At 35.6% G+C, this 144,179-nt stretch overlaps 1 protein-coding gene across 5 annotated transcripts; it reads left to right on the plus strand.

Moving 5' to 3' along the window:
• Positions 1-22,820: 22,820 nt before the first annotated feature.
• On the plus strand, positions 22,821-114,264 carry PLOD2 (procollagen-lysine,2-oxoglutarate 5-dioxygenase 2). Of its 5 annotated transcripts, none has more exons than XM_009201569.2 (21): positions 23,447-23,555; positions 61,469-61,560; positions 62,361-62,421; positions 64,451-64,587; positions 76,518-76,681; positions 80,280-80,392; positions 82,587-82,650; positions 84,061-84,158; positions 92,952-93,053; positions 96,182-96,307; positions 97,967-98,088; positions 99,587-99,691; positions 102,805-102,930; positions 105,439-105,580; positions 106,734-106,796; positions 107,767-107,880; positions 111,314-111,379; positions 112,005-112,109; positions 113,241-113,387; positions 113,497-113,622; positions 113,792-114,264. In XM_009201569.2, exons 4-21 carry the CDS (start codon positions 64,526-64,528, stop codon positions 113,945-113,947), a joined length of 2,001 nt encoding a protein of 666 aa, XP_009199833.1. In that variant the 5' UTR covers positions 23,447-23,555; positions 61,469-61,560; positions 62,361-62,421; positions 64,451-64,525; the 3' UTR covers positions 113,948-114,264. The 5 variants fall into 5 exon arrangements, with proteins under 5 accessions (XP_009199829.1, XP_009199830.1, XP_009199832.1 ...); XM_009201567.4 differs by lacking the exon at positions 23,447-23,555 and adding an exon at positions 63,671-63,733 and having other exon boundaries at positions 61,484-61,560; XM_009201565.2 differs by lacking the exon at positions 62,361-62,421 and having other exon boundaries at positions 22,821-23,555.
• Positions 114,265-144,179: the final 29,915 nt, after the last annotated feature.

The following is a 144,179-nucleotide window of genomic DNA, read 5'->3' on the forward strand; positions in this document are numbered from 1 at the left end:
CCTATACCTGGAAAGGCCAGGGGATGCCATTTTTAGGCTATAATTTAGGGCTCTCTAATGAAGAAACATTAAAATTTCCTGAAAACTTTTTAGTAATACCAATATAGGGGTCTTGCCTGTAGACATTGATTTAATTGTTCTTGGTGGGATCTGGACATGGGTATACTTAAAAGTTCCCTAGATGTTTGTTACGTGTAGGGCAAATTAAGAAGCACTGGACATCAGTCACCAGCTCCTCACTGTTGTACATGAGTCACCTGGAATTCTTTGAAAAATCCCACACCCTGGCAGAATTCCAGAGCCACTGCACTGGCATCTGGAGTTTTTCAGGTGATTCTAATGTGGAGACAAGTTTGGCAACAGCTGTTACTGCCTGAAAGCCTCCAGGAAACTTTCCCTCAATTTGCATGTAAGCCAAAAAAATAAACTGTCTTGCTTTTATCTGTGTTTTTAGCCAAGTTGCTAGATGAAATACAGGTCCTATTAAATGTGAATTACAGACCTCAATTTTTAATAAAAGAATGTCACATGCAATATTTAAGACACACAGAAAAATTATTCATTGCTTATCTGAATGTCCTTGAATGCAATCAAATTTAATTGGGGTGGGTACTTCCTGTATTTCTCAATATTTTTATTTGTCAAATCTGACAACCCTACAAACAAAACACAACAGTACTCTAAAAATCACTAAAAAGCAATGTAAATTTTTTCTGTATATAAAGGAGTGTTAAGGAGACCGAACATTGAGGAGAAAGCAAAGAGAAATCACCTTGCTAATGCCCAGTAATATCTCCTAAAAGTCTTCATCTCCCTTCCTGAATAATGCTAAGCTTTATAACAACTGGCTTAGTTTCTTTGCTGTATGCCCTCACTCAACTCAGTAAGTAGGCAACTCCCAAACTCTACTCCTATTACTTCCATCCCTACCCTCACACCTTCTTCCTTTTGATCAATTCAACCTATTACAGTTTTTGCTAATAATTTTTTTCCTGAACCACACAAAAAAGTTGCAAATCAAGAAAATGCACATATAGGCTAGCTGGTGTGTTTGCAGAACTATTGGGACCCCTTTTCCATGTATCATACCACTTTTATTGATGTGGAAATGTAAGCTTAAGAGGACAGTGAAATTCAAGTAAATTTATCTCCTGACTGATGTTTTCAGTGCCATTTTCAAATATAAACCAGAGAGTCTCTTTCCATAATAGTCTAGAGAGAGAAGGAAGGACTATTATCTCTGCCAACTATTACATTTCATTTTCTGGAATTCTCCATCAACCACACAAACTTTGATGATAGATAACAAATATACAATAAGAGCACAACAAACACTTAAATTATAAGTGTCTAATACTCATTTTGGGGGTAGGAAAGAATATATATGTTAAGTTTTGGATGTGTTCTACAGAAACATTGTGATGTATTAGAGTGTATTAAATTTTGTGGGGCCCAAATGTTGGCTTGAGTCCAGCAGCCAGCCTTACTAAGTAACCTTAGGTGGGACATGAAGCTCTGTGCTCTTCCACTTTTGCATCTGTAAATTAAAGCCATAATGCCTGAATTGTTTTGATAATAGTGTGATTGTGAGAACTAAAATGAGATAATATATGTGGATAAGGCTGGCCCTTGGAAACATTAGCATTTTTACTAAGTAAAAGCAAAGAAGTGTAGGAACTGCTCTAGTTTTGTTCTATACAAGGTAACTTAGGCTCTTGGATAGTCTTTTATGAGCTATCAAGGCAAATGGACCCAGAAATATTCTCAAGGAATAAAAGAAATGTTTGGATAGCAGGCCACATGTAAGCAATGATTTTTTTTTTTTAAGTAAAAAGAAAAGATGAAAAATGCCAAGCCACAAGATTAGCCCTCTTAGAGGCTCCTGGCATCCTAACCGGGGATCATGGATATGTTAAATAATCATGTTCCCTTCCCTTGATTAGATGGAAGCATTAAGTCATCTCAAACTAAAACTGAGTCACAGACAAACTTACGGGAAGATACTCAAAGTCTGAGTGGTAAAGTAAACAAAATGGTAAAACAAAAAAAGTATATGGATTCCATATTTCCGTATGTCCATGTTAGCGAGAGTTCCCCTGGTGAACCATGACCCATTTCTGTTTTTAGAGTTCAGGTGACTGCCTTTACCTTGGGCCCCTCTATGTTTGAATGTGATCATTTAGACAGACTCTACACTCTATATGTCATTAAAGTTTTCATGAAGAATTTTTTTTAAAATCAAACATCATATTTAACCCTCCAAGAAAGAAAAGAAAAGCAATGTGAGTAGCCAAGTTACCTAGCTACAGATAACTCATTTGTTTGGTTTTTAAACACACTAAATTATTTGCAAACCTAACCGCCCTCGTGTGTGTGTGTGTGTGTGTGTGTGTTTAACAAAATACTTATTCTTTGTCAGGACTTAGTTGCGGTGAGAGCCCAGTGAGCATAATTTCCTAAGGTTTCTTTTGTTAATACAGTTTTGGAAATCATCTTTTAGAAATGACTCCCTATCCTGCAAACTACAAAACTGAATTCGTGTCATAAACTCTATGCTTCAGTTGAAACACTCACCATATTCACTCACTTATGTTAAACCTATCTTTACCAAATTAAATTACTCCCCTCCGAAAGCCACCAGTGGCTTTCCATTTACTCACAAAGCTTTGTTTCCCAGAAGGGTCCTAGATCATTCTTATGTCTTAAGGTAGCTTACTCCTTTTCTTCATGTCACCACCTCAGAAAAGCATGCCCAGATCCATCTCCAGTCCCTCACGTCATTCTCTCTTTCTTCTTAGCACATAACACCATCAGAAATATAATTTGTTATACTTTTAGTTCTTTAAGGAATCGCCAAACTGTTTTCCACAGTGGCTGTACCAGTTTACATTCCCACCAGGAGTGATGTGTTCCCTGTTGGCCGTCTCCACGCCAATATCTCCTGTTTTTTTATTTTTTGATTATGGCCATTCTTGCAAGAGTAAGGTGGTATCACATTGTGGTTTTGATTTGCATTTCCCTGATCATTAGTGATGTTGAGCAATTTTTCATATGTTTGTTGGCCATTTGTATATCTTCTTTTGAGAATTGTCTATTCATGTCCTTAACCCACTTTTCGATGGGATTGTTTGTTTCTTTCTTACTGATTTGTTTGATCCAGCAATCCCACTACTGGGAATCTACCCAGAGGAAAATAAGTCATTATTCAAAAAAGATACTTGCACATGCATGTTTATAGCAGCACAATTCACAATTGCAAACTTGTGACACCAACCCAAATACCCATCAGTCAATGAGTGGATAAAGAAACCATGGCACGTATATACTATGGAATACTACACAGTCATAAAAAGGAATGAATTAACAGCATTCATGGTGACCTGGATAAGATTGGAGATACTATTCTAAGTGATGTAACTCAGGAATGGAAAGCCAAATATCATATATTCTCACTGATATGTGGGAGCTAAGCTATAAGGACACAAAGGCATAAGAATGATACAATGGACTTTAGGGACTTGGTGGGGGAAGAGTGGGAGGGGGACAAGGGATAAAAGACCACAAATATGGTACGCTGTACACTGCTCTGGTGATGGGTGCACCAAAATCTCACAAATCACCAATAAAGACCTTACTCATGTAACCAAATACTACCTGTACCCCAATAACTTATGGATAAAAAGAAATATAATTTGTTTGCTTGTTTATGCATTCTGAAAAGGCAGAGATATTGTGTGTTATGTTTACCTATATCCTCACTGTCTATAACAGTAACTAACAAGAAGTAGGGACTAAATAAATGTTGAATAAATGCCATTGAGTATAAGCAAAATAATATGATGGTCTCTATAAAGATAACTTCAAATGACACATTTAAAAGGGTGTGGATAAGAATAGCATCATTAGAATTGTTGTGTTCCCAGTCATGATAGTTACTTTAAAACAGACATTAGTTATTTGGAAATATTCATTGGCCAAAAGAAAAAAAAGCCATTTTTGTTTAAAAATGCAACACGTTCTATATTCAGCTTGACTACTCTTCTTATGCTCTTCTAAGCCTTTTAGCAGGAGACGTTTAACACCTGGCTAAAGTTTTGTCCTCTGATAAAAATCTAGGAATAATTTTTCTCCTAACCAAATTGTCCTGCAGTTCATGCTTTCGGAAGGGTTTAGGAGGTTAGGAATGGAGCAAGTGTTAGGAAACGAGCAAGTATTAGGAATGAAGCAAATGGTTAGAAGGTTAGGAATGAAGCAAGTGTGTCTCAGAAGTCAGCACAGGAAGCTTAGGAGCTGTTAATTGGTCACTTTTCTGTCTCATAACAACTGGTTGCTGGTAAATGAGGGTACCAGTTGAGGAGATGGGAGTCAATTATGTTGTTTTAGGCATTTGTTACAAGGAGAAAACCAGCTAAGACCTTAGGTGGCCAAATATGTAATCTGGGGCCTTCTCAATATTTCTGGAAACAATAAGCAATGGTTGTAGTAGCAGTTTGTTTTTTGTTTATTTGTTTGTAATCATTGCTGTTGCTGTTGCTTCTGCACCAGGAATGGTGCATTGGTGCAAGATGGTAGAGTCTGCTTTATAGGGCCGAAACTTTGTTTAATGTATTAGAGGCTTTGGCCCTTAGGTTTATGGATGGGAGTAATTAATGACTCTGTTCCTTTCTTGGTTGGAAAGTCTTTTTCAAATTGGTAAATACTTAAAACAACAATAACAACAAAAACCCAATGGCAAGTTGTTGGCAATGGACAGAGAAACTTAGGCACACAGGAAGTCTATCAAGACTAACTTAGCTGATTTAGCAGAAGTGAACAGAACTGAAATGTAAATCTGTTCAGGGTGGTATGCCAATGAGAAGTAAGCCAATTCTTGAGTTGAAAGATGGGACATCAAATTGATTATATGGTATGATTGCAATGTTGCTTCACATGCATATTCTTTCTTGCTTACGTACACATACACACAACATAAATCACAAATATACATATATGCAGACACAACACTAAAACACATCAGAATGTAAAGACTGGTTACTTCTGGGGAGTTGGATTATGAGTTATTTTGTTTTCTTTATTCTCTGTTCTCCAATTTTTCTTGCCAAGCTTCTGCATTCAGTCTCTTCATATCCAGCTCTACTACCAAAGAAACTCTGATGCTTTTCCAGCCCAAGCCAGCCAAGTCCTGAAGTATCCAAGTTAACCTCTGACTCCCTGGGCTCAGAAATGTTTTGTTGCTTCTGTTTGTTTCCCGTCCCCGGGTCCACGCTCACAGGATTAAATTGTTCTTTACATTAAACTGTAATTAATAGTTTCCTTGTCTGGCACTCAGGTAGTTTTAAAACATGGCCAAAAATTATTTGACACAACTCCTAGCGAGAGATGGGGTCTTTGTCCCCTCCCCTTTAATATGGGTAGTCTTGTGATTGTGAATGTTTGAACCAGGTGAGTGTGGTGGGAATGACACTGTGTGGCTTATGAAGCTGGGACATGAAGGGCAGCGCAGTTTCAAGCTTGTTTCTGGAACACTCACTCTTGGAACTCTAAGCCACCATATAAAGTCTGACTACGTTGAAGCTGTCTGCTGTGAATTAGCTCAGGCTCCCTGGAGAGATTATGCGTAGGCACTGAGCCCGACTGTGAGTGAGTGAGCCTTCAGATGATTCCAGCTTTTTCAGTTTTCTCTCAGCCTTTGAATCTTCCTGGCTGACACCACAGACAAGGAGAAGCAGGGTGAAGCTGTTTTTCCTGTGCATTTTCTGCATTTCTGAGGCCAGAATCTGTGAGCTTAATAAAATGGTGGTTGTAAGTGGCACTGCCAGATTTTGGGGTGATTTGTTACACAGCAGTCGTAACCGGAACAAGAAATTTGAATCCAACTTGAGCCAGACTTCCTACAAAGGACTGAAGTCAGCTATTTTCTTTCTATGGCCCAGGAGCTAAATCAACTATTCTCCCAGGCTAACATCATGCCCTTCACAAATGTTCCATTAACTCAAGCAGCCTGAAGGAGAAACTCTGCTTCCTATCACAGATACGCTCAAGGAGCCTCTATACATAGTTAGAGATTTATCTTAATAAGTCGTATCCTTCCCTTAATAAGTCATATCCTTCACCTGTGAAACTTCTGGATCCTGAGATTAAAGGACTCAATTTGCTTTGCTTCCCATGTTCTAGAAATTGTCTCACTTCTTAACAAGCATGAATGAATTTGTCTCCTGGTCCAATTTGGATTTAGCTGAAGATTATAACCTGAATGTTTTCTTCAGTTAGGATCTAAGGACACATATACCCTGAATGTCAGATCCCAGAAGAAAGGACAAAGTAAAGGTAGAGAGAACATGAATATAAATTGAAAGCACAGGAGAAAATCAGAACTAAAAGGAAATGTTAAAAAGCAAAACAAAACAAAACTGTCATTCTTGGTCATTTACTGTGTGCCCTTATGTTACATGTGTTATGTCATTTCAACATAACAACAGTTCTAATGATGTAGGTATTTTATTATACCCATGATAAATAGAGGCATTTATCTTTCTTAAAGTGGGCAGAGCTTATAGTTGTACATATTAGTCTGAGACCAGATACTGCTCTCTTAATCACTAGGCCCTATAGTCTAGAAATAATCAAAATTATTTTTATACTAATATTTAAGTGTTATTTGCCTTTTTTCACTTTCATTATCTCATGAGTATGTGAGGGAATTTTCCAATGTATATTTGGAAGCTCTGTATAACTAAGTGAGCCAATATATTGGAAACATTTGATGCACAAAGTTACAAAATCATACATGGGTAAAAGAGCCATTCAAAGTGCAAGATGCACGAATTGATTTTAATTTAATATAACAGAATACCAAACACAGATTTCACATCACAACCAACCTTTCAGAAACTGCCACTTTTCAAATTTTGGTATGTCTTCAAAGAAGACTATCCACGCTTATCTGAAAAGGCTGTTAAGATAAGCTTATCTTCTTCTTTTTTTTTTTGCCACATATTTGTGTAAGGCTAGATTTCTTCATTTACTTCAAAAACCCCATGAGGAATTAAATGCAGAAGATATGAGTGTAGCTGTGTCCTCTTAACCCAAATACTAAAGAAATTTGCCATTCTTTTAACTAAACGTTTTGTTATAAAATATAGTTATCTTTGATATGTTATTGATGTTACCTAGTTAACATTGTTATTTTAAAATGTATAAATATTATTTAAATATCTGTTTTAACTTTGAATACAGTACTTTGAATACAATAACTTTGAATACAGTAAAAATCAATGAATATAACCCTTACAAATAAAAGGTCTTTGGGGCCTTTAATAATTTTTAGGGAGGGAAAGTATTTCTGAGACCAAATGTTTGAGAATCTCTGGCCTAGAAATTTGGTAAATGAATATGTAGCGCCAAAAATATGAGCCTTTTGCTTTTATAATAGAGTTTTTATAATAGACTCTTTTATAATAGAGTCTGTATTGTATTTAAGTGCTTTTAAGTATAAAGAGAGAGAGGTGAGTGTATAGGAGAGAGGGCCATTGATAAGGTGCCGTGTGTGAGGAAATTCCAAGTGAGTGGATCCGGAGCAAAATTGGAGAGACTTTCCTGGGAGAGGCAGTGATGACAATAAATGCAAGTCCATCTATGGTTGGAGCAACAGAAGTAGGAGGGGAATTTAGTGCAAAACCTTTATACTGATGGCTTCTGCTTTTTCTATAAAGTAAACGATAACAATTACTTTAAGATTGACGCTGTGGGTTGGATGTTGAGGAAAGAGGTAGGTAGCTGTACAAGCCGTTCAATTAACAGAGAAACCTTCCGAGGATCAGATAGCCCTACGCTGGCAAATGATCAAAAATGAATTCTTGCATTCCTGAACGTCTCATGGAAAAACATAACCGTTTTTTGTTGTTATTTAATATTGTTTACTCAGATTGTACTTAGCTCTTGCAAAGAGCAAAAAAAATGAGAAAAAGCTTATCTTATAAAAAAGGTAACAACTTGGAGTTAGGCATCTTAGGTAAATCTCATTAAATTGAACAGCAAATTAAACAGTTTTTAAAATTTTATTTTAGGAACGGTTGTTATATTCTTCTTTATGTCCACTACAGAGTAAAAACAATGTGACTATTTCTAATGTAGTATATGGTTTACAAGTACAGAACAAGAGTTATTACATTTATGAGGTTGGAAACTAACACTTGATCAAAAATCATTCATCAAACTAACTTCCAAAGTTCCCTAAAACAGAATCTCACCGATGTAACTTTAAAAATAAATATTGGGGTTTAACCTGTTTCTGATTCAACCAAGGAAGACATAACCCTCTCAAGCAATTCAATGAAAATATTAAACAATGCTATATCAACTTAACTCATAATGCAGGTTAAGACGTGCTTTCCTGGGAGTTCACACTATGAGGTAGGTAGAAAGCCTTGGTGTAGCTCTGGACCTGCTATCTGTCAGGGGCCCAGGAGGTAAGAGAAGGTACTTTCTGATGAGAACTCATTGGAGAAGCAGAAGATCTCCATGCATAATGACCTTACACAACATCTTCCTTTTTACAATTACTACATTCCTTTAAGAGAAGCTAAATGTTTTATCTCTGAAATGCACACAGCGATTATTGGCACTATGAATGATGCCAAATTGTATTAGCAGATCCTTGTGACAACTCAGGGAAATGTAAAACCTATGCCTCACGTTCCATAGCTACCTCTTCACACTGTCATGAGACCAAGACCGAACTTTCTTCAAATGATGCACTAAAAAAGTCACATAATTGTAGGTGGGCATATGAAAGCCACAGCAATATTTGATACGAAGGGAACAATATTGATTTAGATTGTCTTGATGCTGACCTTAGTATCTATGAGTACTTGATTCTCAGTTATGTTAGTCTAGTACTGCAGATCATCCACAGATTTATTTTACAATTTGAATACAATTGGTTTCTTAGTTACGTTGAAAACTGAACTTTGTTCAATTTCTAAATGTATTTTCTCAAATTGCTGCAGAGAACAAATTAATGCAAAATAAAGTAGCAGATGTTTTGTGGACCTTCTCTCTTGCATTAGTGCTTAAAATCATTATAGGAAAAACACTGGATTGAGTTTAGAAAAATGAAAAACTAATTTCTCTTGGTTGTAAAGATTATATGTTTTGAGAGCTTTTATTAAAACTGATATTGAATTTGAACTACTTTGATAGTTTTACCTTTCGTTTAAATTTTTTTGACTTAATGCTAAACTGAATTTCATTTAAAATAATTTAAATATACTACAAAGGTTTCAGAGTATACAAATGCAGTTGCAAATTATATGCTGTCTAGAAAGCATGCTAGGCATATTGTTTTACATGTTTACATATTGTTCATGCTTTACATGAACAATTGGAGGTTCCAGTTTATTTATGGACGTTTTCAAAAAGATTTAAATTATTTCATAATCAAGCTTTTAAATTTTACTTTATGCAAAATCTTATTAAAAGCAATCTTAACAGGGCTATAGTTCGATTTAAAATCTTTCTAGTTTTTATGTGTATGATATTTAATTTTTTGTTTTGTTTGTTTTGGTTTTTTGAGACAGAGTATGGCTCTGTCGACCAGGCTGGAGTGAAGTGGCACGATCTTGGCTCACTGCAACCTCCACCTTCTGGATTCAAGTGATTCTCCTGTCTCAGCCTCCCGAGTAGCTGGGATTACAGGTGCCTGCAACCACACCCTGCTAATTTTTGTATTTTTAGTAGAGACAGGGTTTTGCCATGTTGGCCAGGCTGGTCTCGAACTCCTGACCTCAGGTGATCCACCGACCTTGGCCTCCAAAGGTGCTAGAATTACAAGCATGAGCCACCGCACCCAACTCAAGACTTAATTATTTTTAATGCATGCACAAAATCTTCTACTTTTATGTCTGGGAGGATTTTTCATAATGTACACTCTGTGTTGCTTTATTGCTTATAAATCTTCCTGATACTATCTGTGTAAATTATTTTAAATATGAATAAAAATATTTTCATGCTATAAAATACTTTTTAGTAAAGAAGTTTTTGCAAAATTAAGTAAATATGGGATGCATTCCCATTTAAATAAAAATTAAGGAATCAGTGCCTCAATATTAAATGTAAAATTTTCATTGAAAACAAATGCCACTTGGTAATGTTTTATTTTCTAAGTTAGATGCTTCATTGCATTATTCTTAATAGATTTTTAAATATTATACATATAATTTATTTATAATATTTATATCCATTTTAATTCTGGCCAATTGTGATAATAGAATTCTCAGGAAAGTTATATTATTAGACTTACATAATTAAGTAGCTGTTTCTGAACATATTTAGACAACATGCATTGGACTGGTGCCCAGCTTAGGGTGTCTAAAGTCGGTTCTGTTTCATTTCCTGTCCTACCTACCAGTTAAACCTTCCTCCTATGAAGGTTTTTAGCAACTATTGGGAGAAAAAAGATCATTTCTTAAAAATATTGTTTACTATAAGGAAAACAAATAAAATCTTATTTTAATTCTATTCGCTTTACAGGGGAAAAATAAAAAGGATGAAATTGAGCTGTCTTTGACCATATCCAGGAGGTAGAGTTGCCTCCAATCCATTGTTTACATGGCAGTTGGTAGAGTATTTTTGAACAGCAAATCTGATTATGTTTCTCTTGCATTTTGAACTCTTCAACGACTTCCAATTGACTTTTTCATAAAAGCCAACTCTCCTCCACCAAACGTCCTTCCAACTCCACCCTGCCTCTTTAGTTCCACCTCCTCTCACACACTTTGCTCACTACTGGTGAGCAATTTGAGTCTGTCCTCATGCTTTATGATTTTCAAATCCCTGGAATACTCTCTCCCTAACTCCTCCTTCGTCTAATGAGTCTTACAATTTCGGTCTTCATTTAAACATTTTCTTATCAAACCCTTCCCTGACTATGTTAACCCTCCATACCAGCCCACATCCACACACTTCGTACTTCCTTTCATCACATTTACAATGCTTTTATTATTTTTTCATCATCATCCCCTATGACAGATTGCAAGTTCTCAAAGGACTAGAAATGCTTCTGTTCCCAACACACTCTATTCCCAGTACACACGATATATACAGTGCCCAAAGCTCTACAGATGAATCAATACATTTTTTTATTTAATAAAGCATCAAAATAGTTTCATAAAAGACATTTTCATCCAGTCCCTGAGAGCTGCATCTATTGATTTAAAGCACCCTTAGCACATTTTATTTCTTCAAACAGAAGCATGAATAAAGCAGAGTAGTTTAGTTGGAATCACAAGTATGTCCTTATCAGCAGATAAAACAAACACAGACTTTCTACAAAGAACCCTTAAAACATTTTCCTCCAGATCACCTCATTCCCACAGGTCAAGTTCAAATTTTATTGAGGTGTAATTATACAGATACAGTAAAATAAATATATGTTATGGAATGTTGACACCATCAAGCTCACTCTTTAGTGACTAAGTTCATTTTGATGATACAGTTTTTAAAGAATATATGTTTAATATGTTGACCATTCAGACTTTACATACAAGTTTCAAGAAGCTGAAATGTGTATGCCTGCAGACGAAAATTTCAGTAAGAAACAAAGCATTTCTTGCTAGAAAAAGACTCGTAATTTGGAGCTACTATGTATGTTGGAATGTGAAATTATGTGATAGGGCCACAAGCCAAATATAAAGTCTTTATAGAAAGTCTCTGCACCTCAGATCTTCTGTCTCTCCTGGCATAGACAGAAAACTATTCCTCCCTTGACTCCAACTCTTCAGCGAAATGGGGAATTATTTTCTGCATTGTAGAATAGAGGGAATTGACTAAGGAACTCACCTAAGATGAATATAACATAAAGTAATGCACTAAAAATATGGCAGCTAAATGAATCTCTACATTCTGAGTAGTAAGATCCACATGATTATTTTAGCCCACCCTATTCAAGAACTAAAATATAACAGCCAAACTTAAAGGCCATACCTCCCCTACATTCAGGAAATTGAAGGTTTCTTCTATAGAGAAGTTGCATCAAGGCCAGGCACAGTGGCTGATGCCTGTAATCCCAGCATTTTGGGAGGCCAAGGCAGGCGGATCACCTGAGGTCAGGAGTTCAAGACCAGCCTGGCCAACATGACGTGACCCCCCTCTACTATAAATACAACAATTAGCTGGGTGTGGTGGCGCATGCTTGTAGTCCCAGCTACTAAGGAGGCTGAGACAGGAGGATCGCTTGTTGAACCCAGGAAGCAGAGGTTGCAGTGAGCTGAGATCACGCCACTGGCCTGAGTGACAGAGAGAGACTGACTCAAAAAAGAAAAAAAAAAGAAGTAGCATCAAAAGAAAAGACAGATACTGACATCGGGAGCCTTCCCCAAACAAAATGTTTAGATGTTCTCTTCTCTCATCACCTTACAGAATGTATGCCAGTTGACAAACCCCACCTTTGCACATAGAGCTATCTGTCATCTTTTAAACACCTCGTCTGACTAGAAAGTCAAGGATAAGCAGACCATATGAGACAAGCTTTCACATAAATATAGTGGCCAAAACAAATGAACTGAAGAAAACAGAGTGCAGGCATGAAATTGAAGAAAACTATAAAAAAACCACTCTATTATATTTGAAGAATTAAAAGACAGTGTATTCATAAAACAATAATGGACTGACATTTAAAGATGAACATTCAGAAAATAAGAAACAACTTCTAAAGTTTAAATTATGAAATAAAAATTTGAAAGTGGCAGATAAATTTAAATAATATTCTAAATAGAATAAAAAGGCAAAAAAGTGAAAAATCAGAGAAGGTAAGGAAATTACAGGATCAATATAGGAGAGAGAATAAAGAAAATGGAGTGGAAATTTTTTCAAAAAGTGGTTCACTGAATACACAGAACAATGAATGACAGAAGATTTACCCCAAAATGCATCATTATCTCACTGTGAATTTTAGAACACTGTGAATACAAAATATTTTAGAGGGAGGGAGGGAGACAGAGAGAGAACAGATACAGGTTGTAAACACAACCTTGATCAGAAGTCATTGTAACAATGAAACAATCTGAAATTCTGAAGGAAAGTGAAAACCAATCTAAAGTCTTATATTCACTAAAACTAGCATTTAACTTATAAGAGTGGAATGAGGAGATTTTTAGGCATGAAAAGTTTCAAAACATTTACATTTCATGAACGTTTTCTCAGAAAGTTACTGGAGGATGTGTTCCACCAAAACAATGGAATGCATCACAGGAATGAGGATCTACTAAAGGAGAGAGGCTAAGGTATTCCAATGATTCCAATGATGAGAAATCCCATGGGAATTTCAGCTCCATCAATCCAGGTAGGAGAAGGATGAAGGTTTCCTCTAGGAGAGTCATCTCTAAGAAAAAAGAAAAAGAAATTGCTTGATATGATTGACCACATTGGTTGAAGTTTTACAGCTTATCCCAAAGAATTAAAATGTAGTGATGGCACATAGAAAACTAAGTAACTGAATAAATAATTTAATGATAATTTATTACACAGTGAATAAATTTAAAAGGCAATTATTAATTCCAGGAAAAACAGAAAACATATAAGAAAGGAAATTAAATTATGGTAAATTACTTAGCTTACCAATAAATATTATTTATACAACCACAATCATGCAAACACTACATATTAATCTAACTAAAATTGTGACACACGTGCAGAAGATTGGCAATGGTACGTGTGTGAGTGTGAATGTATGTATGTTTGTGTGTGTGTGTATGTGAGGGGGAGAGGAAGACACAGAGAGAGAGAGAGAGATAAACAGAAAGAGACAGAGAGAGAAGACAGACTTCTACCAATCTACCATCTTCCTTGGCAGGCAGTCAACTAATAGGTAATGGACTATATTGGTTACCCAACCATTCATAATTCTTCCTTATGGAGCCGAAATTTTATTTAAGTTTCCAAATCAAACTGTCTCTTGTGTGATTCAGAGAAAGCTGACATCATCTATAGCTCTAGGGTTAGATAGGAAGCTAAACATGAATGGCAATCATTTTCTTCTGGCATGGTTGGTTTAAAAATGGCCACATGACCTAATTCTGGCCAGTAACACAAGGAGATGTCTTCTGGGCAGTTTCTGGGTAAAGACAAAAATAAAAGCACTTCTTTTTCTTTTTCTGGGTAACTTCCTGTCAACATAATGCCCAGGACTTCTGCAAACATGTTGCTACCAGTACAAGAACCATAGGAGGGCAGGGTCAATAACATCGGAGAGAAATAGAGGCAGAGACCTAATAGACTGTGCCTGGGGACTTCCCTATCTCTGGACAACTTCATATGTGCACTAATAAGTTTCATTTAATTTCAGCCAAATCAAGAGGCTAAGAAACAGCCCAGGGTTTCATAGATGATAAGTGGCAAAATCAGGATTGGAACCCAGAGTGGCCTGAGTCAAAGACCTGAGGTCAACATAATGTCATACTGTCGTTGTTGAGCAATCTTTAAAGTATCCTCTTAAAAACAGAAATCAAATTTGTGATAGAGAAAGAAATTAGTGCATGTGAAAGTGGGGGGATGTGCCCTATTGTCAACAATGAAGACTACAAATAAACTCTAATAACTTACCTTCTACTGATTTATTCTCACAATAAAAAGTGGCATTTTTGGTTTTAGGTGGTTGCAGTATCAAAACTAATTATTTTCTTGACTATGAAATAATTATAAAACTTTAATTACTTAATTATAGACCAATGTCAAATACACTTTAGCAATATCAACAACAAATAACAACAAACTATTACCATAAAAAGATAATTCAAATTATTATTTTATCTGGGACACTGCAATATATTCAAAATAATCCAGTTTCCCAAATTGAGAAAATTTATTTTTTCTTTAATACGTTTTAATGTAGATATATTACAGACTAAATCAAGTTATAACAATTTAATTTATTATTTAGCACAGTGATTTGCTTTTGTATGTACATATTCAAAGAGAAAGCAGGAGCTAATGCATTTTGAAAGCCGAAAGACAAAGAACAATGTCTGGAATGTGGTCCTTGCACTAAAACTATTTGTTGAATGAAAAACTGTGCATCTACTTTAAGAAAACCAAGAGTGGAATAAAGATAAAAAGAGATTTTTGACTTTTGGGATTGATTTTGGCCAGTCTTGCTGTGTGGATACTAGTTGTATCATTTATTTATTTTGATTTAGAAAATAAGTTATAATTATTGAAAAACTGAAGCATTCAAAGAAGGCATTAAAGTAGTTGATTTGATAATATTTCTCATTTCTTTAAATTTAAAACGTTTAGGGAAAAAATTTTTATTTAATAACCTGTTGTTCATATAAGTATTTATCTTTTATTATAGCTAAAACCTTTTTCGGTAAATACTGATAATCCTTTGCACTTAAATAATGTTTTTAGGATAAAATTGGTGTCAATAGTCTCTGAATTCCAATTTTTAAGAATCATGTTAACAGCTGGAAAAAAAAAAAAAAAAAGAGTGCCCATAGACATTAACAAAGTAACACTGCAACAGTAATTAAGAAAAATACTGTGGTTGAAGTAAAAGATAAATTAGAGGGCAGTAACCAAATGGTTACCTTTCAATACCAGAGTGGCATAATGTAATGTTAGAGAACTTTGCAAAATAAGATGTCTGCAGGGAGTTCACCCACCATTTCACATGCATTCAGCAAATGGGCTGCATGATCATTATAGTGATCTTCAAAAAGGATGAAGTGGCTCTGTGCATTGTGATCTGTGCCTATAATACAGAAAATTATACCTGATAGAAACCATCCCTTTTAGAAACCTGTTATGAAAAAATACGTTAAGGAAGACAACACTTATAATTCTAAGGTGCTGCAGTCAGACTGGGCATGGTGTGGCACGCTGGCCAATGCCATGCTTTTCTCTACTGGTATATACTTTAAAGTAAATTCTCCTTCCTTTCAGTTCTATTGCAAAAATGTTTCCTTTTTTGGGAAAAAAAAAAAAAAAAAAGCCACAGAATGCATTACCCAGATTTTAAGAGTGTAGATTAAGAATACCATTTGTACCTTTATGCCATATTTCTGAAGAATATCCACTTCCCTAAGGCCAAAGTTTTATAATTTTCTATGATTTTATCCTCTCTGTTCTTTATATAACATCTAATATTAGAGTTATTTACATCTTTAACAAAATAACATCTAATATTAGAGTTTTACAACTGTTTCATTACATAATAGATCTCAGTATTTTCTTAGGTAGACTATACTTCATTTCAAGAGAGCATCCTTAGAGATCTCACCAAGTAGAATTATAATACAATTGTTTAACTGAAAGTTTCTGTTTGAATCAAACACTTGTGATCAATGTATGTTAATCTCATGTCTATCATAAAAAGCTCTGCCAGAATAGGGAGGACCAGAACCAGCAGACTAAGAGGCATGGGCAGGACAGGTAAAGAAATACTTAATAGCAGATGGTAAGACAATGCAGGCAGGAGGCCTTGAGGAGGTTCAGGGGTTCAATTAAGTGACAGAACTCCATTTTCTGGAAAACTTAGAAGAAGATCAGGAAAGATCTCAGTCTGAGATGAATTAGGCAATCAGACAGGGATCGAAGATAGTGACTAAAATACTTGAACCAAGGTATATAAGGACATGCTTAATCATAGAGGAATAAAGTAACAATATCATTATCGGAAATTGAGCATAGCATACAATCAAAACTGACTCAGAAAGATTCAATTCCATGCTGAGCCCAAGAATTATTGCTCATAGACTCCTTGTATTCTCAATACTTACGGAAAGGATTGGTTTTAGATTCTAGGGGTAGGAAAAGAAGCCAGTCAAAATTTATGGGGGTCTAAAGCATTAGAGATCCTTTTAAAAAATTATATGAGTTACAAATATAAAATAAAACAAAGAAGTAAGTCCTCATTTAGAATAAGAAAAGAAAACCTAATAATTTAGAGAATCCTTGGAGCTCAGGCACCTTTTTTTCTAAGATTTCCCCAGGCAGTTTCTGAGAAGTGTTTTCTTAGTGATTGTTCCTGATTACAGCCTGGCTTCCCTTCCAGCCTAGCATATTGTACAACTCCCAGACACTCCTAACTCTCACAGGGACCTTTGCAAGTGAGGGGCATTGACATTTAAGCTTCAATAGTTCCAGGGTAAATCTACCTCTGGGCAGAGCAGATGTCAGAGAAAGGAGCTAAATGGTCCCAAGAAGCAGGAGAATGAGAGATTATACAGGCAGAGAGTCTTTCAAAAAAAATCATTAGAAACTACTGTTGAACAAGAAAATGTTGACGATACATGGTGATTAATCATAATTAATGCTAATCTGGTGTTAGCTATGCCAACAAGTATGTCATCTTGTGGAACTTTGGTCAAACATATTTGGAAGACTGAATGTGAATGCCACAATGATTGCTGACCCTGTTGGATGACTCATGGCCTAGACAGTTCTGCCCAATCGTTTTGACTAGTCACAAACATCTGCTAAAATCATCTTCAAAATACTTGTGTTTGCTGGCATTCTTTCCTATCCTGGCATGCTCTTCTTACTTTGAACTTGACTGAGTTTCGTTTTACATCTGACATCATTTTGCTAGGTACAAGGGTTTCACAACTCATATCCACCTAAAGAAGATTCCAGATAAGTACACTAAGATGACTAAAACATAGAATTAGTGTTATTTTAAAAATATACTGAAAAGTGTCCTTATCCTCTCTTGAAGACAAATAAGAAACGAAAGAAATAAAACACCTCAGAAAATAAACCATGCTCATTTTCTCTGGGATAAATCACTGTTTATGTTGCACCAGGAAACCTGTTTGACTTATGGTTAAACAGGTCATTTTAATGTTTAAGTCTAGCTCCTAGGAAGTTCTTCCCCTTACTATTTGTGTTTGGTTCTTTTTATTTCTAATTTCTTAATGTAGTTGGTCTCATACAGGCTTCGTTTGAAAGGATGTTCAGCCTTGAAAAAGTCACCTGGTAAATCATTCCTGTCAAATTACAGCTTAAAGAATTTAAAGGGAGGCCGGGCGCGGTGGCTCAAGCCTGTAATCCCAGCACTTTGGGAGGCCGAGACGGGCGGATCACGAGGTCAGGAGATCGAGACCATCCTGGCTAACACGGTGAAACCCCGTCTCTACTAAAAAATACAAAAAACTAGCCGGGCGAGGTGGCGGGCGCCTGTAGTCCCAGCTACTGGGGAGGCTGAGCCAGGAGAATGGCGGGAACCCGGGAGGCGGAGCTTGCAGTGAGCTGAGATCCGGCCACCACTCCAGCCTGGGCGACAGAGCAAGACTCCGTCTCCCGTCAAAAAAAAAAAAAAAAAAAAAAAAAAGAATTTAAAGGGAAAACTGCTGGGGCCCACAGACTATACTGCAAACCTCTCATATGTAAAGGGCAGCTTCAGATTTGTGGCAACTCAATCATCCTAAAATTAGAGAGGTCATCCCCTGACATCTGCAGCAGAGGCCTGTTTAGAATGAAGAGTCACAGCAAAAAAGCTCTGCTTCATGGTGTTCTCTAAACCCTCATCTCCAGTTTGTATCTTATATTTGCTGTTGTTTCTGCTTCCATCTAAGTTCTGATCTTAAACTATGTTTCCCGACGCTACAATCAATGACTTCTCTGAGGCTTCCTCCTATTGCCCAGTCTCTCTTCTGTAAGACTTCTCCTATTTATCTGAGTTTAACAGTCTCTTTTGCCGATTTCTTTTTTCCTGTTTCCTCAAAAGGGTCCGCCTTCTCTGAGTTTCAGCTCTTGGATGTCTGGTGGTTTTTCTTTGTCCTCTAATTCATTTAACATCCCCCTTCATCTGTACCTCCAGGGTTATTACACAAATTCCCGAAGCTTTACTTCTTATTCACTCCACAAATATTCATTGAATAAATATTCGTTGACTCCTTTTTCTCTCTTACGCCCGCATTCAAACATCAAATTTTGTTGGCTCTACATTCAAATCTATCTGGAAATTGACCTTCATTTACTGCTATTGACTTGCTTAAAGCCTCCGTCATCTCTCTCCTGGACCACTACATTATCCTTCAAGTTGGTCTACAGGTCTACAGGCTTTCTGCTTCATTTCTCCACTCACCCTCCCTTATCTTCCTCTAATGTGGCAGCTGTGGACTCTGTCATCCTTTTTAAATCCTACTTCAGATCATGTCACTGCTCTGCTTACAACCATCCAAAAGGCATTTCAATTCATCCAGGGTAAAGGACAAAGTTGTTACCAGGCTTTACCCTTATCACACTGTTTATCTGCTTGTCTCCGCCCTGCTTATTACCTCTCAGGCTTCATCTCCTACTATTCTTACCCATAGTCACTGAACACTCAATTGCCCTCTTGCCTCCTCATAACACTCCAGATATTTCTGGTCTCACGGTCCTTGCATTTCCTGTTTCTTCTGCCTGGAACGCAGGTTCCCTGTACAGCATGGCCCCCTCTTTTTCTCACCACTTTCAGATCTTTGCTTAAGAATCATCTTCTCAATGGGGCTTTCCCAGGATCCCTTACTAAGGTTTCAGTATACCTCCCCTCCTTATTGATCCTTCCTAGTTACATTTCCTGACTTACTTTCTTTCTACCACTTACTACCATGACATGTTTATCTCTGTTTCACCTGAAACTAAAGCACAATAGATTTTTGGTTTTTTCTGTCACTAATAAATTTGTTTTTACCAACATCTATCTAGAACAATGCCTGAGATATAGCAGTCACGGAATATTTTTTGAATGAATCAATGAATAAACAAATGTGCTACTATGGTACTTACTCTTCAATGATGAAAAATAATTCAATCCTGACCTTAATAGATAGACTGTCTAATAATAATGCTAAGAAAAGACCCTGTCACAAATGAGAGAGGTCTGCTTCAGAAGTTAAAAATCATGGAACAGGGACATCTCTACCCAGCCTGAGGTAGGGCAAGGTACCCCAGCTGGGCTTCCTGTAGGAGGTGGCACTTCAGCTTGACAGATTTTAGCCCGATGAAGGAAGGAGGACAGGTTTTGTCATCCTTTTTTTTTTTTTTTTTAGATATAGGGATAACATGAACAAAGGTATGGTTGCTGAGCAAATGCTGCTTCTCTCATTTCTCCTCAAATTTCCTTACCATTTCTGAGCATGTCACCCTGAATTCTTATGATCAAGAGTTATATCATTGGAGTGGCTGCTACCACAGCAGGTTGGGAATGCCTGGGAATTAATGAGTGTCCCTCAGCCCTTAAGTCAATGACTGATAGGTGTTGGGACTATATATCCCAGTTCTCTGACCCATTGACCAGGATATTTTTGAGTGATATATAGTATATCAATTTTGCGGGATTAAGCTCCAATTACCCACTGTGGTTGATTTAATTGGATATTTTCCCCTTCCTGTGTCATTTTAGTCTCACCTATCCTGTTTTCTCGAAACTCTCCACAAACTGCTAGTCACTGAATTTGGGCTCATGCTCGGAGGAACCCAAATGATTCCTACCTAAACTTTAGAGAATGCAAGTGACAAAGTATTTGGTCTGCTTTAGGAGATAATAAAGCAAACTACATTGGTTGGGTCTAGTTTGGCATGAAGGGATCTGAATACTATGTTAGGGAATTTGTATTGTTTCCAAATCTCTTATGAAATCTGTTTGGGGATGAAGCAAGCAAAAGGACATGAGTATGATTCATCTAGTTGTGGTATATAGTGGTATTATACTGGTGGTAGGGAAAGTCTACAGGAAATGGCCTAGGATACACTCAAGAGTGCATTAGTTAGTGAGGTAGTAGTGAGAATGGAAAGGAATAGATGAAGACAGAACATAAAGGGGAAAAAAATGACAAAATTTGAGTCCAGCTCTGTGAGCTGGCGGGTGTAGGGGATAGGAAGAGAGAAGTAAAAATGTCTGAGGACACATGAGTTAGAGAGCAGTAGTATCAACAGAGATGAGGGAGCTGACTAGGATCTGGATTTGATGAGTTAAAAGACATATCGGGCCAGGCGTGGTGGCTCACGCCTGTAATCCCAACACTTTGGGAGGCCGAGGCAGGTGGATCACGAGGTCAGGAGATCAAGACCATCCTAGCCAACACGGTGAAACCCCATCTCTACTAAAAATACAAAAAAAATTAGCCGGGCCTGGTGGCAGGCGCCTGTAGTCCCAGTTACTCCAGAGGTTGAGGCAGGAGAATGGTGTGAACCCGGGAGGCAGAGCAAGCTTGCAGTGAGCAGAGATTGCACCACTACACTCCAGCCGGGGTGACAGAGCGTGACTCTGTTTAAAAAAAAAAAAAAAGACATATTGAGTTTGTGCCAATGGAACATCCAAGTAGAAATGTTCAGCAGATGGCTGGAAATATAAGAAAGCAGGAAGGATTTGGTTTCAGAATTGGGGCTCTTTCAGACTGTGTTAGAAGTGTCTAGGTATTTTGAAAATCCCAAAGAAATACTTGCTTTATATGAGTCTCACAGTACAGACATTGTGATTCTTAACAGAGAAGGAAGAATGTCAAAGTAACCTGAAATTATTAGTGGACTTTTGGAGTTTAAACACACACACACATACACACACACTCACATACACACACCCCTGTAATGCAGAGAAGCAGTTAAGCATTCATGAGGGGAAGGGGGGTGCCAGGTTGTAGCTCTGCAAGCTCTTAAAGATACTGGAGAACCAAGGAAGCAAGAAGTCAAGTTCAAGGAGTTTGGCAATTGCAGGTTTGGCTTTCTGGAGACAGATTTGGCCAAAACACCGGCCACTCATAGCAGAGTCCTTGGACTCAGAGGACTGATGCTGTTTGCTTTGTGCCTAGTTTTATGAAGCTGTACTTGCCACACATGAAAGGCTGTCATTAAGGAATCCATCTTTTAGCTTTTTTCCCCCCTTCAGACTAAATAAACCTTATTTTATTCTTCTCACAGGTCATAGTTTCCATTTCTTTAATTATTTGTTACTCTTCTCAGAACTTTCTCCAGTTTTCCTCTTCTTTTAAAAAAGTGAGACCAAACCTTCAAAACAGAGTAATAACTGGCTTAGTTGTGGGCACAGGAAGTGATTCTTTTTTAAAATGTCACATCCCAGGCAACATTTCTTTGCAAGTTTTCCACCTGTTTCTAATGCTACCAAGATAAGATGAAAGCATTAAGTTCATGTTATCTTGATATGTTAATTTTAGACAAAATGTGATCATAATGGAATACATTTTTCCATAATTTTCGGTTTTAATTTCAAAGGCTCAGAGTTATAACGGGTGTTGTCTCAATTCTGTTTTTTTTCTCATTTCACGAAAATTGAGGCAGGAGATTCCAGAATGGAAGCAGTTTGGTTCTCTTTCTCCTATAAGATAGCGTACGTCATTAAATGTATGAGGCAAAACTGTCAAGCTTTTTCTTAATTGTTCATTTGCTCCCACTCATTCCAACAAATTAAACCCTTGGCTAGTTAAAATGTGAGAACATAAAAAAGAGAATTTTCCTAGACATCAGTCAAAAATGGAAGGAGTGGCGGCCAAGGCTCAGAGACCTCGACCTCTCCGACCACGTCTTTAGGAGTAATTTTCCATGCGGACTGGAGGAAGATCTTGTAAGCACAGCCCTGGCATTACACACGTTGGGCTCTGATTCCGCAGGATTTACAAGCCTCATTACTGGAAAGAGTCTAAGGCTCTCTTGGCACAAGCGGCGGAACAAGAAATGTTCACTGGACAATAAAACTTTCGGTTTACGGAGTAAAATAAAAGCACGGCCTTCGTTTTACAGGGTGATGAACCTGCCCCTGAATTAATGAGGGGCGATCCATTTCCATGGCTTAGAGTCTGGCAAGGTTCCATTCAGACAAGATTGCGGCAGATCTGCAGTCACTTCAGACTGGGTGGGGTATCCAAGGCCATAGAAGAGCAAATTCTCACCCTTAGCGGCTGCTGTGGAAGCTACTGGGGCTGGGACAGCAGAGAACCCAGACGGGAGCACCGCCCTCCCGCCAGATTCCCGGCGGCTCCTCCTCTCTCTCCCAAACCCACTCCCAAAGCTAAGGGCAGTCTTCCCCGTTCCAGGCAGAAGCGCTGCGTGAGTCTCCACACGTAGCCGCAGGCAGCTCCTTAAATAGCGTCCGAGCTGAGCAAACAGTCCAGACGTGGGGCCCAGGAGGGCGAGTGGAGGCGACCGCACCGGGCGCGCGGCGGCGGCGGGTCAGCGGGCGGCCAATAGCCAGGGCTCGGCCCGCCCCGTCGCCTCCCCTCGGGGAGCCTATAAGGCCACTGCAGCGCCCCGGGCGCCTGCTGCTCCGCGCCTCCGCCGACGACCTGACTCTGCTGCGTTACGCGCAGCTCACGCTGCCGGCCCCGCGCCTTGCCCACCCGCTCCCGCCCGCAATCGCTAGCCCAGGGCGGACCCGGGTGTCTGCGTTCTCGCGAGAAGTGCGGCGCTGCGGGGCCGTGGGCGCCTGATCCCGCGCGGCCCTCGAGGGCCGAACATGGGGGTGCGCACGGTGAAGCCTCAGCTGCTGCTCCTGGCGCTCGTCCTCCACCCCTGGAATCCCTATCTGGGTGCAGACTCGGAGAAGCCCTCGAGCATCCCCACAGGTGAGCACCCTGCGGTGTGCCGCTGTCCCGCGAGGTTCGGCCGGCGGGGGGGCAGTTCATTCATCCACCAACCCTTCCGCGGGGCTGGCCAGGTGAGTAGTGGGGGCCTGTCCCTCCTCTCCAGGACCGCCGGGGTCTTCCCCAGAATTGCGGTCGGGCGGCGCTGGTCCCAGGGGAAGTGTAGGGGCACCCGCGCTCGTTGACTCCTTGGAGTTCTCGGTGAACTCAGCTTGTCCGAATTTCCCTGCAGAACAAGTTGGAGTTTCCTTTTGGACTTGCAGGTCATGGGCACAACACCTTTCCTGCAGCTGTCCTTTCTCTTTCCTCCTTTCTGAGAGTTGGCATGGATTTATCCGTGGTGGACGAGGCAGTACTCCTTCTGTGACCTAAACACGGGGCTTAGTGTACTTTCTAATTGATGGTGACACATTCCTTCCAGCACCCCAGGAAGCAGCCGGTAACACCTCCCTCTTGCCAAAAACAACGCTTGCTCAGAAACTTTAGTTGTTTTCAATAAGGCTGCCTGGCTACCCAGTACCTCCAGGCGGCAGCTTTCCTCCTTTGGGATCTGAAGGGGAAGCTGTGGATACACGGCTGCTCCCCTTACCTACCCTTTTCTAGAGCCGGGTCCTGTTTCTTGTTTTCAGAAGCTGGAGCTGCACGAGAGTCTAGTCAAGTTCTTGTAAAACAAAACTTTTTACATTTAGCCAGATTAAAGAGAGTTTCACAACGTTTGTCTAAACGTGCTTTGCTGCCTTTTGTGGCACATGAAAAATCCTTGGAGTTTTCCACATTTGTGCTCTTTGTGCTCAACTCTCTGAAATTAGATCTTGCATTTGAATGACCTTCTAATGTCCTTTTGTTGTTGTTGTTGTTAAGTCATTTTGGCACCTTTTTTTCTCCCAAGTTAATAGAGTGCTTTTCTACTTGAACTTTTCTTAAGCCTAAGGACAGAAATTTCTATTTCAGAGTTACATTCAGAAAGTGACATTTGGTCTGCTGTCCAGCTCATCCATGTAGCAATAGTTTTGTTTTCATCTTTAAGTGTTTCAGATAACGTCAGCAGGCTGAACTGCCCATCTTTCTACAAAACAGTGCTTGCTTTGTTAGCTTGAGAAACTTCAGCATTCAGATGGATTTCTATCAGTTACAGGATGCTTTTCTTTCTGTTAGGTATATGTGACCATTTAAAATGGATTTCTGAACCCCTGTGAGTCCTCTAAATTTGAACTAAACTTTTGCATAATTTAAAAATATTTCTTCTAGCATAATATCTAGAAAGTAGAAAGTAAGTGCCTTCAGCAAATTTGAAAGTAGAGACAGAGACATTTAAAAAGGAAAAACAAAACAAAACAAAAAGACTTCTCCAGAAAAATGTCTTTCTTTGTTGAAACACCCAAGGAAACTTTAATTGTGAAATAAAACAATCTCTAAGGACTTTGTTATATTTAGAGAGGCCTCTTTGGCCTTTGTATATTTTATTCCACTTGATTGCCAACACCCCTTACTTTTTAATAGAGGACCTCCCTTTGTAGCTGCCTTTGTGTTTATAGTCAAAATCGACTTCCCTTCTCACTCTGGATTTTAAATTTCATGGAACTGGACAGTAAACTTTTAATGGATTGTGATATCAGAGAAAGAGAATTTTAGATATGAAAATTTCCTCAGGAAAAGACCACATGAAACCCACTGTTTAAATCTGAGGACTGGTCACTTTTGGTAAGCAGGCGGGAATTCGGTTAGGATCGAAATGTGGGGAAATACTAATTTGTGATAGGTGAAGCCAGCACTAGTCAGTTTGGTTACAAATTTCGGTGTAGGTAGATGTTCTTGTAGGTTATGTGATAAACTAATAAACGTAGAGGTGAACTGCTTGATAAGGTGGGCAGAATCACGGACTGTGGTCTATATTATTCTTTACATATTTCAACTGAAAATTACTGAATAGAAACTTATTTGTTGACATAAATATCAAGATCTTCTATAGGACCCTAAATTGTCTAGCTTAATAGTTCTTTAAGAAGAGTGCTTATCATCTCTAACCCTGTATATTTGTCAACATGTCCCAACTAACCAAGAAGAAATGGTTTAGATCACAATTTCTTGGCCCTATTGACATTTTGAGCCGGACACTTCTTTGCTTTGGGGAACTATGCTGTGCGTCGACGTTTAGCAGTACCCTTAACCTCTGTGCACTAGGTGCCAGTAGTATTCCCCTTCTAATCTGAGCACCAGAAAACAAAACAAAACAAAACAAACAAACAAACAAAAAAAGGCCAAATGTCCCCAGAGGGACAAAATTTTGCCCAGGGTTAAGAATCATGGGATTAGACAAATCTATTTGTATTTGAGGCAGTGTGGCATTATAGCGTTACTGAAATGATAACAGCAAATCATTTTTGAAAACAAATATTTATAATGATTTTCAGTTTACCCACTGTAGCTGGGAATGTGACACACATTCATCAATTTTTGGAGTGTAATTTTTCCTAGCTCTGGTGCTTTGTTGACCAGAGTTGAGATCTTAGCTTTTTGTTACATTTTTGAGAGTTCTGTGTGCTGTGTTGGTTCCTTTTGGTTGCCACTTTATTCTTAGCATGGAAAGACTAAATAAGATTTTGGTTAAAATGATCATTTTCTCTGAAAATAATGTATAGGAATTGTTACCTGAAAATCATATCCTTATGGGAACTTTCAGAGGCAGAACCTTCCTAATCAGTGCCAGTAAATCAGGTTCATACCCTGATTTATCTTTCCTGCCTTTTCTGCCTTCTAGGTGGAATAAGGAGAAGGTGGACATATTCCTGCCAAGTCTTTGCCGTCAGGTCTCTAGACGTGAATCAAATTTGTGTGTGTTTTCTGAGGCACCTTACTATTCTATGATCCAAATTGGGCAGAAACCAAGTTTTGGGCAAAAATAAAGGAAATGGTCTCAAATGTTTCTGTCAAGACCAGTATTTTTCTACCACATTCATTCATTTATAAACTCTCTAATTTACTGTGGTACATTCAAGGAAAAAAGGAAAGATTTGTCCCTATCTACTGATGCAAACCAGCAATTTACGGGGTGGAGAGGAAAAGAGCAAGGGCCTGGAGAAACCTCTGGAAGAGAGAGGGTCTTGTCCTCTGTACTTTCTGTATTCTGTGCTTCAGCCACACAGAATGACATATCATCCATAAACAGACTGTGCCTTTTATTTCACATGAAAGCAGACATATAAAACAACTCTAGAGAATGTGAAGACAAGAAATGAAAATTAAATTGAGCTACACTTTTCTATCCATCACATGGGACAAAGCATCTTAAAATAAACTCTGATTGTACCAAATGTCAGGATGGGAATTGACCATTGGTGGAAGCACAGTGTTTTTGGAGAACAATTTAATAATGTCTACTGGAATTGAGAATCCACATGTTCTGTAATCCTAGATATGTACATGAATAGCTGTCTCAAATTTCTGTTCCTTTTTAGTTTTTTGAAATCCTGTTTATTGTTGAAGTCTAGCTCCTAGGAAATTCTTCCCCTTGCTGTTTTTGTTTGGTTCTTTTTATTTGTAACTTAATGTGGTTGGTTTATACATATCGTATTTACTTTGTACTGTAGGTCCTTATGTTAAATACATTATAAACTCTTTAAAATGAAGGGCTGAGTTTTATTCATTTTTATGCTCTTCAGGGTCTACACTGTACTTTTGCCACAGACATCCTCAGGTTTTGTTTACTGAGTTTCTGGCCTGTTCTGAGAATTATGAAAAGTAGCATGCAATCGATGAGGTTGCTGGTTTCTCCTTCCCCCAGAACTTTATCCGAATTCACTGAGCTTCCTTTCTCTGCTTGGGAACCCATACGCTACATGATTTAACAGCTTACAAGTGCAGTATCTGCTGCCTTGTTTCTGAACTATGTTTGGCAACCCTTCTCCATGGGTTATATTTCTCCCTCTACCTGCTTTACTCAATACAAAGTGGCAGCTGCACTATTACTTTCAGGTAGTTGGGTGCCGTAATTTTTTTTATTGGTGGTGAAATGGAGATTTGGAATGGTTGCGTAACTTGCACAAGCTCACATAGCTGGAAAACAGTAGAAGAGGAGGCTGTGCCCCTTCTTCAGGCTGTGCTTGTCTTTCCTGACCTCTTAATTGTTCTTTTGGACTTCTGGGACCTACGGGAAAGAAACAGAAACTGGCCATCAGTGACTTAGAGAAAGAAAAGGAAAGCTTTGCTAAAAGGGAAGAGACATAATTTGCAGGTTACATAAAAGGAGGAGAAAGAGTAGGCACAGGCTGAAGGAAAACTGGGCCTTAGGCAAGAGTGGCAAATTATGGCCCATAGGCCAAATCTAGCAGACCCCTGTGTTTGTGTGGTCTGTGAACTAACAGTGATGTTTACATTTTTAAATGGTTGAAAAATATCAAAAGGAGAATAATATACTCTGAAACATGAAAATTATATGAAATTAAAGTTTTATTGGCTCTCAGCCAAATTCTTTTGTTTACATATTGTCTGGCTGCTTTGGTGCTACAAGGCAGAGCTGAATAGTAGTTACAGAGACTGTGAGGCCTGCAAAGTCTGAAATATTTACTAGCTGGTCCTATACAGAAAACTTTGCCGAACCTTGCCTTAGGAGATGACATTCCCACTTAAGCTGTGGCTCATGCCGATCTGCTGCTCTGTGGGAAGGAGCTGGCTTCTGGACAGTAGCAGCTGGCTCTGGGCATTTCAGAGACCTGTTTTTCATTTTAGAATTTGCCAGTGATTCCTATGGTGTTTTGCATTCAAACATAGAGCTTCTCTGTTACATCTTTTTAAACACAGCACTTGAAGCTAACAAGACATGTTCGTTGGTGTAAATAGTGTTCTCATGATAAAAAATGATTAAAATACTGATGGCTAGTTGGAAAGGAGATGCAAATTTCTTCTTCAGAGCTTGAGTATATTCTAGAAATTTGTTCTTGAAACTTCGTTATGAATTTGTGGCTGAGCTCCTGGGAGGAAATAGTTAGCATGTTGATCAAAGAGTATTTTTATTTTTCTTTAATCATTGCTATAAATTAGGCTTAGCTGAGAATTTGGTGGCTTTTAAAGTGACATATTCTTTTTAATTTACGTTTTACTCATTTGCTTTTGCTGTAGAATGGTTGCCTCACCAAACTAAACTGAAGAGAACTAATTTTCTTTCTTTCTTTCTTTTCTTTTCTTTCTTTTTTTTTTTTTTGAGACTGAGTCTCACTCTGTCGTCCAGGCCGGAGTGCAGTGGTATGATCTCGGCCACTGCAACCTCTGCCTCCCAGGTTCAAGCAATTGTCTGCCTCAGCCTCCTGAGAAGCTGGGATTACAGGCGTACGCTACCATGCCAGGCTAATTTTTGTATTTTTTTTAAGTAGAGATGGGGTTTCACCATCTTGGTTAGGCTGGTCTTGAACTCCTGACCTTGTGATCCAACCCCTCGGCTTCCCAAAGTGCTGGGATTACAGGTGTGAGCCACCACGCCTGGCCAACAAAACTAATTTTCAAAGCTATTGAGACTGCAGTTAAAAATGGTTATCTAGAATAGTATAATTATAGAGACTGTGTTATTTTATTTATTTATTTATAGACAGGGTCTCATGCTGTGGGTCAGGCTAGAATGCAGTGATGCTGTCATAGCTCACTACAGCCCTGGGCTCCGTGATCCTGTTTATCACCTCAGCCTCCCAAGTAGCTGGGACTGCAACTCTGTTGTTATTTGTTATCTTTATTCTGCTTACCACCTTAAAGCCTACGTGTTGCCACCCATATTTGGTAATTACACTACTAAAGATGGTGTAGCAGTACAGAATTGATTACTGCCCGACTGTGTCACAAAAATACCTCTTCGAAAACTACTGTTTGTAATTTAAAAATATAGTAACTTCAAATAAGTTTTTGTTTTCAGAGTAACTTTACAAGCTATTCAAAGAGCAAAGATATATTGTTTTTATACACAGAAGGAAGATTTTCATTACAGATTTTCTTTTGTGTATTAAAAGAGGGAAATGTACTTTTGTTAATTTTAATTTGGTTTTCTTCAAAGCAATACAATCAGGTTTATGCATTTACATACTTAGTTACTGATTGACTCATGCATTTTTTTCAGGCTTTGATTGTTTTAGTAGCATATTGTGGCAGATTTAGGGAAATAATAATATTTTGAAATTTCTAATAAAATATGGATATACTTCCCCTTTCTTGCATTTATTTCTTAAATGAGATGTGATTAAGTGAGAAAATGCTTAATTTGTTAGTGTTGAAATATGCTTCATGTTTACAATTTCTTTTCTGTTATAAGAAATTAGGTTTAAATGAGAACACTTGGACACAGGAAGGGGCACATCATACATCAAGGCCTGTCCTGGGGTGGGGGGAGGGGGGAGGGATGGCATTAGGAGATATACCTAATGTAAATGACAAGTTAATGGGTGCAGCACACCAACATGGCACATGTATACATATGTAACAGACCTGCCAATTGTGCACATGTACCCTAGAACTTAAAGTATAATAAAAAATAAGTAAATAAATAAATAAATAAGAAATTAGGTTTAAAGTTTAGTTTGTATAGGTTTGTAATTAAATTTTAACCAGGGAAAAATCTATAAATAGCAACTGGATAACCTTTGCTCTTCATTTCAAGAGCCATTAACACTAATTATTATTATTATTTTTTGCTGTTCTTTTTTATTATTAGTCTTCTCGCAAGAGAGTATCAGTTTCTGTGCAAGTTTGTGAGTGATGGGGATACTCCCCAGGCATTATCAATACAGAAGTGACAAGGTATACTACATTGGAGTGTCCTTTCCTTTTTTGGCTAAAGAACTGTATTTATAATAAAAGTCAACACCAGAAGTTTAAAGTAAAAACCTTATTTCAAGTTTGTATACGCTAAAGAACATGATTATTACTGTAAATATATTCAACAGACTTTTAATACAAATAAAAGTCTTGGTGAACATACGGCTAAAATGAGGGGCTACTTGAGGCAGGGGAGTGGTCAGAAAATGTGTTTCATATAAACATTGGTGAATTTGCAAAAACAGGCCAGAGTTGAAATTAAATATCATTTGTTATACTGATAGTTTATTGGTTTTAATATTGCTTTTATTATCTTGTGTGCATAAGACATCCTGGTGCATTAACTAATCATCTGCTTATTTAATTTGGGGTTATATTCTCCAATTTTTGCAAAGAACTTTCTCATTTGCTTTCTAGTTACTGCTAACCTGTTTTAGGGTTCCTTCCTTAGGGTAGTGAGAGACAGGAATTTCCTCTGATTTAAATGCTGTTTTTCTACTCTTTAAAAAAATTTTTTTTTTAAATTTTTATTTTTTGCTGTGGACAGGTAAAAATTCTATATGGGACAAAGGAATTTTTAAGTACACATAATTTGTATTGTTCTTGACAGTACTCCTGGTCAGTCATGAACACTCAAGTGCAGTAAGGAGATATTGAATATGCATCATGCTCCACAACTTGACCCTCCCACAGGCACAGCAACAAGCAGAATAGATAATGTGGATTTTGGCAATCTTGGCTTTCTGATGCTAGGGCATCGATCTGGCTTGGGAGAAGAAAAGATCCAGAAGCTATACTTTATTCCAGAACCCCAGCACACAGTGTCTCATAGGCAAGGCTACTCTGTCATTGACTATTCTGTTTTAAATGATTTGGAGCCACAGCTTTTGTGGGCTTTCAGGTGCAAAATACTTACAGATGCTGCACACAGGGCTAAGAAGGGAGCCATAACATTTAGGTCTTTTTAAATGCCTTCTCTAACAGGTTCTTTAAGCATTTAAATCTTTCCTTCCTGTTTCTAGCAATGTACTGAATACCAACAGCTATTTCATCTTTAAAAATTTGGCAAATGTAGAATTTAAATTATTTCTTTCTTAAAAAGGGAACCAGGTAACAGTTTACTGGTAGACTAAAATGATCTCCTTAATTTGATCACCTGGAGAAGTCTTAGAGCACTGTTGTTATGAAGAGGGTGGATGGGTTCTTTGATGGGATTTTCCAGTCTTGTCCAAGCCAGATCTGAGGCTGCTTGTCTTCAGAGGCCTCTTCTCCCGCTCTGGCTCTACTGGTTCTTTCCTGGCCTCCAGCTGGCACCACAGTGGTGACCAGAATGTCCTGCTGGTCCAGGGCCTCTGGAATTCCTGCCGGCCACGTCTAGAGAAGGACAATCCTCCTTTTCTTCTTAGTTTGGTTTAGACAAGGTTGGAATTTTTTAAACAGTGACTTTACTAAGTAACCAAGGGCAAAACAAAACAAAACCCCACACTGGAAAATCACCGAAGCAAAGAAATGAACAGACTTACCAAGTAGAGATTCAGAGTTCTTACTCTCCTCTGACTTTCGTATAGTTAGATACCTGCACACCTGGCACATTTTGAGGGTTCATGAGTTCTGTGCCTTTGCGCAGCGTTTCTTTCTCTTCTCTTCACTCTCATTCCTCACTTCTTCCTACCACTTTCTTTTACACCGACTTCATGGTTGGGGTCCATGAAATCCATGGGTTGACAAGTGCTAATAGGTGGTCTAGGTATATTTGTCATTTCTTAGGGACATATCACAATACATATTAGCATAACTCTAGCCATTGGGCACTTTATTTTCTTCAATAGGTAGAATCTTTTTTTTTTTTTTTTTTTTTTTTTTTTGGTGAGGGGGAACAGAGTCTTGCTCTGTCATCCAGACTGGAGTGGAGTGGTGCAATCTCGGCTCACTGCAGCCTCTGCCTCCCAGGTTCAAGTGGTTTTCCTGCCTCAGCCTCCTGAGTAGCTGGGTTACAGGCGTGTGCCACCATGACCAGCTAATTTTTGTATTTTTAGTAGAGACAGGGGTTTCACCATGTTGGTCAGGCTGGTCTCGAACTCCTGACCTCAGATGATCCGCCCGCCTTGACTTCCCAAAATGCTGGGATTACAGGTGTGAGGCACCGCGCCCGGACAATAGGGAGAAAATTTTTATGCTATTGTCCATAACAATTTTTGTATTGCATTAATTCTTGATTTTAGTAGCAATTTGTGTATGCTTTTATAATGCTACATAATTTAGTAAATCTACGTTAATTTAGCTAAGCTTTATAAATTCTCTCATAATACAATTTTTTTAGAGGTAACTAACAGCATTTTAACTTTTTAGATGCAAATGTATGCCAACAATAATTTCCATTGTGTAATACTGTGAAATTTTTGTAATTAATTTTGTTTTTTTTTTTTTGAGACAGAGTCTCACTCTGTCCCCCAGGCTGGAGTGCAGTGGCCAATCTCAGCTCACTGCAAGCTCCGCCTCCCGGGTTTACGCCATTCTCCTGCCTCAGTGTCCAGAGTTGCTGGGACTACAGGCGCCCACCACCTTGCCCTGCTAGTTTTTTGTATTTTTTTAGTAGAGTCGGGGTTTCACCGTGTTAGCCAGGATGGTCTCGATCTCCTGACCTCGTGATCCGCCTGTCTCGGCCCCCCAAAGTGTTGGGATTACAGGCTTGAGCCACAGAGCCCAGCCGGTAATTAATATTTTAAAATATAATTGGAGTATTTATTGACTGGCTAGTCTGTGTTCTGTTGCTTTGTGTGAAGGAAAAAGAGAGAAAAAACAAAGCCAGAATGAACAAACAAAAACCACACAAGGCTCAGTTCCTGTTCTGTATTGAAATTCTAAGATTCTCACAGGGAAAATAATGTATATGTAAAACTGAGCAAATCAAAGAAGCACTTACGGGTAAGCAGCCTGGGCTAGAGGGAAGAACATACACATCTGGCATTAGGAAACCTACATCTAAGTTCTCATCCTTCCTCCTTCCACTCACCAACCTTGAGCCGATTCTTGAGCCTCTTCAGACTTCACTTGTAATTTGTGATCCTTATAGTGTTGTGATTTGATGTCTCTTGACTTTTTTGTTTTTGAGCTGGAGTTTCATTCTTTTCGTCCAGGCTGGAGTGCAATGACGCGAGATCTCGGCTCACTGCAACCTCCGCCTCTGGGGTTCAAGTGATTCTCCTGCCTCAGCCTCCTGAGCAGCTGGGATTACAGGCATGCACTACCATGGCCAGCTAATTTTGTATTTTTAGAAGAGACAAAGTTTCTCCATGTTTGTCAGGCTGGTCTTGAACTCCCGACCTCAGGTGAACCGCCCACCTCAGCCTCTAAAAGTGCTGAGATTACAGGCGTGAGCCACTGAGGTTGGCCAATGGCTCTTGACTTTTAAGTGTCAGAATGGTGGTAGAGACAGAGTGCTGCAGGAATCAGAAAAGAGGTCTCAAGAAAACTTACTATTATTTGTTAGGCCAAAGAAGGCATAGATATAAGGTTGTTTTGTGTTTTAAATTCTACTTTTTCTACTGGTTATTGTATCAAGATCTGGAGTTGACCAGGACTTGGTGTTACTTTTTTCTCTAATTAGATTTGATTTAGATGCAGGACAGTAGGCCAAGAATAACTAGAATTAAATTTACATTTAAAAATATTCCAAGTGTTTTTATATGAGAAGAGAAAACAGTCTGGTGTTTTTATGAAGCTATTTTCTGTTTTCAGAGAGGAACCATATCCTCTTTAGTACATTTAAATTTTGTAAGCTGTTAAAAAAAATAAACTTATATTCATCTGTTTCAGTCCTGAACTTTAAGTCAAATAAATTAATAACAACTATGCTGGTAACTTTTTTTTAACTTTTATTTTGGGTTCAGGGGTACATGTGAAGTTTTGTTACACAAGTGAACTCATGTGATGGGAGTTTGTTGTACAGATTTTTTTTTTTTTTTTTTTTGAGATGAAGTCTCACTCTGTCATCCAGGCTAGAGTGCAGTGGCCGGATCTCAGCTCACTGCAAGCTCCGCCTCCCGGGTTTACGCCATTCTCCTGCCTCAGCCTCCCGAGTAGCTGGGACTACAGGCGCCCGCCACCACGACTGGCTAGCTTTTTGTATTTTTTAGTAGAGACGGGGTTTCACCGTGTTAGCCAGGATGGTCTCAATCTCCTGACCTCGTGATCCGCCCGTCTCGGCCTCCCCAAGTGCTGGGATTACAGGCTTGAGCCACCGCGCTCGGCCTATTGTACAGATTATTTCATCTCCCAGGTATTAAGCCCCAGTACCCAGTAGTTATCTTCTCTGCTTCTCTCTCTCCTCCCACCATCACCCTTAAGTTGAGCCCAGTGTCTGTTTTTCCTTTCTTTGTGTTCATGAGTTCTCATCATTTAGCGTCCACATATAAGTGAGAATATTCAGTATTTGGATTTTTGTTCCTGTGTTAGTTTGCTAAGGATAATAGCCTCCAGCTCCATCCATATTCTTGCAAAAAAACATGATCTCATTTTTTTTTTTAAATGGCTACATAGAAATTAAAGCGAAGTTTTACGATATGTGCTACTTAAAAATTGGGGACCCTTGTCTAACTTATTACATAAATAGTCATCAGAATACCTAGATTCAACTTTTAGATTCATTATCTTTAAAATATGATTGCATTTAGTGAACTGAAAACATGGTAAATAAAAACGAAATCAGTTTGTGGGAGAAAAGTATTTATGTGCATATGTATACGTGTATATGTGTATGTACACATTTGTGTTTCCTAGCCATGGAGATTATTGTTGAGCCTTAAGAAAGGAATAGAAAGTAGGAGTACCTTTTAATCTGGACTTTTCTTCTTCGATATATAGCTAGGTTATTGTCACAACAGCATTTGTTCTACATGTGTTTGCATCTTTGAATGGAGCATATCTAGTGAGTGGTACACTCTGCAACTTAATCCTTGGAGAAGATGGTGGTATGCAGTGGTTTTTCTTCTGGCTATTTTTCCTACTGTTTCCAGATGGATTTTATGTAAATTGAAGGAAGCAGTTCAAACAGAACAATTGGAAGGGAAAGAGGGTGACTTAATTTTAAAAACGTATATAGTTACTTATACAGTTGTTTTCTAAGTGTAAGATTAGCAAATATTACAGAAGTATTTAGCCTGGGTGTTGGTTTTTGGAAATTAACAATTATTTATTGAATAAGCAAATGAAAACCAGTAGCTGTTTCTTTTGTACAGTATATTAGGTTGAAGAAAAATTTGGTTTATTAAAATGATAACTAACTTTTATCTTATTTAGTATCACTTGATATTTTATGTTCCTCAGGCATAAACATGGTTTTTTTTTTTAAAAAATGAAGTATTACATTTTAAACAACTAGTGTAATATCCTAAAAAACCGAGCTCCTCCTCCCTGAGTGGCTGTATGACACCAGTACCATCAGCTCCATGAGTTGTGGCAGAGTGGATAAGTGAGATTTTTTTTTTATGTTTTGATAAAAGATAAACTAAGAAGTCTGCTTTATAGACACAAACTTAAAAAATAACTATGATTGATAATTATATCTCATTTTCTGTAACCAGATTTAAATTCTTTATTGATGCAAGGCATGAATTTTTCTTAATAATTCTCAGAATATCCCACACTTAAATTAGTTTCGAAGCATATTGGGTTTGTAGAAAATTCTTTCGAAAAAGAGTCCTATTCAGTTTGAAGAGGTGATGGGAGTGAGAGGGTAAGTGAAACAGAGGAAGGGAAGTTGCTTTTAAGTGTGGTACAGAATTACAAAATATGTGACTTGAGTGAGTTTACAATTAATTCAGAAAAATCTGAACTAGAAGCCACTGCTGAGTGCTGGCAAGGGAAATTTTGCTTATGTAAAATGTGGCACTGAATTCTTCCCTGAACAGAAATATGGTTTGGGTAGTTTCATCCTTGGGATTTATTTATCTGGATTATGCTTATTGTAGTTGTAGCATTTCATATTAACTGCAACAAATGGAATATCTCAGCCATTCTTTGCATGCTATGACTTTCAGCCTGTGGTCCAGTGTGCGTGGACCCCGATGCAGCATATACACTGAGACAGTGTATAGTGCTGAATTTGTTTTTTATTTGGTTTCAGGAAGTCAGCTGATTACTTCAGTAATCAGCAGAGATTCAGAAATATAGATGCTGTAATATTATGATGCAGCCATGGATGTGTTTCATATCACTTCGCATTTCTGATAAATTGAGGTACAAATCTGTTGTGCTTTGAATTATTGGAGATTTGTGTTATTTCCTCTTTTATTATGATTAAGTATATTACAAAGAATTTGGGATGATGTTTTTAAAATATTAGGGCAAATGCAGAAACAGTGCAGAGGAGTGCTTGCTTTCTTGATATAGCTAGAGGGTGCTCACTATACAAGGAGACTAGAGACCTCTAACTTTGAACTTCAAAACTTTGAAGTCATTTTTTCTCATTCCTCTGATTTATTCTTGGTATTCAGGTATATTGCTTTGCTCATTATTTTGTCTCCGTCTTTGTTTGTTTCATCTCTAGTGGAAAATGTGTGTGTGTGTGTGTGTGTGTGTGTGTGTGTGTGTATGTGACTCCCTGCCTGCCTGTATAAATAATTAGATATCTGAAACAGGTAAAGATTATTTTTAATATGATTTTAATATTGTTATTGCATTCAGCAGTGATTCCTTAATGTTATTTAATACCTATCCAAATTCACCTTTGCTCCTTTTCCTCAAAAATGTCTTTTTATAGTTGATTTGTTTGATCTGGATCCATAAATGTATCTTCCTAATTACCTTCCAAGCTGTCACTATCTTAGTCTACAGTGCAGGACTCTGGTGGCCTCAGGGTCAAATCTAGCCTGCATATTGTTTTCCAAAGTCTCAAATTAAGTTCTATGTTTCAGGAAATTTTACTTAAAAATCAGAATTTTTCTTGCCTTGGAGGAAAAAAAAGGAAAAAAAGGCCTGGAAACCCTGGATTTTCCTTCCCATGTGGCAGCAATAGTTGGCTGGCTCTGAGGAGTCCTTTCCTTGTATGGGGTACTTTTGCACTCCAGTCACCATAGCAGGGGCCTGGCCTCTTCACTGATGTGTTTGCAGCCCCCTGTCAGTATACATCACTGAATTAGATAATTATCGTTGTTTCCGAAATTATTTTTCTCGTCTCATCTTTCTTGAGTTCAGTGACTCTTAACCAGGAGTGGTTTTGTCCCCCCTGGAATGTTTGGTAACATCTAGAGACTTTTGTTGTGAGCAGTGGGTGCTCCTGGCATCCTGTGGGTAGAGTCCAGGGACATTGCTGAAACGTCCTGCATTACACAGCATGACCCCATCACTCTCTCCCACCCCCACCCCAAGAAAGAATTATCTGGCCCCAAATGTCAATAGTGCTGAAGTTGAGAAACTCTGCTACAGTCTGATGGCACACTTCTGATTTCACTGCCCTGCTTCTAGTGCCCTCTCTATTTCCAAATGTATTTATTATCATTTCCCAATTTGCGCTCTGTATTCGTACTGGATTCCTCACTATCCAGTCAAGAGATCATGCTTTTACCCATCTTTTGGGGGAGGGGGGATTATATTTCCAGGTTCCTTGACTGTCAAAATACTGTTTGTCATTTTTTAAGGCCTCTATCTAGCTCATTTAGCTAGTTGTTTCTGATGACACTTTATCGCAGTGTTCTCAAAAAATCATTTTGTTATAACTGGAAAATTCCTTGAAAATTTATTTGAACTCTTCCCCTCATTACAGTCTCTGCTTCTCCAGTACTGAACATAGATATATTAAATCTTATATTCTAGTTATTTTTTTTTGTAGATTTTTATTGTCCCTTCAGTGTTGAACTTCTACAGTATTCTCTGCAAATATATAATCTGTGATTTAAATTAGTATTTAGTATGTTATCCTCAGTCTTTTTATATGAACTGACTTTACATTCTTAGTTGGATTTTAACCGGCAAGAGGATAGAGATTGTATCTCTTGAATTGCTATGCCTTAGAACTCCCAGCCTCTGAAGCTTCTCTGCCTATAGGCCTTACAGAGGGACAGTCCATTAACCCTTGGCTTGCCCTAGTCACAACTAACAAGATAAGTGGGCACCCTATGTTGGTCCGGGTTCTATTCAAATGAAGAACCCATTTTAGATATCTTGAACAAAAGTAGATTTAACAAAAGTAATTACAAGCTTATACAATTATTAGAAAGCCTGGAAGAATGGGCTTTAGCAAAGCTTCAAACTGTGACTTCTAGAAGAGCAGAAATAGCTGACCATACTAGGAGGCTACTACCTCTGTCCCAGCTGGGAATTGGGAACCCACCATTGGAAGTATTGAATTCAGAAATAGGCTTCCATAAATGTAACCCAGGGATGGAGAAGCTGTCTCCATTGATTCCTTATGCCCATGAGGCTGGTGACTATACCAACAATGCAGAATTCAACCACAGCCTTTGCTGCTGTCAATATGTCTGTCTGTCTGTCTCTCTGTCTGCCTCTCTGTCTCTCCTTCTCTCTCCTTCTCTCTCCCTCCATCTCCTTCCCTCTCCCTCCACCCACCCTCCTTCCCAGTTCCCACAAAGTGTGAGATTGACCCTAGAACACTGGTGTAGGGTAAACCATATCCTTCTGACCATGCTTACCAATGGAAATGTCCAAAAGTGGTAGGGAGAAGACCATCTGTTTTTCTGATCTCATAGGAACACATCTTGGAGGAGGGGTATAATTTACATCCAAATGTTTAGCTCCAGAGAACTTGGAGAAATGCACCTTTAATATTTGATTTTTCTTATGACTTTCATCAGTAATTGTTCTTCTTGAAGGTTGGCAAAGCTTTAAATTATTTTAAAATTTTATGGATGTTTTTGACAATAGGGACCCAGTAAGGGCTTAGCATTACATGAAATATATGCTTTTTAACATGGAGCTCTATTACAAAGTTCTAAGCATGTTGAATACTTTCTCAGCTTCTAAGAAGAGCAATTTCTAAGAAAGTCATGGGAAAAAATAAACTAAACTATGAAATAGAGGCAACTAAGTAATCAAAATTTATTGTGCCTTCACCATCCTTATTGTTTTAAGGTCAGTGGATCATAACTTTTATGGAAGAGACAGCATGGTACAACTTAATCCTAATTACAATTTTATGATATTTGTTTGACTTATAGTTATTCATTTCTTATTCAGTAGTGCTTTTATTTTATACAGCACCCTATAACTTTCAGTAAATTCTTGGCTGACTAATGTCACTTTTCTGAGATAAAGACAGTGGGGCTTCCTCACAGCTTCTGGATTTTGAGAATGTCAATAATAATTCTGGCTCATTAAGGAAGGAAGGATTTAATTTGACTCAGCCTTTTAAAAATTCATGATAACAAAAGTACAAAAGAAAACTTTGTGGATTACCGTAATTGTACTTTCTAATTGTAAATTTATGTTTCATGATTTTTATTTGAAAGTTTAGTTTTTATGTAATTGTTTTTTACTTTTGTAGTTTCTTTGCTCATAACAGTAACGGTAGTTAAGCTTATGGCTGAAACTCCTGCTGAACAAATCTACAGAGGAGTATCTTACATTCAAATTAGAATGTTGATCTTCCTCACATTATTTGGAGTTGGGACACCCCAAGTAACGTGGTATTTATTTATTTTAAAATTTCATTTGTTTTGCTCACGGTGACAATTTCAGGTGCTAAGTAGATGTACCTTAGTGTTCAAATTAACACACAGACAAAACTAGATTGAGAATGGCTGGAATAGAACTAATACATGTCTATCTGTTATAATGCCACCATGGCAGTTTTAGTTTTTGGTTTTGTATTTTGGTTTTGTATGTGTGTGTTTAAAATGATACAGCTAAAAACATTTGCTTTTATTTTGATGAAGAGAAAAATATTTGGGAAATCTGGATTTATTTTGATGATATGCTTAGGATGTAGTCTGTTTAGCCCTTTAAATGACATTTTTCATCTAAATTGTTCTGAAAGCTCTGGTAAGAAATGACAGAGCTCCTATAAGAAATGTTGAAGCACCAGTAGAAATCAGTAAGAACTAGGATATAGTAGATCTAGTGAAGATGGCGTAACTTCGTTTAAGAGTTGTATTTTCGGTTACAATGACAATAATTGCTTGTAACTGAAAACAAAGATAGTTAAGAATAAATTTAAATTTGTCCATGAACTCACTATCAATTAGTAAACAATGTAAAACACTGTGATGGTATTCATTTTTTTCTGTTTGTATATCTTCATATATTTTCTTTATAAAATCAGGATATACATACATATTGATAAGCATACTGACACAGTTTTGTATTTGTCTTATTTACGAAATAGTATATTTTAAGCATTTCCCATGGCATTGAATACTCTTCAAGCCATGATTTTTAAGTAACATTTTTATATCTGTCATGGGATTATACCATAATTTTTATAACCATTACCTTATTATTCAATATATAGCTTGTTTGCCATTTGACGCTAATAGAAATAATATTGTTAGGGGTATTATTGAAAATAGGTTTTGGTTTCCATTTTTACCTATTTTTATAGGAAAATTTCAAGAAACAAAATATTTAAATCAAAAGATATGTACTCTTTTTGTATCTTGTTACATATTGTGGAGTTGATTTCCAGAAGGTTTTATAAATTTTCACTTCCATGAGCAGTGTACAAAATGGTATGGAAATCTTAGCAAGCATTACTTTTCAAAATACTTTCTTCAAGGTTTTAAGGGAAAATTTTGTCTCTCTTTATCCTCCTTTTTTATTTCTTAAATTTATAGTGATTTATTTACTTGCTAAAATATTTTTTGCTACTTCTGTTTCCTCTGTGAGTTGCATATTCATATCAGTGGTGTGTACATTCTAGTGGAGTTAGAAAGGGCAGTAAACAAATGTATTGGGAAGGTATAAATCTTAAAAAGAAAAATAAAATGAGATTAGAGTGATTAGGTTGAAGAATACCAATATAGGTACTGTTTTCAGGAGAGCCTTCTTATTTTTGATTAATTTGAGCATAGAAGGGTGGAGGCTTTCTGAGAGAGGAGGGTTACAGGCAGCAGGGACCACGATATAAATGCTCTTGGCTGAGGATGTGTTTGATGTGTCTGCAGAGCAGCCAGGAGAACAGTGTGCCTGCAGTAGGGACAAGGAGGGTATAGTGATGGAAGAGATCAGATTGTCAGTCAAGACCAGATCGCTTAGGTACTTGGAGTTTGCACTAGGGTAAGGAGTTTGGATTTTATTGAGAACAAGAGGTAAACCCTTAAAAAAACTTGGGGAGAAACGCAAGATATGTGTGTGAATTAGAAGAGGTTATCTTATCTGGACTTTTGGTTGGTGAATGTAATACGTGCTGATTTCAGTCCCATTTTCCCCTTTAGCCTCTCTAAAGGGTGGCTGTATTATATAGTTGCTAAACTATGTACATTGTGACCCTGAATTGATAGAGTTGTAGCTTTATCATTCTGACCAGTAGAAAGGAGAGATAGACAGTGGCCAGGGTAGATACAGGGAGATTCTCTAACAGATGATTTCAGTAGTCTAGGGAGAAGAGGATAGTGCCCAGGTTTAGACTAGTCACAGAAAAGATGGTTAGGAGAGAGGTTGGATCCTGTAATGCTGATAGAATTTGTGGTCAACTTAGATGGAGAATGTGAGAGAAAAACAGGAGTTAAGGATGACTCCAAATTTTATTCTTAAAATTTTACATCTTAGAAGTTTCAATTTGTTTAAGTCTTACACAAATTGGGTATATACTCTACATGCTATTTTTTTAAATATTCTCACTCGTGTTTACATAAACTGGAACAACTTTGAGGGACTCTGGTGACTGTTTTACTCTTATTTTGATAATTACTATTAAAATTTTTAGTCTTCTTCGTGTCTATAATGTTATCTAAATGTTTATTCAGTAGAATGCTAGTGGTGGAAAACAGGACCCTAAAAATATTTTTACAAGGGCAGTCGGAGTGTTTAACTCTAGGAAGTAGGCCAAAATAGCTGCTGTGATTCACTGAGCCGTGAGTTTGGGAAAAAGCATTCTGCAAAACGTTAGCCGATAGCATTGAAAAATAACAGAGCTGCTCGAAGCAGATTTTTCAGTTTACAGAAATTGTTTTATAACCAAAGCATGGGAGATGGGAACAAATGGCAGGGAAATCTGGCTACATGACTCTAAGATCAGTGCTGCTGCAAAGAGTCCCTGAGTCAGCTTTGGTTTGTACCAAGGCATCAAGTGTATTTGGTTTGACAAGAGATTGGAATGTGCTGACAATGCCCCTTTCTTATAATCTTAGGCAGTATATTACAAAGCTTTATTTTCAATGTAGCTTTTATTGTTTGTTGTTTATTGTACTTAAATTATGGTTAAAGGCAAGCACTGGGATATTTGTGTGCTTCAACTTTGTTTAAGGGCAAGAACTGGAGATTTATTTGCCTGAAACAGACCCTGCTCTGCCTCTAGTTTCCATTTAGGTCAGTGGGCAATTAATCTTGTAATATGAAAGGTTTCAGGTTTGTAGTGTTTTGATTGACCAACCTTTACATGAAAGTACACCTACCACGTAACCGGAAAAAGATCCCTGATGACTTTTCTATGTACCACCCTTAGTTTTTGGAAATAGGTAACGGAAGAAAAACTGACAGACTGAGAATGAATAGGCAGAGAGGTGGAAAAACAGTAGACAGAAGTACCAGGAGGGGTAGATTCATACAGCTGGAGGGTGAATTTGGCACTGATCCATTTTGCTAACTTAAAACTTGTTGGATTACATAAATTTCTATTAAAAAAGAAAACACTGCATCCATATTAATTTAGGCAGTATTTCTCTTGATGACAAAAATCTGAACAGAAAAAAAATAATTTCTTTTAATAAAGGACATTAAATATCAGTAGATAGTAGCTTTACTTGTAGTTTATTTGGAAGTACTTTCAAGGGAAACTTTCCTCATCTTTTTGAAAGTTATAATTTGGCAATTGTTTTCTGACAGGAACCTTTGGTTAATGATACAGTAGATGATGTTTTTACCAATATTCTAACTCTCTGGGAACAGAAATGGAGAATGTTGAATCCCGTTCCCCTGTTACACACATTTCTTCACCTGGTGAACTCATGTGTCCTCAGTTTTAGTGTGAATTCCTCACAATTTTTTTCATAAACTTCCAATTTAAAATAACTTCCTCTGTTAAAACCTTTCACCCTCTTTTTGTTTTTGAACTTATTCTTAGTATTTACTGAAGTTTCCACTTTAAATTGTTTGTGGAATTATTTGCTACTCTCTCCCGTCACAACTGTATTGTAAGACCCATGAAGACAGGGATTGATTTTTCCAAAAATGTTTATTGAGTGACTTCCTTCCTTCCAAACATATTTATTGAGTGCCTACTACGTATCAAGTAGGATTCGGGGATACATGAGGTTTACATTCTCTTCAATTCTAGCATTTACTTTGTTTACCATTATATCTCCAACATGTAGCACAGTGCCTGATGAACAGCGAATGTCAGTACCTGTGGAAAGAATAAAGATGAAATCCCATTGAGGAGTATCTGCAGGGCTCAAATGTGGTGTGGAGTCAGGGGTTAAATCTGTGGTTGAGGAACACGAACTTCTCCCGAGGTGGGGGATGTGTTTCCCCATCTCAATCTGAAATTTCCAACTGTCCCTGTTCTAACTTTTCTTTCAATAAAAATGAGAACTTCCTTAGTGTTAGATCCATTTTGTAAACTGCATGTGGGGAATGTATGCAGTTTAAGTAAACTACAAGATAAATCACAGAAGAGTTAATGCAGTAGTGATCATTTTATTAGCAGTCCACATTAATAAAATACAGCAGTTTAAATTTTAATGTAGTTAACTTTGTACTTTTTTGGCTGTAATTAATCCAGCCATTTATGTTACTTATAATTAAAGGTAGGAAAGCCATTAGAGAACTCATTTGTTCATACTGTGTATTAAATTATCTAATTTATTATTTATCTAGTTTATTATGTACTGAGGGTACATAATAAAACTTAATAAAACCTCATAATAAAACTTATTAGGGGGCAGTAAATGAAGAAACATGTTGTGTTTTTGACAGAGCAGGTACGTGGACACTCAGACATTAAAATGGAGGCCAAGAAATTAAAGGTCAGAAGCAGCATGTGAAAAACATTGTGTCTGGGGCCACTTTTTATAGGAATAAACAGCTCTGTAGATTTGGATGTTCTGGGGAAGTACCCTATCATTGGAAAGTATGGAAAGTGTTCATGAGTCCTCAAGAAGAGGTTATATTTGTTTGGTATTCTTTGCTTAATTATCACATTTTACAGAATGATTTGCCTTATTAGCATCATTAATAGAAAATGTTTAGAGAAAGTTGAAAGGCACCATGGTTTAATTGACGGGAATGCTTTATGACTAAAAATGCAGAGAGTAGTTTGTGAATTTTTAGAAACTGATCCTATTCTTTATTAAAGTGTATTGTGTATTTCTGAAAAAGCACACATAGTATAGTTTAATTCAGATTCTTTGAGCTGTGTATACTTCCAATTATATACTAGTTTATGAAATTATTGAGTTCCTTCTACTTTGAGAAATTCTGGAATTAAGAATAAGTGAGGATTGTTGGGGAGAGGTTGTTGAAGCTGACAGAACACTGAATGCTTACCCTTGTTTCTAGGTCACAGTGAAATCAGACTTCACTGGGGAGCAGTTATCTGATGAGGAATGTCATGAATCCTTTCAGAAATGGGAATGTCTCTATGTTTGTCTCTGTAATGTAGAGGCATCTTGAGGGGCTGGACTTTTGATGAATTGTCATAAGAACTGGCCCCATATAGCACTGGCTCAGCTTTCCAGCAAGGGGATTCTTATTTCCTGCTACACAGATTCCCCAAATGAACCATTGACTCTTTCAGATACAACCTGACCCAGTGCACTGGAGCATCCTGACCCTGTGTGGATTTATACTGCTGAGAATAAATTGCATTCAAAAGAGTGCTATTTTATGAACATCTACTTTAAATATGCATCTCGTTTATGACTAATTAATGCCTTGCTATGTTTTTGTGGAGCAGTCTTGAAGAACCAGGTGGTGAACCATTCGTTTCTAATGTGTTGTAGCTAGAAATTAGTTGAATATGACTGTATACGAGATGGGGAAAGAGAAAGGGAGGAAGGGAGGGAAGGACCAGCTTTTACACAGTGACATTCTTCAACCATTTTTTTTTTTTTTTTTTTTTTGCCAGCAGCTGATATTTCTTCCCTAGTGCTGTTTCAGTGCACATATTCTAAGCCTTGTAATAAATTTCTTGCTAATGACTTAAAGTGATGGCATTTGTACAGGAATGTGTAACTGTTGGCTTGATTTTGTTTTACAAACTGGTTTGAAAAAGAGAGAAAATCCTCTGAATATTCATTTCAGATTAAGTCCAGTGGAAATCTCAGTAAAATATTGGATGTGCAGAAAAGCTTTACACTTTAGAATGAGCTGCGTTATTATCTTTTTCCTGCATCCTAATAAAACCCTTAATCCAACATTTAGGTTGTTTGATAGTTGGCGTTTATAACACTACCGGGGTGAGCATTTATCAAGATAAATTGTAGAGATTTATGTTCCTTCAGGATAGGGAATGTGGCATTTAGAATTCTTATTGTTTAGAAAGTCACAGAAGATACTTTAAACATTTTCTTAAAATTTTATTTATGTAACAGACTCATCTTTTCAGGTTAGTTTTATGAGATAATTTGGAGTCCTTCACTACTTTAAACATTTTCTTAAAATTTTATTGATGCAGAGACTCATCTTTTAAGATTAATAATTTGGAATCCTTCTTCACTGCTCTTTTTCACAAACCCCATTTAATCTGTCAATCAATGTTGTTTAGTCTGCCTTAGAAACATATTCAAATGGATGACTTTTTACCTTCTTTACTACTACTGTTCCTTGTCTGTGTCACCTGGTCTCTAACGTAGAACACTGTTTGAAACACTCTTCAACAGACTTCCTAATTTTATCCTTGGCCTCTTTCTGTGATAGCAACCAGGGTAATCCTGTTAAACTTGAGTCAGATTATGAGATGCAGTATTGCATAGCAGTTAAGAGCACAGCCTCTGGAGCTAGTCTTTCTCAGTTCAAATAGGGCTCTGCCACTTACCATATATTTAAATTTGGGCAACACAGTTAAATGTAATATTGGAAGAGCAGTAGTACTTGGATTAAATGAGTTAATAGTCTCTATATGGTAGACATTGTTATTATATTGTTATTACTATTATTTTAGTAGCTATTATGTCATCTCTTTACTCAGAATCCTCTACTAGCTTGCTATTACATTTGAAATAAAAACCAGAGTCTTTACAATGACCTCCTAGACCGTGCACAATCTATTCATTCTGACTTCCGAACTCATCTGATTTTCCCTTGCGTAGTCTCTTCTGGCCATTCTGGATGCCTACTGTCCTCCCTTTTCTTCCACTGCTAATATATGAGGCCTGAACCCAGCTCAGTCAGATTCTCTGTATTTGTTGTTTCCTTTTACTGGAAAGATGTCCCTCAGATATCTGCATAGCTCACTTCCTTTGCTTCAGGTCACCCTCTCAGTGAAACTTGGTTATGTTATCCAAGATAGCAACCCATTCAGGACTCCCTGTGACACTCTATGACACTTTGTTCTTTCTCTTTAGCTGTGAAAGTTAAATGCAATTTTTTTTTTTTTTTGTCTCTCTGTATTGGAATATAAACTCCATGATGGCAGAAGCTTATTTTTGGTCTCTTGTCCAGTCTTGAATGCTGAGTCTCTAGAACAGTGACATGTAGTAGGCACACAGTAACACTGAAGGAATTAGTGAACTTATGGCACCTGGTTAATTCTCTTCTCAAACCCTCATGTGGTATCATCTTTCCCATATATACCCAGCATTCTTTCAGCTGTGCCCTCTGTGGTCTGTGATCTGCTCCATCTTGGCTTCCAGCTATCTGCTCTTAATTCTAAATGGTAATTTGCAATTAACCATTTCCTGTCTTTTGAATAATGAAAACACGAATCCCTCTCCATTTCTAACTAGCAGTGTTTCTCATGTCTTTGAGACCCACTTAACTGTTTCTTCCCCCTGTGGTTTTACCTCACCTTGTCTTGATTTCTTCCTCCTCTGATTTATTGTTGCCCTTCATTGTTTAACCTCCGCATTGTGCTGTTATCTAGAATCAGAAATACCAATTTTTTATTATTTGGCATACCTAGGATGGTATTTTTTTTAGGGTGATTCCTGTTGAGCGTCGTCTGCATCTCTTCATGACGATGCCTGGTACTCGGAATTTATTCCCTAGGAGCCCATGTATACTGAATCAGAAACTCTTGCTGGGGTGTGACCCAGCAATCTCTGTTTTTACAAGGCTTTGGGTAGTTGTTCTAGTCTATGCTAATGTTTGAAAAGCACTGAGCAAGGACATTGGCATGATAGGCCAGTTTCCAGACTGGGAATATCTGAGATTAAGGGTCTAGTTGGGGCCAGCACTGTGGCTCATGTCTGTAATCCCAGCACTTTGGGAGCCCAAGGCAGGCAGATCACTTAAGACCAGGAGTTCTAGACCAGCCTGACCAACATAGTAAAACCCTGTGTCTACCAGAAATACAAATTTATTAGTGGGGTTTGGTGGCGAGCACCTGTAGTCCCAGCTACTCAGGAGGCTGAGGTGGGAGTATCACACTTCAACAGTGGGAGCTAATTGAATCAGAGGTCGTTATGTCTTAGGAGAGTTTTTGTGAATGTGGCAGATAGAGCTTCTTACTGAATCAAAATGATGCTATAAAGCCAATTATTTGGAAACAACATTATGGAGCTGTATTATCTTCCTGTTATTTTCAGAATTTTTATGCTTTGATATATAGAAAATACCTTTCAGTCATTTCCATCTTTTTTAAAAACTCACAGGTCATCTTGGAATCATAGTTGAAATAAATAGTATTTCTCATTAAAGCATTAACATGTGAGTTCATCATAAGTTTGGTAATTCAGAATGGAACCAAAGCACTTCATTGTTTGGAATACAGGTTGGATATCCCTTATCCAAAATGCTTGGGACCAGAAGTGTTTCAGATTTCCAATTTTTACAGATTTTGGAATACAATCATCTTGCATAATGACAAAGATATCTTCTGAGAATTGAGTCATTAGGCGATTTTGTCATTATAGAAACATCATAGAGTGTACCTATATAAACCTAGATGGTGTAGCTTACCACACCTAGACAATATAGTATACACTGTTTCTACACTACAAACTTGTAAGGAGTGTTACTGTACTGAATATTTAGGTAGTTGTCACACAATGGTATTTGTGTATCTAAATATACCGAAACATGAAAAAGGCAACCCATTGTGCTATGACTGCTACTATATCACTAGATGATAGGAGTTTTTCAGCTCCATTGTAATATTATGGGACCAGTGTTGTATATGTGGCTCATCATTGATGGGACCATCATGTGGCACATTACTGTATTTATATACACATAATGAGATATCTTGGGGATGGGACCCAAGTCTCAACATGAAATTCGTGTATGTTTCATATATACCTTTTACATATAAGACAATATTATATAATACTTTAAATAATTTTATGTAAGAAATAACGTTTTCACTGTCCTCCTCACATTAGGTCAGGTGTGGAATTTTACACTTGTGGTCTTTCAGCACTCAGAAAGTTTTAGTTTGAAGTTTGGATTTCTGGACTAGGAATGCTCAACCTGTAATATGAATTAGTAAAGTCTTATCAGGTTCAGTATTTCATTTATTCAGTATTAAGCATATGACAAGGTATCAGTGTAAAAAATGAAACTATAAAAGTACTGGAAGAAAATATGAATAATTATTTTATAATTGCAACATGTAGAAGGCATTTCTGAAGTGTGAGAAACAAAACCCAGAAGATGTAAGAATTAATGGCTGATTTTAAAAAGTCATACAAATAAAAATTCTGTCTGGGAAAAAATCATACAGTCAAAACAAAGTTGAAAGATAAGTGGTAAATGGGGAGAAAATGTTCAACCCACAAGGTTTACTTGGAATTTATTGTAGAGATACAATCTTACATGTAAGAAAATTACTTGTGAACATCATTATCAATTGCAGCATTTTAATATTTAATTTTTATTTTTTTAGCACAGCAGTGGAATGGAAACAGCCTAAATTTTTACCAGCATGCTGGTTAAATTATGCTTCATTCATACAGCAGAATATTATATGTCTGTACTCTATTTGGAAATGTCTCAAAGAAATACAAAATTTTTAAAAAGATGCACAGTGGAATAGAGAGTATGCACATGTATGAGAAGTATTCACTTGTGCATGCATTAAAATATCTCTTAAACCATACATCAGAACCAGTATTATTGATATTTTCTGTGGGGAAGCCAGTTAAATGTCTGGTAAAGATTATCACTTTCTACTTCACCTAGTCCAAAAGTTAAATTACAAATAAGGAAAGATCAGCCATGTATATAAATACATGTTTTAGATCTCCAGCTTGGCACAGTGGATGCTAGAATGTTTTTTGTATTTTCTGGGATATACTCCAAAAAAAGATGTCTCCTTACATAAAGATGAGAATTTATGACAGTTTTCAACACGGAGTGAATAATAAACTTTTTTGGAGTCTTGTGGTAATTCTATAGAAGATATTTGTAGTTGTCTTCATCAAATCATCATTTAATTTTATGTACTGAAAATATATAATATACAGATTCAATTTTCTAGTAATCTTTTATATTGCAACTTCAACTCGTGGAACAATGTGGAGAACTAGCAACTTGTTGGGGGAGGATTCTGAGCTTCCAAAACTGATACCATAAAACTTTCAAGACAGTATGAGGATGAACTGCTCCTCAAGTTAAATGTACTTATTTTATGCAAGGTAGATAACAATGGAAGATATCTCCTTATAAAAATCATATTATAATGTGTTCATGGCCATGTGGAGTAAAGTAAGCAAATATTTCACTATAATTAAAGATGGTAAATGAAAGTTATGTCTTCTCTCCATTTTTGTTCCTGTTTCAGTCACATCACACTTTATCAGGTCTACATTTAGTTTTGTGTACCTGATTCATTTGTTTTCATTGCTTTCGTTTTGGCAGACTTGTGCATAAAGGCTGTTCTTTTTCCGTTATGAAGAATAAAATGTTATCTTGATTCAGGCACCTCACCCTTACAACTTTCTCTTAGAGCATGGCTTGCCTAAGCGTAAGTCTAACTCAAGCTTTCTGTTCCTGGGCAACTCTCCTTATTCATATGCGAATTGGCAGGAATATATTACCTCAGCCTGTGCTTGTTTGTCCTGGTTCCTAACTTTACTATTGATCCCCTTTTCATATAAGCATTGGAAATATTTTTAATGTCTGTGTAAAATATGAAATAAACAGTAACAGATCGTATGTGTTTCAACAAGCTATGTAACCTTGGTACCAGATTTCTGGCAGGCAGTTCATATTATCTAATAAAGCATTTGGCCAGCAGATGGGTTACCCCATCCCACTCAAAGAAGGTTTCTCATTCATTTGTGGAGGTTGCTGAAACCTTTGAACCCTTGGAATTCAACAGATTAAAGTACTGTATTTGTGAAGGGACAGATCCATTTTCCTTTGACGTTAAAATTATATCTAGTGTATATATTTTTATAACATTTGAAGGGATCAATTGTATTTTCCAAGTCATAAATTTTGGAAAATGGTCCTATACTCTTTGTTTTAATTTTTATAAAGATAGGAAACATACTGCTTTGCCAAGATAATCTTTTCATTTTGGATGTTGTTTATTATACTTTGTATTGATAGGTAATCCGCACTCCTCAATTAATTCCTTTCTCTCTCTCCACCCCAGCCAGTTCTTTCCACTAAAATCATTTAGAGAAAATCTAGTATTGCTTTCTCTAAAAATGTAATGAGTTGGTGGGGAGGTAGTGCATCTTTCTTTTCTTTTTTTCTTTTTTTTTCTTTTTTTTTTTTTTTTTTTGAGATGGAGTCTCACTCTGTCACCCAGGCTGGAGTGCAGTGGCCAGATCTCAGCTCACTGCAAGCTCCGCCTCCCAGGTTCACGCCATTCTCCTGCCTCAGCCTCCCGAGTAGCTGGGACTACAGGCGCCCGCCGCCTCACCCGGCTAGTTTTTTGTATTTTTTAGTAGAGACGGGGTTTCACCGGGTTAGCCAGGATGGTCTCGATCTCCTGACCTCGTGATCCGCCCGTCTCGGCCTTTTTTTCATGTAGAAAAATTCTCAGTCTCTCAACTATTCAATAATGATATGATTGCTAGACCCCTGAACCTACTGGTTAAACTCCTTATTTGTCAAAATTCACCTTAATTTAGCATCCCAAGTTCTTACAGTTTCCACAGATGGGCTATACAGATTGCAGTGTAATCATCACTTCTGTTAAGATAGCTTTTGTTTTTGTTTGTTTGGTTTGGTCAGCCATCTCACATATTGGCTCATTTTTGAGTTTGTATTCAAGTAAGGCCCATAGCACACTTTTTTCCCCAACTTCTTAAAATCAAGTTTTACTCTGATTGAACCTCCTCCCTGCCGTGTGTGATCATTCTTTGCTGTTTGAATTTTACTTTTCCCTTCTGAACTCTGGAAAGAATTTGCTGAAACTCAGTGTATAGTCCTTGGCTGCAATCCATTCATTTCATCTGTGTTTCTGGGAAGGGATTGGCATACATGTGGAGGAGCAGCTCCCCCTTTTTTTAATTGCTTATCATGTTTAGGTTGAGTTCTTAACTTTTAGGTCATGGACAATTGTTGAGAGGCAGAAGTAGAGAAGTACAGAGGTGATGAGGGCCTGTGGGATTTACTGAAGGGAGTTATTGCAAGCAGTTCTAAGTAAAGTGGTTTTTTGTACAGATTGGAAAAATTATATGGTTCATATGTATATATTAATGACTTTCTAAAGTATATGGATACTGTTGAGATTGTGAGAATGTAAATTTATTTAAATGTCACTGTATTTATTTCAACATTTTCTCATAATTTTCTTGATCAGTTGTTGCTATAATATGGCTATAGAGCAGACCACAATGTTTTATATTAAAAATTACACCTCATATTAGGAAACTGGAGCCTTTTATTTTATTTTATTTTTATTTTTTTGAGATGGAGTCTTGCTCTGGCACCCAGGCTGGAGTGCAGTGGCACGTTCTCCGCTCACTCTAAGCTCCGCCTCCTGGGTTCACGCTATTCTCCTGCCTCAGCTTCCCAAGTAGCTGGGACTACAGGTGCCAGCCACCACACCCAGCCAATTTTTTTGTATTTTTAGTAGAGACCAGGTTTCACTGTAGCCAGGATGGTCTCGATCTCCTGACCTCGTGATCCACTCGCCTTGGCCTCCCAGAGTGCTGGGATTGCAGGCATGAGCCACTGGACCCGGCCAGGCTTTTATTTTAAGATTCAGATCTTTGTCTAATATTTATTCAAGTTTTATTGACCATAAATATACTAATTTTGGTATTTTTTGCAGTATAATCTGTATGTTTTAAAAAAAATGTCTTGAAGCTTTCATAGCATTTTGAAAGTAACTACTACTAGAAATTCTTAATCATAATATTCCTTTGAGTTCTGTCTTGAAATTTGTCATCCATTCACTATTAGGTTACCTAACAGACAAAAGCTCACATGTGGGTATATCACTGGAAAACATGAGTATCCAAAAGGACGATTGGGAAACCTAAATAAAAAGTTCTTAATATTTGCGTGTATAACATTTTTATTTCAAAAAATGATAAAGATATATCATGGCTTGGTTTGAAGTATTTATAAAGGATGGGGATGGTCTCGGTGCACTTGGTCTTTCACATACCTGTTATCTCTGGAAGTCTTGATCTATTTTTCTTCATTTGGTATCTAGTTAGTGTCGGACCTTATGGTTCTATAAGAGTTTATTTTTAACTTCATGACTCTTATCCAGGACCATTTGTCTTACAGCCTTTCTGTAAATAACTGGCAATACTTGCCCTCTCCATCCCACTGCACGTACTGCTGTGGTGACCAACTCATTCCAGTTTGCCTAGGACTTTTCCAGTTTTAAAACTGAAAGCCCTGTATTTCTGGAATCTCCTCAGCCCTGGGCATACTGGGATGGTGAGTCATTCTGCATACTACCCTCTACTTTTCAGCACTTCTCTTAAGTTGTGGTTTGTCTGTTCATTGTCCAGAGTGGGCTGTGGAAGCCCAGGCATCCATCTGAAAGCTAATGTGTGTGAAGATGCCTTGTATGTAGCGTTAGAGGTTGGAAGTGACTTTTTTCTTTAAGCATTCCATTGACCCTCTTTTTCTACAAAAATGGTAGGAAATCATTGGATATCTCTTGACACATCCTTTTTAGGTTTCTTTTTTTTCTTGTTGAAATTGTGACATGAATTACCCTTGAGGAATTTTTGTCTTGAATTTTTTTCAACAATTCTGCAAAATAAAATTAATTATCTCCAACAATTCCACAAAATAAAATTAGACTGCATGGCTTCAGTTTGTCATAGTTTTTGGTGACTCAATACTTAACAAAGCAACAAAATTGTGCAATAAAATCTAGGAAAACCAAGTTTTTTAGTAATTGTGAATCCCAAGTTATCTTAGATTGGTTACCACTTAACTGCAGGATCCTGGACAAGTCTTGTTTTCTCTTTAGATTATGGTTTCCTCCTTCATGAAAGAAGCGGGCTTTGCTAGACTGACCCTGAGGTCATAATTTACGTTAAAGGAAATGACTTTCAGTCAGTGGAAGAGCAGGGTATAATTGCTTTATGTACCAAATACTTATTTTCTGGAGTCCATTTGGAGTCATTTTTGTGTCTCTCTAGCTTGGCCTCTGAGTACAGAACACAGCATAATGCACTATCCCCATAGTACCTCTTTCAGATAAGACTTCCTGACTGTAGCTAGGATATTATGTCAGACATCCCCAAGACTTATCCTGCGGGTTCAGTGATTCACCAGGAGGACCTACAGGATTCGGCATATAGTTGTACTCATGACTTATTACTCTGAAAGGATACAAAGCAAAATCAGCAATGAGAAAAAGCACATGGGTGAGGTCCAGGGAAAACAGGAATAAGCTTCTAACAGTTATTTTCCAGTTAAGTCACAGAAGATGTGCTTAATTCTCCAAGCAGCTAACTAGTTGTGACAACATGTGTGAAATGTTGAAATGTTTACCTACTATGAAAGCTCATTAGAGATTCAGTGCCCATAGCTTTTCTGGGGAATGGTCACATAGGCAGCCTCTGTACCAAAATTTCAAGCACCCAGAAGGAAGGCAGATGTTCAGCATAAACCACATTGTTTGTATAATTTAGCCATAGTGAGCCATCTTATCTAGGAATGATGGGAACCCTTCCCATTGGAAAACCATCTGGAAACCATATGGAATCCAACTTTTCAGATGCCTGCCAAGGACCAACCTTACAAGCAGATCTTTCTAAGGATAGAAGTCTTAAGTTGCTATCTCTTTTCTGAACATAGTAAAACTCAAAGATTGCTTCAGCCCTTAACCTGTTGTCCAAGGGAGGCCACATGACATTGAGGAGTAACTCTGAAGTTCTCCTTCTGGCCCTACTAGTAATTTGTTAGGTGACTTTGGCTAAGTTGAGAGGAGCTGTACCTTCTTCACCTATGAATTTGAGATGATTATGCTAACTACATAGGGATTTTGTTAAATTATTTTATGCACACGTACATGCAAGATATATGATATTACTTGCCCCTGAGTCCACTCATTCTGAAATGTTTTTTAAGAACCTACTGTGTGCTTAATATTGTGATAAGCTCTGGGGGTCAAACTGTGAGCAAAAGAATGTTCTCTGCCTTTCTGTAACTTATAGTCTCGTTGGAGAGAGAAACTTTAATCTCACATAATTTGAGAGTATTCATAATTTGAGATTATGCAAATTAATATGTAATTACAATTTGTGGTGAGTGTCCTGAAAGAGAGTTAGAAAGTGCAGTGAAAAATTTTATGGGTACTGACCTATTCTAGTAGGTCAGAGAGGGTCTCTCTAAGGAAATAGTATATGTGTAAGAATCTCAAGTTTGCCTGGGCAGTGGCCACATCAAGATGTCAGGGAGGAGTATTAGATAATGGTCTTGAAAAGGCTCTTCTCTTTGAATGGGAGGGTGCAGACATTATTAGAAAATAAAACACAGGCCAACATGGTTGAAGAAGAGAGAACAAAGGGGAGAGAGAAAGTGGATGAGACTGGAGAGAAGTAACCTAGGGCCACATTGTAGTAATGGAGTTTCTCTACTATCCTAAGAGGGTATTTACCAATGAAGTGACATGATCAGATATCTAACTATTTTGAAATGATCACCCTGGCTGCTTTGTAAACAAAGGTTTAGAATGTACAAAGTTGGCTTAAGAGGCGATTGGAGAAGCCTGAGCTAGTGCTGATTATAACTTGAGTTAGAGTTATTATAGCTTGCTGGGAGATGCAGAGGAATGTAAAGATTTGAGAAGGCCTATCTAGAGTTACTTGCTAAACTGTTTGAATAAACAGTTTCATGACTGTTTTTCCATAATTTTTAAAAACAATCTGTATAGCATCTCTGGTAGAGAAAGGGATGGGAGTTATAACTTGCTGAGTTTTGCACATCAGCTACAATCTATCTTGCCCATGCTTCCTTTGAATATATATAAGATACTGTCTAACACATACGTAGGAGTTTGTGTCGACTGCTTCATATATACTAACTCATTTTACTTTCATGGAAATCTTGTCAGGTAGATGCTATTATTACAGACATATTACAGTTGAGACACAGAGTTTAAGTAACTGACCAAATCAAAACAAATAAGAAATAGTAGAGCTGGGATTTAAGCTAACTAGTTTGCGTTCAGATCCATATGGCCAACTATATAGATAAGTAGCAAACTTATGACCCTTAGGCCAATTCTGACCCATGGCTGTTTTTGCACAGCCAGCCAGACAACTACAAATTTTTAAAAAATTAAAGGGTTGTAAAATATAAGGAAAAAATAAAATTTTGTTAGTGTATGTGGCTCACAAGGCCTGAAATGTTTACTATTTGACCTTTTGCAGAAGAAGTTTCTCAACATCTCTATTATACTAACTTTTACTACGAAAACATTTTTCTTTAGTAGAAAATTGAGAAACTTTCTACTTTACAGATAAAAGATGCGTCCAGTCATAAAATCAGTTAGTAGTAGAATGAGAACAGTGTACTCCCTGTTACTTCTGTGACACAATAATTTGTTTTTTATTGTTGCCAGTTTAAAATTAAGAACTGTGTTTAAAGTTACTTGAGAAGATATGGATAAAAGGCAGCTGGGCTAGTGCTGAGTTACTTAACTGTGATGCCCTCATTAAGAAAACGGATTTCAGCGCCGCTGAGACTCCGTCTCAAAAAAAAAAATGGATTTCAGATGGATTTTATAAGCTGCTTTAGCATTTGGTGACATGATATATTAGCAAAAACAGTTTCTGTTTTGAAACCATGGTTTGTTTTTAAATAGAAAAATTGTGTCACTACTGAATATTGGTAAATTCTGTTCCGATATCAACAGCTATTTGGAGAAAAAAATGACTCCAACAATGCATTTTTTTTTTTCTTCCAGACCTTTGAGGACATAGCATGTTTTAGCCTTTCTAAGCAAATTGACCTCTTGATTTTTGGAGAAATTATAAATTCATCTGAATTTTCAGACGGAGAAAAATAACCATTTAACAAATATTTATTAAATCTTACTGTAATGTTAGGCATTTTGGAGGATTATGTAAAGATGATTACATAGTCTGCCACAGGTTTTCATTTGGTAAGTGGTTGTTCAAATCTACCACACTGTATAGATGCATCACCTGTTTCTTATGCATGGAAACTGTATTGATCTGTTGTCTAATAGAGTCTGAAGGTGGCAATAGAGGTTACATTTGGCTACTGATGAGCTTCCATTTGCTTGTTTTTTTAACATCATGGTGCCAGGTATCTTGCTGAAACCAAGAAAAAGAGATAGCTGTTGCTGTTATAGATTGATGGTAGCAGTGGATGGCGGGTGCCTGTTATTGAAGCACCATTCCTCAGTCATCTCACTTCATCATTCATTTGGCTGGTGGAGGGTGGATTGGAAAAGGTATTAATTATAGTTATTTAAATTATAATATTGTTTGGTTAAAGAACTCTGTATATTGTATGTTTCATTATCCTTAGATGATTCAGTCTGCTAAAAGATTCACATTGCAGAATTTTCTATCATTTTTTTTTGATTGGAAGTTTAGAGATTTTACCTAAAGTTGTACTCTGTCTTTATAGGAATTCTGTATTTTTAGTTATTTGATAACTTTCCATACTATTTTCCATAGAGGTTGAACTAATTTACATTCCCACAAACAATGTGTAAGCGTTCCCTTTTCTTTGCATCTGTGCTGACATCTGTGGTTTTTTGACCTGTTAACAATAGCCATTCTGACTGCTGTGAAATGGTATCTGATTGTGGTTTTGATTTTCACTTCTCTGCTAATTAGTGATGTTGAACATTTGTTCATGTATTTCTTGGTCACTTGTATTTCTTCTTTTGAGAAATATCTCTTCAGCCATCCCAATACTGGGTATCTACTCAAAGGGAAAGAAGTCATTATATAAAAAAGACACCTATACTCATAAGCTTATTGCGGCACTGTTCACAACAACAAAGTCATGGAGCCAACCTAAAAGTCCACCAGGAGTTGACTGGGTAGAGAAAATGTGAAATGTGATATATATAGACCATGGGATATGACACAGCTACAAGAAAGAATAAAATCATGTCCTTTGCAGTAGGATGAATGGAGCTGGAGGCCATTATCCTATGTGAGCTAACTTAGAAAACCAAATACCACATGTTCTCACTTATAAGTGGGAGCTAAACAATGGGTACACATGGACATAAAGATGGAAAAAATAGACACTGGGGACCCCAAAAAGGGGGAGGTTGGGAGAGGGTTGAAAAGTTACCTGTTGGGTACAGTGTTCACTATGTGGGTAATGGATATACTAGAAGCCAAATCCTCACCAATATGCAATGTACCCATGTAACAAACATGCACCTGTATCCTCTGAATCTAAAATTAAATTTAAAGAAATAATAAAAACAAGAACTATTCAGCTGAGCTCATATTGTAGAACCATAAGAAAATAAAGTTTTATATTTTTTAACACTGAATTTTGTGTTTGTGTGCAACAGTGAGTAACTGAACAAGGGACTTGGAAAATATGTGTTGACTCAATAAGTAAATGAATGAATAGATGGAAAAATAATAATTATAGGGATTTTTAAACATACAAAAAATGCAGTTTCAGTATTTATCACATATGACCAGTCTTGTTTTAATCTGTCTACCCGAATTAACTTTAAAACACATTGTAGGCCCGATATCATTTGATTGGATATTACTTCAGTGTGTGTCTCTAAATTATAAGGACTCTTTTTTTAAAAAAAGTAAATGAAATTAGCATGCTAAAAAATTAACTAATTTCTCAATATCACCAAATATCTAATTAGTATTCAGATTTCTCTAATTTTCTCACAAATGCTTTTTTATAGTTTTTACAAATCAGGTCCGAACTCAAGTCCATGACTAACATTTGTTTGAAATGTCTCTTATGTTAATATTCTATATATTTCCCTTCCCTTTTGTGCCTTTTGCCATCGATTGCATAAGTCATTTGTCCTATAGAATTTTTCATGTTCTGAATTTTATTGCTGACATCTCTTTCCTGTCACCATATCTTTGTCTCTTTATTTCTGGTAAATTTGTAGTGTAAATGGTAGTGAAATCCGAAAAGTATGTATCCAGTTTAGGTTACATTTTCTAACAATAATACTTCATAAATGGTGAGATGGTTGAATTTTTGAATTGGTTGATAAAAGCATGTGGGTGATACATGTCAACACTATTGTTTTTTTTTTTTTTTCCTCCAACTAAGATTTATTTCTTATTGCAGTCATGATGATACTGGATAGCAAGTTAGAGGAAACAGCTGTTCATGTGTAATGTTACTAACCAGACCTTTCTTTAACAAAATTACGTATTTGTGATTTGGTTTAGGTTATTTATAAAGAGCAACAGTACTGTGAAACAGTAGGAGTTCTTATTTGGCATAGGATTGCTAGACATGGTCAGACTACACATGAGTAAGCTTTGCCTTCTGAGTCATTGGATTTGGTTACATTTTTGTCTACTCAAGGGTCTGGCCAACTTTACTTTTCCTACTAAGGATGATGAAATCCTTGCTGTTAACTTTATGCTGGAATTGTAAGTGTGAAAATTCATCCAGTAAAACCCAAAACTTGTAGTTAATTTTTATGATTTATATAGAAGAATTTAAGTAAGAAATGTAACTTTAAATAGAGTAATTTTATTACAGATAGACTTTAAAAGCCTCTTTGTTCTTATAAAATAAAATGTGGTATTCCCTATTTTGAAATTTATTCTGAATAATGTTAAATTTTCATAATCAGTTAAGCTCTGTTGGAAACTTTATAAACGAAAATTTTTTTAAATAGTTGATTTTAAAAAATATTCTTAAAATATATTTACTTGGGCCTGATCACCCAGACTGGAGTGCAGACATGTGATCTTGGCTCACTGCCATCTCTGCTTCCCGAGTTCTAGTGATTCTCCTGTCTCAGCCTCTTGAGTAGCTGGAATTACAAGTGTGTGCCACCATACCCGACTAATTTTTGTGTTTTTAGTAGAGACGAGGTTTCACCATGTTGGCCAGGCTGGTCTCAAACTCCTGCCCTCAAGTGATCTGCTCACCTCATCCTCCCAAAGTGCTGTGATTACAGGCATGAGCTACTGTGCCTGGCCAGGAAATACCTTTTTCTTAGAAAAAATTCTAAGACTGTTGATGTTTATCTTCATGGAATTTTTTTTTTTTTTTTTTGGTTGACTAATGAATGTTTGAATTTAGTATTTCTTTGTATATTGTACTGATTTATATTTTATTGTAGTTATTTTCAAAATTTGATGGATAAGTATATTGGTTCATCTGCTGTAATTTTTATAATGCATTATTGCCATGTTTGGTGATTATTGCTTAGGGGATACTCAAAACCTGTATTATTTTCTTATAAATGGAGTGCAAGTGAGAAACAAATGATGTTACTCAGAGAATATTGAAAAGATGTTAGTTTTGCTTTCTTAGAGTGTGGGTCCTTCTAAATCTTTAGTTAAAACAAAAACAACAACAATAATAACAACAAAAAACTGTTCCAGCCCTTTTGGCATTTGTTGATGCACTTGTTTCTTTTGTACATTTTCCAACATGCCTTTTCCTATTAATAATAATCATTATCTGTAGTAGCTTATTGTAGGTGTTTTGAGACAATCCCTTAACTCTGTCTACTTCTACTGAAAAGTGTTATGTGGGACTGAAAATAATAATTTATTATAAAATGGTCGTTAACAGTTGTGTATTTACTAGGGCAGTGATTATTTTGATTTCATTTATTCTTTAAAGATAAACCAAAACACAATAAATAATGTTGTTGCTTATAAGAATTTTCATAAAAAAGCAATCTCGGATAGTAGAAAAAAATTAAGATTTTGTTTTTAAATATTTGCTCCCAGTCGTCACAATTTATTTTAGAAAATTGGGATCAGATTTAATGGTTGTATTGTTTTTTGTATATGTCATTATTTTGATGAATATAATTTGCTGATATCCTCGCTGATGTCATAAATCAGGAATGCTTTATAGATGATGGTGAAGTTTGTTAATTAGATAATGTCAGAGAATCTTAATCATTATGGATTATAAAAAATGTTCATTTTATGGAAGTTTTTCTCAATGTTGAAATACTCTATTGATGGCATGCTTTTTCTTAATCATCGGTGTACTTTTTTGCATTGAAATAACTGTCATTTGAAGGTTCATCATTTGTCAGTAATACAACCAATTTGAATCATCTGTTGTTTCAACAGCTCTTTGTTTAGTCTTGTATAGATCAACAAACCAGAATATTTCCATGGGTTTAGTGAGGTCTCTGATTATTGTAGTGAGTTGTAAAATGTGAGCATTTGATCTCTTGGTAAATCTTCTTGTGTTTCCTTTTGTCTTTGCAGATAAATTATTAGTCATAACTGTAGCAACAAAAGAAAGTGATGGATTCCATCGATTTATGCAGTCAGCCAAATATTTCAATTATACTGTGAAGGTATGGTATATCCTTTAACCTTTAAAGATCCTATAATGTGTGCCTAAAGTACAGTTTTCATAATAACAGCACTACAGTCTGTAATCCTCACAAGGAAGATAGCATTTGGTTACATAATTGCTGTTAGTTCATATAGTTTTTGGCCTTATTAATATTTCCTAACACAAATAAATGGTAAATGCTTGAGGTGAGGGGATAGCCAAGGTATTCGGATTTGGTCATTACATGTTGTATGCCTGTACCAAAATATCACATGTACCCCATAAATATGCAACTATTATGCACCTGTAATACTTAAAATAATACTGTGCCACTTAAACAATAATTTCTTAATTTTTGCCAATGCTTTGTATAAATATGTTCTATAAAACAGCAAAAAAAAATGTTAATATGTATTTGCATATATATATAATTTCTTTCTGGCAGGTCATATACAAATACAATGTAAATAAGATTTGGCAGGGATTTTTTTCACTGAATAATTTTTTCTGTAATGGACTTCGCTATCATAGGATGATTCTTTGTTTACAGAGAATTAGAAATATAAATGTGAAGAGGGTGCCTTTTCTGTCTGTTGAGAATTTTCTTTTTTTTTTTTTTTCTTTGGTTCATTTGTTTTCATTTAGAGGAATTTGGGAGCATTGTTACTGTATTTTTAACCAAAGCGTTTTAGAAAATTTATCTCCAGGTGAACATCTCATTGACAAGTGATCAGAGGAAACTTGGGGAAACTGATAGAACTATTAAACTTAGCTATGAGAGGTCTGCCATTTTATTTACTTACTTGTTTTTTCTAATAGAAAGAAGGATCTGTCAGCCAAGTCTTTTCTACAAATAAGAGGAGAACAAGGAGATACCTAGGTAGGAACACAAAAAGCAAAAAAACTTTTTTTTAAAAAAAGAAGAAAGATTACTTTTTGGAGAAAAAACTGATCCATTTGAGTATATAATGTATTAAAAAGGTAGTTTTTATTAAATAACCACTGGAATACTAAATGCAGATGTAAATATAGAACAGCTTAATGTTAATATAGAATAGCTAATAAACAGCTAAACTTTGCTGAAAAGGAGATGTAGTGGTAATAACTAGATGTTTAATACAGGATAAATGAAAAACATGTTAGAAATATGTTACTATGGTAGAAGAAAAATATACGTACCAATAGGAGACACTGTGGAAATAAAATTAAAATTAAGATAAAATAATGCTGAAATCTAGTTGGGGAATCATTAGGGTTCAGACTGGAGAGAGAGTGGAATGTTTCTTATATGCAAGGCGCCTTGTAGGGAAATTTATATATGATATGCTGTTAAGTCACTATATGAACCGCGTAAGGTGGATACTACTTTATTTCTGGATGAAGAAAACTTGTCCTAATGCAAATAACTATAAAGTATAATATCAGATCTTGGACCCCATCCCCACTTAACTTACTGGAATTTATGATCCTTTTGCTTGTCTCCTCATGTAATGCAGTGGTTCCCATTAAGTGGTTCCACAATAAGTGTGGACCTTAGACCACCAACATCTGCATCACCTGGCTGCTGGTTAGAAAGAAAAAATAGTCAGGCTCCACCTCAGACCGACTGGATTACAAATTCTGGGAGTGATACCCTGAAGTCTGTGTTTTAACAAGGCTTCCATGAGATTCAGATGCACACTGAAATTTGACAACCACTAGTGTAGTGAAACGAACATAGAGGGTGGTGCTTAACATGGTGTATTGCACAGAGCAGATTCTCAGATGTCATTGGGTCCAATATTGCTTTAGAGTTAGGGATTCCAGATGGGTTGTGAAACAAATCTCAGGGCCAGAGGAGGCCAGTTTTTAGAGCAAGTACTATTAATGCTTCAAGATTAGCCTAGTTTGAATCCAGATCCAAAACAGCTTGAGTTTTCTTGGGTTGTATTTTTCCCTCAGCCTTCTGCAAAGGAAGTGATAAGTTTTAACAAGACATTTGAGGCTGGGAGCCCCACAGGCTTTCCCAGCAAGACTTATCTCTGACTCAGTATTAAGTAAAGTTAGAACTAATGGTATTTATTATTAAATTTTATTTTATCCTTTTCTTGTGTGTTTATTTTTAATTTCATTCTCCATTAATTTCCCAGATCTCTTAGTAGATTATTATAATGGCAACTTCAGACTTTGTTTTGATGAAACGAAGAGAAAAGGTGTGTGTTGTGTGGGGGAAGGGTCATGTATTGTACTTTCTGTTCCCTTAGAGTCAGTGTGTCATAATGCATTTCCAGTTCAGGGAGCAGCTGCTGAGGCTCAAGCAAATAGTGAAGAGAAAGGGTACAGGGTAATTAAAATGAAATTTAAAATAATCGTACTTAGGCAGTTTTTTGCATTGAAAAATCCTTGTTAAGCTTTAGACAATTACATAAGTTTAAGAAGTATAAGGCAAAGAAGGTGATTTTTTTTTCTTGATGCCCTCTGTAATTCCCTGAAAAACCCATTTGGGTTCAGTAGGAAAATCACTTAAAGGCCTCTCATCAAGGAGTCACTGAGCTTCAATATTGATCATAAAGATTTCTTGCCAGATTAAAAAAAGTGATATGGGAAATTTATTCATTTTTCTTCTTTTTGGTCTGAACAAATAGGAATAAAATGATACAATGTGAGAAATACTTTCTGGGTCTACTTCCTTGGGTTAGACTCACAACTTTTGAGATGGTAAAATTGAGAAGGGCATTTTGTGGATGGATAACATTAAAGAATTATGGTCTCACTTAGGCATCTAGATTTTTTTTTCTAACATCATGATTTCATGAAACATTAGAAGAGTGGTTATTGTACAGTAGTGTTCAAGTTGATGATGTCTTTAAGTTTTTCATAGTACTTTCATAATTTGAGTTTTGCTCAGGAATGAAATGTTTTGTTCATAGGTCCTTGGTCAAGGAGAAGAATGGAGAGGTGGTGATGGAATTAATAGTATTGGAGGGGGCCAGAAAGTGAGATTAATGAAAGAAGTCATGGAACACTATGCTGATCAAGATGATCTGGTTGTCATGTTTACTGAATGGTAAGAGAAACACCTGTGAATTTTAAAATCTGTATTAAATTACTTTTTAAAGAGCTGAGATTTGTATTTGTAGATGATGTATTAAAATATGGTTGGATGGGTGGCTCACGTTTGTAATCCTAGCACTTTGGGAGGCCTAGGCAGGTGGATCACAAGGTCAGGAGTTCAAGACCAGCCTGGCCAAGATCGTGAAACCCCGTCTCTACTAAAAATACAAAAAATTAGCCGGGCATGGTGGTGGGCACCTGTAATCCCAGCTACTTGGGAGGCTGAGGCAGAGAATTTCTTGAACCCGGAATGCGAGGTTGCAGTGAGCCGAGGTTGTGCCACTGCACTCCATCCTGGCGACAGAGTGAGACTCCATTTAAAAAAAAATTATTGACAAGGAATCATTGTTTTAAAAAGTAGATATTACTCAGTTATAAAACTGTTGTATTAATTAGTTCTCATGCTACTATAAATTCCTGAGACTGCATAATTTATAAAGAAAAGAGGTTTAATTGGCTAACAGTTTCACAGGCTGTATAGGAAACATGATGCTAGCCAACTTCTTGGCTTCTGGGGAGGCCTCAGGAAACTTAGGATCATGGCAGAAGGCAAAGGAGGAATGAAAGTCTCACATGGTTAGAGCAGGAGGAAGTGAGGGGAGGTGCTACATACTTTTAAACAATCAGATCTCATGAGAACGCTGTAATGAGAACATCACTAGGGGGTTGGTGCTAAACCATTAGAAACTGCCCTCATGATCCAGTCACCTCCCACCTGGCCCCACCTCCAGCACTGAGGGTTACATTTCAACATGAGATTTGGTTGGGGATGTAGATTCAAATTATATCACCCATGGTCTGACATGATGTAATGCCATCAAAGACAATGAATTATCACGAACACTAATGAAACAACATGGCAAGAGCTAACTAACGTTTTTGTGAAATTCATACTTTAGTCTTGAGTTAAGAATAAATATCATATTGAGCTTTACTCTTGAGAAGGGTGACTTAATGGATTCTGGTTAAACAGAAGAAAAAAGACCACGCAAAGTTATAAATACAAGTGAGACATAAGAAAGCCTGTGTTACTAAGAAAGAAGAACCTTTTTAATGTAAATGTATTTTGTGTAATATTTCCCTCTCCTAATTAAAATATCCACTGTCTTTTTTTGCCATCTTCTTATAATTTTATAATAACATCAAATTGTCGTGAGTTATGTTACTACTTCCTTTCTTTTATTCTCTGTATCTTATTTGTTTTTGTTATTGATTGCTCATTTTAAGTCCTCGTGAATTTTCCCCTCTAACTTAGGAAAGTCGTTTTATATGTTTCTTCTCAACTTGAAAATGTAAAGACACAAATTATTTGCAGATGAAAAGAGTAATATTTTTATGCATTAATATACATAAGAAAGTTGTAAATTATGAAATGAAAATAGATATTAGTATAATGAAGTGTGCCATACACACTTAAAAATTTTAAAAAGGTACATAACACTTGCATCTGTAAAATTTTCATGTTATATTTTACGCAAAAAATTAAGTTCTACCTGTGGTTACCTATTTTGCAAGATGAAGTATGGTAAGGCAAGTGTTAACCATAGTGTCCTGGCAATTTTTCTACAACATTTGTTGTTTTTTTTACACTTAGAAAAAGAATACCAAGTTCATTAAAATAGCTCTGTAGAATAAATACTGAGTATGTTTTGGTTTGAAATTACCATGGATTTCAAACAACCATATTAGTCAACTTAAACTTGTCACATGTACATTTTCACTTTGGCTTTGAGGCAGATTCTCCTTGTAAGAATTACTACATACGAGTCAGTAAAGATTTTAGATCCCCAAGGTTCCTTTTGGGTTTTAGGAAGAACTCCTTTTCTCTACCATTACTCTCACATCACCATCCGCCACCTCTGGCCCCCTATCTAACGTTTATCCTTGTGGACAGCTGGTATAGTGAGGGACCTATTTTTTTCTCATGAGAATTAGGACACTGTGAGATACCTAAAGCCAGCTTGAATTTGAGTTTGTTGATTTAGATGATACTTTAAGACCTAGCTTGACAGAAAAGATAATAAAATTTTAATGGAAGACACAGTGTCTTCCAGGCACTGTTAGTGTTTGGGATATATCACGGAAACAAACAGATAAAATTTCTTACAACTCCTGTGAGAACAGCCAGCTAACTGAAAACATGGGTGCCCACTCAGCCAAATAATTGTCTAAGAAGAGTCATTAACATTTTCTCCGTCATTACCTACCATGACTACCCTGTGGAAAAAACCTAGGGGTCATGAGAAAGTAGCCAGGGGAGTAAAGAAGGATGAGCAATTGAAGCCACATAAGAACTTTTTTTTAACCCCACTTATTTTTTAAAAACAACACACTTTTAAAAAAGTATATACAGAGTGATGAATTTAGTTGAAAATTGTAGGTAATCTAGGGCCCGGGAGAATGAATTAAGTGAACTAAGCTGTTTGTAAATGGTTTGAAATATGATGCCCATTCTGTAACACAATTCTTAAACTCTTAATTAAGGTTAGTTCTGGTAAAGGGCTGGAATTCAGGATATATTTATTTTAATAAAGCAAACACATTCTTATTTTTTACGTGGTATTTTTAAGGACAATTCAACTGTAATAATTAGTTTTATGGAAGCATAGGTCACTATTATATGAAAATATACAGAGATTTATAAACTTGGTGGTTTAGATGAGCTTTTTAAGAAACACAGCTTTGTTATGGTATAATTTATATAACATGCCATAAACATTTGTAAGTGTAAAATTCAGTGAATTTAATTAAATTTACAGAGTTGTGCAGTCATCCCCATTATTCAATTTTAGAACGTTTCCAATACCCCATAATTATCCCGTATGCCATTTAGACATGCTAAAAAGCCCGAATTAATTTGGAAACAATTTTGTCACATTCCTTCCATGGAATATGTATACTAAAATTACTTTTGGATGAACATTTAAAATTAGAAACTGGCTCTTTATAAATATAATGTGTAGGGTAAGATTTATTATACTTAATTTAGATAAAAATAAATATTTGGCAAGGTTTTAGGTTATTCTCAGAACAAAAGGAAAACTGAAGATATCCATATAATAAATTCAATCTTTTTTGCAAGTTATTTCATGCTTCAGTGTTTGTGTGTTTCCTTGCAATTAAAATGGCTTATAAAGTTTGATAATCTCTCCTTGATTAGAACACCAAAAAATATGAATTTGGTGATTTTTTTTTTTAAATAGGCTAATGAAAATTTTGGGGACAAATATTACAATTTGGTAGCTATCAACTCCTTTATGGAGAAAAATGATGTCATAAATATTTTATAGTATACCTTAATCAAGTGAATGAGCATGTTGAGTTTTATAACTGGGTACTTTACATTTGTTTTAGAATTAAGTTACAAAGCTTATATTTCTTCTATTATCGTCATATTGAAGAGAAGTGATCAGACCTAATCATTATATGTTGGCTAGTGCTTATTATTTTTGTAAGGATAATATATAAACCAAAATATAACAAATTATTTGTGTTCTTGGGAGTAAATTTGATACATACTTAATATCCTCACACAACTTTTGCTGTGCTGCTTACAGTAAAATATAAACTAGCAGAGTCTCAGGCCCTAAAATAAACCTATGGTGAGGTAAGTTTTCCAGATTTGGGGGCATCAAATAAAGTCGCCTAATAAAAATTTTGACTGTTCTTTTTTCTTTTTGACTAAAAATTTCTTTTAGATTTAAGGAAATTTAGAAGAAAACCAGTTAGAAATAATGTTGGCGTAATTAATACTTGAGTTTGAATTTGAGACAGGACAGACATTTACACTTTCATTGGTGGCACTTTGTGTAACTCAACTGATTAGAATGTAGATGTGCACCATATTGAAGACTCCCGGTATATGAAATATTTGAAAGACATTTGGTGGTGGTTACTGGCCTTACAAAAAAGGAGTATTTCTTTTATGGAAATATCTACTCAAAGATATTGATATATAGAAACCTCCCAGTTCTTTGAATTATTTGTTTAAAGATGATTATGAGTTTGAGGTAAGATAAAAGAATTGGCTGTTGCGAATTTAAGTTACCAGTAGGAAAGACTAAACAGAAAAAAAAATTGGAATGGTAGTCAATGGTATACTATACAAGTTGATATATATAATTAAAATAAATGTAAAGCGTAGTCATTATTTGAGCAGTTTCTTAGGCAGCTCTGATCTGCAAAGTTGATCCAAGATAAATAAATACTGGTTAAAATGGAGGGATAATTTCAGTCACACAAATCCCTGCTGTTTACTAGTCTACCTTATCACTTTGATTGTATATGCATAGTTTCTTTTCAGTTATGCTGAATTGTAATTGTGTGTTTCACACAGTGAAGCTGGGGCTTGTTCCTCAATTACATACATTCAGGGTGCAATAGCAAGAAATCAGTTGAGTAATGGTGAATTGCATTAGAAGAAGAAACAGGCCTCTTAAGAAGGGAAAATAATGGTGGATGCTTTGAAACTATTTTTTGAGATTTTTTGTTGTTCATTTGGAGAAATAAGATGACTTCTAAAGGCAGGAAGGTATCTGAACTTTTTAAATACCAAAGGATGGAAATTATTTAAAAGTTGAATTTTGATTAGAAAATATGAATATGAGGATATTGTTTCTGATTTCATATGTCAGCCAACTTTTGTTTTCCTTTTGGCTTCTCATTGATCATTATTTTGCTGAAAAAGTGGCATCAGTGAACAGGTTTTCCACTTTGCATTCAGGATACATATGTTGAGCACAAAATGTAATCCAGGCATTGAAGTTAATACTATAGAAAAAGAGATATAAATAGATGCCACCCTCAAGGAATTCTCATGTATATTGTACTAATTCTACAGACAAAACAGAACAAACATTGTGGAAAAAGAATGCATAGCTTTTAAAAAACCTGAATGTTGGCATAATCTCTTTAGAATCATTTATTTTTGGGAAAGTTGTGAAAGATTGTGTTTTATTGAGTCACTTAGATATTATTTTGAAAATAACATTTTTATGATTTTGTTGTTATGTTGAAGAACAATTTATATGTGTTATTCTAAAGGTGACCAGATCTTACTTGTATTTAGGATACATTTTATACCTCTCATAATTCAGGTTGCATTCCTAACATACTTGACTTTTATATTGTCTTACATGATTTATAGAAAAGACAAAGTTTTTTGAAAGAAAAACTTGTAAAATACAATATCTATAATTTTAACTAACAGCGGCAGATTTATTTGACGCTTTCTTGGTGGTGATGACATTTTAAGTGTGCAGATGCAAGGAACTTAGTCATTAGTGAAGGGCAGCATTTCATTATATTAGTGTAAAGGAAAGCCAAACCACATCATGGATCCTAGTTTCTGTACTGCTTTCTTCTTCCTCTTTTTTTTTTTTTTGAAGGAAAGATTGAAATTATTAGCTGTACTTAAATATATTGCACTGCCTTCTGGTTCATCTAGAATAGTGTGAAATGTGTTTAGGAATTAAGTAGAAAGTGAGTGACGTTTCCTTTCTTAAATTGTTCAAATGTTCTTCTTAATGTTTACTGAGTATGGACAAGCATATTCGCGAGTAGATTGAAATGAGGGAAAAGAAGGTAATGTACAGAAAAGTGTTAGGTGTTCACATATGTGTAGATTGGCCCTGGGTATTCTTATATGTGATTATTTTGTCTGACTATTATATGTATGTAGGTGTGTATTCCCAAAATGGATTGTCTGCTTGAATTTTATTCTTCTTAGGAAAATGTACTAGGCATCAATCATGTTCAAAATATGATGCTGGCTGCTGTGGCTGGATCTGTAAAATATGCTTCTAGCTGCTATGGCTGGGGCACTGACTGGGGCAGAAATTCTCATCTCTGGATATATTTCTTTCTCAGCAACTTGGTATTTGTTGTATCTGGCATGTGGTGGCTACATCATAATAGATGATAGGAATTTCAATTTTTTTCTTAAATGTTTATTTCTTCGTTATTTATTCATTGATTTAATGAACACTTATTGTGCATTAAATATGTATCATATTTGAGACTTCTAATATTGCAGAAATAAACTTAACTGTCATTTCTTAACTAGAGGGAATTTTTCATTTAATTTATTCTATCGTTTCACAAGTAAAGAGACTGACCCCGAAACAAGTAGATATTGCTTATGGTCCTACAGGTAGATAGCAGCTTGAGCAGCTTGCAGTCCTTGCCACCATTTTCTCTTTGGCTGCTCTTTATCTTAGATGGTGTTATAGCTCTTGGACCACTCTCAGAAGTCATTTTGGAGGAAGTAACCCTCCAGCTAGACAGTGTCCTCATTGACTTCCACCTCTGCCCAGCTTCAGTCAGGATTTCATATTCAGCAAATGAAATTATATACTATTCCAAGGAACATCCCCCACGTAATATTTAGCTTTTTTATTGATGCATAATATTTATACGTATGTATGTGGTACATATGATATTTTGTTACATGCATAGAATGGTAATGATCAAGTCAGAGTATTTAGGATATCCATCACCTCAAATATTTATCATTTGTATGTGTTAGGAACCTTTCAATACCTATCTTTCAGCTGTTTTGAAATATAGAATGTGTATTTGTCCATTTTTATATTGCTGTAAAGAACTGCCTGAAACTGGGTAATACATAAAGAAAAGAGGTTTAATCGACTCACAGTTCAGCATGACTGGGGAAGCCTCAGGAACCTTATCATCATAGTGGAAGGCGACGGGCAAACAAGGCACCGTCTTCACAAGGTGTCAGGAAGGAGAAGTGCTGAGCAAAGCGGGAAGAGCCCCTTTAAAGCCATAAGATCTCATGAAAACTCACTATCATGAGAACAGCATGAGGGAAACTGCCCCCATGATTCAGTTACCTCCTCGCTTGACATGTGGGGATTTTGGAGATTATGTGGATTACAATTCAAGATGAGATTTGGGTGGGGACGCAAAGCCTAACCATATCACAGTGTGTTAACTATAGTCACCTTACTCTGCTATAGAGTGTTAGAACTTACTCTTTCTATCTAACTGTGTGTTTGCATCCATTCACCAACTTCTTTTCATCCCACTTGGCCCCCACACACCCTTCCCAGCCTCTGATAACTATCATTCTGCTCTCTACCTTTAACTTTTTTTTTTTTTTTAATGGAGTCTCACTCTGTTGCCCAGGCTGGAGTACAGTGGCGTGATATCAGCTCACTGCAACCTCTGCCATGCGGGTTCAAGCGATTCTCCTGCCTGAGCCTCCTGAGTAGCTGGGATTACAGGCACCTACCACCATGCCCCACAAATTTTTGTATTTTTAGTAGAGACAGGGTTTTACCATCTTGGCCATGCTGGTCAAACTCCTGACCTCGTCATCCACCTGCCTCAGCCTCCCAAAATGCTAGCATTACAGGTGTGAGCCCCTGCGCCTGGCCCCTTTAACCTTTTTAGCTCTCAGATGTGAGTGAGACCATCTGATACTGTCTTTTTGTGCATGACTTATGTCATTAACCTAATAACCTCCAGTTCTAACTATTTTGTTGTTGCAAATAACAGGATTTCCTTCTTTTTTATGGATGAATAATATTCCATTATATATGTACTCCATATTTCCTTTATCCATTCATCTGTTGATATATACTTAGATTTGTTTCATATATTTGCTATTATAAATAGTATCGCAGTAAACATGGAAGTATAGGTATCCCATTGATACACTTATTTTCTTTCCAACAGCACAACAAAAATACCCCATGATCAAGTGGAATTTATCCCAGCAATGCCAGGATGGTTCAATATTTAGCTGTTAAAATAATATTCATTTTATGCCAACTAACTCCCTTTCCCTCCCTCCAAAATTTATAAAATAATTTTAATCAATTCATTGCGATTTTTATCATAATCTGTTGTGCAAGGTCAGCTGGGTAAGTGGGTACTTTTAACTCTGTGTGTGTGTGTGTGTGTGTGTTTTGATGGTGGGTGGTTAGGAGTGGATCCATAGTATTGGTTTATGGTGTTAATTATCTCTGGAAATACAGACATATGTTTCAGGTGAAGATATGATGAAAGAATTATCAGGTGTGAAACTACTTCTGTGCTGCTGATAGTTTGGATGATTATAATTTTTCACTGAAGTTTATGCCTATAATGATAAAGGATCAGGGCTCAATGACAAGGTTAGGGAGCACTTCTGTTGCTTTCTTTTTTGGCTATATGGGAGCTTTTGCTTCTTGTTGAGACTCAAGATGATGGATTCTGTGGCTTGTAACACTGCCTGTTTTTGCAAAAAGTTTTGTTGAAATGCAGCTGTGCTCATTTGTTTACATGTTGTCTGTGGTGGCTTTTGCAGCACAGCGACAGCGTTGTCACTGTGACAGACAGTATGGTCATCAAGACCTAAAATATTTTCTGTAAAAGGCCAGAGAATAAATATTTACTGACTCCTGCTGTAGGCCATAGTTGAGAACCATTGATATGGTCTGGGAACTGGCACAGAATGATTTTTAAAAGAGTTTGTCAGACAGTCTTAATTATGAGTGGGGAAGAGATAGGTAATGTGGAGGTCTCTAGGGTTTTAAAATTAATCTAGCCTTGTGGCTTCTAGTGGGAGTGGAGAGGATTTGAATGCAAAATAAATTAAGTAGACAGAATCAATAGGATTAGGGAAAAGATTCCATGAGATAGGCCATGGAAAGAGAGGAGTGAAGGCTGAATGAAAGATTTTCAACCTAGTTAACTATGTGGTTGATGGTGTCACAGAAGTAGGGAACACAGAAGGACAAAACGGAAAAACACTTAGGAAAATCTCAGTCATGTATTGAGATAGAGCACTGACATGTCTGGCAGGGTACTCAGTATGACCACATCAGGTAGAGTCTTATGGTTTTTGCAGGACCCAGGCATACTTACCACAGTTATATATGGCAAGTTTTATTTTCTTCATATGTAAATGGACTCAGTTTCTGTGAGAATATTTTTATGACCTGTGTGCATTTTTAAAAATTTGACAATTTGACTTTTTGTAGCCAAAATAAATTTAAGTAGGAAACCTTTCTTGCCTTTTGAGAAGTTTTAAATAAGTTCAAATAACTTTTCTAAAGTACTTAAACACAGAAATAGCAGTGCTACTAGAATGAGATAGGAAAAGTTTCAGCAATGTGAAATTTTTCTTCAAAGGCAAATTTTTAATTCAATTATGTGATAACTTTTGTCTTGACTTTTTGCCTTAAAATAATTGTGTTTTGTTATAAAGATAATGCAGGCTTATAAAACGCTAAATTATAAGAGTTGCCATAATTCCTTTTCAAACAACTGACATTTATTAATAGTTTGAGCTGTACTATTTATATAATCTGTATCCATCATTAGGGTTTCAGAGACAAAAAATATTCACTCACATTCCGAAGTGCATTTATAACTTTTTTTAATTTTTAAATTTTATATTTATTTTACTTTAAGTTCTGGGATATATGTGCAGAACGTGCAGGTTTGTTACATAGGTACACATGTGCCATCGTGGTTTGCTGCACCTATTACCCTATCATCTAGGGGTTTTTTTTTTTTTTTTTTTTTTGAGACCAAGTTTCGCTCTGTCGCCAGGCTGGAGTGCAGTGGCACAATCTCAGCTCACTGCAACTTCCACCTCCTGGGATCAAGCAATTCTCCTGCCTCAGCCTCCCAAGTAGCTAGGATTACAGGTGCACACCACCACACCCAGCGAAGTTTTGTGGTTTTGGTAGAGATGGGTTTTCACCATGTTGGCCCGGATGGTCTTGATCTCTTGACCTCATGATCCACCTGCCTTGACCTCCCAAAGTGCTGGGATTACATGCGTGAGCCACTGCGCCTGGCCTCATCTAGGTTTTAAGCCCTGCATGAATTAGGTATTTGTCCTAATGCTCTCCTCGCCGACAAGCTCTGGTGTGTGATGGTCCCCTTTCTGTGTCCATGCTGTTCCTCATTGTTCAGCTCCACTTATGAGTGAGAACCGTGGTGTTTGGACGGTTCACACCAATGTTGGATTTTGCTGAGGTGCGCGGGTTTCACGTTGTCCCGCCCGCAGGGACGCCAGACCAGTCGCTGGCGGCGGCGCAGACGAAGCGTTGCGCTGTATGTCGCGCGGACGCTCCAGGTTTATCGTGCGGTGGACGTTGCAGGTTAGCTGGGAGTCTTTAATGCAAACAGACATGACAAACATGTGCGATTTATCTTTATAGAAGAATGATTTGTAATTGTTTGAGTATATACCCAGCAATGGGATTGCTCGGTCAAATGGCATTTCTAATTCTAGATCCTTAAGGAATTGCCACACTGTATGCATGCTGCTACCTGCAAAATTTCATATTCAGTTTGGTCGGAGTCTCCAGTCATAAGATGCTCTGACATCACAAGCTATTTTTCCCCATCTCCAGGCAATGCACAAAGGCTCTGTTTATCACTCGCATGGTAGTCTCTGTTTCAGAGACTGGTTTATTTGCCTCACTTCTCATGGCCCAATTACCCATAAAACTGGTCTTATTTCCCAGTCTTCGTTATTAAAAAAACAATTATCAACAACTTACAGTCTTGAGGAAAATACTACCATTAAATCGAGTTGAGGAAATCAGTTGTACTTAGCAGAAAAAGTACAGTGTTATGTTTTGTAATGTCAGATTAATCAGTTTTTTTAAATATACGTGGCAAAGTTTGGGGTTTCAGTCAGAAAAATTTTATTGTAACTTCAAGTTCAGTTTCAAAAGTACAAGTATTTGGCTAAAAATAAAATTATTTTAACCTACAGATTTGTAAAAGCTTTGAAGTGAGTTTTCCTCTGTCTCTCCCTTCACTCTAGTCCCTTTCATGTTAATTTTTAACTTTGTTCAGTGTTTACAGTGTGCCAGGAATTATTTTTAATTTTTTAAAATTTTAACTTGAGGATATAGATACTACTTTTCCCTCCATTTTATACTTTACACTTAAGTAGTAAAGTATAAAGAGGTTTAGTGACTTGCCCTAAGGTTATTCGCATATCAGGTGGCAGAGCTGGGATTAGAAACCCACCTGGCAGACTTCAAATTGTATGATGTGAGTGGCTTTACAATTATGCTATTAGCTACCTGGGATGGTAAGTCATTAATTTATCATTACTGGAAACGTTTGGTCTTAAGGTGCACTGATGTAAAAAAATGTAAAATAATTTGTGATTGTAATGAGTAAATAACTTATTGCAAAGTAGAAAAATTTTGATAGTGACTTTTATATTTCACATTTTGTTAATTCATTGTGATTCTGTGAATGAACTATGAGGAAGAAGGTCATCAGAAAAATCAATGAAATTATAGATATTAAATGGTAGTGTCATTTTTCATAAAAATTTCCCCCGAGTATATTGAGCTTTAAAAACCTACAGTTTTCTGTACACATTTATTTTAAGATTCCGTGCTAAACAGTCATTCAAATATTCAACATATATTGATGACATTTGGCAGTTAAACACATTTTGTCAAAGATAATTCTTCAGAAACTGTAATGGACTGGTACAAATTTACTAGAAATATTAGGCAGTTATGGCAACTTCTGTAAATGAGTGTATCTGTATTATTAATTTATACAACAAGTAACTGCATTTCTAACATTTCAATCCTGTTTTAGAATTTCAATTTGGGAATAAGTGATTATTGAAAAAAAAATTAAGGCTAACACTAAAAAAGCTGTCTTTCATTTGGACTTCATTTGCTAATGTAATATTAACACTAATAATTCAATACAATTCATATAATTTGAGAGAAATTTTGTTTGGTGTTCTGTGTAAATAGTTGGCACAAGTATTAATCTTGCATTGTATTCTAGATTCTGACTTTTGCTAGGGAACTTTTCATGGTTTATGTGCCTAGATTCTGACAAGTGTATTTTAAAACACCTTTTTTCCTCATTGAACAGCTTTGATGTCATATTTGCTGGTGGTCCAGAAGAAGTTCTAAAAAAATTCCAAAAGGCAAACCACAAAGTGGTCTTTGCAGCAGATGGAATTCTGTGGCCAGATAAAAGACTAGCAGACAAATATCCTGTTGTGCACATTGGGAAACGCTATCTGAATTCAGGAGGTGAGTTAGATACTGGAAGAAAAGTTTAATGCAAGTTATAAAGACTAATGAAACAACCATGTTTGTAGATGTAGTAACTTTAGATATGAAGTTTTAAATAACCCTTATCTTACTATTACTATATTGACAAAGCATTTTCCCATTTATTATGTGAGTTGGTGTTCCTAAAAACACTAGGTAGTATGAATGTTATAATTTCCACATTATAAGTGAGGAAACTCATGTTTTTCAAATTTAAGTGACTTCTAGAGAAATTCTGTTGTTAAAGGAAGAAAATTACGGATCCAGTTCCTTTAATTATGACACACTGAGAATTTTCTTGCTATAGGATAATAAGATTAGTAAGTTTCCTTACTTGAAAAAAATTATTCTCAGTCTTCAATCAAGTAGCTTTTAAGAATAGGTATTACTTAATATTATCTGATTTTAAACATTTTGGGAGTAAATAAATGATCTGTCTTGAACTCAGTAGTGAAAAATATCTAACATTGGGTGTCTGGGTATACTTAATATTGCATTAGCTGTGTTACCATGGATTAAAGGAACGAACTACCACATTCCTTAGTTCAGCCTTTTGGAAATTAAATAAAATTAGGCTTTGGACATTGCAATGGCTACAAATTTATTTTAACTAGTTTGAGATTAATGTAAACGTAGGGACAAAAGACATAACCAAATGGGATGAAGGACATGTTAGAGAAACAAATTGGGTACAAATTGCAAACCACATTGGAAAAATGGATTTTGGGGATGGTCTACATGTATATAACCAATACTTTCCAGGCTAGTTAAAATAAGTGCTGCTCCAGGTTCTAGGCTTTGCTTAGCCACTAGGGTGTGATTTAGTTTCTTGGTAATGCCTCAATTTCAGCTCTTTGCACCTGCACTTTATTTTATCAACCTGTTCTCACAGTTGTACGTTGGAACTTTGATAGCTCATATAGATTTTGTACTTTTGAAACCTTAAATTCCAATTTGTACTGCCTGGCTTCAAATCTCTTTTCCTCTTTGTCTCAATATTTCTACAGGTAATGCTTTCTGGGATCTCTTGACCATTTTCTTTTCTCCAAATCTATCTACCACCTTTGGATTTAACTTCCATATTCAAGTGAGCACCCAGGGTTTATCATATTGGTTACTCTGTGCTTCTTGCCTTAGCAGTCTTTCTCTGTTGGACTTCCAGTTCGTGAACCGTCAAAGCCTCTCCCTAATACGGGTACCCACTCTCACTTCTCTGCTTGAGCATTCAGCTCATGGATGGGTGCTGCTTCCACATCATGGCCTCCATACTGTCAAGACTTCAGTAACATATGTCTAATCTTGCAACTTATTCTAAGTCCTCTATTGTTTAAAACCATTTTTTTTAAAGGAAATATGTAGCTATGGAACTCTGAGACATGTTTTATTTATACTTGTTGAACATTTTCTGAAGATGACTTGCAAGTGAAATCTCATGTAAATTTATCTCAAATAGTGATATATGTACTCAAGTGGTTAGGTTTCAGACAGACTCACAATGCTTTGGAAACAGCAAGAAATTAGCAAGCAAGTACAGTTGTAAGCCAGTTTAATTAAGGAAAAGGTGTTTATAAGTGGGAAAGTAATCATAAAAGGATATCAAAGCATCATCCTTATGCTTTCTATAGTCAAAATAATTAGAGAATGGCAGAAAATATAAATGTTTAATAAAAATTTGAATAATTTCACAGATCACATATTTACAGTTATTTAAGGAACATGAGTTGTTTATGGGCATACTATTTAGTTTTTAAAAGTAGTTTTAGGCCAGGCACCATGTCTCAAACCTGTAATCCCAGCACTTTGGGAGTCCTAGACAGGAAGGTGACTTGAGCCCAGGAGTTCAGGCCAGCCTGTGCAACATAGGGAAATCCTATCCCTACTAAAAAAATTTTTTTTTAATTATCTAGGCATGGTGGCACATGCCTGTGTTCCTAGCTACTTTGGAGACTGAGGTGAGGAGATTGTTTGAGCCCAGGAGTTCGAGGCTGCAGTGAGCCATGAGCGCCCCATTGCACTGTAGCCTAGGTGGCAGAGTGAGAGCTCCATCTCCAAAAATAACACAAAAAAAGTTTTTAATAGAAAAATATAAATCAGATAAAATATGTAATGTGAAAATAGATGCTTTTTTTTCATTTATTGAGGACATTTAGGATCTGTCAAATAAGGAAACAATTTTTGAAGAACAGTAATATAAACCATTGGAAAATGTTGCATGTCTCTGTGTGGTACATTTTTCATCATAGAAGATTGGCCATGGGATTTAAAAAATGTGTTATCTTCTAGTGTTATAGAATTTTTTTTATTTGATGCCGGGCCTGGTGGCTCACACCTGTAATCCCAGCACTTTGGGAGGCCGAGGCGGGCAGATCACCTGAGGTCAGGAGTTCGAAACCAGCCTGACCAACATGGTGAAACCCCATCTCTACTAAAAATACAAAAATTAGCCGGGCATGGTGGTGGGCACCTGTAATCCTAGCTACTTGAGAGGCTGAGGCAGGAGGCGGAAGGTGGAGGGGAACTCGGGAGGCAGAGGTTGCAGTGAACCAAGATTGTGCCTTTGCACTCCAGCCTGGGTGACAGAGGGAGACTGTCTCCAAAAAGAAAAATTTTTTTATATGGCAAGAACCAAAAAATGAGCAACCAGTGATTGGTTTTGGTCATGTTTTCTTTTTTTTTTTTTTTTGGTAACAGTAATTTCCCTGGACCTATTTTTTAAATTCTTTTAAGAAAATTTTAATTTTGACAGTTAAAAAGGTTTTTCTTCAACTTACAGGAGTAACATTGGTTCCTTTTTCAAAGTACTGAATGTCAATGAAACATAGCAGCTTGGCTACATTTCCATAATTCAGAGGAAGATTCAGACAGGAAAAATGATTCCGTTTGTGTCTTTAATAGACAAATGTTATTGGCAGTCTTAATGCTTATGCTCTAAGGCCAAGGAGAACAATCCAATTTTAGACTTCCTTTTTCCAGACTATGACACAAAAAACCTAGCCAGAAAATGGTTTAGCAGGCACAATGATGACTGGCCAAAGTAATGGAAACATTTCCAAAATGTCTTAGATATAAAATTTCTTTGGGATGTTTGCAGTTAGTGACAAATCCAGCATTCCTTTGATTGCATTAGCATCTCTGGCACTGACAGTAAAACTATCGTAGTAGAGATTTTATCCTGTAAGAGAGTTTTCTGCAGAGAATCCAAGAAGAGCTTTGTAGAAGGTCAGAGAAAAAATTCTTGTCTCAATCTATTCTTTTCCTAGTAAATCTGTTTCCCTTAGGAGCCTTGGAAAACATTAGTTCTCCCTCCTTTGTCAATTAATTTTGGAGACACATTTATTTAAAAAGAGTTTGGTTATTTTCTGTTTTGCAGTTGGTAGCAAACACTCTATTGGAGTTTATATATAAAACAAGTGGCACTCAATAATTCATATTTCTTTCATGATGAGGTGTGAAATTCCAACATAAGAATTAGACTTCATGACTTCACAACTCTGATCAACTGGTCAGTGAAATTAATATGACACCAGTTTTGGTCTTTGAATCCTAAATGATCTACTTTCTCTCTGCTGTGTTGCAGGATTTATTGGCTATGCTCCATATATCAACCGTATAGTTCAACAATGGAATCTCCAGGATAATGATGATGATCAGCTCTTTTACACGAAAATTTACATTGATCCACTGAAAAGGGTGTGTAACAGCTGCAATTTTTTTTCTTTTATTGATTTGGTTTTGTGTGTTATATTGTGTTAATGTGGAGTGGTCAGAAACAAAGGATTTTATGATAGTATGGCAACTGGTAAACCGAATTTCAAAATGTTCTTGGTGATAACATATTTTTAATAGGTGATATTGGTTTATGTCACCTGACTGGATATCAGCACTAGCTTAGTGTGTCTTTATGGCTTCTCTTTTGTGGCCAAGTCAGCACACTCGCCAAACTTGGTTGGATGAGGCAGAAGGAAAGAAGAACTATGTAATGCAGTGCTATATGTATTGAAACACATATTGAAATGACTTGATACTAAAATGAAATGGCAGCCCTCACACCGTTGTCATGGCCCTACCTCCACTGCATACTCACTTAGGCTGCCTTAGAATAACAGAATAAATTACATTATCAAAACTTCTGAGCTTGGAGATTTAAAGAAACAATAATGAAATCCTAAAGATTCTAGAGAATGTCTTCTTTCATAATCTTGAGTAAATAGCTGTCATTTATCAACGTAGAGCATTATAAATGTGTATTCTTGTATTCACTCCATCTTGCAGCTATAACTGTTTTCTCAAAAGCTGCACCAAGCCATTTGATACCAGAATGAACTTCTGCGGTTTAAAAAATGCAGTGTATTCTCACTTGCAGTCCTTTAGCCTTGCAAAGCCCTTTTATAGCTCTCTGAGCTTCTTTGATCCTAGATAGGCTAGATGCTAGACTCTGTATCCACACTTTATCCATAGAGAAACTGAGACCACATAGTCAGTGACATTGTAGGGACTGGATCCTTGGTTCTCTGAAAACCAAAATCTGGACTTAATTTTCTATTTCATTTGATAATAACATAGACTCTATGTGTTTAATTGGCTACAATTGTAAAAGAACACCTTTTTTGATATTTTGAAATGACATGTGACTAAAGCCACTCAAAAGACAGTTTTTAATTTGAAAATTACCTGTAATACCCCTGAGGACAGAGACCTTCCTCTGAGATTTGGAGCCTGGATATCATGGGTGCTGAGAAAACATTGAGGCCAAAAGCCCTGGTCCTTGTTCAAGTGTTTGGTGGCCCAGAGTGGATAGAGCCTGTAAGGATGGGTATGATCCTTTTTAGGAGACTTTATAGCCAATTTGTGGATTTCAGATATTTGAAAATATGGAGCCTGAAGATTTAAAGAGATGATAATGAAATCCCTAAGAGGTTAGAGCCTGAGGATCCATGGGACTATGCTATAGACACAGGCTTTTGCTTTTTATTCATAAGAATGCTTAAACTGTAGTAAATAAAGCAACGCAAAATAGCAGTGGTCTAAATAAGAAAGATGTTTTTATTTATTTTTCCTTCTCCCACATTAAAAGTAATTACAAGGTAGGGAGCACAAGGCTGTTAGGGAGGCTTTATGCTGTCAAGAGGGATAGCTCTTTTGTTGCTCTATCATTGGCCCATAGCTCCCAGTTTTAATCTTACTTCCTTGTCCAAAATGACTACTTGAGTTTCAGTTATTGCATTCATATTCTGGGCACAAAGAGGCACAGTAATAAAAACAGGCCATCTCAGTTTCATCACTCTCTTTAAGTAGCCTTTCTAGAAGTCTTACCGAATGGTTTCTCATACTTTGATAAGAACATATTTATGTGCCTACTCATAATACCCAAAAGAAAATCTGTTGTTTCTTTTTTTTAATTTTAAGCAGATGTGTGCTACTAAAATCTGAATTCCCTTATTGGGAAGTTGAGGGAATGTTGGGTACAATAAGCAGTCTCCCATAGGCCCTAGATAGAATATTCCTGAAATTGATGTAAGTGAAACTTTGGAGAACAGTAAAGCAAGATTTTCTAATTTGGGAATACTTTTATAATATTTACCAATATAAGTTGATATTTAATAAATTTACTATATATATGGATACAGATATAAAAGTTACTTAATTGTGTGTGTGTAGTTGCTGTCATTAGGAAACAAGATTTTCTTTAAGTGTATTTTGCAATGAGTTGCAACCATAGCAGTTTCTATGTTTTAGCTAAATACTTTAGTCATCTAAATATTTTGCTTAGACACTTAAGATATAAGAATATTTAACTTTAAATTCCCTCAAAGAACAAACTGTATTAATAATGTTTGCTGCTTTTGTTGTCATTTTCAGTATCATTTCTATTCTTATGTTTTAGGAAGCTATTAACATCACATTGGATCACAAATGCAAAATTTTCCAGACCTTAAATGGAGCTGTAGGTATGGTTCCTAAATACCGGATTGCTTAAGTACACAAACACCTGTGTTTTCAACTATCTTTCCTTTGTTATGTCCATTTGGGGGCTGTGACTAAGGTTGACAGTGTAAATATTGTAATTATTGTAACTTAAAAAAAAATACTGGACTTGAACTTAACTTTGGTACATTAAATTAAAATCATTTCCTATGACTAGGGTGAAAAAGATAAGCTTCTGGCTTTAGGTAACTTAAAATTTAGTGTGTCACCATTTGGGAACTTTAGATAAGTTTATGAATTGATTACACTTTATCATTACACATTTTCCAGTGAAATTCTTTGTGTCACGAATTACCCAGAGTGTTAGGGTAGATCCTTTTGACCCAACTGAAAGATAACTGGTGACAACTAGACAGGTAGACCAGGGAAGAGTGTGAGTGTGTGTGTGTGTGTATGTGTGTGTGTATGTGTGTACATGCTCATGTGTGGATATACATATGTGCCTGTGTATTGTAGCTACATATATCTTGATAATACATTAAAACTAATCAATACAGTAAAATTTAAAATATTATAATTAACACATAAATACTTTAAAATATATGCATAAAATTGAGAATATATTGTAATTCAATCAGTACTTCAAGTCAGTTCATTTAGTAAAAAGATTCTTAAAATCTAGTCAGGCATGGTGGTGCGTGCCTATAGTCCCAGCCATTTGAGAGGCTGAGGATTGCTTGATCCCAGGAGTTTGAGGCTGCAATGAGTTGTGATCATGCCCTTGTACTCCAGCCTGGGCCAGAAAGTGAGACCCAGTCTCTTAAAAAAAAAAAAAAAAGGATTCTCACAATGCAAAATGTTTAGTTTGGATTGCTCAGTAAATTTTAAAAAGATGGCTGTGCTCCCCTCTGACTTGAGTTTTATCTTAATTAATGTGCTAGGTCTGATTTTTAAGAACGGGAAATATTGTCATTGGTAGCCAATTGCAGAAACCTTGCTTATGCCGGACAATATTCTACTCACCATGTAACCCTAAAAGGCAAGCATGGATACCATTTGATAGATGACTAAACTGAGATACTACTTTAACTTGGCAAGAATAACATTACTATGAAGGGGCAAAGGCAGGATTACAAGATGAATTATTCTAACAGACAGCTCAGTGGCTTTGCACCTCAGTCATTTTACTGGTACCAGGTTGGAGTGAGTTTGGTATCAGTATCTGTTGTCACTGTCATCCTTCATTTTGGGTATCTGCTGACTTGGAGTAGATGAAGTTACTAGAAGTGTTGTAGCCCTTGGAATATTACGTTCATGAGAAATTTTTTAATGATGACACACACACATACACACACACACACACACGAATACAGACACACACACACACACATATATTTTAAATTACTAAAGCCTATTTTCTCTTTTTAACCCAGATGAAGTTGTTTTAAAATTTGAAAATGGCAAAGCCAGAGCTAAGAATACATTTTATGAAACATTACCAGTGGCGATTAATGGAAATGGACCCACCAAGGTAAGTAACAGTTACTTTCATTTGGCTCTTTCTTGGAGATAGACTATGGATTGATATGTGGAATTTCATCTGTTTTATTTTTAAAAATTTCTTTCAAATACTTTATTTTGGTGCTAAAATAAAGGCTTCATCTTTTACACAGTATATCATCTGGGTTTATACTAATTAATTAATCAAACTGATGATTTTTCCTCAGCAGAGTGATAGCCTTTTATTGTATTTATAGCACATTTAGTGTTTCATTAAATAATAACAACTAACTTGGGAGTGAGCCACATTTCTCTATACTCTGGGTATCCTTTCTCATTAGGAATTGCTCAGGACGTTAAGAGATCATTTGTTTCACCTGACTTGCCGTTTTCTAAGTTAACAACACTGTTAAGATTGGGGTATTACATATGTCCAGAAAGCTTCCTCTTTTTCTTATTTCATTAACTACAGTAATGAAAGTGACATAATTTGACCAATAAAATTTTGGATCCTTTCTGTTTCAAATGTATATAATTGAGCTTGCTAAAAATGTTATTGACTGCAAAATTTATAGATGAAAAGTTTGTTTTGGGTGGTCCAATCAAGCTGGAACGTAAGTTGCATTGAAAAAATATAGTAATACTGTGCTTAAAACAACCTTCTGACATGCTGAAATGCCTGGTTTAAGTACCTAGAAAAGGGATTTACAGATTTTCATTGTGGGAAGAAAATATTGGGGGATGTGGGCTTCTGTTTTAACATTTGAAAATGGAATGAGTGATCTGAATTCCAGGAAAAGATATGTGAATGGAAAGAAATGCAAGGAAAACCCATGCTGGCAACTTCTGCTCCATCAAACTGAAAGAAGTAGATTCTTGTCTCTTCTAGTTAATCTTTTCCCTTTGGTTTTTATCCCATTCTAGCCTTCCTACAAAGCAATCTCTATCTTGTGCCCTCCTTCAGTCTCTATCTTATAATCAGTTTCCCCAACTCTGTCATCTCCTTATTAGCATTTTGAAGACCCTTAAGTCTCCTCCATCTTACAAACCAAACCCAACCAAGCCAACACAAGGTAAAACATCCTCTTCAACCCACACTGCCTTCCAGGCTGCACCTGACTTTTTTATTCCCCTTCACAGCCAAACTTTCTTAAAATATAGATAACTCGCTGTCACTATTCCACTTCTTCCCATCACACTAAGAAATGCTCTTGTTAAGGTCTGTTGTGAAATCTTTGTTGAGTAGTGGACATTCTTCAGCCCTTATTTTTATTTCACCTAAAGACAGCATTTGAAAATTTGTTGATCTCATTTGGTCCTAGTTGAATGCTCCTTCCTTTTGCTTCCACGATGCTCTGCTGCTTTGTCTATTAATTTTCTGGGCTTTCCTCTTCAATCTCTATTGTTCTTTAAAATACTTCTTTTTAAGTTTGTGTGCATGTAGTGACCCGCATCCTTACTGTTTTAGTAAATGTTCACAGGGGCCTGTCTGAGGCCTCTTCCTTTTCTTTTCCATATACTTTGTTGGGTAATTTGAGTCATTCCCTCATCAGTGAATTCTCTAAATGCTGGTGGTTTTCAAATCCTTGCTCTAACTCCTGTGTCTTTCCTAAACTCCAGGTCAAAATACTCAAGTGGTAGATTTCTGTGTTATATATATCCAGAAATTAAGACTCGCAGCCTTACCTTCCCTTATAACCCAGTGGTTAACCAGAACCTCTGTTTTGTTTTGGCTTTAGGCACTTCCCACTCCAAAAACCCTCTGTTCCTAACTCCTGTGCATGCTGGTTTTATCTGATTTTCTCAGTGGCCATAGCAACTTTCTTAGTTCAGGCCACCTGCAGCCTCCCAGTAGCAGCAATCACACCCCCAGGATCCTGAAACTAGAGTATTCTGCCAAAGCAGAAACCCTGTCACTCTACTCACCTATATAATGACTTTCTGTGAACTTAGGTATAAAGTTGAAAATCCTCAACTTGTCTTACAAGGCTCTTTATTTTGCTCCTGCTTTAGTGGCCACCAATCTACCACCCCATTCACTGTCCCACTCCCAACACTGCTCATATTCACACCCTCTTCACATTCATTTTCTCCTCCTTTCTCCCTCTCTGCTCAACAATACTACATTACTTTCAATTTTGCAGAAGTTTCATGTTGCCCACCTGCTGTATCTCTACCTGCTAAGTCCTCCTTATCTTTTAGGTGTCAGTGTAGTCTTTACTTTTCGGGTCCATTGTATGCTTTTGTAATATCTGGAACTACTTCTGTTACAGTACATATCACACACTGGACAGGAATGATATTTGCCTGTTTTCTGGTCTCTCTTACTTATTAGGCCTTTGGTCTAGGAATTACAGAAATCTTACCTGTCTTGTTTACTTTTGTTTCCCCAGGGTCCAGCACATGTGAGGCAAATACTAGGCTTTCAACAAATCTTAATTGAATGTTAGAGTCAATAATCTAATGACCTAGCATTATTCTTGGGAGTAGTAAGGCAGATTATTTTCTGGCAGGGCAAACGCATTATCAGATTACTATTGGTTGGCTGGGCACGGTGGCTCATGCCTGTAATCCCAGCACTTTGAAAGGCTTAGGTGGGTCAGATCACTTGAGGGCAGGAGTTCAAGAGTGGCCTGACCAAGACAGGGTGAAACCCTGTCTCTACTAAAAATACAAAATTAGCCGGAGGTGGTGGCACATGTCTTTAATCCCAGCTACTTGAGAGGGCTGAGACAAGAGAATCGCTGGAACCTGGGAGACAGAGGTTGCAGTGAGCCAAGATCGTGCCATTACACTCCAGCCTGGGCAGCAAGAGCAAAACTCTGTCTCAAAACAAACAAACAAACAAACAAAAACTACTCTTGGTCACTGTAACTTTCCCTAGGCAAATCTGATAAATGAATCCCTTTACTATGTGTGTGTAGTCACTGTTTTAGCTTTCTGTGATACTGTCAGTGCCAGTTAGTCAAGAGTTGGTAGAATCCCACTTTTCCCATAACTACATAGTGTTCTGTTCCTCCTTGGTAATATAATGTTTTAATCAAGTTTAGGCCAGTGCAGTGGTTCATGCCTCGTGTCACAGCCTGGCCAACATGGTGAAACCCTGTCTCTACTAAAAATACAAAAACAAAACAACAACAAAAAAAATTAGGCAGGTGCTTGTAATCTCAGCTACTTGGCAGGCTGAGGCACAAGAATCGCTTAAACCTGGGAGGCAGAGGTTGCAGTCAGCCAAGATCGGGCCACTGCACTCCAGCCTTGGCGACAAAGCAAGACCATGTCTCAAAAATTTAAATGTCTTTGAAGAGTGATTTTGGTCCTGAGAATTTAGTGATTATGGATAAGGCCTTATGTTCAGTGATTTCAACGTGATCACCAATTCCTTCCAAATTTCCAGGATGATGCTGACTGGAGCTTTAAAAAGTAACTAAAGGACATATCACAAGAAAAGGAGCACGAATCCTTAATCATTTAGAAAGACCTAGGTGTACTAAGAAATATTAAGTCTTCCTGGAAACATTTTCAGTTTGCGCTATCACTGTTTCTGGCGTTTCAAGCTATATGATGCTCATATTATGTTTTATCTGATATGATCATATCTAGTTCATTTTATTATTCTATTAGACAATAAAATATGAAGTTTTATTATAAATATTTGGTATAATACAAAAACTCAAGAAAATTTGAATATGTAAACGTTTAACTAACACTAATACTTTATAATATTAGGTTAAAATTAAATAAATTCAAATGAGTTTGTCACATATTCTTCTTATCCAGGCTGATGGGAAAAGAAAGCTGATCACTACAAACATTTTTTAACCTTTATAAAAAGTGGAAGGATTTTTGGTATGATTTTTTGTAAGTTAGTTTTACTTATTATTTTGTTTAGTAATGGATGTTTATAATGACGGGGTTTTGAGCCATAATATTGAACTAAACATTTAAGCAATTTTTTTCATTAAAAATATAAACAATCTATAAGTGGTGAAGTGATTATAGTGTGTTCATAATACTAAACTATGTAAAATGAGCTTGTTTCCTACTTTCTCCAAATTTTATGCCATCAGAAAAAATAATTTTAATAATTTTAAATAATTTATACTGCCCTCCCATATGGTTTTAATTCATAGCTGCTTTCAATTTTTATGTTTCCTCAGTGTATATCTTTGAACATTTATATTTTCATTTGTTTTCATAGTAGTATATAAACAATTTTGTGTTTCTGAATTAACATTTTATTTACAACGTGTTTAGGTACTTTAAATAATTATTTTCATACTTGTCTGTATAAATCTAACATGAATCAATTTTTAGATAGAAACTGGTTTCTAGTTTGAAGCTTTACTTCTTTACTTTTTGTTCTTGAAACCCATTTATTGTTAGTAATGTATAAGATGCACATTTTAATGTTCAACCTTTTAAATATCAAACAATATACATCTTAATTGTTACGAATTTGGTTGCTTTTTAAAATTTTACTTTAAGTTCTTGGATATATGTGCTGAACGTGCAGGTTTGTTGTACATAGGTATACATGTGCTATGGTGGTTTGCTGCACCTGTCAATCTGTCATCTAGGTTTTTAACTTCGCATGCATTACGTATTTGTCCTAATGTTCTCTCTCCCCTTTCCCTCCACCCCGTAACAGGCCCCAGTGTGTCATGTTCCCCTCCCTGTGTCCATGAGTTCTCATTGTTCAGCTCCCACTTATGAGTGAGAACATGCAGTGTTTGGTTTCCTGTTTCTGTGTTAGTTTGGTGAGGATGATGGTTTCCAGCTTCATCTTTGTCCCTGCAAAGGATGTGAACTCATTCTTTTTTTATGGCTACATAGTACTTCATGAAATACGTGGTATTTCATGCCACATTTTCTTTATCCAGTCTATCACTGATGGGCATTTGGGTTGGTTCCAAGTCTTTGCTATTGTAAATAGTGCTGCAATAAACATACATGTGCATATGTCTTTATAGTAGAATGACTTATAATCCTTTGGATATGTACCCAGTAATGAGATTACTGGGTCAAATGGTATTTCTGGTTCTAGATCCTTGAGGAATCACCACAATGTCTTCCACAATGGTTGAACTAATTTACACTGCCACCAACAGTGTAAAAGCGTTCCTATTTCTCTGTATCCTCACCAGCATCTGTTATTTCCAGACTTTAGTGGTTGCCATTCTAACTGGCTTGAGATGGTATCTCACTGTGGTTTTGATTTGCATTTCTCTAATGACCAGTGATGTTGAGCTTTTTTCCATATGTTTGATGGCCACATAAATGTCTTCTTTTGAGAAGTATCTGTTCATATCGTTCGCCCACTTTTTGATGGGGTTGTTTTTTTTCTTGTGAATTTGTTTAAGTTCCTTGTAGATTCTGGATATTGGATGGATAGATTGCAAAAATTTTCTCCCGTTCTGTAGGTTGCCTGTTCACTCTGATGATAGTTTCTTTTGCAGAGCAGAAGTTCTTTAGTTTAATTAGATCCTATTTGTCAATTTTGACTTTTGTTGCTATTGCTGTTGGTGTTTTAGTCATGAAGTCTTTGCCCATGCCTGTGGCCTGAATGGTATTGCCTAGGTTTTCTTCTAGGGTTTTTATAGTTTTAGGTTTGCCTTTAATCCATCTTGAGTTGAATTTTTATAAGGTGTAAGGAAGAGGTCCAGTTTCTGTTTTCTGCATATGGCTAGCCAGTTTTCCCAGCACTATTTATTAAATAGGGAATCCTTTCCCCATTGCTTGTTTTTGTCAGGTTTGTTGAAGATCAGATGGATGTAGATGTATGGTGTCATTTCTGAGGCCTCTGTTCTGTTCCATTGGTCTATATATCTGTTTTGTTACCAGTACCATGCTGTTTTGGTTACTCTAGCCTTGTAGTATAGTTTGAAGTCAGGTAGCATGATGCCTCCAGCTTTGTTCTTTTTGCTTAGGATTGTCTTGGTTATACGGGCTCTTTTTTGGTTCCATATGAAATTTAAATTAGTTTTTTCTAGTTCTGCGAATAAAGTCAATGGTAGCTTGATGGGAGTAGCATTGAATCTATAAATTACTTTGGACAGTTTGGCCATTTTCACGATACTGATTCTTCCTATCCTTGAGCATGGAATGTTCTTCCATTTGTTTGTGTCCTCTTTTATTTCATTGAGCAGTGGTTTGTAATTCTCCTTGAAGAGGTCCTTCGTGCCCCTTATAAGTTGTATTCCTAGGTGTTTTATTTTCTTTGTAGCAGTTGTGAATGGGCTATAATAATATGGCTATTATTAGTTTATAGGAATGCTTGCAATTTTTGCACATTGATTACAAAAGAGAAAGTAAACGAGGGAATAGCCAGTGACCTGATCTGCACGTGAACATAACTCATTTCTGAAACTGATTTGTAATAAAAATAGAGATGTTAATTTTGTGTATAAAAACTGTAGTACTTCGGTCACTGTGACCTTGAATAATTGGATATAATTCTTAAAAGGAAGAAAGAGGAAAGAATTTGGGTGGAAAAATTTCTTTGTCAATGAAAATGACATCATACTTGGAAACATTTTGATATTGTGAAAGAAGAATCAGGAAAATACCACCACCTAGTAGCCCAAGAGTGCCCATAGCAGCCTAACTGCATAAACAGCCTTCTGCGCCGTCTAGAGCTGCCAGCAAAAATGTCTGCAGTTTTCATGAGGAAAACAGATGTGAATGGGAGGTGGTGATAGTGGATAACCTCTGCCTGTGTGGTGAGAGGTCCAAAAGAGGGAAGTTTCTAGTCAAAAGTAATGTTTCTAAAAGATCTTAGTTATCTAGGAAACAAATTGAGATAAAAAGCAGAAGGTAGGAAAGTGACAGGTTTAATTCTGGAAACAAAGTGCTGTCTTTTATGCTCTAACATTTTAAAACTAGTGATCATTTTAATATTCATATAGGGATTCTAGTAGACTGATCAATAATTCATGAAATAAATTTTACATTTTTAATAAGATTTCTGAGGTGGTGGAAATACCATTCTTTATACATAATGGAGATTTTAGATATAGCCAAATATTTGGGAAATTTTTTCTGTCTTTAAAAAAAAACTTTTTCTCAGGATATTTTAAACAAAACTATGCTTTTCACCCTTGCATATTCTTCATCTTTTTAAAAAATAATGCTAAACAGGAATACATTTCCACATAGATATTTTTCCTTCAAAACGGTGATATTTTGTAGAACACAAATGATTAATGTTTGCCTTTGTAGAACGCAAATGATTAATGTTTGCCTTTGTCATTTGACAACAGTAAAATATTTATTTTTGTTTTTATTATCAAGACACATTAAAATGACCACATCGACTCTTGAAATGTCATTAATATCATGACTACATATTTCCTGCCTTGTAATTTGTTTCCTGAATTATCCTGTAGTCCAGAAGAAATTTTTAAATGGCTTACTTGTCCATGTCTTCTAATTTTGCTGTAGAGATTCAATGTAGCTATATCTGTACAATGCAAAGTTTTTCCCATTTTAAAGTTCTTGTTTCAGCAGTATTTGTTTCAGTGTTTCAGTACAATAAGAATATTTGAACAGGATCCCAAATATTTGAGAGGAACCTGGCAAAATGGTACCCAACTACTTCATGTATTCCTCACCTTAACATCTCCTTTAGGACTTTAAGAAGCTAGAAAACTATAGTTGACATTTTTGTCCATTTTTTTGATCCCCATGTTTAACATGGACTTTCTTTCTTTTGATTTCATTTTACCTTTCCAATAAAAAACTATTGACCATATAATCATAATAGGGATTTTAGGTACTTCTTTTTAATAGCATGAGGCAAAATTATAGTTTGTGGAAAGAAAATTTGAAAAACCTATTAATATAAATGCTCAAATCACTACTGAGTATTAAAATTGCGATGTAGTAATTTCACTTATTATTTACTCAGCAGGATTTTCCCTAACGTGTTCAAATTCTAGGGATATTAAAGATTTTGTTTGAGGGTTCAGAGCAAATCTAAGTGTGTCTACCTCCATCACCTATCCTTCCTCCCTGACACCATCCCTCCCCAAAACACACAGAAGAGCACAGATTTTTTTAACAGTTAAAATGAATGCCAATAGCTGTTTAAGGACTGATACTTCACAAAGGGAATCCTCAGACAGATTTGAAAGAAGATGGGTAGAGAAATAATATTGTACTTTAGCTTACTTTCAATAGAATTTGGCAGGTGACTGTTATTAGGGGTTGCCCTGGATCTATTTTGATCTGCAAGCTGTCTTTTCCTGAATCAGTACCCCTGAATCACTGCCCAGAAGCTTAGCTTATAGCAGCATAGTTTCCTGGAAGAGCTTAGTATCTTTTGGTTAACAAAGCTTACTTAGTATTTATTTTGTGTGGCGTTGTGCTAGTTAGAGGTCACATTTACTACTGCCCCATTTACTGTAGGTGTCTGTGCTCAGCTTTAAACAGGTTTATCTTATTACTAAATTACTATTCATGTGACTCTTATTTGTATTTGTATTTTTCCTAATAAGTCTTACTAGCCTATTTAAAACACCGTTTCATTGTTTGCTTTTTCTTTTTGATCATCCTTTCCAGTATTATATCTTACATAATATGAAATAAAATGACCTTTATGATTTAGAAGACTTTTTTGGCATTTCTAGACATACTTTTTCCTGCTTTACAATTCATATTCTGGAGAAAACTATTCAGTGTGCACTACAGATGATATATTAGTAGAATTACTAAAGGAATATGCCTACTGCAGAAAACATGCTTTTAAATTAGATGATTATAGAATGAAACCACATTGATGAAAGGCCTGCTTTCATTAATAACCTTTTCCTTCATTTACAAGATTCTCCTGAATTATTTTGGAAACTATGTACCCAATTCATGGACACAGGATAATGGCTGCACTCTTTGTGAATTTGATACGATCGACTTGTCTGCAGTAGATGTAAGTGGAATTGATTACGTGTGAAATGCAGTAATAGAAAGTACTTTGTCATGAAATACGGTGATTTGTAGGAAAAAAGGCAAATTATTTTATAGTTTTGATTTTATGATAGATAACAGGTACCTAGTTTTAAAACATGGTGATTCAGCCAATTGATAGATTTGTGTTTCGGAACTGGTTTTGAAAGAAAAACCAGCTAATAATTGAACCCAAGGAAAGAGTCCTATGGTTAATATTTAATAGCTTACTACGATTGGGTGCTCTTATGTTCAGTCTGTTAGCTTAGGCAAAGCATTGAGAAAAAAATCATTACAAGGCTTCAGTATTTTTATTGACTAATTTTATCTGTGCTGGATTTTCAAAATTGATATGTAAAAATTAATATTACCTGATTATATAACACACTAGTGTTCTAACTACTTTACGTATAATAACTCATTTAAACTTCACAAAACTCCTAAAGTAAGTAGTACAATTGACTCAGTTTTACAGATGAGAAAACTGAGGTGCATAAATGTAAGTAACATGTTTAAGAGCACACAGTTTTAAGTGTTGGAGTTGGGATTTGAATATAGGGAGTCTGGCTCCAGACTATGTTCTTGACACTGTGCATTTTTACCTGTGTGATGTGTATATTCTAGGCATGGTGTTACTTGTATGTATTTCATAGACAGATATAGTTATATTTTATCATTCATGTTTTGAGGGTGAACAAAGAGTTGCAAATATTTATTATTAGTCTATAAAACATTTTTATGTATCTTTGTTCTAACATCAGCCAGAGCTGATGTCTTACAGTAACATTTTTCTTCCAAAAAATTGCTCTCATAACTTGGAAGATTATATGTACGAAGCATTGATTCTAGGGAGTTATTTTGTCATTAAGACTGATTTTTTTCCTTCATTCACCATAGTTTCATTGAGTACCTATAGCAGCCAGAAACGTAGAAGCTATATAGGCAAAAATAAAGCTCTTAGGAATATAGTACTACTAACTCTGGAACCCATGCAAATGCAAAATACTTTTACTGTAATATGTTCAAGCTCCTGAATTAAATAGTTTCTATTCTTACCATTGTCTGAAAGGAGTATAAAGAGTAACTCGTGTACATGTAGGAACTTATGAATAGAGCCCTATTTTACTTGAAAGTAAGGTTTTTGGCCAGTCTCTCAAATAGCAAACTGTTTCCTATCTGGAAAGAATGCCAGAATATTTCTGAATGAAGCTGCATCATGAAGATATTTAAAAATTTATCCTGATCTTTTTTGCTGAAAGTAGTGTTGTCTTCTGGAGGGCAAGTTAATACTTTTTGTCTATTTTATATAAACTTTCTAGTGCAAAGATAGAAAAATATTTATATTAACATTTTTTCTTTTTGCATGTTAGGAGTATGTGATTTAATACTTAAGCTATTTTGTCTTACAGCTTGTTAAAATGTGCTAGAAAAGAAAACTATTCATTCCATTATGCACAATAAAATTATGTGCTACATACAGCTATTTTTCAATAGGGATATAAAAATTAAAATTGTGTAGGTAGTTAAATCCCAAGCCTATCGTAATGTTAGATGTGGGCCATAGGCAAGTTTCTTTATATGTAAAGTCGTAGTGACTTTCTCAGAGTGTTGGTAGGAATGTTAAATGAAATTTTATACACATATATATAATGAATATATATAACAAATATGTAAATAATACTTTATTTGTATAAATTTAATATACATATACGTAGTGGTCAGCCTTCAATAAATGTTAACTGTTATATTGTTGATATTATATAAACATGAACTTAGGTTGATAATGGTGATGTAGTGGATTGAAACCCAGCACTTTACCCTCAAATATGTGTGTTCTGGGTTACTTAAATTTCTCTAAATCTCATTTTCCTCATGTGCAAATTTGGGAAAAGACCTCTAAGGCTTTTATGAAAATCAAATGAAATGCATCATCTCATTTGATAAAGGACAGTGTTGACCTACTTTTTAAATTATTTTTCCTATTAATTTGAGAACTACTAGAGAGTAGATATTTTGTGTTCTTTGTATTTGTTTATTCATTTAATAAATATTTGGGCAAGTGAATGAATAAATAAAGAAGTATGATAGTGTACAAGGTGTACTTTTATGCAAGCATATGTTATTAGACAGATAATGGAGGAATGTGTGAGGTACTGTGTATGAAAAAATGGAATAAGGTTGCTAATTCAGCACTTAACGTATAAGGTATTTAAAAAAATTTGTAGTTCTTTTGTTCAGACTTTAAGACATGGCTTTGGTAAGACATTGTAAACAAGTCTTCCATAGATTTCTGGTCATGACACTGTTATGTGGGCATTTACTTGTGTTTCTGTCTTCCCCATCTACTTGAAAGTCTTTCAAGCCAGGAACTTTGATTCCTTTTGCTAAATATTGCCCATGATGTGGATTGGAATGTATAATGGCTATTTCAGAATTGTTTGTGCAATTAATGAAGGATAAACTCCACACCAAAACATATCTAAAGAGAACTTAAGAAAATATATTAAAACATATACATTAAGATAAGATATATTAATATTAGTGAAAGAAGATAGCTCTCCTTATACATAATATAATAATGAAAGGAACTAAAAGGATAAAGTCTCAGGTCTCCCACGATTGCTTTTTTTGTGCTCTAAATTAAGCCCTGAACTTTAAGCCATGGAAACAAAAAAGAGAAACACAATTAGTATTTTGTTTCTTAGATGAAGCTTTCAAAATAGCTTTCAGATGTGAAGAAGTTTCGGCAAGGGCTATTTTAAAGGAAGCATTGACTAGTAGTGTAAGCAGTACCATGAATTACATTCATGTAATAAATATGATAATTTCATCTTTAAACCTAACTCATAACCAAGATGGGATTCAGAAATATGATAATTTCATTTTTAAACCTAACTCATAACCAAGATGGGATTTAGTAAAATCACTTTGATGAGAGGGCCACAAAAATTTGTTTCAAGTGTTAGAGAACTGCCATGGGGCAATTCAAATTTAGCAGATTATGTTGAATTGGTATTCTAGTATTTTTTGTGTCATGGTGATTAAGATTTGAATAAAATTTAAAATAAAACCATACTAATGATAATTTTTTATGTTTGGTGTAAAACAAAGGTCCATCCAAACGTAACAATAGGTGTTTTTATTGAGCAACCAACACCTTTTCTACCTCGGTTTCTGGACATATTGTTGACACTGGATTACCCAAAAGAAGCACTTAAACTTTTTATTCATAACAAAGTAAGTATTTGAGAAAAGAATGTTTTATGTTAAAACTATTTCTGGTCTTTTTTGGAACTATTTGTTATTTATGTCTAATAAAATTCATTGGGTTAAGTTCAGTGGAGGATTTTTGGCGTAATTATAGCCCTGCCTTTTTAGGACCTAAGGATTTTAGAGTCTAGAGACTAGCACCACAATATTGATAGGAGCCACATGAAACTGCCAGTTTCTGTAGATCAAAAATGACTGAATATTAGCCATCATCATATAGCTTAAATTAACATACAGTGAAGGAGATTCAAAGGGTGTTAAATCCCTTTGCCTTTGGGTTAGTTATGGTACTTTCTTCTATAGAATTGGTCATTAAATTGTTTGCAATTTAAAACAATAACATATCATCAAAACTTGAAACAATTTCCAGATAGAGTATTGTTTTGATGAATCACACAAGGGCATGCCATTCCCCAAAAGATTTTGATACTGTCATTTTCTTCAAAAATATTCAGAGCCTCCTACATACCTCCCACATATTTCTAAACTTGAAGATATTTTTCCTCAATATTTTTTCAGTTATTTTTCATCTGCTAAAATGGTTAGTATTTAACATTGTCTAGAAAAACTCAATAGCTGTGAATTGTGCGATTTTCTCTATTCTGTCCTAATACTGTTTGTTTACCATTGTTCCTTTTTCCTAATGTAAATGTCAGCTAACCATTCACATTGTCCAGGGAATATTTTAACTGCAGGAAGCTAGCTTAAATGGATTTAAAATGGGGAAAAATTGAGCATTTGCTTTGTAAAATATGTTGTAATATATATACTTTCACTAAAGTATTTTGGTTTTATGTATTATCTTTTATTTATATTTTCCCTGCTTTCATAGGGCCTTAAAATCCTTGATGGCAGAAGTTTTTTCTTATCTTCAGTTATTTAGTATTAACTCTATGTTGCTTTTGTGTGATAAGTTATTTTAAAAATCTGCAAACAACAACAGCTTTTCAGAAAACAGAGACTTGACAAAAATCTCTGAAATACTCTAATGACGGAGACAGATACTCTTATGTGAATTTTAGCACAGTTGAATCACACTAAAATTGGTAACTTTTATGTTGATGGTTTTCCCATAGAATTTTGTTAAATTTTTCCTTTTTTTGGTAAATAAACAACTTTATTGTATATGACCATTTATTTTGCTCTCTGGTTTCAAAGAGTATTTTGTAAAATGTGATTATTTAAATTTATAACTTAGATTGATGACTATTATGCTTGGAAGACATAGTTTTCTAGACATTTTACAACATATATCTAAGATTTCTAGGCTACAGGCCATATATTTCTTCTCCAATTGGAAACATTTTATATTACTCAGGATTTAAGTATTTATGCAAACACCTATTAAAGATTTAAGTATTTATACAAAGACTTGTCTAGCAGTAGATGTTGACAGATTTTTGAAGCATCTTTAAGAATATTGATATATATGTATTTAAGATTATTCATGTGACATTTAAGTGATATCTAAATATACCATGTTTAGTGTGGTTATTATTTTATATGTAATTGAATATCTGAATTGTAGAATTCACGACTTTGAATGTGAAGCACTCTCTACATATGAATACTTCAGTCATCTTATTGTCTTATTCTCTAATTTTTGATTTTTAAAATATGTTACAGGAAGTTTATCATGAAAAGGACATCAAGGTATTTTTTGATAAAGCTAAGCATGAAATCAAAACTATAAAAATAGTAGGACCAGAAGAAAATCTAAGTCAAGCAGAAGCCAGAAACATGGGAATGTATGTTTTAATAAATTAAAATTAAATTATTCTACTAAGGAAACTTTAAGAAAAAATAAACTTTTAAATTAAAATTGTTATGCTAAATTTGGGTGTCTCAAACTATTTGTGTGTGCAGCAGCCAACTTAGACTGCGTTTATATTTGTACGTATTTATACATAAAGGGCTGTAGAAGTTACTTATGTTTTTCTTTTAATGGCTACGAGCCAATATGTTTAATCAAATGATGACTCAAAGTAAGATCAAGATTTTTTAAACTGCAGATAAATGAATAGTATGACTTTCATAGCAGTGACTTAAAGTTACATGTACGCTCTGAAGGTTGTGTGTAGTAAAAGTGTGTTTTTAGACTGTGGGGGAAACAGGTGCTTTTACTCTCCAGTTGCTCACTGATCTAGATAATACTGTAATCCCAAGAAGGGGTATTGTAGGCCTTTTGTTTAGCCCTGTTAATACTTCATTCTACTAATAAAACTCTAGTAGTAGTAAAAACAATCGTGTATTCAATGAATGTTAATTGAATATGCCAGGAAGTGTGTTAAGAGCAGCTGATAAAAAGGTGAAGACATAATCCATTCTCATCAGGAATTAGTCTTATCTACTACAAACCCTCATGCCTGTGCTGCAGAAGCTGAGGTCCCAGAGGGTTGGATTCTGACTAGGTTGGGGGTGTAGGGATAGACAGAAAAGAGGCCTCTGAAAAACCAAACTGATGTTATTACTAATGATTCCATAATTTATTCATTGGAGAATCCTCTGGGTCCACATTCAGAACATATTTTCTTTAATTTTTTTTCATGATTGTACCAAGTGTTCCTGTCTGGTATTTTGTTTGACAGTTGCTTGGAACAAATGTGGTGTGGAGACACACACTGACAACAGCAAAAAGTGCTGACTGGGACTGACAGGGAGGGGAGCTCAGAGGTAGGAAGTTGATAACCCAAATGTCATCTGGTATCTTCAGTTGTTCATTCCTTGATATTCCTGATGATAATGTTACAAACTGTACCAGGGAAAGCAAAAATAGTCACTGCCCTTGGTGAGAAGGCAGGGGAATAACTATCTTAGAAAACTTGATGCAAATCAAGTTCTTAAAATATTAATACCTGAAAAATCATATACTTATATCTCCAACATTCTTTTAAAACTGAGTTGTGGGATATACAAGTTGCATTTGTGTGCATGTGTATGTATGTGTGCAAAAACATTTTGATTTGTGGATGTTTTATGCCTTAAAATATTTACTGGCTTGAAAATATATTTTAACTGGCCTAAAATTTTAGAGGTGATCTCCTTATGAATATCTGTGTTAAATTGAACATTTTGAAATTTAAGACAATATATATATATATCCTTTCAGCTATTGTCTTTCTATTTTGATTAGAAAAGTATGCTAGAGAACCATATTTTACGTATAAGAATATTTATGTTAACATTTTTCAGTCAGCAGATACTTATTTTATCTCATGCCCATTTCATTTTCTTTTTCAATGTTAGGGACTTTTGCCGTCAGGATGAAAAGTGTGATTATTACTTTAGTGTGGATGCAGATGTTGTTTTGACAAATCCAAGGACCTTAAAAATTTTGATTGAACAAAACAGGTACTGTCTAAAATTCAATATCAATTTATGGTTAAAATGATCATTTTTCATATTGATGTGAACATAGTGTAGTTATTGCATGTTTAGTAAATTGAGGGAACTTAGTTATATTCTACAGCTTATAAACTTTCAATTCAAGTTAATTATTTTTCATTTTAAGAGTCATAGAAAACAACCTGAATACATCTAGAAATATTTAATATTAGTTATAATCACAAATACAATTACTTGGCCCATTTTTCTGTTTAAAGCTAGGTGAAATTATGATATATCTGATACTAAAATTTAGAGTTGTTTTATTCTCTATAGATATTTTTAAAGTAGAATTTCACAAAACTTCTGACCAAAATAGTTATTGCATACAGAGTTGTAGTCCTTAGTATCAGAAAGAAATTTCAGAGGTACAAATCATCCCACAGTCATATTTGTAGCTTTATTTACTATTAAACTAATTAACACCTAACAGCGCCTATTTGCTCATTTAACTCAATTGAAATGGGAAAAAGACACCACGTATATCAGTTTATAATGATATTAATGTTTGTTTGTCAATACTACTACTAATACTACTAATACCATTTTTACTACTCTTGCTAAGAACTCACCATTAAGAAGTGCTTATTAAGTGCCAGGTGTTGTAAGTACATGTATTAACACAATTATTTCTCATAATAAGTAGAGTGTTTAGCAGATGAAATGTTAGAATGACTGTTTTTATTTTGTTAAGTAAGATACATGAGAAATCTAGTATACTTTATTAACCCACCCTATATATAATATCTATATCTATATCTATATAGATATATCACTAGAATTTGTAAATTTGAGAATTTAGTTTTTACTTCAAAAATCTAAGACCTCTCTGTAGCAATCTGTATATACAACACAACTGTATAGCTGTGTTATAGATACTCAATATCTAAGTTAACTATCTATACATTGTAGGTAATTTTCCAAAGCATATGAATGAGGTTTTGATCATTTGGCAAGGAAAAGCAGTTGTGATACCCTAGAGATACGAAATAGTGTATGATTTGTAACTCTTGAAACCTAGTTTAATTCAGTACTATTTTCTTGAATTTGCATTGCTTTCTCTTAATTTGATTGAAATGCTATAGTGTGTAATGCACATATGCTTTTTAATAATATTTAGATGTTATTCTTATATGGCCCAACGTGTGTTTATTTTATTTCACTTTTGTGCATGTAATAGGGCGCAGCTGGTCTTCACAAGATAGAGGTATTTAATAATATTTAGATATTTTCATTTTATGACTATAATTTAGATATTAATTATTCTCTTGGTGAACTATTTAATGAATTTACACCATGTATTTGGCATATATCCCCCTTAATATTAAACATTTTAAACCTTATAAAAGAAAAAAAAATTCCCTCATAAGGAACTTACCTGCCATCTGGGTCCTTGCCCCTTAAAGAGTAAAACTCAAGCCATGTCTCCATGGAATTCTGTTAGTCAAAGGTTTAGGTTTATGCAGTACCTATGGTTCTTGCTTCTGTATCTAGACATGCGGTTTCTATAAGCTATTCACATATGCCAGGAATGTTGCAAGATTTAGTAGATTCGACTGAAGGGTAGAGAAAGAGATGTGACACATCTTGGGCATGTGGCTTTCTAGCTTCTCATCGGCTCTCTTTTTTCCTCTCCTCTTCCTATCTCTATTTGCTCTCTTGCTCTAAATTTTACTCCTTAAATTGTATAATAATATAAATCGTTCCTCGGCTGCCATCCTTCCTTTTCATTCACAAAAACATCGAGATATACAGCAGATGGATTTTGGTTTCCCAAATTTGTTGGTTTAAACCTTTTCAGGAGGCAGCTGGGGTTATAAATTACAAGTTCTTTTTAAATTAAGTATTTGATAGTTATTCATATTGAATTATTTCCAAAATTAATGTATGTAGATTCTAATTCATGTTATTATTTCCAATATTGTAGGTATTCAAAACAAAACAATATATGTGTTTCTGATTAATAGTTTAGTAGGAATTTGGAAGAATAAACCAAAATTTATTATTTTGCATGATGTGTGTTTATTTTTATTTATTTTTTGAGACGGAGTCTAGCTCTGTTGCTCAGGCTGGAGTGCACTGGCACGATCTTGGCTCACTGCAACCTCCGCTTCTCGAGTTCAAGCCATTCTCCTGTGTCAGCTTCCTGAGTAGCTGGGATTATAGGTGTGCGCCACCATGCCTGGCTAACTTTTTTTGGTATTTTTAGTAGAGATGGGATTTCACCATGTTGGTCAGGATGGTCTCAACCTCCTGACCCTGTGATCCGCCCACCTTGGCTTCCCAAAGTGTTGGGATTACAGGCATGAGCCACCGTGCCTGGCCCGATGTGTGTTGATTTTATTTCACTTTTGTGCATGTAATAGAAAGGGCCCAGCTGGTCTTCACAAGATAGAGGTATTGTGAAATAGGGTTTTTTTTTTTTTTTTTTTTTTTCTTATAAAGAATAGTTGTTCCATAAATTTGCTTTCTAAAATAAAGTTTAGTGTTGCCAGGACTAGCTTACTGTAATCACAAGTCATTTTTTAAAGTCATGGAAAACTGGAAACATACTTAAGTAATTTGAGACTTAATTACAGGAAAATTGTGCCTATTTACAAACGTCTCAGTTCATTTTCATTCATTTTTTAAAAATTCAACAAATATTAATTGAATATCTTAAATGCATTGGGGCTGTTTGCCAAGTGACAATAAAAATATTTGTTTTCATTTAGTATAGGTTCCAAAATACTTTAATTAAACTTAAATATAATTAAATAACTAAAGTAGTTTCCCTCTGTTGGATGTAAGCAAGGCATTTTTAAAAGTCATTTTTATGTATTCATTAGCATTTTCAATTACTTTTTCCTTCTTTGTTACTCTTTTTAAGAAATATGGTTGAAAATTAGCAATATACTTATTTAAGCAAAGATGTTGGGAAAGAAGATCCTTATTTTATTTTTATTAACTGCAGGTTTGTTAAATGAGCTTTATTGTGTTATATGTCATGCTAAGCCCAAAATACATAATTCTGTGGTAATTTAAAAATAAATAATTATATAGGTTTCTCTCTCTCTCTCTCACTGTCTCTCTGTCTTCAGAAAGATCATTGCTCCTCTTGTAACTCGTCATGGAAAGCTGTGGTCCAATTTCTGGGGAGCATTGAGTCCTGATGGATACTATGCACGATCTGAAGATTATGTGGATATTGTTCAAGGAAATAGAGTGTAAGTTACTTGATTTAATATTTTAATGTGAAATATCATAATCTAAAGATGTAGTCTTATTAGTATTACTTGAAATTTTTTTTTATTCATCTCTTTTCTTTATAGTTAATGGGAATTTGGGAACCCAAGACCACTTGGAATCCTGAAATACCAGTATAAAACTAATATTTAAAAAAATTGTTTTAAAGTCCCAAATCTTCAAAGGAACAAGCTCATTGCTGTGGGGAATACTAAGAGATAATATATGGTTACCATACTCACAGTATGGTTGATAGAAGAGTAATACTCTTTATTTAAAAGTTTGGAAAGGGGATTTAGTTTACTGACTTTTTAATGGTTATAATTAAGGGTTGTTTTGATAGGTTTTAAAATTTATAATTAAGCCAACAATAACACTAACAGCCAGAACACTCCAGTATTCCTGATTGCATGTTGTTTTTGTGTGTGAAATAGCTATTATTCTGCTTTAAATATAAGTTTTTTCACAAATATTAGATTTTTACTTCTAGAGATTGAAAAGAATATATTTACTGAAAAGTGTGTGCATGATTTATATTTATTTCAGAGACAATGGTTGATTACTAAAAATAATCACAATTGAAATAGTTTTGCTAAGGTAATATTGGGGAAGAATGTCATTCTTCTTTTCATACATATGATGGACCAGAGTGACTAAGATATTACATGCTTTGCCTTAGTTCTCAAACATGTCAGCCTGATTACAAAGGGGCAGTACACTCTCAGGACTAAAAGGATGTGCCCTTAAATTTAGAAGAAAAAGAAGGTACACGTTTCTGTTCAAATAGTTGAGTGGTAAAAAGATGTGTTGCTTGTTGAAATAGTAATTGGTGTGGAAAGCTTCAATCTGAATGATGTAAATACAATAAAGGTTTTTGTTAGCTGCAATTAAAATGCATGGTAGAGGAGAAAATGCTATTAAGATTGTGTTCTGTTGTTTCTATGCAGTTGTATTGACTCTGGGTGAGTTGTATAGACAGTATACCTGATTGTATCTTGGGCACATCAGAAGTGAGGGTTTGTGAAGGAAGAATGGAAAATTCGTTTCAAATTGCTTTAGGCATTGGTGATTTTCTGTCCAACCTCCTATCATTGTTGTCTAAAGTATAAGGAAAAAAATATGACAGAGGCTTTTGAACTGGAATACACTTCATGTCCAAAAGCTACACGAAGGAGCAACTTTGTGTGTGTGTGTGTGTGTGTGTTTGTGTATGTGTGTAAGCTGAAGCACTGAATAATTCCCCAGAGATTAATTTCTGAATTTAGCTGATACGTTCTATACAGTAATTCCCCCTTATCTGTGGTTTTGCTTTCCATGGTTTCAAGTCAACTGTGGATTGAAAATACGAAGATATGTTGAGATAGAGAAATTGTAAACATTCATGTAACTTTTATTACAGCATATTGTTATAGTTCTATTGTTGTCTTACTGTACTTTATTTATAAATTAAACTTTATTATAAGTCTGTATGTGTAGGAAAAAACATAGTAGTATATTTGTAGGGTTTGGTACTATGTGCTTTCAAGTATCCACTAGGGTCATGGAATGTATCACCCTCGCATAAGGCGGGGACTGCTGTAACTCCTTAAGGCATTTTTCTTTGAGGCTGGTCTAGTAAGATACAATATCATATTTCTTTTAATATCTAACTACATTTCTTGGTCAAGATCTTGCCTTCATGTTCTCTAAAAGCAAGGCACACAGTCTTAGAGGCAAAACTTGTTTTGCAGTTTTTATGAAATGAGTCATTTTCAGAGTGAGAATATAGATGTGGGAAAGGATGAATTACAAAGGAACCTTCCAACATTCATGTGCTACCAGCTGTATTTCTTCATGTTTTCCTTTTTCTATAAAATATTTAAGATGGCTTAATGAATGGTAAGAGAATATAGTTTTGGAGAATTTTAGGCTGTATTCAGTGGTATGCTGGTCAATGTGTAACAACTGGCTTCTGGAGGTGGAGGATTCCCTGGTTTAAACAGCTTGCCCATTTGTTTGGAGTAAATACTTCTACCATGGCTGATTTTAAGTTTCCAATGTGAAATTACTGAACACGGACTTGGCAGTAAAAGTTAACTTTGGGGAGCCAGTATGAGCTGTGTCTAGTGTACCACTGGTTGTGTGTTATGATTCATCCTATCAAATTCTTTAATTTTAAATAGAAACACCTTCTATATAACAGATTATAGTAGTCTAATTGTAACAACTGATTGAGATATGATAGCTATAATAAAAACGCCAAACAAACACCAACCCAAAATTGAAATGTATTCAAAGGGGGGGTGGTTTATCTCCTGAATCTCATTAAATATACTATAAAAAATGTAATCATATATATAGGGCAAATATCATTGAATACATTTGTATATTGATTCAATAATGTGTGTATACAAAATCTAAACACAAAGCATTTATTTTAAAAAGGTAAAAATGAAACTTAAAATTGTTTCTATTTGTGGTATTTAAGAATGTCTTCTCTTTGCTTTCAGAGGAGTATGGAATGTACCATACATGGCTAATGTGTACTTAATTAAAGGAAAGACACTCCGATTAGAGATGAATGAAAGGAATTATTTTGTTCGTGATAAACTGGATCCTGATATGGCTCTTTGCCGAAATGCTAGAGAAATGGTAAGATATGCAATGATGGCTTGCTTGAATGTTCTTGTAAGATGGCTTGCTTTACCAGTTGGTGTGTCACTGTGTTTTGATGCCCTTTGTCTTGCTAATTTGTAAGTACTAGCCAATTTTTTTGGTTCTGTATTAAAAATTGGGGAGCAATTTTGAAGATAATTTAACATTTACTTGTAGAAATGGCATGAAAAATGTTAGTTTTTGTGCTCAGGCTAACTCATAGGCAACAGAGTTGGATTTCAAAAATAAAGTTGTGTTTGTTACAAATCGGCTTTGCTCTTTTAAGAATACATCTTTATTTTAATTTGAAATTCTATAGTGAACACTTGACCTAATTAAAATTAATTAGATAAGCTTTGATGAAACAATATTTCCAGATTTAAGGATGTTTTTGTTCTAAAATTAATGTCTACATTTTCTCTAACCAGGTGAAATTTTAAAATTATTATTAACTTCACATTCTTAAAAAGCAGGATTATTATCACCAAACTAGTAGAAAAGTTGAGATACGTAGTATATTTACTCTAAATAAAATACTAATGATACTTTGCTGCACTACAAATAAACTTAAAATGACTAGAAAATTCAAAATGTATAGATATGGTTTAGAATATATTGATATGATTTTTGGTTTTGGAAATGATAGCGCTATTTTATTTCTGATTTCCAAATTTATATAAGCAATTGTGATTTGATGAAAAATCAGAAAAGTTGGCAAGTATTTTTTTTCTTAGTTTAACAAAGCATGTGTTGTTTGAATATGTTTGTTTTCTCTACAAACCTATGTGCATTATTATGTGATTGTATTTTGTGCTCATGTTTGGCTAATTTGACTCAACAGCGCATCATGGAATGGCCTCTCTCACTCATTTTTTCCATTGTCTTATGTGTCTAATGAAAATTCTGCTAAGGAATGAGCTTAGACTTATGTTTGACCCCCAACACCTCCCAAAAAGAAAAGAAAGGGCTGAAAGAGCTGGAGATGTTTCTTTGTGTGCGCTATAAGCTTTGCTTGTTCTGCATGTTGTCTATGAAGGACATTTCAGAATGTTAGCTTTTGATCAACAGCTGCTATTATTTTTATTTACCAAAGGATACCTGAGAGAGCGGGTGTACAGGTCAACTTACCCAATGCTTCTCTTCATTTTAGACTTTACAAAGGGAAAAAGACTCCCCTACTCCGGAAACATTCCAAATGCTCAGCCCCCCAAAGGTGTTATTTTTACTTATTTTATTTATTTTTGTTTATTTAATATTTGATATAGTATATTGCCTAGTAGTAAAGTTTCTTTAAGGGCCTTATTTGCATTTAGCTTGGTAAAATGTTGATATTCATCAGTCATCTGTTTATGTGTGTGTGTGTTTTGTGTGACTTGGGCATGGGTCTTGTGCGATAGTCAACTCTTGGCTCTTTGAGCTGATTTATATTTTATGGTTGACAGGTGAGAAAATTAAACCTAAGTCCCTTTCATTCTTTCTTTAGGTTTTTATTTCTTTTTAAAGGGAGAGAAGGGGATAGAAGTAGGTATAAAATAGAATTTGATTACAGTAAGGTTTAGGTGCACCTCATTGAGTTATTAATCACTAACTCTTTTGCCATTAAAACAGGTCCAAAAAGAAACAACATTACCTCGTGGTGTTTTCCACATTTGTCTGGTTTGGGGCAAGAATATGAGACTGGTTTTCTTTATCTGCCTTTATAATGCATAACTCCTTTGCGCGTTAGTCTTTAAACATCAGAAAAAGAAAGGAATGAAACAGACTGGTGAAATATGACTGGCAGTGAATTCTTGTTTAAAAATGTGATGCTTTCTTTGAAAGAGAAAGAAACCAAAAGAGGTATAATTCATTGCGCTGTGTCTCAAAAATATTTCTGCTTTCAAACAGGAATTTTTTTGCCTGATGTCTGCATCTAGGATCAATGAGAAAGGGACAAAAACAGTCCATTCTTTTTTTCAGTTGAGTGTCAGTGCTATCTACTAGTTTTGTGTGGTGTCTGAATTCATAATCAAAATTTTGAGTTTTTTATTTTAAACCAGGCACTTTTTATATGAATACTAAAAATGCATGTTCATAAATGAAATACAAAAATTGAAATTAATATCTTCTATATATTTTTCATATGATTAAATTTACTTTTGTACCTACCTCTGACATTAATGCTGTTATTTTCTGGCATATAGGGTGTGTTTATGTACATTTCTAATAGACATGAATTTGGAAGGCTGTTATCCACTGCTAATTACAATACTTCTCATTATAACAATGACCTCTGGCAGATTTTTGAAAATCCTGTGGTATGTATTTCATATTCAACTTTATTATTTTTCTGTAACTCTAAGTGGTTATAAATCAGTTGTTTAATAATATGAAATGTGGTTAAAGGCTTTAAAAAAATGACATAATGTGAAATGCACATCAAAACCACAATGAGATACTGTCTCACACCAGTCAGAGTGCCTATTATTAAAAAGTCAAAAACAGATATGGGTGAGGCTACACGGAGAAAAGGGAATGCTTGTACATTGTTGGTCACTATGTAAATTAGCAATTTGGAAAGCAGTTTGAAGATTTCTCAAAAGATCTTAAAACAGAGCTACCATTTGACCCAGCAATTCCATTACTGGGTATATAGCCAAAAGAAAATAAGTGATTTGACCAAAAAGACACATGCATCTGTATCTGTTCATTGCAGCACTATTCACACAGTAGCAAAGACATGGACTCAAACTAGGTGTTCGTTAATGATGGATTGGATATATAAAATGTGGTACATACACACCATAGAATACAGCCATAAAAAAGAACAATACTATGTCATTTTCAGCAACATGGATAGAGCTGGAGGCTATTACCCTAAGTGAATTAGTGCAACAGAAAACCAGATACTGCATGTTCTCACTTATGAGTGGGAGCCAAACATTGGGTACTTGTGAACATAAATATAGGGACAGTAGATGATGGGGATCACTAGAGGAGTGAGGGAGGAGGGAGGGGGACAAGGGTTGAAAAATCAACTAATGGGTACTATACTCACTACCTTGGTAATGGGATCAGTCATACCCTAAACCTTAGCATCATGCGATATGCACTTGTAACAAACTTGCACATATACTGCCTGAATCCAAAAGCTGAAATTATTTTTAAAAAGTAAATAAAAAGAAAAAAATTAAAACGACATAATTAATTGTATTTCATGATCTATACAGTAGATCTAAACTTGACCAATAACTTTCTTTTTTATTAGGACAGTTATTAGGTTTGGGGAAGGAAATTATCAATTTGTTGTCTTCCAATATTCTAATATTTTTGTTTTGTGTATTCAAAAGCAGCATCCAGTTTTAATCATAATTTTAGAAGCATGTCTACAAATAGCTCACATATTATAATAGTTTGATTTTTTAGAAGAAAATTCAAGAATTTTGTTTAGGAAAATACATTTTTTAAATTATTTTTTGGCAATTTTGTGAATGTACATCAAAGATAGCCAGAGAGAATTGCAGAGAACACTGATTCAGCATATGAAGAGAGTCTTAACTTGAAGAAACGGTTTCTTTTTAACATCTGTTTTCTTCTTTCTTTCTTTTTTTTTTTTTTTTAACAGAGTTGAATCTACAGTAATTAGCTCCTTTTGTGTTTTACAGGGACATCTTTTTGTTAGGCAAGTGGCACACTTATTCAGGGGAAAATACTCTCTTCAACAATCAGACCTGTAACACAGCTGTAATGATTTTCCCCTTGCCAATAGTAAAAGTTTTAAATTGCAGACTAAATCCACCTGAGGAGAGTTGTCCTTTGTTTTGTAGGAATAGTTAAGATACGGGGATAGTAAGTGTAGTAATCTCTGAATATTCTGAATAGGAATATAACATCTTTTGACATTTTGTTATTTTAAAAGTACTTTTGTACCATTTTAGCCACATACCTTCCTCTTTCACAGAAATAAAGTTGAAAAGAGGTGTTTTCTAGTCGTGAGGGTAGAATTCCATATTTCACTTCACCATTGAATCTCTTGGTGTTCTTAAGGGATAGAATTATTTGATTTCTTGGATGTCATTAGGTTCCTGGTAGGATGTCCTGAATTATATCCTGAATTGTAGATATTTGTGCAAGGATTCAAGTCTTTGGAAAGTAAGCAATGAAAACATCAGAACTGAGTAGGAACAACTTTTCTTTCCATGGCTTTCTTTGTTCTCTGTTAAATCAACCTGTTTAATATGCCTCGTGAGGGATACCCCGTAGCAACATGCATATTGATTATCCCATTATCAGAATATCTAAGAAATTAATAAAGTCACAGTTTACTCAATGATTTAAAAGGTGATCTAAAATGAAATGTTAATACTAATGCCCTAAAATAAAATCTTGGGGGATTTTTTTTACTTGAAGAAAAATCAGTATTGATGCACAGGTAAAAATGCTATAGGTAAAAATTCTTAAATCTTCTGGATGATTATTCAGTTTCTTCCCATATTTTAGAATCAGAAAGCTAATTAATATTAGAGGGAATAATGAGATAATATAGAAATCTGATCCATATATACCATATAAACATGAAATTTATTAAAATTTTGAAGATTACCTTTGTTTCCTCCACATGAAAAATGTTTGAGTTCCATATAAACAGATATATAAAACTAATGACATAAATTATGATATAAATATTCAGACCCTAAAATGGAGCCTCAAAAGATGTATTTAAGGCAAATATCTTTTGAAACATCTTTTGATTGGAATTATTTTGAATCTGTGTCTCACTTCCTCCCTGCTGGCTCTTTGTATTTGCACTTTGTAAAGAGAAAATTAACAATTTCTAGAAATATTCTAAATTTAAGAGATCTTTTTGGATACTTGTATCACTCCATATATTAATATGTTCACGTTTTAGTAAATACCCATATTTGCATAAAGAACTTGACCCAATAAAATAATTATTTAGCTTCTGTTGAAAAAAGTTTAGATATCTTTATATGTGGATTTTATGCCAGAGATTGGTCAAAAAGAATCAAATTCATGAATTAGAATAAAGAGGAACTGTTTTTCAGTATAGAGCCCTAACCCTTATTTTAGTAACTGAAAGAAGTGACAGTGCTAGTAAACTCATGTTTATTCCTTGATAAATATTAATGACTGAAGTGAAGGCAGAAATTTTTAAAATTCATTAAAGAAATCAAAAAAAGAATAATGTACTATAGACATATAAGACAGACCCTAGTTAATTAATTCACTAATTCATTTTTACAAATATTTTTGGTAGAATTTTGCCCCTTGTCTTTTACCTTTAAGCACGCATTTGTTTACCTACTCTGTGTATATATTAAAATACTGATGGTCCCCAACTTATGGTGACTTGATTTAGGAATTTTCAACTTTATGATGGATTTATCAGGGTATTGTGTGTTTTTAACCTCCCACGGGTTTATTGGGACATAACGTCATCGTGAGTCAAGGAGCATCTGTAAAATGTGTAAATCTATTCACCATAAGATTACTTAAGTTAAAAAATCCTGAGGTACAGTATTTCATAAATAAAAATTTTGTATTTCATAGAATGACATAAGCATATTCAGAACCAGGCAAAGATTAAACCATATACTGTGGCTTCTGAAAATTACTATTTTGTCCACTATACATAATCATTTATAAGTTGAATAATTTCTAAAATGCATATGCTTTATACTTTTCAGTATTTTTAAAGATATTTGTTTTAATATGTACTTCTTTTTATAGGACTGGAAGGAAAAGTATATAAACCGTGATTATTCAAAGATTTTCACTGAAAATATAGTTGAACAGGTTTGTATTAATGATTACAAAGTATAGAAAATTTTGCTGTTATTTTCCAGAAGAAATATTATTAATATAATACTACTTTCACAGAAGATGTGAAAGTGGAGAAACTACCTTTTAGGTAAAATTTATGTGACTCAATTACCGATTAAATAGCCTTAAGGAACATACACTTGTAAAATGTAGAACATAGAAATTAACATTTTAAAAGCATGCCTTTTTAAAAAGCATGCTCCTAAGTGTCATAGCTTTCTGACACCACTAGATATAGGAACTGTTGACAGATCTCTGATGTAGAACTCTTACAGTGAAAGCTTATCTTTGGAAGAGACTTGGCTCTCTTTCTGAAAGAGTCTTTTCTCAGAGACATCTTCAAAACATGAATTCTCTTTTAGCTTATTGTTCAAAACTATTGCTAATACCTAATTTTGAGAATGTAAGATGTCATCAATTCTGAAGTGCACCATTATTTATGTACCATGAGAAAAAAAATACTGTCAATAAACCATGAAAGAAAACTATGTTTCCTAGTCATATAGGATTTTTTATTTTATACATATTAAAATAACTATTTTAGACTATTAAGACACCGAAGTTATTATGTCTTCTAACAATGATGCATATTTTATAGCCCTGTCCAGATGTCTTTTGGTTCCCCATATTTTCTGAAAAAGCCTGTGATGAATTAGTAGAAGAAATGGAACATTATGGCAAATGGTCTGGGGGAAAACATCATGTAAGTCGTAATTTCACACTAAGAACTGAAATGTGTGTGTGGGTTAAGTAGATACTCAGATAATTCTGAGGGGTTATACACTTTTTCTCATATGTCTTTGAGTTCTAGACCTAGAAAAATTGGCTAGCCAAGGCTCTGATTTCAGTCTACTTCTCCCACCAACCAATTATTTAACACTTAAGTATTATTTCATCAGTCTGGGTGGGTTTCTCATTTATGCATTTGATTACACTGGATGTTTGCTAAGGGTCGGTGTCCTCAGGCCAGAGTTAATGTTAGGTAACACATGTCTTAGAGTGATACCACTGTTTTCCAAGGCCACTTTTTATTCTTGCATTTTCACAGTGAGCTGTGGTGAAAATTCTAAGGCAAACTTTATCTGTCAAAACTGTGTTTTTGTGTGTAAAGATAGGAAGGAGGGATCTGAGTGCCTTAGGTGTAATTCAGTTTTGCATTTGCATTCAATGTCAAAGACTTGGCAGGAAATACCCCTGCCAGTGGTTAGATGTGTTTGTTTTCCTCTGAGAACCACATGCCATTTTAGTAGAATACTCTGGAATATTACTGCCTCTGCACAATTATGTCCCCCAGCTAATGAGCTGATAAGGGAGAGGGAAGCTTAAAGTATAAGGAAAAACTTAAAGTTGGTAGGTGGTGAAATAATGAAAAGCAATCGTTCAAAGACTTTTGAGTGTTACAAATATAGAAGTGAGGAAGGGCGGGGAAAGCTTGTTTTCGGTATTTGGTAATACAGAAAGCAGATATGCCATCAGTATGCTCATCTAGCAGCTAAGACTGCCTAAAGGGTCAGTGTAAAAAAAGACTTATTTTTAAGAGGGGATATGAGGGCTTAGGAAGTCAATTTTATTTACTTTATAGTTAAACTTCACATATACATATAAAAAGTAGGAAAGGAGTCTACTGACCTTATTTACTTTGTTTCATCATTGTATCATTGACAAAGATGTTACCTAAGTTATTTTGATAATTTTACAGTTAGAGCAGATGATATGCCACATTGGAACTACTGTTATTTTTCTTGTCTATTATGATCTGTGGTTGAAAAAAACTATAATATAAATGGGAATTGCACGTGGACAACACCTATGATGTCATTAATGTTGTTTCTAGGATAGCCGTATATCTGGTGGTTATGAAAATGTCCCAACTGATGATATCCACATGAAGCAAGTTGATCTGGAGAATGTATGGCTTCATTTTATCCGGGAGTTCATTGCACCAGTCACACTGAAGGTCTTTGCAGGCTACTATACGAAGGTAGTTATCCTCCCACCCCTCCAGCCTCTTTCTTACCAACTTTTACACAGGTGTTCTTTTTAATGTTTTTATTAATAAGCAAATCCACTGGCTTACTTTGCTTTTTCAGGGATTTGCACTACTGAATTTTGTAGTAAAATACTCCCCTGAAAGACAGCGTTCTCTTCGTCCTCATCATGATGCTTCTACATTTACCATAAACATTGCGCTTAATAATGTGGGAGAAGACTTTCAGGTAATTATGACTTTTGTGTTTTTAGATTTTTCAAAAGAAATATGTCATTATGAAAAGGACTTTGCCTTAGGCCTTACTTTCTTTTTTAAATTTTGCTCAAATGACATAATTTGAATTTTGCCGCTGGTTAAATATAATCTGATGTATTCCTTCATTTTAACTTTTTTAGGGAGGTGGTTGCAAATTTCTAAGGTACAATTGCTCTATTGAATCACCACGAAAAGGCTGGAGCTTCATGCATCCTGGGAGACTCACACATTTGCATGAAGGACTTCCTGTTAAAAATGGAACAAGATACATTGCAGTGTCATTTATAGATCCCTAAGTTATTTACTTTTCATTGAATTGAAATTTCTTTGGACGAATGACTGGCATGAACACGTCTTTGAAGTTGTGTCTGAGAATATGAGAGGAATATTTAAATAGCGTCAACAGAACAACTTCACTTTGGGCCAAACATTTGAAAAACTTTTTATAAAAATTGTTTGATATTTCTTAATGTCTGCTCTGAGCCTTAAAACACAGGTTGAAGAAGAAAAGAAAGAAAAAACTTAAATATTTATTTCTATGCTTTGTTGCTTCTGAGAATAATGACAATTTATGAATTTGTGTTTCAAGTTGATAAAATATTTAGGTACAAATGACAAGACTAATATTTTCTTATTTAAAAACATGGGAAGATTTTTATTTATCAAAATATAGAGGAAATATAGACAAAATGGGTATAAATGAATTACCATGTTTTAAAACCTTGAAAATCAGATTCTAACTGGATTTGTATGCAACTAAGTACTTTTTTGAACACCTATGCAGGTCTTATTTACAGTAGTTACTAAGGGAACACACAAAAAATTACACAACGTTTTCCTCAAGAAAATTAGTACAGGGGCCGGGCGCGGTGGCTCAAGCCTGTAATCCTAGCACTTTGGGAGGCCTAGGTGGGCGGATCACGAAGTCAGGAGATAGAGACCACCCTGGCTAACATGGTGAAACCCTGTCTCTACTAATACAAAAAAAAGAAATTAGCCGGGCGTGGTGGCGGGCCCCTGTAGTCCCAGCTACTCCGGAGGCTGAGGCAGGAGAATGGCGTGAACCTGGGAAGCGGAGCTTGCAGTGAGCCAAGATTGCGCCACTGCACTCCAGCCTGGGCGACAGAGCGAGACTCCGTCTCCAAAAAAAAAAAAAAGAAAGAAAGAAAATTAGTACAAAACACAACCGAGGAGCGTATATAGTTGAAAACATTTTTGTTTTGATTGTAAGGCAGATTATTTTACCTTTGTATTAAAAATCAAACCCTATGTTTCTTCAGATGAATCTTCCAAAGTGGATTATATTAAGCAGGTATTAGATTAGGAAAACCTTTCCATTTCTTAAAGTATTATCAAGTGTCAAGATCAGCAAGTGCCCTTAAGTCAAAACAGGTTTTTTTTTTTTTCTTTGTTTCCTTTTTTAGAAAGTTCTAGAAAATAGTGAGGAAAAAGAAAAATTTCATTGAGATGAGTAGTGCATTTAATTATTTTTTAAAAAACACTTTTTAAGTACTTGAATTTTATATCAGGAAAACAAAGTTGTTGAGCCTTGCTTCTTCCCTTTTGCCCTTTGTCTCCTTATTCTTTTTTGGGGGGGAAGATTATTTGCTTTTTTATCTTCCTGACATAATTTCCATTTTATTCTTCTGAGTGTCTATATTAACCTCCCTTTATCCCACTTATAAAAAAATTCTCCAACAAAAATATTTGTTGACTTGATGTTTTATCATTTCTCTTAGTAAGGTTGAAATATCCCTATTGTAGCTACTGTTTTTAATGTAAAGGTTAAACTTGAAAAGAAGTTCTTAATCATGGTGCCAAAATTCACTTTCTAACACTGTGTGTTAGAAAATTATAAAAAATAAAATAATTTTAGAAAGTTTTGTTGTTATCTTATTATTGGTGTTTATCTTCAGAAGTGAATACATGATGAAATTGTCTGAAAGAATGAAACCTATGATTTTTCATTTTGCTTAGTAGATTTAATGATATGTGAAACTATTGAATTATAAATGAAATTATAAAATCTTCAGTTTTAGGATGACTAGGGATTTGATCTAACTTGTTTTACAAGTGAGAAAATAGAAGCCAAACGTTATTCAATATAGGTTTGTTTGTTTATTAATATTTTCCGAGTCTCTATTATGGTCCAGGCACTGTTCCAGGCACCAAGGATATGTTGATGAACAAGACATTATAGTCACTGGGAGATGGACTTTAAAAGATAAGAAAGTTGGGTTCTACCCCGTTCTCTTCTTTGGCGACACTTAATACCCAAAGAAAATTTCTACTATCCATCGACTAGGATGAGGAGACATTTTAGTAATGATTTGTGAATTATGTTACTATACATCAGGAATGGTTTTCAAAATATGTAACACCTGGTATGACGTAGATGCCAACTCATCAGAACAGACTCTGGTTATAAAAGCAGATCAGTTCCTACCAGTGCAAGCCAGCTTAATATCTCTTGTGGTACAATTCAAAGACATCTCCCAGATACTAGTTCTTTTCCATTTTGGTATCCATGGGTGGTTTCCTAGCGTAACTATTTCAGTCTCATGCCAATTTTTCAGAAATGGGATCCAGGTAGGCTATTGAGCACACTTTTTTGTCTTTTCTCTTATCCTACATTCCATGAAGTAATATGAAATGTGGCTTTAAAAACATGATTCATAATTAGTGAGGGAAAATTAGAAAAATTCCCATAAGTAAATTAAAAAATTTGAAAAATAGAAAACAAGTAGAATCGGGAGGATGGAGAAAAATACAGTTTGAAACACACAGAGCAGAAGACACAGAAAGTGTATCTATTGTTTGATTCATTCATTTTATGCAATATGATAAAGACTTTTAAAAGAAAAAAATACACACAGATACTCATATATATAAACAATTATCCCCTGTATAATGTGAGTGTTAGGGGCACTGATCCCGTGCAGTCAAAAATCCACATGTACCTTTTGACTGCCTCAAAACTTATCAACTAATAACCTACTGTTGACCGGAAGCCTTACTGATAACAAACAGCTGATTAACATTTATTTTATATGTTATATGCATTATACACTGTATTGTTACAATAAGCTAGAGAAAAAGTTATTTAAACAATTATAAGGAAGATAAAATACATGCACTATTCATTAAGTGGAAGTGGATCATCAGAAAGGTTTTCATCCGTGTTGTCTTTGGGCTGAGTAGGCTGAGAAGGAAGGGGAAGAGGAAGGGTGTCTCGGGTGGCAGAGACAGAAAAAACCCGCATATACATGAGCCTGCATAGTTCAAACACATGTAGTCAAAGGGCTTATTGTGTATCTACAACAATCAGATATCTCTGACAGATGAACCTGATAAAGTCACACTGTTTAGAGTATGATACCATTTATGTTAAAAACAAAAAAAAAACTATATATGTGTGCATAAACCTACAGCAAATTTCCGAGAGAGGAACAACTCTGGAGAGGTATGAGATCATGGAGGAGTAAATGGGATTTATGCCTTTTACCTTTTACACTTGTGTTTTTGAAATATTATAGAAATATATTTGTGTATTGATTAAAGAAAAAAAGACTAGAAAGGAGACATTCACGTAACTAATTTGAATAAATGAAAGCATATGGATGTCAATAGTAACCGTGCGCGTGTTTGTGCACAAGTGTGCATGTGTGTGTATGTATATACATACATTGCCAAGGTGCTTTAAATGCTCACCGTGGTGGAATTTTTTCTAATTCTGAATGTGCATAGGAATCAATATGAATATTTTCCTTAATATAGATACTTCAGTAATAGTCCAGTGCGTTAATCTTCATTCTGCTTCGTCTTTGAAAACACTAGTAATTTATCTGTATTGGTAACTTAACTAAGAAGTCAAATATCCTTCTATGGAATAGAAATGTGGAAAACAATGAATATATGAGTTGAGTGGTCCATTCTCGTCACACAATCTCGTTTTATACTCACTTCTATTTCCTGTCTGACATATGTATGTCTTGATTTATCTGCTTTTTATGCCCTAAAGCCCATTTTACATGACATGCTGGTAACTTGTCATTCATTTGGAATTTGGAATAGTTATTCAACAGATTTCTTAAAGTTGCAGAAGGGCCCAGTAGAATTTTTAGTCATAATTGAGTCTGTGTAAATAAATCCCTCTGACTAGATGTTAACTGTTGTGGAATATTGAAGTCTTCAAGACTTCATGAAGCAGTGTATCAAACAGAACTTTTGTATTGTGGTCTTTTAGAGTAGCAAGCTACAACATTGTTTAAGAATAATTATTAAGAAAACCATTAGGAAGAAAATTAGGGAAATGTATAAAACTTTTTAATGCAACGAGTTTTGGATTAAAATGGAAGAGAAGTACACTGAGAAATAATGAGAAGAGAAAGTTGTACATGTAGAAATGCTTTAAAAATGTGAAGTATCGTGTAATTACATTATTTTGATAAAAGAAATTAGAATGGGAAGGTAAGTAAACAGGTTAGGGATTTGTGAACTTTATAAGTCTTAAATCTTTCTAATAGCATTTAAAAACGTACTTAACATCATTGTTTATCAGAGAAATGCGAATCAAAACTACAATGAGATATTATCTCACCCCAGTTAGAATGGCTTATATCCAAAAGACAGGCAATAACAAATGCTTGAGAGGATGTGGAGAAAAGGAACTCCTCACACACTGCTGAGAATGTAATTCATTACAAACACTCTGGACAGTTTGGAGGTTCCTCAAAAAAAACTAAAACTAGAGCTGCCATATGATACAGCAATTCCAGTGCTTGGTATATACCCAGAAGAAAAAGAAATCAGTATATTGAAGCAGTATCTGCACGCCCATGTTGGTTGCAGCACTGTTCACAATAGGTAAGATTTGGAGACAGCCTAAATGTCCATCAACAGATGTATGGATATATTTTAGTTTTATTCTTAATATATTAAAATAAATTAGGAAACATTCATTTGGAAAAGTGGTTTCATTCCTGACAGGTATTAATGAAGTGGTGGTAATGTTTGTTTAATAAATCAAGAGACTGATGAGCTTAGCATGCTATTCTATCTTCACTGAAACTTGGTTGACTCAAAATCTGAATATTGTCTTTTGAAAATTAGAAATTTCTGCCTTTTCAACAATACACAACACAAATAATCAACTGCAAGAATAATTTTAGAAGATAAAATGGATGACCCTGAAGTCAGTATTAGAGTTCAAAATAAATTAAGCGATGGAGGAGAAAAAAAAATACATTTTATGATGGTTAATGAACTAGTCTGTGATTAATTATAAAATAATTTTAAAAGACATTATTTTAACACTGGTTTAAAGCCACTAAATCTGTTTGGGATCGTGATGTGAAATGACAAAATAATTCTGCACCTACTGAAGACAATTTTATATATGATAAAGCTCAATAACTGCTAAGTGAGAAGTGGACAAATTAAATGATAGTTTTCTTCTGATAATGTTTGGAGAATTGATTAATTTTAAATAGTGCATATTTGCAAGATGAGACTATCCTATTATACTTTGTTTTATTACATTATTTTCGTCTGTATTTACATGGTTTTTGTATCTTACAAATCTTGCCAAATTGTGACATCACAGCTCCACCTTGTGGTCAAAATAGCTAACGGAATCTAAATTTAAAGCAAATGCAAGAGCTTTATAAAATCATGTTCATCAATTTTTTGCCCAAAGGCTAACACTAATAAAATGATAAATATTGGATGCTTTTATTCAGGAATTATTTATATGTTTTTAAGTATGATACAATACAACATTTTAAAAGGAAGAATTATGACACCTTATTCTGAAATAAGGGGTAGCTAGCGTATTTCCAGTTAATACTGATGATTTGTTTTCTATTTTTATTTAATTTGTAAACTGCTTTAATCTATGTTCAATAGAGAATATTTACTTGGATTAATAATAAAATAAGCATAAGAGTAGTCAGATTCGACTACAACTGATAAAATAATTTGTTTAGAGTAGATAAAATTACTTAATTTACATAATATTAAAACAGTTCCATAGGATCTTATTGTAAAAACAAAATGTTAAAAATGTCTGTTTGTTAGGAAAAGGTAAATCATAATTTTTCTTTATTATCAGTACAGAACTGGTAAGTGCAACAATGAGGACAAGAGTCTTGTGGTACTCAAAACTGGGCGATTCAGATACTGTGAAAATTATAATCTTTGTTTTGACTTTTTGAAGATTAACAAAATTTATTCCTGCTGAAGTTATGCACCAAAGTAGTTCTAATTTATTCCAGCTGTTGCACATTTACTTATTGACCACACAGCCTCCTAGATCACCCTTTTCCTCCTTTGGGTCACTTAGTGTCTTAGCTGCTGGATGAAATCAAGGGGATCCTCAGCTAATGCTGGAGTAGTGTCATTGATTTTCATATTGTCTCAGACAGCTTTCCCATTGACCTTCTATGAGCCAAGAGGAGAGGGAATTTTAAAAATGTGTATTTTTGAAATGATTTTGTGCCTGTGATAGCAAGTCGACAAAGATGGTCCTCAAGGAACCATGCTTCCCAGTACTCGTACCATTGTGAACCCAGGTGGGTCCTCTGTAACCAACAGAATGCAGTAGAAGTGACTGCCTAATTTCCAAATTGAGTTATGAGAAGCTTTGTGGTTTTGAGCTCTTGGAACATTTACTGTTAGGACATTCTCTGTAGAATCCAGGTGCCATGCTGTGCCCATGCCACATGGCAAGGCCATGTGCAAGCACTCTGGCCAACATCTGAAACCAAGCTCCTGCATCAACTTCTACCACATAAGTGAATTATTTGGACATCAATCCCAGATGAATATAGCTGTTGTCAACTTCTGCCTGCAACCACATGTGAGACCCTTCAGCCAAGAAACACCCAGCTGAGCTAAGCAAACCCATACAGTGCTATAAAAGATGGCAATTTATTAAGTCACTACATTTCCACATGGTTTGTTAAACAGAAATGCATAACTGAAACAGGGTTAATTGCCTATAGTGTATCTCTAATAGGCTTTCCTTCTCAGAGCACTTTGCATACTGGATTGTTTACTTACCTTTCATTCTCCTCAATAAGTCCATGGGCTTCTTGAGGGCAAGGACTGGGTCTTATTCCATCTTTTCAGTTTTAGACTCTAGCATACAGTCTGTCATACAGTATGTATTTGTGTGTTAACTGGAAGTTGGTTTTATGTCTGAAATTTTATTGTATTTGAATCAAAATGATCCCAGAGGGGGAATAGGTGTTTTGAATTTAAGAGGTAGCCAAAAAATAAACTTATGTGTACTTTAATGGTGTGAAGTAAAGATGTGTGAAAGATTGTACAGTTTGTCCCTGAATAAAAGAATATGTAGGTGGCCTCAAGTTGGATAGAGTGACGCACTAAGACAGTATAAAAGGAAACTGCTGTCACTGTTATCCTCAGCATTCTAGGCCAAAGGACTGAGAGAGGGAGAGTTCAGTTTATGAGTAATTTGCTTAGTATGTGTATTAGTATGTGCTTACTATGTGTATTTGTATGAAACATTCAGTAAGTGTTTCAAATTGAATTTGCTTTTATACATCTTAAAGCAGTTTTCTAAAAGGTGCTTTAAAAAGTGTTATTTTATATAGTGACTACAAACTCTATATATTATCCTCTAACTTTAAACTAGAAAATAGTTCTAAAAGAGAAATATGTGAAGACAGTGGATTTTTCCAATGCCAAGGAGAGTGTAGCTTTGATAGTTACTGACACTGGAACTAGTGTTGTTACCCCAGTTACAGATTCGATTGTCCATTGGGTATGGCCTCTCTTGGTTTTGACCAAATGTCATTTTAACATCTATTCAGTCTGGTCTTATAAATGTGATAAATAATGGAATGAAAACTTTATAATTTCAGAATTATGAACCTGTAGGACTCTGTTCAAAATATGAATTATTTAGGAAAGTTGTAACTGCGGTGATGTCAGAAAAAATAGAACTTAGAACATCTCTTGAGGTTCTTGTGAAGTTGTGTTTTTTAATCAATATAGATGAGCTATTTTTAAAATTGGTAAGTGAATTGCCGAATCTGAGACATTTAAAAGGTACCAAAGAGCAAATTTAAGTGCATGAAGTAATAAGAATTAAGAGGGAGCAATGAGATTCAGGAGTTATGATTAATCTAATTATATTTCAAGTAGGTATGTAGAGAATGAACATAAACACATCCGGCCGGGCGCGGTGGCTCAAGCCTGTAATCCCAGCACTTTGGGAGGCCGAGACGGGCGGATCACGAGGTCAGGAGATCGAGACCATCCTGGCTAACACGGTGAAACCCCGCCTCTACTAAAAAATACAAAAAACTAGCCGGGCAAGGTGGCGGGCGCCTGTAGTCCCAGCTACTCGGGAGGCTGAGGCAGGAGAATGGCGTGAACCCGGGAGGCGGAGCTTGCAGTGAGCTGAGATCCGGCCACTGCACTCCAGCCTGGGCGACAGAGCGAGACTCCGTCTCAAAAAAAAAAAAAAACACATCCAATTTACCATTGATTAGAGGGGTTTCATCTAATAATTTGGGACATTTGTTTTGACATTAAATTTTCTGATCTATTATTTTTGGACAGAATATCATCTACACTGTATTCTAGACAGTTTCATCCTCCGATAGATTTTCTTGCAGATTTTTAATCCAATGTTACAGTATTTTTTTAAGTTCTAAAATGAAGACAGAACAAGAATTACAGAACGTGTACTTGTCTGTATGACATAATTAATGTGTACTTGTCTGTATGACGTAATTAATTTGTGTCCTCTCTCAGATGCTGGTAGCCCTGAATCTTAATCTTCATTGATGGTTTACTTGTGACAGTTGCATGTATAGCTAGCTGAATATACATGGGCTTCCCAGATTTCCTAGACATTGATAGTTAGGTGGAATTATGGAACTGCTTTTGGCCAGTGGCCAATGAATGGAAGTTATGTGGATTACTTGCAAAGCCACACATTTATAAGCCCATTTTAGAGACCCTTGAAGCATAGGTATTGAGATACCTGGATCTCTGAATCACTATTTGGGAGTAAGTTGTCCTTAATAGCTGCCAGGACCACAACAGATTTGTGCGAGAGAGAAATAAAGTTTCCTATGTTGAGCCACTGAAGTTTCAAAGCTTGCAAGACCGCTATTTTAACCTGACGAAAACAATAATCACAGGTGTGAGAAAAAGATAGATACTTTATTTGGAGAAGATGGATTTAAGTTTATGTTGATTTACAAATAATAAAAATCTAGAGTTATCTTAGGATTTTGTGATTGAATTTGTGTCATCTAACAATAGAATCTGAGAATTGGGAGTAGTGTTAAAAGCTATATAGTCCAAGGTCTGTCCTACCTCGACGCTAAATAAATCATCTTTAAGCCTACCTAGTTGTTGAACACTCAGGTTTACTTGAAAACTTCTTTTAGTGAATGTTTATGGGTATCAGTTACAAGCCCATCAATGTACCTGAAATTACAAACATGAGTTAGGTATCAACCCTGCGTTACAATCTGGTAAAAGGCAATTTATTGCATTCTAACATAGAAACAGCAAAGCGTTTTCCGTAACTGTAATGAAGACTGTCTTTTGTAAGTAAAGTTTATATGGATACACTTGGTTGGAAATTATATGAAAAACCTAATACCTTTTAATGTGGGTTTATAAAATATTTAACAGCTGTAATCACAGCAGTTGCTTCCCACCTACCACCCCTCTATGCCTCACCTTACTACCTTTTCCACATTTAGATATACCAGATTCTTCACTAGTCTTTCTCTGACCACCCTCACTGCTCCTCCCAGCTGACGGGCTTGCTGATTTTACGAAGTCCTAGTATCAGTATCACTCTCCTCTACATTTGGAATGGTTTATCAATATAGCCGTGGAAGGGTGGTGGCCAGATCTGAACTTAATATGCTGGGTAGTACTAGGTATAAGTGGTATAGAAGTAAAGAAAAGACTCATTCATATTTTGTATTTTTGTTAATAAAATTATCAAATTACTTTTGATGAGGGATGGGCAACTGTATTATACTGTTGATAATTTGCAGTCAGGAAAAATTTTGTTTTCTTTCTCATAACAACACTGTTAAGCTATGACTTCAGTTTATAGTACTTCTATCACATTTTTCTTGAGCCAAGTATAGAATGCTATTAAATTAAATTTTATTGGTTTTAAATTATAGTTTTAGCCTATTTCGATCTTTGTGAAAGCTAATTCTATCACTCAACATAATTTAGTTATTCTCCTCTTGGGCTCATACCACCCAAAATGATGAGCTAGCTTTCGACAGCTGAGTCTTGGTAATTTACAAAACTGTTCAGAAAGACGAACCAAAATTCGAATGGCTTGCTGTGTTCTTTATAAATTTATAATCAAAAGTCTGATCATGGCTACAGGTTTTTTTAACTTGTTCTGTTTTTCAACAAACAATATACTTATTTACAATTAAATGAAAATAAAGCATTGAATTCTGAAGTTTGAGAGAACGACCTTAGAAATTTTTAGTGGTTTTGGCCTTAGCCTCCTATTAAAATCATCTGGGAACTATTAAAAGCATTTAATGTTGTGACCCTACCTAGACCTATTAAATTCCATTCTCTGGTATGAAGCCAGGCCATCAGTTATTTTAAAAGTTCTCCAAGTGCTTCTAATTTGCAGCACAGGTTGGGAGAATCTGATCTAGTTTAGCACTTAAAGGTTATAGTGATTATTTCTACCACTACATAACACTTCTATACTGAGTTTACTGCAGTGTATTAATGGAACTATCTTAAGTGAAAAATGTCTGATCAATCATTAAATAACAATCTAGGTGAAATCTATAACTAAAATTAGTATTTTGAAAGACAAAAAGAAAAACCAACTTCTCTTTGAGGGTATGCTATACCCAGAGGCTTGGCTAGGGCTAAGGAGGGTGTGGTAGACTTCCTGAGGTCACACAAAGAACAAGCAGCTCATGCTTGGTTCTGTCCAATAGGCTGAGTCCCCTCAGTCCTTCTGTTGTAGCCTCTAAACCACTAGGACATGATTTGAGAAATTTCATGAAGCCTCAAGGTGTTCTTTCAGATTATTTGTATGATGGGGAAGAGAATATCTATAGTTCAACCTCTTTCCCATGTCCATGACAGATCACCTGGCCTGTGCTGGAGTATTTTATAGATTGTTCATCTGTGGCTGAAAAGCTCTTATCAAAATGCTCTTACTTTTATTGAGCTGATAAAGTTGCCATCCTAACTTCTATCCATTGGTTCTGGCTCTGCCTCCTGGAGGAACACAGACTATGTTGATTGTCTTTTCCCTGTGTTAGCAATGCAGATGGATTGTAATTTTCCTAAATCTGCTCGTCAAGATAAGATTTCAGGTTTTCAAAACCATATCATCATCCTGTCCTCAGTGACACCTGTTTCTCTCCTTTGTCAACAACACCTTTCACAATGTGTCACCTGGGTAGCAGATAGAACAACCTGGCTATAATAGTGGTTCTGATAGCCTCCTTTGATCTGGTCATTGTATTCTAGAAATGAAGCCCAAGGTTTTATCAATTTTTACCACCGTCATACCACGTTAATTTAAAAGATCAATGATTTTCAAGCCAGGCTGGACATTAAAATCACTTGGGAGAGCTTTGAAAAAATATAGCCATACCCTATTATACCCTTGATCAATTAAATCAGAATCTCTGAGGGTAAGGCCCAGGTATGGTAATTTTTAAAAGTACTTCAATGACCCTAATAGGCATCTAAGTAAGTTCTATTCTTAAATGTGGTTTCTCTCAACTTGTAGGTATATACAATATGTTGTTGTTGTTTGAATGTAAATATCAGGCTTTTGATCTGTTCTAGTTTAATTTTCTGATAATAGTAGTCCCAGAATTTTCAAATGCAATTCTTTAAGATTGCAGTAAAATTAGAACACTTATGTTACTGTTTATGTCCAAAAATGTTTAGAAAAATTTGAAAAGGATTTTGAAAAAGTAAAGATTAACTTAGTGTTAATATTTCTTATATTGCTGGGTTTATGCATAATATAATTTGGTTAATATGTATCATAAATAAAAGTATTTTAAGATTACATCATGAACTTGTATCATCATTGATAGCAAATGACATAGCTCATAAGCATGGGATCCAAAACTGGTTTTCCAAATTTAAGGACTTTCCAAGTAGAACAAATTTTAATGTTACGCTCATTGCTTCTCTTTTTACTTAAAGCATTGGGTTTTAAGACATAACCAAAACTACTTTTTATTCCTTTGATTTTAGATATCTTTCAGCTGTTAAAGGGAGTGCTGTTTCATAAAGCCTGGCAGAAAACTTTCAGTCTCTCTCATCTGAAATTAATCACAGTATTGACTAAGAGTTACCCGGAACAACTGCAATGATTTATGGTGACCCTGGATCATTTGGCAAAGGCATTTTTTCCCCAAAGTTTTTAAGATTGCCTAAGTATTTCAGCATAGTGAATAGAATTTTATAAAAATCAGTGTTATTAGCCATTTACATAAAAGGCAAATAGCAACCTTTGTGGTATCACCCATTATTCTTGAAATACTGCATACATTGTTGGTGAGATCAGGACGTATAATTCTAAAGGCACTGGTTCATAGGCTAAAGTATCATACATTGATATTTATACTATCTGTCACACTCAAAATGAATTAGAGGTAGTCCAAAGGAATAATGTAAATACTATTAAAATGAAGACAAAAAAGGTCAGAAAACACTGAGACAAAGCAGTGAGAGGCTTATTGTAATTACACACACACACACACAAAACTAACATTAAGCTCTTTTGATGCCAGCTCAAAAGAAACACAATGGGTTATGTATATTAGGCCTTTTTATATTGTCATAAAGGCATTCCTCTTAGTTAACCATCATCTTTTCTATGTATACATTAGAACTTCAACAAGAGATTCAGTCTTGCTTTCAGCTCTGAGTTCTAATCTTATCTGTGCTTACGGGCCTCAAATAACTTTTCACGTATCAAGTTAACACTGATGCCTGCTTCGCTTTGACTTTTTCTTTCAAATCTGTTAACATCTATTTTGAGCCAATGGATAAACCATGTACTCCACTTACTAGAACTGGATTTGTTTTGTTCCTTTTGTTGGAACATCTTCCTAGATATCTTGATTCTCATAGCTGTTACCATAAGACTGAAGTCCTATTAGGGATTAGAGGTCAGTTTTTGTTTATGAAGATTTCCATTAGCCTTTGACATGCAAAAGATTACATAACAAACCACCTCCAAACACAGTGCTTTAACATGCTGATAATTAATCTTATTGATCTATGGGTTGGTTAGGTTTAGTTTAGCAGGATTTTCTCCACTACACATCTCTCATCTCCCTCCCAGGGCAAGTGGGCTAACCCCAGCAATGTTTTCATCATAGCAACCTCAGAGGTAAAAGAGGGCAAATGGAAACATACAAGGCCTCTAAAGGTCTAGGCTTGAAACTGGCACATGATCACTTCTACTTTATTCTTTTGCTAAAACAAATTATATAGCTGAACCCAAATTGAGTGATGGAGAAATACTCTTGGAACTTTTACTAGGAGAAACTGTAACATCACATGGCAGAAAATACTGAACCTAGGAATGCTTTTGGAAGATACAAAGTGTTATTTAAATACATTAAAATTTGTGATTTCAATTTAAAAATTAATGTGTTGGCCGGGTGCGGTGGCTCACACCTGTAATCCCAACATTCTGGGAGGCCGAGGCGGGCAGATCATGAGGTCAAGAGATCGAGACCATCCTGACCAACATGGTGAAACTCTGTCTCTACTAAAAATACAAAAATTAGCTGGGCATGGTGGCGCACGCCTGTAGTCCCAGCTACTTGGGAAGCTGAGGCAGGAGATTCGCTTGAACCCGGAAGGCAGAGGTTGCAGTGAGCCAAGATCATACCACTGCAATCCAGCCTGGCGACAGAGCAAGACTCTGTTTCAAAAAAATAAATAAATAATAAAAATTAATGTGTTAATGTATTATCAAATTACCATTGTGACATCTACCAGGAAAATGATTTTTCCTTTATCAATTCATGTCTTTCAAGACATGCTTGAGGGTCCAGTCAGAAGACTATTTACTTTTACTTCTGACATAAAACTCACATAATCTTGGGCAATTCAATTAAGATTTTTTTCTCAACAAAACTGTTTTTTTGGTGTACAGTTTCAACATAATTTTAACATAAAGGTAGATTTGTGTAACAATCATTATAATCAGAATATAAACAGCCAAATCACACCAAACCATTTTTTTTTTTTTTTTTTGCCCCTTTGTAGTTAAAACTTCCCCTTCCTCATAGCACCTACTAAACTGATCTTGTATATAGTTTTGCGTTTTCTAGATTGGCATGTAAATGAAATCATATAGTGTGTAACCTTTTGAAAATGATTCTTTCACTCAGTATAATACCTTTGGAAATCAACAGTGCTATTGCATGGATAAATTTTTCCTTTTTATTGCAGAGTAGTAATCCATTACATGGTTAAATTACAGATTTAACCCATTTACCTACTAAAGGACATTTGAGTTGTTTCCAGTTGTGAGTAAATACAAACAAAACTTTTAGAAACATTCATTTACATGCTTATTGTGACTACAGATTTTCATTACTCTAAAATAGATAGCTAAGAATGATATTATAGTATCCTATGGTAAGTAGCTTCTGTTTTTCATTCTACTGTTTGTGCCTTTTTGGATTATTCAAATGTTTTCAGAATTCCATTTTATCTATTAGATTTTTGAATACCTTATTGTATATCTTCCCAGTGGCTACTCTAGAGGTTACTATATATATATATATATATATTTAACTTTTCACAGTTTACTTAGAATATTCCCCTTCGTGTTTTAATTGTAAGACTTATTAACTCTGTATATTAAACAACCTTCCAAAACGTTATAATTTTTGCTTTTAACAATTATACATCTTTTTGAAACTTAGGCATAAAACAGTCTATAATATTCATGTGCATGCTCCCATTTGTGTTGCTCTTCTTTCAAGTTTCCCTCTGGTACCTTTTCCCTTCCACCTGAAAAAATTACGCATTTCTTTCATAGCAGATTTGCTGGTAATGAATTCTGTTAGTTTTCATTCATCCAAAACCGTCTTTATTTCATCTTTGTTTTTTATTGTTGCTATTGTTTTAATTTTTGTGGGTACATAGTAGATGTCTATATTTATGGGGTATGTGAGATATTTTTGATACAGACATACAATGCATAATAATCACATCAGGATAAATGGAGTATATATCACCTCAAACATTTATCCTTTATTTGTGTGACAAACAATCCAATTATACTCTTAGTTATTTTAAAGTGCACAAATTTGTGTAAATTCTTGTTGACTGTAGTTATGCTGTTGTGGTATAAAACACTGGATCTTATTTATTGTACGTATCTATATTTTTGTTTCCATCGACTAATCTCTCTGAGCTCCCATGACCCTTCCTAGCCTCCGGTAACCATGATTCTACTCCCTTTGTCTATGAATTCAATTGTTTTAATGTTTAGCTCCTACAAAATAAATGAGAATATGTGAAGTTTTTTTTTGTGTCTGGCTTATTTCACTTAACATAATCACCTATACTTCCATCTGTATTGCTGCTAATGACAGGATCTCATTCTTTTTATGGCTGAATAATGTTTTATTGTGTATATGTACCACATTTTCTTTATCCATTCATCTGCTGATGGACACTTAGGTTACTTCCAAATCTTGGCAATTGTGAATAGTGCTGCAATAAATGTGGAAGTGCAGATATTCCTTCAATACACTGATTTCCTTTGTTTTGGATATATTTCTAGTAGTGAGATGGCTGGGTCATATGGTAGCTTTATTTTAAGTTTTTTGAGGAACCTCCAAACTGTTCTCTATGGTGGTTGTACTAACTTACATTTCTACCAATGGTGTGCAAGTGTTTCCTTTTCTCCACATCCTCATCAGCATTTTGTTATTGCCTGCCTTTTGGATAAAAGCCATTTTAACTGGGGTGAGATGATAGCTCATTGTAGATCTGATTTGCATTTTTCTGATGATCAGTGATGTTGAACACTTTTTCGTATTACTTTTTTTCTATTTGTATGTCTTCTTTTAAGAAATGTCTATGCAGCTCTTTTGCCCATTTTAAAATCAGATTATTAGATTATTTCTATTGATTTGTTTGAGCTCTTTATATATTCTGGTTGCTAATCTCTTTTCAGGTAGATAGCTCACAAATATTTTCTCCCATTCTGTGTGCTGTTTCTTCTGTTGATTGTTCTCTTCGCTGTGTAGAAGCGTTTTAACTTTACGTGATCCCATTTGTCCATTTTTGCTTTGGTTACCTATGTTTGTGAAATATTACTCAAGAAATCTTTGTCCAGGTCAGTGTCCTGGAGAGTTTCCCCAATGTTTCCTTGTAGTAGTTTCATAGTACAAGATCTTAGGTTAAAGTATTTCATTCATTTTGATTTGATTGTTGTGTATGGCAAGACATAAGGATCTATTTTCATTCTTCTGCATATGGATATCCAGTTTTCCCAGTACCATTTATAGAAGATGTTGTTCTTCCTCAACTTATGTCCTTGGCACCTTTGTTGGAACTGAGCTCACTGTAGATGTATGGATTATTTCTGGGTTCTCTATTGAGTTCTATTGGTCTGTGTATCTGTTTATATGCCATGACCATGCTGTTTTGGTTACTACAACTCTGTACAATAACTTGAAGACAAGTGATGTGGTTCCTCCAGTTTTATACTTCTTGCTCAGGATAACTTCGGTTGTTCTGGATCTTTTATGGTTCCATATAAATTTTAAGATTCTTTTTTTCTCTGTGAAGAATGTTATTGGTATTTTGTCAGGGATTACATTGAATCTGTAGATTGCTTTTAATACAAAAATTTTAACAATATTGATTCTTCCAATCCATGAACATGAAAACATTTTCCATTTTTGGTGTCCTCTTTAATTTCTTTCAGTATTTTATAGTTTTCATTGTAAAGATCATTTGCTTCTTTAATTAATTTCTTTATCTTATTTTTAGCTATTGTAAATTGGATTACTTTTTTCTTTCTTTTTCAGATTGTTTAATGTTAGGATATAGAAATGCTACTGATTTTTGTATGTTGATTTTGTATCCTGCAACTTTACTGAATTTGTTTATCAGTTCTAATAATTTTTGGTAGAGTTTTTAGGTTTTTCCAAATGTAAGATCATATCATCAGCAAACAAGGATAATTTGACTTCTTCCTTTCTAATTTGAGTACTCTTTATTTTTTATCTTCGTTTGTAAATGAAGGTTATTTTTACAGAATAATAATTCTAGGCTGACAACTCTTTTCTTTCAATACAGTAAAATTTTCACTCCACTGTGTTCTTTCTGATGAGAAATGTACAAAAATTTGAATAGTTATCCTCCTATATGGAATGTATTATTTTGCTTTGGCTCCTTTTAACATTTTTTCCTTTTTTTTGGTTTCCATCAGTTTGATTACAATGTGTATGGGCGTGCATTTCTTTGAGTTCATTCTCTTTTGGGTTTGATGAACTTTAATTTGTAAGTTTATGTCTTTACACAAATTTGGGAAGTTTTCCAACATTATTTCTTCAAAATTTTTTACTGTACCACCATCTTCCTCTTATCTTCCTGGAATTCTGATGATACAAATGTTAGACCTTCTGATATTGTCCTCAAGTTCCTAAGACTGTCCTTTTTTTTCAATTTTTTTATTCCCTTATTCAAATTAAATAGTTTTTATTGATTTATCTACAAATTTACAAACTCTTTCCTCTATTGTCTTCCTTCTGCTATTGAACCCATCTACTGATTTTTTTTTTAATTAACGGATTTAAAAGAACGTTAGTGGTTTTATTTCCATTTGGTTCTCCTTTATAAGTTCATCTCTCTGATGAGACATTTTTTTTCTTTCCATTTTTAAAATAATGTTTGTTGTGACTTATTTGAGCATGCTACAAAACCTTTTTTAAAAACTTTGTCTGATAATTCTCCATGTGTTTCCTATTGGGTTGGTGTCTGTTGGTTTTCATTTCTCTTGGTAATTTGTCAGACTTTTCTAGTTCTTTTATATGTGGAGTAATTTTGGATTGGATGCTGGACATTTTGAGTATTAAATTATGAGGGTCTGGATCTACATTAAATCATATGGATAATGTTTCATTGTTGTTAGGTTTGTTTTAGTAGATAGTTGATCCAGTTGGGTGCTGGCTGCAATTTCTTACACGCTTTATGTGTACTGTAGTTCAAATATCAGTATATTTTCAAAACTTTTTCAATGTTGTTCAGCTCTTCTGCATGTGTGCCACCCATGGGGCAGGCCTCAGATGTGTGTGGTAGTCTCCCTCATATTTTTTGTTCTCAAAGCAGTTTAGGCATACCATTTAAGATCAGATCCACCATTCAACTCAGAGGTGAGAACAAGAGTTCATATAAAACTTTTGGGATGCCTTTCTTGAATCCCCTTTTCTCCACAGCCTCCCCCAGACCCCAGACTGCCTCACTCCCAGAGTCCTTCCTTCTTGGTTGACTGGCTAAGTCTCCTCATCCTGCTTTGTACATTATTTGACTCATTCTGCCTCCAGATCCAAGTGGCAGGAAGAAGAGGTGAAAAAAGGAAGAGTTTTTTTCTTTTTGATATCTTTTTTTTTTTTTTGGTTAGAGAGACAAACTCCTCTTTAGAGTTTTCGGTACCTGCCTGGTTGCCATGACTAACTCCCACCACAAAGTTGAAGATTCAGGAGGGTTGCTGTAGGCAAAGTGGAGGAAACAAGAAAAGGTCAGGGAATTCCCTCAACTTTTTCTACTTCATAGAGACTCTACTTCCTATGCACAAAACCAAAATAAATAAAATCATAATTTTGAAAAAGTGTATCGTGGAGCTCTTCTATGCCTGCTACATTATCTATTCTGGAATATTATCCTTTAAGGCAAGGAGATATGGGTGGAAAAAGAGGAAAACAAGAAAACTCCCCACTGGATTGCATGTACTTTGGGTTCTGGATTTTTTCCCCAATCCAGCTGCTATCATTTACTTTTCAGAGTTCTCAAGTAGCTGCTTCATGCATTCTGTGAAGGGCTCTTGATTCCATTCAGTTGAGACAGAGTTCACTTACTTTATATCCATTGGATCTGAAACCATCGCTTAAGTCGAAGTTACTTCATCTTCAAAATGAATGTGATTAATACTTGCCCTTTCTGTCTCACAACATATTTATAGACGTAAAATAAAATGGCATATTTGGAAGTATCTCATAAATTGATTGTGATAGTGGTAATATATTGATCTTTTAATATATGTACACATAGTTTGAATTTATTTTTTCCACTTCATCTTTATCATTCTTGGCAATTTCCCAAGTAGAAACTGCCATGTTATGTAACTGCCATTATGTTGTCTGAAAAGTTGAGAAACCCTACGATAAACAAAGTGAAACAGATTTACTTACTGCAAGACTTCCTGAAGTCTCTGATAGGTTAATGTATATTTTGAATTCCCAAGTTATAATTCAACATATTTCAGAATTTATCTCTCAGCTGTTTTATCTCCTATTGATCGCTTAAACCGAAATACATGCAGAATGATTATTTGTAAACATTCTAGAAATTTCTTCATATTTAACATCAATAAGAGTATTGTAAGCTTTGGCAGAACCTTTACTCCCCCTTTAAGTCACCTTTCAAGCCTTGCTCATAGATAGAAATATGGCTAAAGAAAGAAAAGGTATTTCAGGGGTAACAGGGTTTTAATGAAATACACAGATGCAAAGCAAGATATTATATATCTGCATATCTTCCTGATGTTTCATCCAAATAAATATGTTCTGTGGCTTCATTTTTCAAACCATGGCCGATTAATGTGATAGTAGTTCAGGCATATTCTTAAAATTTGGTACTGCAATAAAAATCCAGGCCGCGCCGGGCGCGGTGGCTCAAGCCTGTAATCCCAGCACTTTGGGGAGGCTTCCAGACGGCTGATCGTACAGGTCAGGAGATTCCAGACTATCCTGGGCTGACATGAACCCTGCCTCTACTAAAATACAAAACTAGCCGGGCGAGGTGGCGGGCGCCTGTAGTCCCAGCTACTCGGGAGGCTGAGGCCGGAGAATGGCGTGAACCCGGGAGGCGGAGCTTGCAGTGAGCTGAGATCAGGCCACTGCACTCCAGCCTGGGCGGCAGAGCGAGACTCCGTCTCAAAAAAAAAAAAAAAAATCCAGGCCGCACACTTGTACTGCAGTATATTTCTTACACTAGAGATAAAACTTATGTATTTAGAAAAGTTTTATCTAAATCTAATATGTTTGTACTTCCTGCTTCTTTCAGTTAAAAATATTTTTTAGAATTTAAAAACATAACATAATAGGTTTCATGAATGTAACCTCACTTTCTTCATTGGACTTCTAATTATTTCCTATCTTTAAGAGTTAAAATTGGAAACATTTAAAAGAATTTATCTCTTCTAGACATTTGTGTAAATAAGTTTGTACTAAGACAAACTGCAAGTAGAATTTATACTTCTTAGACAAAGAAATGAAAACAATATAACTTTGGACAATGAATTTAACGTCTTGAAGATTAAGTATTGACGTCATCTCATAAATCAGTTTAAAATTTCAAATTCACCATGTAAGACAAATAATTCTGGAAAAGAGTCACTGAATTGTGAACATGTTGATCTATATGTATACTCTAAAAGGTGGTAAACAAAGAGAGGAATTTACATTCACAAAAGTCCTGGACTTTGACCAAGAATCAACTTAAACATAATTATTATGAATTTAGTCACATTATAATCCAATTCTAATTGTGACCCTTATTTGCAACTACTTCTTCCTGGAGAAACTTATCAGCCCCTAAATGCTTGTGGTCTTATGCCACGCAGACAGTCCTGGGGTTTTCCATTCATGCATATTTGAGAGTACAGACTACCATGTCTTGCAAATTTACAGATTTTGGTTAAATAAAGCATAAAGAGTGGTAATTCAAGCTTAACCACAGTAACATGTCACATTTGGGGTCAAGTCTGGATATATCTAGCATCTGACCAACATCTGTCCCGTATTATTGAGAGATCAACCGTACTTTCTGAAGAATAACATTTTATGGACAGTATGTTAAGGCACTGTGCAAACACTCCAGGACTTTTTCCCTAATTTAAACAGTTTACATATTTTGGTTTTTTTCTTTTTATACTAAGCAGGGGTCAAAACATTTATGAAAGGCTGCATTAGAAAAGGCTAATATTCTCCCTATTTGTAAAGAATATTTTTATTTCTAGATAATAAGTTGTGGTGTATTATTTGTCTCCTCATCAAGTCATCTAAATGTCAAAGTTTATGGGCAGATGTAGGCCTCTGGCTGCCTATAAGCCATTTAAATTTCTCACCTACTTCCACTATTGAGGCTGAAAAGTGAAAATATTCAATTTCCAATCTTCCTTGGGCAAGACATCATATCAGTCCTGAATTTAAAGTCTATATCTTTGAAAAATGGAATTTTAAAAGATTGTGGGGATGTTCTAGATTATGTGCTACGAAGAAAAGAGAATATAATGTTTTTACTTCTCATGATTGAAGCAATCAAGAAAAAGTTGTATTTTTTAGATAAAAAATATAACAAAAATTTTTGCCATAAAGCCACTTTTTTCTGTTTTTAAAATCAAATTCAGTTTTAGTTTGAAACTGTTGTTCAAAGGTAATCATCTGTGATAAGAGACACAAACTGTTTCAGAAAGTGGCTGCATCAGAAAGCAAGCTGTTAAGAATTGCAGGTTGTTAAATTCGCTTTGCATGGCAGTAGATAAAAAGTGTTGTTGCACTTCGGTTTTAGTTTATTTCAGAAGCTTCCTAAGAAATCAGACCTGAGACTATGGTAGCCTAGGCACTAAAAACAACAACAGCAGCAACAACACAACAAAAACAAACAAACAAAAAACAAGAAATCAAACAAAAAAATACTCAGCAAAACCTCAGGGAAATCTCCACCTGGGGGAAGTTTACTTTGTTGGCTTTTTATACAGATGGCCACTGAGTGATTCTAATCTGTTCTGTCATTTTCTGCCAATTGGGAAGAAAGGGTATGGGAGTTGAAAACTGGAAATACTAATGAAGAAGAATTTCTGATGTTTAGCAGAAGTATGTGATATCTCTTGTGTCTTGGGGCTTCTTTGAAGTCTGGCATTGCTGGCTTATATACCTCACCTGTCAGAGTTTGATTTTCTCACACAGCTAAAATGTACGAAGTATAAGCTCATTAAAACAACATAATGGCTTAATGAAAATTTGCTGAAGTTTACCACAATAAATTGCTAACCAAAGCAGTGATAAAAACTGAAAAAAAACCTGCATTATTTTCATGTTTTATTTAGTGCATGGTAAAGGTAATTGCATTTAGCAATTTTAATAGCATATTTTTGGCAATAAAAAAGAAATATTTTAATAAAGGAATAACTAATATGCAGTGAAATGCATACATTTTAAATGCAAAATTTGTAGAGTTTGAATATTTGCATACATCCAAATAATCCATAATCTATCAAGATATAAAATATTCTCAACATCCTAGAAATTCTTAGATTAATTCTTGTCACTGCCCTTACCTCAAGCAACCACTCATGATTTATTTCTCCATTGCTTAATTATCTTGCTCTAGAACTTTATATAAGTAAAATCATACAAGATATACTCCTTTGTGCCTGTTTTCTTTTGCAGAATAATATTTTTAAGATTCTTCCATGCTGTTATTGTGTATAAGCAGGTTTTTTATTTGTCTGTTTGTTTACTACTAATACTATTTCATTGTATAAAACACAATTTATCCATTCACAGTTGATGAACATTTGATTAATTTTAGTTTTTGGCTACTATGAATAAAGTGACTATGAGCATTCTTGCATACTTTTTTGTTAACATATATTTTTCATTTCTCTTTAGTAAATAACTAGGGATGAATTTTGTGGGTTATAAAGTCAGAACATCTTGAATTTTATAAAACATTTCAAAACCAATTTTCAAACTAACTTTACCAATTTATATTTCAGTAATGTGTGAGTTTTCCAGTTGTTCCACATTCTTGCCAACATTTGGTGTTGTCAGTCTTTTTTATTTTTTTAATTTTAGACATGCTAGTGGGTATGTAATGGCATTTCATTGTGACTTTAATTGGCATTTACCAGGAAACAAATGGTATTGAACATCTTTAATGTGTTCATTAGTCATTTGTATTTCTTCCTCAGTGAAGTGCCTATGTAAATCTTTTGCCAATTTTTATCTTAGGTGTTTTTTCTTATTATTGAGTTGTTGAAATTGCTTATATATATAGTCATCTCTAAGTATCCATGGACGAATAGATCCAGGACTTCCCACAAAGACCAAAATGCACAAATGCCCAAGTCCTTCAAATAAAATAGCATAGTATTTGCATATAACCTATGTACATCTTCATGTATACTTTAAATCATCTCAGGATTACTTACAATATATAACAGAGAGTAAATGCTGTGAAATAGTTGTTATACCATATTTTACAGGAAATAATGATAAGAAAAAAATCTGTACATGTTTAGTAAACATACAATTAAAAAATGCTTTTGGCTTGTGGTTGGTTGATTCCATGAATGTAGAACCTACGAATAAAGAGGTCTGACTGTATTGTAAATGTTTTCTTGTAGTCTATGGCTTTCTCATTCAATTTCTCAGTAGCACCTTTTAATGAGCAGAAATGTGAACCTTGATGACATCGATTATATCAATTTTTTAAATGCTTAATAGTCAATAGTTAAAAATGTTAATTTTTAATAGGTTAGGGTAATTAATTCTAGATCTTGTCTTAGAAATCTTTGCCTACACAAAGTTTATGAAGATATTCTGTTATGCTTTCTACTAGCAACTCTATAGTTTTTTGTTTGTTTGTTTGTTTGTTTGTTTGTTTTTACATTTAAGTCTATAATCTATCCCAAATTAATTTTTCTGTATGGTGTGAGGGATGGGTGGAGGCAAATATTTTTCCTCATATAATACTGATTTTTTTTAACTGCTGAAGGAATTTCTTGGTTATCTACAATCTTTGCCTAACATAATACTAATTAGATTACTTAACAGTGATGGTAGGGAGTGCACAGTTACCCTAAGGTCATAACAGTCCCTCAGTGTCAGCCAGCTGGGGCCTTGCCTGAAGGCTGGTGCAGTGTTGCTTAATATTATGTATTTTTATTATTTTTAAAGAAGCAGAAATTCAAATACAAGTACAATTATTTCATTATTTGCTGACAGTTACTTTTCTTTCTTCAGGTCAACACTGAAGAAACTCAGATTTATATTATGAGGGCAATTTTCAAATTTCTGCTTAGACTATTGACTCAAGGTAAATGTCACTATTTCTTAATGGTTACAAAGAAGAAATGATTAGGCCACCATAAGGTGGACTGTAGAAACAAAGCCTATTAAGTACGTCTTGGATATAAGGTTATAGACACTCACGTCTTAGCTGGACACAAAATTTGTTGAATTAAACAGTTATCCAAATGGTTTTCCCAGTGGAAAATAACTGTTTTTGGTTTGTTGTTGTAGAGGTAACTTGGCCAGAGTCAGCATTTCCTCATATTCCCTATTCACATTGTTTTGTGTTTGAAAATTTAAATTATAGAGTCATTGGTGGTGATTCAGAAATCACCAGCGATACCCAAGGCCCTGTTCAAACCATTAAACTAGAAATTCATTTGTACATTCATTCACCAGATATCAATTATTGAATACCTTCTCTGTGTCAGGCACATGCTAGGCATAGACATTTAACAGTTAAGCAAAACTAAACAAAAAACAGGATCTGTGATCACACAGATTGATTTTAAGTTGTGATTAAGAGATGATATGGTTTGACTCTATGTCCTCACCCAAATCTCATGTAAAATTGTAATTCCCATATGTTGGAGGAGGGGTCTGATGAGAGGTGATTGAATCATGGTGGCTGATTTCCGCCTTGCTATTCTTGAGATAGTGAGTGAGTTTTCATGAGACCTGCTTGTTTAAAAGTGTGTTGCACGCCGGGCATGATGGTTTATGCCTGTAATCCCAGCACTTTGGGAGGCTGAGGCTGGTGGATCACCTGAGGTTGAGAGATCGAGACCAGCCTGAACAACATGGAGATATCCTGTCTCTACTAAAAAGACAAAGTTAGCAGGGCGTGGTGGTGCATGCCTGTAATCCCAGCTACTCAGGAGACTGAGGCAGGAGAATTGCTTGAACCCGGGAGGCAGAGGTTGTGGTAAGCTGAGATCATGCCATTGCACTCCAGCCTGGGCAACAAGAGTGAAACTCCATCTCAAATAAATAAATAAATAAATTAATTAATAATACGTTGCACTTTCCCCTTTGCTCTCTCTCCTGCTCTGCCATGAGAAGACATACTTGCTTCCCCTTCTCCTTTCTTGTAAGTTTTCTGAGGCCTCCCAGCCATGCTTCTTGCGCAGCCTGCAGAACTGTGAGTCAAGTAAACCTCTTTTCTTTATAAACTATGCAGTCTCAAGCAGTTCTTTTAGCAAGACGAGAATGAACTAATACAGAAAGTTGGTACTGAGAGTGGGGTATTGCTATAAAGATACCTGAAAATGTAGAAGTGACGTTAGAACTGGGTAACGGGGAAATGTTGGAACTGTTCGGTGGGATCAGAAAAAGACAGGAAGATGAGGAAAAGTTTGGAACTTTCTGGAGTCTTGTTGAATGGCTGTGACCAAAATGCTAATAGTGATATGGACAGTAAAGTCTAGGCTGAGGTGGTCTTAGGTGGAGATGGGGAACTTATTGGGAACTGGAGTAAATGTCACTCTTGCTATGTTTTAGCAAAGAGACTGGCAGCATTGTGTCCCTGCTTTAGGGATCTATGGAATTTTGAACTTGAAAGAGATGATTTAGGGTATCTGATAGAAGACATTTCTAATCAACAAAGCATTGAAGAGTTGACCTGGTTGATGCTGAAAGCATTCAGTTATATGTGCTCACAAACAGATAGTTTGAAATTGGAACTTATGTTTAAAGGGGAAGTAGAGTATAAAACTATGGAAAATTTGCAGCCTGACCATGTGGTAGAAGAGAAAATCCCATTTTCTGGGGCCAAGCCCAAGGCACCGTTGATCTGTGCAGCCTTGGGACATGTAACCCTGTGTCCCAGCCACTCCAACTCCAGCCACAGCTAATAGGGATCAAGCTACAGTTTGGGGCATGACTTCAGAAGGTGCAAGTCCCAAACTCTGGCAGCTTCCACATGGTGTTGGGCCTGTGGGTGTGCAGAAGGCAAGAGTTGGAATTTGGGAGTCTTTGCCTAGATTTCATAGGATGTACAGATATACCTGCATATCCAGGAAGAAGCCTGCCTCAAGGGTGGAGAACTCATGAAGAACCTCTACTAGGGCAGTGCAGAGGGGAAATGTGAGGTTGGAACCTCCATGCAGACTCCCTACTGGGACACTGTCTAGTAGAGCTGTGAGAAGGGGGCCACTATCCTTCAGATTCCTGAATGATAGTTCAACCAACGGCTTGCACTATGTGTGTGGAAAAGCCATAGGCACTGAACACCATCTTGTGACAGCAGCTGTGGAGGCTGTATCCTGCAGAGCCATAGGGGAAGAGCTGCCCAAGGCCGTAGTAGCCCACCCCTTACCTAAGCATGCCCTGGATGTAAGACATGAAATGGAAGGAGATTATTTTGGAGCTTTAAGATTTAATGAATTTCCTGCTTGGTTTTGGACTTGTATGGGGCCTTTAGCCCCTTTGTTTTGGCCACTTTCTCCCTTTTGGAATGGGAGTATTTACCCAATGCCTGTACCCCCATTGCATCTTTGAAGTAACTAACTTGTTTTTGATTTTACAGGTTCATAGGCAGAAGAGACTTTCTTTGTCTCAGATGAGACTTTGGACTTGGATTTTGAGTTAATGCTGAAATGAGTTAAGACATGGGGGACTATTGGGAAGGCATGATTCTGTTTTGAAATGTGAAAAGGACATGAGATTTAAGAGGAGCCATGGGTGGAATGATATGGTTTTGTTGTGTGTCCCCACATAAATCTCATGTTAAATTGTCATTCCCAAGTTTTGGAGGAGGGGATCTCATGGGAGGTGATTGAATCATGGGGGCAGATTTTCTTCTTGTTGTTCTCAAGATACTGAGTGAGTTTTCACAAGGTCTTATGGTTTAAAAGTGTGTAGCCTTTCCCCCTTTGTTCTCTCTCCTGCTTTACCATTGTAAGACATGCTTGCCTCTCCTTCGTCCTGTGTCCTGCTATAACTGATAAGTTTCCTGAGGTCTCCCAGCCATGTCTCCTTTACAATCTGCAGAACTGTGAGTCAATTAAACCTCTTTTCTTTATAAACTACCCAGTCTCAGATATTTCTTTATAGCAATTTGAGAATGGAGTAATGCAAGAGATTACACCTAGCTCAAATTTCAATTTATATACTCAACTATTACTCCACATCTCCACTTAGATCTGCAATGGGCATCTCAAACCTGCCATATCCTGAATTGAATTATTGATATTCTGCCTCTAAATCTGGTCTTTTGATAATCATCCTTGTCTCATAATACAGTAGTATCCCTTATCCATAGTCTCACTTTCAGTGGTTTCAGATACTTTCAGCAAACTGTGGTCTGAAAATATTAAATGGAAAATGCTAATTATACCAATTCATAAGTTTTAAATTGTACACTGTTCAGAATAGTGTGATAAAATCTCACACCATCCCACTCTCTCATAACTGGAATATGAATCATTGCTTTGTTCAGCATATCCTTGCTGTACATACCACCTGCGTATTAGTCACTTACTAGCCAACTTGTTGAGTATCACTGTATCACTGTGCTCTGTTCAAGTAGCCCTTATTTTAATTAGTAATGGCCTCAAAGCACAAGAGTAATGATGCTGACAACTTGGTTACACTAAAGAGAAACTGTAATGTGCTTCCTTTAAGTAAAAAGGTGAAGTCTCTTGAATTAAGGAAAGCAAAAAAGAAAAAAAAAAAGAAAAAAATTGTATGCTGAAGTTGGTAAGATCTAAGGAAATTGACATGGTTTGGCTGTGTCTCCACCCAAATCTCATCTTGAATTGTAACTCCCACAATTCTCACATGTTATGGGAGGAACCCAGTGGGAGGTGACTGAATTATGGGAGTGGGTCTTTCCTGCGCTGTTCTCATGAAAGTGAATAAGTCTCATGAGATTTGATGGTTTTAAATACTGGAGTTTCCCCACACAAGCTCTCTCTTTGTCTGCTGCCATCCGTGTAAGATGTGACTTGCTCCTCCTTGCTTTCCCCCATGATTGTGCAGCCTCCTCAGCCATGTGGACTCTAAGTCCATTAAAACTCTTTTCCTTCCCAGTCTTGGGAATGCCTTTATCAGCAGCATGAGAACAGGCTAATACAGTAAATTGGTACCAGTAGAGTGGGACATTGCTGTAAAGATACCTGAAAATGTGGAAGTGACTTTGGAACTGGGTAACAGATAGAGGTTGGATGAGTTTTGAGGGCTCAGAAAAAGACACAAAAAAGTGGGAATGTTTGGAACTTCCTAGAGACTTGTTGAATGGCTTTGCCCAAAATGCTGATAGCAATGTGTACAATAAAGTCCAGGCGTAGGTGATCTCAGATAGAAATGAGGAACTTGTTGGGAACTGGAGCAAAGATGATTCTCATTATGTTTTAACAAAGAGATTGGCAGCATTTTGCCCCTACCCTAGAGATTTGTGGAACTTTGAGCTTGAGAAAGATGATTTAGGGTGTCAAGTGGAAGAAGTTTCTAAGCAGCAACATATTCAAAATATTACTTGGGTGCTGTTAAAGGCATTCGGTTCTAAAGGGAAACAGAGCATAAAAATTTGGAAAATTTGTAGCCTCATAATGCAATAGAAGAGAAAATTCCATTTTCTGAGGAGAAATTCAAGCCAGCTGCAGAAATTTGAAGAAGCAATGAGGAGCCAAATGATAATCCCAAATAAACAAAAGAGGAAATGTCTCCAGGGTATGTCAAAGGTCTTCACAGCAGCCCCTCACATCACAGGCCCAGAGGCCTAGGAGGAAAAAGTGGTTTTGTGGGCCAGGCCCAGAGTCCCCAGGCTGTGTGTAGCCTAGGGACTTTGTGTCCTGCGTCCCAGTCGCTCTGGCCATGGCTGAAAGGGGCCAATGTAGAGCTTTTGCCATGGCTTCAGAGGCTGCAAGTCTCAAGCCTTGGCAGCTCTCATATGGTGTTGAGCCTCTGGGTGGACAGAGGTCAAGAATTGAGGTTTGGGAACCTCTGTCTAAATTTCAGAGACTATATAGAAATGCCTGAATTTAAAGACAGAAGGTTGCTGCAGGGGCAGGGCTCTACTGGAGAACCTCTGCTAGGGCAGTATGGAAGGAAAATGTGTGGTTGGAGCCTCCACATAGAGTCCCTACTGGGGCACTGCTTAGTGGAGCTGTGAGAGAAGGGCCACTATCCTACAGACCCCAGAATTGTAGATCCACTGATAGCTTGCACTATGTGCCTGGAGAAGTCACACACTCTCAACTCCAACCCATGAAGGCAGCTGGGAGGGAGACTTTACCCTGGAAAGCTACAGGGACAGAGTTGCCCAAGACCATGGGAACTCACCTCTTGCATCAGCATGACCTGGACATGAGACATGAAGTCAAAGGAGATAATTTTGGAACTTTAATATTTGACTATCCCACTGGATTTTTGGTTTCCCATAGGGCCCGTAACCCCTTTGTTTTGGCCAGAAAGCGTGAGTGATAGCCACATTGTTTATGGAATGGTTCCACCAATGCTTCATCCTGGACGTGAAAAATACTCGGAAGATAAGGGATTGGAATTTAAAGTCTTTTTAATAATAGGGAATGCACTGAAACATCCTGAATATTTGCTACAAAAATGAAAATGTTGAGGTTGCATTTTTATCTCCAAATACAACCTAATTGCTTCAGCCCCTTGACCAGGGTATCATCTAGTCTGTCAAGGCCACATAAACCTGCTTAGTATTTGATTGAATTCAGTTAGCAATTGACGCAGACCCTAATCTGGACATTATGCAGTACTGGAAATCACTCACTATTGCTGTCACCATAACATTAATTACATTGTAATTGGTGAATTAAAACCAAAAACTGCAAATGTCTGCTGAAAGAACATATGGAATGAAATTGTGAATGATTTTAAGAGCTTCCTGAAGATTGATGGTGAAGTTAGGAAAACAATTCCTGCAGCAAAGGAGAAGGATTTGCCAACATACTTGCTCAAGTGGAAGAACATTTTGAAGGCCATCAGGAAGTATTAACAAATAAGGAATTGGAAGAACTTGTTGAATCATCTACAGAGGAAGAGGGAGATGAAGAAGAATAAAGGACAGAAGCAGAATCAGCAACGTGGACATTACCAAAATTTGCTGACATGTTTTCCGCTGTAAAGACATTAAAGGACAAAATTATGGAATACAATCCTTGGATCAAATGCAGCATTAAAGTCACCCATATGATTATGATTA

Source organism: Papio anubis, chromosome 2 (assembly GCF_008728515.1).
Source record: "Papio anubis isolate 15944 chromosome 2, Panubis1.0, whole genome shotgun sequence".
Lineage (NCBI taxonomy): Eukaryota > Metazoa > Chordata > Mammalia > Primates > Cercopithecidae > Papio > Papio anubis.

Coding starts and splice junctions, on each gene's coding strand:
- PLOD2 (XM_009201565.2), top strand. CDS start 23,447: ATGGGGGTGCGCACGGTGAAGCCTCAGCTGCTGCTCCTGGCGCTCGTC. Junction 61,561..64,450: donor ATTTCAATTATACTGTGAAG/GTATGGTATATC, acceptor TTTTGTTCATAG/GTCCTTGGTCAAGGAGAAGA. Junction 76,682..80,279: donor ACGCTATCTGAATTCAGGAG/GTGAGTTAGATA, acceptor GCTGTGTTGCAG/GATTTATTGGCTATGCTCCA.